The sequence below is a fragment of the Pelecanus crispus genome, chromosome 7 (genome assembly GCF_030463565.1).
Source record: "Pelecanus crispus isolate bPelCri1 chromosome 7, bPelCri1.pri, whole genome shotgun sequence".
NCBI lineage: Eukaryota > Metazoa > Chordata > Aves > Pelecaniformes > Pelecanidae > Pelecanus > Pelecanus crispus.
Window position 1 is genome coordinate 9,885,158 of NC_134649.1, and position 143,048 is coordinate 10,028,205.

General features: G+C 42.9%; 5 protein-coding genes across 6 annotated transcripts; 2 read left to right on the forward strand and 3 right to left on the reverse strand.

Moving 5' to 3' along the window:
- Positions 1 to 517: 517 nt before the first annotated feature.
- Positions 518 to 24,070, reverse strand: MTHFS (methenyltetrahydrofolate synthetase). Its single transcript, XM_075714478.1, has 3 exons — positions 23,930 to 24,070; positions 20,161 to 20,425; positions 518 to 887 (listed from the first exon to the last, which is right to left on the reverse strand). The coding sequence occupies exons 1-3, from the start codon at positions 24,068 to 24,070 to the stop codon at positions 664 to 666; spliced, it is 630 nt and encodes a 209-aa protein (XP_075570593.1). The 3' UTR covers positions 518 to 663.
- Positions 24,071 to 27,451: 3,381 nt separating this feature from the next.
- BCL2A1 (BCL2 related protein A1) lies at positions 27,452 to 29,479 on the reverse strand. The gene is made up of 2 exons (XM_009480301.2): positions 29,060 to 29,479; positions 27,452 to 27,556 (listed from the first exon to the last, which is right to left on the reverse strand). Exons 1-2 carry the CDS (start codon positions 29,477 to 29,479, stop codon positions 27,452 to 27,454), a joined length of 525 nt encoding a protein of 174 aa, XP_009478576.1.
- Positions 29,480 to 57,066: 27,587 nt separating this feature from the next.
- On the forward strand, positions 57,067 to 95,719 carry ZFAND6 (zinc finger AN1-type containing 6). Of its 2 annotated transcripts, none has more exons than XM_075713643.1 (7): positions 57,067 to 57,094; positions 60,018 to 60,110; positions 82,940 to 83,109; positions 84,346 to 84,457; positions 86,645 to 86,745; positions 94,077 to 94,190; positions 94,773 to 95,719. In XM_075713643.1, exons 3-7 carry the CDS (start codon positions 82,959 to 82,961, stop codon positions 94,919 to 94,921), a joined length of 627 nt encoding a protein of 208 aa, XP_075569758.1. In that variant the 5' UTR covers positions 57,067 to 57,094; positions 60,018 to 60,110; positions 82,940 to 82,958; the 3' UTR covers positions 94,922 to 95,719. The 2 variants fall into 2 exon arrangements, with proteins under 2 accessions (XP_075569758.1, XP_075569757.1); XM_075713642.1 differs by lacking the exon at positions 57,067 to 57,094 and adding an exon at positions 58,832 to 58,874.
- Positions 95,720 to 98,972: 3,253 nt separating this feature from the next.
- Positions 98,973 to 115,939, forward strand: FAH (fumarylacetoacetate hydrolase). Its single transcript, XM_075714475.1, has 14 exons — positions 98,973 to 99,053; positions 101,532 to 101,642; positions 102,269 to 102,390; positions 103,520 to 103,569; positions 105,076 to 105,166; positions 105,706 to 105,803; positions 106,066 to 106,118; positions 107,547 to 107,646; positions 108,344 to 108,474; positions 109,244 to 109,319; positions 109,920 to 109,966; positions 110,954 to 111,055; positions 112,021 to 112,138; positions 115,860 to 115,939. Exons 1-14 carry the CDS (start codon positions 98,973 to 98,975, stop codon positions 115,937 to 115,939), a joined length of 1,260 nt encoding a protein of 419 aa, XP_075570590.1.
- A 10,604-nt stretch (positions 115,940 to 126,543) lies between these two features.
- CTXND1 (cortexin domain containing 1) lies at positions 126,544 to 126,723 on the reverse strand. Its single transcript, XM_075714646.1, has one exon. The coding sequence runs from the start codon at positions 126,721 to 126,723 to the stop codon at positions 126,544 to 126,546; it is 180 nt and encodes a 59-aa protein (XP_075570761.1).
- Positions 126,724 to 143,048: the final 16,325 nt, after the last annotated feature.

The following is a 143,048-nucleotide window of genomic DNA, read 5'->3' on the forward strand; positions in this document are numbered from 1 at the left end:
CTCACGGCATCTTGGACTACATTACAATCTTGTATTCAGACAAAGGAAGAACCATATTCCAAAGCTACGGACATGAACCTTTTTTTATTAACAGATGCTCCCTTTATTTGGAGACAACTTCAAGGAGCTACGTAAACAGTCAAAATTATTGTATACACTAAAATCAATTAAGGCTTTTTTCCAATCACCATTTTTTGCCCAGCTTACTGTAGGACTTACTTGGCAGTTTCTTGTTTTGCTCATGGATGCACATAATATTTAAATACTAGTAACTTTCCCCATAACAAGTATCTAATTCCAGAATGGATCAAGAACTCATTAGTAGACAGTACACTTTTAAACTGGAATAATAAAACTGTTAAGTATCAAGTAGCCTGTTCCTCAAAAGTATGAGAAGAAATGTTCCTTATTGTAATAAACAGTCACATATTCTTGTTTCTATTGATTCTACAATAAGAATTCTTACCAGATATTTGCTAATTAGAAGCAAATCAATGCAATCCTCATTACTATTACTACATTTACACTGAGGTTTTTTTTGTTCAAACACAAATAGTGTATTTTATTGCTCCCAAAGTCATATATGACTATTAAAAAGTCATGATTGATGGATCTGATGTCTTTGGTTGGTCACTCTGAAGGTGGGTTGGTATCAAGATTCTTTCAGCAGTCTTCATAAAGGATTTCATCTACTTGGACATCATTTTCTGCCACAGGCACTGATTCACAAATCTGTTCCCTAAAAGCCAAGGCAATCGTGTAAGGCTTTCCACTGGGATGTTTCATACATCTTTCAAGATAGGTATCATAATATCCTTTCCCTCTTCCCAATCTGTTGCCTTTTTTGTCAAACCCAAGGCCTGGCATGAAGATAAGGTCAAGACCTCCTGTAGAAAAATGAAATAAACATTAGTGGATGCACTGTGGATTTCCTGATGGCTTGACTACATTCACATAACTTCAGACATTTGCAAAAACTTTTGTGTTTTGCAAAATTCTTCCCTCTCTTTGATCAGATGAAAAATGCTTTGAATACTAAACCTGTAAATTTACATTTTCATCTTATCAATTGCATACTAGATCAGCTGCAAAATAATTAGACCTTGAAAAGCTAGAACGAAAAAAACCTACATTATAACAAATTTATTTTATCATTTTAACCCCACACTTCCAAATACTAATGATTATGACTCTAAATCCAGGCAGAGACTGAACTCAGGGAAATTAAACACAGGAGGAATCAGAAAATCAAACGAACTTCAACATCAGACACAAAAATAGAAAAGGAAAAAAGAATGAGAAGACTCGTAAGAGAGAGAGGTAGCATCTTCTTGACACAACTGTAAGATGTCACGAACTTTCACTCAACCTTCCAAAACCAAAGAGCCTTGAATACAATATATTCTGAAAGTGGGTATTTGCCCTCTTATATCAAGATCAAGATTTCAATGCTTGTCTCTTTGTGATGTCAGGTTCCTCTTCTCCCAAAGAACTTTCTTCCTGAACCTCCAGCAATTTTCAGTGTTGCTCCAGCAGCACACACAAGCATTCTGCTTGCCTGCCCTGAATATCCCTCCTTCTGGAGGGACGTATGGGCTCCCCAAGACTCTTCTGAGATTGCACTTGATTGGAACTCAAAATCAGTTAAAAAACTGAAAGAAGCTGCATAAGCTGCCAATCATCTGGACAAAACAGACCCGACCAGCTGGTGAAACCCTGACAAAAAACCCAACCAACAAGCTCCTGATAAAACGGCAAGATCAGCTAAGCCCTTTTTTCTTGCTTTGTTCCTACTCTGTGAATGGATGTGGATCGGCATCATGCCAGGTAGCCAGCTACAATTTACACTCGGCTGCCCACTTGTTCCAGGAGTTGATTCCCATCACTGCCAGGTAGGCAAAAGAAACCAGCTGCCATGCTGAGCAACCACCAGGCATGGAGGCAGCCAGTGTGCAGATTCCCATTACTTATGCAAGGCTTGTTCGTTTAGTGTGAGAAGTCTTGCAAGGACATCCTCTAAAGAAATGAGCTTGGCTGGCCTGGAACTGACCACTGAACCCAGGAACATCCCACTTACTAGTTTCACAATGCAAAGAAAGTCTTTCATTACGTGCTGCTGCAGCAGACAGACACTTAAGGAGAGAAGGGCAGGAAAGGTAGCGGAAAGCCAGCGCAGACTAAAACACAGCTGACACAAGTCTGGAAAGAAAGCAAATACTGCGTCTCAGTCCACTGCTTCTTCCTTCTTACAGGAACAGTACTTACCCTTGAGCAGCTTTTCTATAACTAGCTTCTGCTCCTTTACCAGGGCTAGGATGTGTCAGGTTTTTTTTCCACTTTTCCTATGTCTAAACCTACTCTCTCCTGCCATTTTAGATTGAGCTGCTCTCACTACATCTAGCTGAGGAATGATGCCCAATGTTCAAGGAGATGTGTGGGAGCATGTGCTGGAAGAGCCAGAGCTAAGCAGTTTTTCAGCTTCCAGGGAATCCCATCTGAGATCACATATCAACTCTGAACTCAGCCTGGAAAAGCATGTTAAAAGTTCACGTAAGACCAACTCATTTGCACAATCTCCCCACGCTCCTGGAGATTTCCTTCCACTGTTCATCGTTCAGAGAAGAGTCACTGACATGAGCACCCATCCATCATGACCTGATGACTTAATTAGAACATAGATAAAAAATATGCAAGGCAATGCAGTGTGAAATGCTTAGACAAGATCAATCTTGCAAATCCAGCATCATACAGTTAAGAAGCATGGCTTTTTTTAAAGAGGTCAGGGTAGTAAGAGGAGGGAATTAGCCAAAGGGCAGACCACAGAATATTACTGGTTGAAATAAAAAGGAGTCTGAGTGTTTACCACACTGCAGTGAACTTTTGACTCATAGGACAGACAAATGGCAAATGGCAAACAAAGAGGAAAAGAGGCACGAGGGCAGAAGTATGGTCGCACCTGAAAAGAGATGCCATTTTTATGATATCACCATGTACATCATGTTGGACGTACCATGTCACATCTCCTCAGTTTGAAAGTAAAAATACGTATTTGCCAATTGTCAGGCCTATGGACTAGGACCTAGAAACCGGCTGATGGTTCTCCCCGTTAGCATGGTCAGCAACAGATTCTGCAGGTCAAATCCTCCCCGAGTTACTCCTGTGCTCGGTACTTATCCTTTCCATAATTTGCCTCACATCGACTTTGCATAGGTATTCAGGTGGCCCAGAAACCAAACACTAAGGATGCACAGAAACACACTCTGCCTTATGCTTCTTTTTAGCAGTTTTCACTCCACGTGACTCTCATGGCAAAAAGCAGGAAACATTTGCAGTTGCTACTGCTGGCAGGTAAGAATGCACACAAGAGGCAAATCTGCAGAGTAAAAAGGTGCCATTTCTCCTTACATTTGTAATACAGACAGGAAGAAGACAAGTCGGGGAAGCACTAAGGAAAGAGGGAATTGGCAGGAACAGTGCAGGGAAGAAAGAAATTTTCTATGCGGTTTAACTGATAGCACTAGGCACACTCGAGTGAATTTAGATGTATTAAAGCACTGTGTTTTCTTCTGGGTTCTCTGGAGAAACAGAGACTGTTTTAATGAGTCAGCTCCTCTATAATCATGGATTTTTTATGCCGAATAACTCAAACAAGCTTGTGCAAATCTCAGTATGAAAAATTATGCTGTAAATACTCTAACAGTTACCCTTATATTTTTCTTCCACTGGAGCACTGCAATACCAAATGCCTTTGCTCCAACTCACAACACGCTGTCTGATATCCATGCAACTCACACCGCAGAAGATTGAAGTAAAATGCCAAGCAAGACTTTCGGCAGAAGAATGACACAGCTACCCTGTAAGGAGCCCAAAGGCAGTTCAAGCAGCATTAGCCCCGACTCCTACCCTGGGATCTAGAATGAATGGCAGAGAGCTGCATGGAGAAAATGCTTCCCTGCCACATAACTTGGGGAGCAACAAAACCTCTTGAGGTGCCTGCGGCAGCGCGGGGGAAGAGCTGTCACAGGATGAGAGGTGACACACAGATGAGACCAAGATTGCAGACACCGATGAGACCAAGATTGCAGACACATAAGATTACTATCAGCAATGAGAGTACATCAACAGGATGGCAGGTGAGGGTAGGAACATCTTACCCCTCTTGGCACAGGGCCCTCATGCTCCCAGGCCCTTCCAGCCCTGCAGGACCACTGGCTGCCACTCAGGATGCCCTGAAGGCTTGCTCTGTTCTCACATCCTACTCCCCTTGCTCCCACTGACCGCTGCGTGAAATGGCATCCTCGTCCCTCAGAAGACAAAGCAAGTACTTGGGCATCAAATACCACATCAGTTTTCAGTGCCTTGTAAAACGGTCTAAGAGAGGTCTCATGATCTCCACCTACTTCTATCCCTTTCCTTGTAATGTCCAGTGTCCCCCATGTGTCCCTAGTCATTAACTGTTGGCTCTTGGATCCCTGAGGGTCCAGGAGCCCAGGAAAGAAAACCAAGAAAACCACACCCACAGTCGAGAGGGCATTTGCTACAGGTAATCCGTGCTTCTCCCAGAATACTTGCATGCGGTCTGCAAATTGCTAAGAGGCTGAAAACACTCAAGCAACTCCAGCCCAGGGCTTCTACGTAGAGAATATCAATGCTTGTTATAAACTTTAATTAAGCTACTGGGTATCCCAGTAAGGTTGGCAGTTATGATGACAGTCACATAATACTTGCTGTATCTATCACATGAGCTCTTGTGGCCACAGCTCCTTCAACTGTGTGGCACTGTGCGTGAAATAATATACTCTGACTCATATATCAATGTGGGCATACAGCCATGCTGACATGGCCACACAGGTTTCATTTATACTGCTAAATACAGCAGGGCCAGAAAACAAATTGATTTACAGGATCACGGATGGTCAGTACTGTTTAATTGTCAGCACACTGCCTGGCACTGCTGGTCTGAGAGACACCCACGCCTGCTCCAGGGGACAGGATTAGTCTAGTCTACCCTTATTTGGTTTAGCGTGGACTTGGTAATGTTGGGTTAATGGTTGGACTGGATGATCTTGAAGGTCTTTTCCAACCTAAACGATTCTATGACTCCCATGGGCAGTAAAGACAGAAGAGTACAAGTCTGTCTCCTTCCACCCTGGGCAGTCCTCCTCCACCAACAAAACTGGTTTTGCTCCTCCAGACACAGACACAGGCTTTCCTGCCACATGCCAGAATATGCAACACAAATCCTCAGACTGATGCTACAAAAATACTGCTGTGATGGTCTGCCATAAGGCATCATATTATTAAAGATACTGTGAACTGGGGAAAAGACAAAAACCAAGAAAAGTATTACCTTAGGGCCACAGAGGCATCTCATGAGACCAAAAAAGAAAAGGCCAGCCAAATTCTGTGTAGTGTGGACAGGACTAGTCTGTGCCACTTAACCCTGTGTTATTTAACAGCGTAGATACAGTCATAGCTTCAGAACCTGCTATGTGGGTGTACAGGCACACTCTATTTGCACTGACTTGCATACATCTATATAGATATACCTTATGTCACAGAGAAGTGAAATGACTTGCCCGAGGACTCAGGAAACGTGTGGCAAAACTACATGCAAAAGGCAGGTGTGCAAGCTGCGCGTCCCCTGCCTTAACCAGCAGACCAAAACATTAGCATCCCCTCGCTGGGGTTTTAAATAGGAATATACGGTTTCGCTTCCTCTCGGCAGCTGGGGTGAACCTCCTCAGTTCGGTAATGCATTTCTCATTACCCTTCGTGATGATATCAGGTTTGATTTGTTCCCCAGGGAAGGATTTTCTCCTTGCACCTCATTACCTCTTTTCTCCTTAATCTGATGTTCCTATTTGAAATGCCAGCCGGCATTTTCAGAAGTGTTCTTGACAATGGTTAATTATAGAAGAGTCCATCAAACTGCACAGATACAGGTCATGTAAAGACTGCTGGGGACTTGTCCTGCCCTCAGAAGGAGCAGCCAGCATGGCCCCTCTCCTCCCAGGTTTGAAGAGGCTCCATCAGCCCGCTGCCACCCATCATGTGGGGTCATTCATCTCCCCCTGCACAGCTAGATGGTCCTAATGGAAGATGAAACATAAACACTCTGTCATGCCACCTTCTCATCCCTCATCACCACTTGCTTTGTGGACACAGCAAAGCGCCTGGGACTCATCAAAGTGGGAGCCAGGACTCTTTTGATCGTTGCCTCCAAAGCACTTAAAAGAGGATGAGGCAGAGGCCAAGTTGCAGCAAGTCCTGTGTCCCTGTAAAGAATGGCAATGTGCTCATAAAAATCATGCTTACAGCACAGACGCCTTCTGAGCTCAAGCCTACAAGCGGTGGACAGCAATCAGCTCTGTATGCCACCACTGCTGCTCCTCACAGCAGCAGCTGTGCCGTTTGAGCTTCTCCCTAAAGCACAGAAGTTCGTGCATCATTTACAATGTCCCCACAAGGATGGCTTGATCCTCCCAGCCTGGTACCTTGCGCAAGAACGAGCTTTTCAGCAGATGGGTTTTCTCCACACACATCTCGCTCTGCGGTGGTAGCTTAGGGACTCCCCCTGCTTTGCTGAGATGTAAATGATTACAGAAGGTGCAGGACCAGAAGAACCAGGACAAGAACAGCTTTCTGTTTAAAGGAAAGGAGTGTTTATAGTGTTATGCATGCCATAAACAATGTCAGATTCAGTCTACCTACAACCTCTGTGGAGCTGACAAATTTTTGAAAGCTGTTCATTTACGAGGAACGAAAGCTTACTTTGGTCCTTTTCTGATCTAGCAGGGACCACAATGGTGAAAAAAACCAAACCCTTTGGCAGGAAAACCCTACTTCGCAGAATGAAAAGTGTGCAGTAATGATCTGTTGCCTCTGTATCTGCTACCCTGGCACAGAGGAAAAAATTACCTCAATCACTTGATCCTTACACTGAAAGTATCAGTCTTGGTAACATGCGGGGTATGAGCCAATGAGTTGGAATAACTTAGAAAGTTCTAATTAATGACAGTGTCGTTACTGTAACTTTAATTATTGTCAGCATCAGCACAGTTGGGCCTCTTGGGTAAGTGTGAACTTCTCAACAATTACTCTATAGGACACGGATCATCTTCTGTATTTACACAGCACCTAACACTATGGTCTGGGTTAATCACCAGACCTCAGGTAAAACTATGCCACAGAAGTAAATATTTCAATTATGCTGCATCAAAACAAATCCCTTCCCCTTTAAGACTAGTGCTAAGACTTCTCTGTAGAATGCCCCGGGTGGCCCTCGCACCACTCCTGAGGTTGCCAACAGCTTGGTATTTCCTTCCAGATAAAAGTTTTCTGCCCTTTGGAAAAAACCTGCCCTTGGTTTCAAGCGCAGCATCTTTGCTGTTACACACTTGCCTTCGTATAAGGTCAAAAAGGGAAATGCCAGATCTGTTCGCTACAGGCTTAATGCAGACCCTGCTGAGGTGTGTGGTTCCTGGAAGGGCTGGGATTGCTTCCAGAGGAAACCAACTCCTTATCCCGACTAAGCCCTGGAGAAGCCAGATACTGTTGTATCTCCAACCAAATGAGCAAGGAGACAAAAACATTACCCTTTGCTGCAATTGATAAGCATTTGAAAAAAAGTCATTCATCCAAAAACAATGATGCTGACTTCTTCCAGTAACACAGGGAATCGCAGACATAAACAGTTACATTGCTTAACTTTGCCCTAGCCACTCTGCTAAAATGTAAATACAATTCCTTAAACAGAAAGGACACTCTTATCTGATAATTCCTATTTGCTCACATGATACAGCCTTTGAAAATCAGTATCAGAAGCTCAGCATGAATCCTCATCTCCTTGGAAACCTAAGTTATAATGCAAAGGATCAGATCCTCAGTTACTGTAAATCAGCATTGCCCCACTCACTCCGCTCTGCACCGACCTTGGGCACTACATGGAAAATATCCTGAGTTACTGACATGAGTTTGAGAAAAATCAATTCTTTTCTCTTGTAAATATTTGTTGTTGGTTGTTCATAAACAGCTCTCCTCTAGCTTTTCTATAGTGTTCACTCTGTGGTCTCCTCATGATCCCAAACAGTTAGCTAACAGGACTAAAAGTCATGTTTCATATTAGATTGAAAAAACAGCTCATTTTAAACCGCAGCCAGTAGCTTTTCCTCCAGGTGTTTCCCCTGCGTGCACACCTTTAATTGTGCAGTACCACAGCACTTCAGCGGGACTCACTGTTTTCTAGCTATTCATAGACATCCGTTGCTTTAGAAGGAAAGCCAGAGAGATGCTTGCTTTATATCCAGCATGCACTAGCCAGGCACAGGAATCAAAAATCAAAGTATCACACCCAAATCCCATGGGCTCTATCCACAGTCTCCTGTTACAGAGCACACCATGAGGCCCTCAAGGCTAATGCTCACCTCATCCAGGGAGAAATGCTTTTAACACAAAGGGCAATCATTTGCTTTATTGTCATTCCTATTTCTGTATGGGAATTGCAGGCACCAGGAAGGTTTTGTGTCCTTTTGTCTTCTAAAAATCTTTTTACTCACATCCATGCACACCCATAACCCACCAATCTACCTTTTACATACATACAGATGCCAAGCAGACTATCTTCTCCGCAATCCACGTGCCCCAGGTAATTGGTCCACTAGCATGACTGAGACAGCTTCTGTTATTACTTCAATAAAATATTTTGCAGAAAATAGAACCATCAGCAGAATCTACAAACAAGCACTCAGCGTTTATCTGTCTACTCATCCATGTCAGTGCTTTGTGTCAGCATGAAACATTGGTCTCCACAGTTCACACTTGCCCTTCTGAACTACAGCATAATAAAATATTTATACTTCTCCCTGAGAAGCTACATGATAGCCATCAGTCACACAGGTTTAAAACAACGGAGTGGCAGCCACTCTCCCATTATTAAACCTGCAAAACACGCTAATAAAGCCGTTTGATCAGCTCCTGTGCTACTAAGCTGCGATCAAACAAACACCCTCCTATTTTGTATTAATTTAAAACGAAATCATATTAATTTAGTGCCAATGCATTTGAAAGGTGAGGTGCACCGCACAGCATCAGCTCTAGGACATCAGCCCTGTACAAACAAGCCTACCCGGCTCCACAAATAAATATCCTTTCATGTGTCATCAGGGAAGCTACTGTATAAGGCTAAGACTCGTGTTCGAATTCTAGCTGGTTTCACAATATCGAAAGACTGTGCGAGGCTATAACCATCAGACTCATTTCCCCTGAGATTTAACTTACAGTCAGCTGAGGTCTAGTGTCTCATTTTCAGAGTTTGCCAAATGTCTATCTGAAAGAAAATTTGAACAAGTACTTTCCTATTTCACTATTATTCATCAAGTCTGCATAAGCCCCATAAATAAACCATAATCACTCAATGCCACCTACAAAAATGTCTGGTTTTGCAAATTCAGAGTAAAGGAAATAATTGCTTAGAAATGCTTTAGTTATCAGTCTGTGAAAAATGACTTATCTGCTCCTGATATTCAGATACGTGAGCAGAGTTAGAACAGTTTGATTGGGAAAACACGGGCAACGAAAAATGTTTAGTTCAAAGGCTTGCACCTTGGTTCTCCTGTGATTTTAAACCACCAAAATACTCTGAAACATGATGTACCAAGGAGCAATTCCAAAGAGAGGACAAATGGTGTTAGAGCCACTTTACAGCACATCAACACATCTTGTTAAATCAGCAAATGCTGACTGCAAATCTGCTCCTTTAGCGAAACTCACAAGGCATTGGTGCTTGAACTGTTTATGTCAGGATTGTCAAAACATTGCTGCAGCGTAAAATACAAGGATCTTTGTGTATCTTTATGTGTTTCTATGTTTAATTCTTTAAGATCTTATCAGCTACACTTCCCATAGTGTTTTTCTGAGCACTTATTTAAATACTTCCACTTGATACATGTGCATGTGCACTACTTCATTTCTTCACTCTTGGTCCTCTTTTGCATGCTGCTGTCTGGGTATTTTTAAATCAAAATATGACAGAAGTGAATCATTTGGGGATTTTTTCAATACATCATGCATCACTATCAATATTTCCAATGCCCTTTGACTCACTCAGCAGATAGCCTATCGTAAAATACGCAGAATTGCTTGTGAAATATAAACAGTTAAGACATCAACTTCTTCATCAGTGCATAAACCTGACTCCTGTAAGGAAGGAGTTACACCACTTGATGTGAACATTGGGCATGCTTACAGGCAGGGTTTATGGAACATGTAGAGTCAGCTGTTTTGGAGGTGATGGCACCTTCACTGTTAGTGTCAAACATGTCAACATCACAACAGCTAGGAAATCCTGCTTCTTCCATCACAAGAGTTTTTTTTAATCTTTTTAAGCTCTCACTGTACCTGGAATCCTCCACCTCCCTCACTCCAACCCCTGATTTTTTGGAGACATAAGACTGGAGCACTTGTTCTCCTCTGTGTGTGAGTACAACGCCTGGATGAAATTTTAATCATCGGAAAACAGCCTAAATGACACCAACGCTCCATAGTAAATCTATGGAATACTGACACCTGCCGGCAAAGGGCTTCATGTCACTCCTGGACAGGAATTTGCCCTCCATCTACACTCCAAAAGCTGATTCCCATCTCATATGCACAAAAGCCAGCACAAGCAGGAACCGAGTCCAGTTATGATGCCAAACATAAAGACCAAGAGCTATCCTTACACTGTGAAACAGCAGCTGAAAGCCACTGAAAGCCAGTGGTCCAAGGAATTTCCCACTGTACAGGGGAAATGATAGTGTATTTTAAATCTCAGGAAAGACAGTGGGGATTAACTGTGCCAGGAAGACAATTCTTTTGTAGCTGGAAAAGTGCTGACCTGATTTAATAGCCCACTAAGCTGGCAGAAAGCCAATCCTTGGAAAAAAAAAGAAAGAAAAGTAGCAATTTTCTGCCAGATTCATGAGCTGAATCTGCTCAGCAGTGAGTACCAGAGATGGCACCGGGGTTGGGATGACAAGGGGAGCACAAAGCTGGAAGCAAGAAAAAGGCATCAGGACTGCCCCTTCTGGCACCAGCCAGATGCAAGCAGGGCTCAGCTGCCTCACCAAACTGCACCGCCAATCCACATTACCCTACACAGGTGGGCAGCAGGAAAAAGCTTCCTCTCCTGTTCTCCAGATCGTCCAGATTATGTGCACAAAGGCATGAGACAAGTTTGGTGCCGACTCTTCCTTTCCAAAAATGAAAATAAAGGGAGACAAAAATGTCTGTTTGGATAAATTACTGCAGCCAGAGATACTTGCATATTTGCGTTTCCCCTGTATGAGTTTGTCATACAGACTCATGCCACACTCCAGAAATGAACATAACCTCTTACTTGCTTTTGAGAGACTCCTGTCTCTAGGAAACAGTATGAAGAAAATGACAATGCTACTGTTCACACTCACTGTAGCAAAATCGGCCCCCTTTGAAACAAAACACTTGAGAGTCACTTGCAGTGAATTTAAAGCCCTTGCCTATGTTGCTTTCACTTCTCTTTAATTGATTATAGCAGAAGTAATCTTTTTAGTTGTTTTGCTGAGTGCAAGGAGAATGTTTACTGCAAGAGGGCAAACATGGATGTGACACTTAAGATGATTACAAGGAAAAGCACTCTTTTAAAGCCTTAATGAACTTTATGAAAGCAAAAAGCTATAGTGTTCCAGAGCTCTCAGCCCTCCAGGTTCACTGCAGGATACCCTGGCACAGGCAGTATTAAAATTAAACCACACGGTGTTCACGGTTTAGTCTGCACCAAGGACATTCAGGACATAAGGACACCAAAGGGCATTACAAAGTGATGCCACATAAACACATCAACTTTTGCATTTCAGAGCATTTTTTCAAGTGTCGTTCAAGGAAAGAGACTCTTTGTAATCACGCCATACCTGTTTCTGAACAGAAGCACCAGGAGAAGCTCAGCTAAAGGTGTCTGTATTCACCTAGCAAACTGGGTGCTGATAATTATTAAGCTGTTTCAGAGAGCTGTGGAAGCTGCTGCAGACATCAAGGGGAAGGGCAGACAGCAGCTGCAGGGGAGAGCAATTCCAGTGCTGGGGATGGAGTCGCACGTCTTTCAGCTGAAGGCTGGGATGCAGAAAAACCCTGAGGGAAACAGTTGCTATCACAGCTGGGTCCGACACCTGAAATGTTCTATTTCCAAGCAAATATTTTCCTAGCTCTACCTGTTGCGGAACGTGCTACACAGAATAATGTCAAATTATTTTATGGATCTTAAATACTGGAACAGGCATTTTTGTAACGACGTGTCATTGTGGGATACCTGTGTGGAAACCAGTTAAAAATATCTGCCCACTGAGCTGATTTGAAAAGCAGCGTTACGGTATATACAGAAAAAATTAACTTCTACAGTGCCATTACATATATGTCACAGTATTTCTTTACCTGGGTATAAAATGTTCTCTCAGGCATCTTTTCTCTGAAATAACATCAGAGAGATTGCAAAGGTTGAAAGAACAAGGGCTGGAACTCTTACAGATCTAGAAAAGCTTCTATATGAGAATAAGAAAACAGACAAAGTTTGATAGAAAAAAAATTACAGGTGAAATAATACAGGTTTAACTAAACAATGAATAACAAAAATTAAATCAAACATCCTTATTTACTTCTCATCATAGAAGAATGAGGTATCACTTGAACTGAAAGCAGCAAATTTAAAATTAATACAAGGAACATAATATTTCACATAGCGTGGGAACATAATATAGTATTAACATAATAAGGAACATAGTATTTCACATTACGACTAACTAATCAGTATAACTCACAGCTGTCAGAAGGCAGCAGAGCCAAGCGCTTAATACAAATAAAATTAGATGCTTAGAGGAACGCTCCAAATGCCCACAGGTAAAGAAAAACCAGAACCTGTTTGTAAGGGGATAAGCTGGGGACTGCAGATGCAGAGGTAGGAAAACTTTCAGTAATTGCTACATAGCTACAAGTTGTGAGATTTCCTGACTCTTGGAAAACACACGATGCTGGATTGTATGTCCAGTGCTCTGATCCTGCACTGTGTGAGGGGAAGCATCCTCTCTCCACAAGAAAACTAATCATCTTAATGCTTCACTTGCACTGAATTTGTTCTCCTTATGCATATCAAAATACTATGGCTCATTGTCTCCAAGCAGAAGTTTATTCCAAACTTTAAATCATTTCATTAAAAAATAAATTACATTAAGAGCTAAGGCTTGATTTTCAATTTTGTTTCGTGCCATGCTCTCAGGATTTCTTTTTTATGACCAGTGTAAAAAGATTTTAAATTATAATATAACCCTTGACATATATTGTACCGTAAGTTTTAACCAAGTTTCCCAGAGGAAAAGAAAACCTAATAGTACCCTCAATCACTTGACAATCTTGTTTGGGGAATTTCTTTGGTTTTTTCCTAAGCAGTAATATTTAACATCTCTGCTTTTCACATACCCATATTTCATTTATTCCAGATACATTCCAATCTGCATATATCTCACTGAAATATTCACAGTTACCCCTGAGCATTATTTATTATACATCTTTTTTCAGAATGATTAGCATCATTTTGTACGGTCCCATTATGCCTTGATGTACAGCTATACAACATCTAATGGAGCTGAAGTAGCATATTAGACATTCCCTGTGCTTCAAGACATAGCATTTTCTCCTCACGCTGCCTTTTATTTCTGAACTCTGATGTGCCTCATATTTCAAAATCCTCCCATTTCTGGTGCATCTTTTTTTTTTTTTCGGGGGGGGGGGGGGGGGGGGGGGAGGCAGGTCCAACCCATTATCTTTTTTTTATGTCCCATTTTATTTCACAGCTGTAAGTTAAACCTATTCCTCTTAAGACCGCATTGTCACCACTTCAGTCACACTTCTAAAGAACTGTGCTAAAATTTGGAACAACTAAAAATACTGATGGCATCACAAGGCCATCAGTCCTGGCAGCAAATGCAGCCTCTTTGAATGTATGAATAAATAGCAGCAGTTTCAAGACAGGTGAAAAAGAGCTTCTGTGGACTAATGTTTCCGCAGGGCAGGTCCCAATGGCAAAGTTTAAAATAGGGCTAATGGTCACTCAGGAATAATTTCAAACTACTTGAGGTTGCATGGAACTGTAGTCGAGAGGTAGCCAGCATTTTCCTTGCAAGAGGGTCACACTTCGGGGCATAAATAGCCCTCATAAACCAAACACAATCCATGCAGGTAAGCTGTCCCTGTCTGTTTCTACTACCAGCACAGTACCGTAATTCATGCAACAGCAAGTCTCAGACTGTTCTGGAAGTTATTAAGGGCAGAAAGATGTAACTACCCTAACCCCAAAAGCCAACTTCCAAAAGGTTATGTGAAAATGAAGCAGCAAGAAGTTGTGCTAGACATATGTTAGTATTTCCTCACTTTGAAATTCGGATCTTTCCCTATTAGTAGCAATAACTATACTGTCATTTAAAGCTTGGATTATCTAGTTAATATTTCACTCATAATCTTGAAGGTACAACACAAATACTGTGATTGGTAGGCCACCAAAGTTTCCAGTACTGAAAATGCCGGAAGTCTCCAAACTATATTACAAAATACAAGTCCAGTTCTTAATACATTCATTTCTGGGAGCAAAAATACATTATGCTTTAGTAGAGTAGTAGCAGATTATTCACCATTCCCCATTACGTATAAGATACTATATTTTCAAGTGCTGCCATTTTTCAGTCTGGGTATTTATGCCAGACTGAGGGGAGGGTTATGTTTCTTTTATTTCAGGCAAAATGGCTCACTGGTTTCTAAGAACAAAGCTAGCAAAAAACAATGGAGAAAGCTCTGCTGCTGCATGCTTTGAGGCAAGAACTTGAAATCTTGCTCACAGTACCCTCTGTGTCAACGACGTGGCTTTAGCCCCATTCAAATCCATTTGAGCTGGGCTTGTACAATGTTGTAAATGTTTGAAAACCTGCCATTTGCACAGGCTTAGGGAAGACGTGTCAGGGCGAACGCTGGGCCTCTCTGAAGATGCCACCCTCTCTGTACCACTGCTGGAGTCACAGCAGCTTGGGTGGCCCCACGACCCTCTCTAGGAGCCACTGCCAGTTTACAGGGGACGTTCCCTCCATCCTGGCTGCTCATTCCCACCTCACACATCTTGCACCGATACGGCCGCACGGTAAAGCGATCTACTCATCTGGGTTAAAAAAATCCCAGCCAAAACAGGGTGGAGGGAAGGAGAAAAATACCCTTCATCCAGAGCAGCTCACTGATCCAGTTTACTATGGAGGGGCAGGAATACGCTGAAAACACAGGGAAGGAATACTCCTTAAGCCAGTAGTGCTGCAAAGATGGTGCACACAGAGCTGCAAGCTCAGTTCCTACTGCTGGCCCTGCTCCCGACTGTGACGACTCGGAAGGACTTTCATTTTGGTGGCTGCTCCCAGTCCTGCTGACTGGGGCAAGACTGGGAACTGAAACATGGAAGGAAATGAGGACTGAAGTTTCACTAAGATTTTTTTTGGCTTGCCACCCATTTACACAATCCCTCATCACCAGCTTCCTACCAGCCCTTCAGCTGCATCAGTCCAAATCTGTGTGGTGGCCCTGTTTGAGAGAAGAAGAGCCTTTTATTGGTGCTGGGTTACTTCTAACCAAGACTGGTTTCCCACTATAGCAGCAACGTGGCTGCAGGGGCATCTGTGCTGGCACAGGAGCAGGCGTGGGGACAAAGAGGAGGAGAGAGGGCAGTGGCTTGTTTAACCAGGCACTGCCCAAAAGAAACAATTGCAAAACTACACCTTTTGTACTGTTTATTACAAAAATTACTATTTAAGATAAATGGAGCTTTTCTAAGCCAATGAAACAGAGAAAGAAGCCAGCACACTGGGGAAGGATATGAGTAAATTGGAACGGGGAATTTTGTACGTCTGGAAGTGGACAAGTGAAAGAAGACAAAGCACATGATCTTCTTTCTCCCTTTTAGCAGGGGCAAGCTATTTATGTTGGCCCAGCTGCCCCAGAAATGAGAGGTCAGGACTGAGAGCAGGAGGAAGTGGGGAATATGGTCAGAAGGGCCAGAGAAGGACACTTTGAGAGGGAGATTCGGATAGGTTGGGCAAAGAGCAGAGGGATGGAGAGCGGCATTATGCTGGCGGAGAAATTAAAGCTTGGAAAGAGGGTCTAGCCCAAGGATGAGACAAGCCTGGGAAACGATCAATTTGGAGGGAACAGAGAAGATGCCGTCATGTTTGGAAAAGCAAGCAAAAGAGTCTGCGTTCACCAGGGCAGCTCCTCTGCGCAGCCCGGGCTGGAACCAGGATCCCAAGCTTCTGCTGCTCCTCCACCAGCAAACACCAGTTAATATCTTTAAGTCATTGAACACTGTAGTGATGAAGAGCCCACACCGAAACGAAGACCTCTGTCTCCACACCAAGGTTTGAATAATGCCAAGTAAAAAAGGCCTGCAGCTCTAACTTGAACAACAGGGGGAAAAGAAATGACTGAGCGCAAAACTCATTAGCGGCATTCATTAACAGCAAGCAGTGTTCATCTTTAGCATCTTTGAAAGAGCCCAGATCATTGGCATCTGGGTTCATCTTTGAATGAACCCAGATCTGACAGGCAAGGACTACGTAATAATGTACTTAACGACTAGGGCTAAAGAGGCTGAATTAAGTTTGTATACATAATCCGGTTTCTTGCATTTCGTAGGAGAGCACCACACAACCCACTAGAGTAAGCAGATTCAGAGCCACAATTTCTAATAACTCTTCATTTTTCGGCCAAAGAAAAAAATCTAGGCCAAAACCCCTCTCCCCATGATGCAGGTGAATGTTTTAAAAGTTGCCTATAAATTATTATACACCTTCAACTACTAGTCAGTAGTTCAGTTCAGTTACGAACATTTAAGCATAGTATCTGCTCAGGTCCAAGACTTCCAGCTGAGATCCCTCAGTCCAAAGTTGGCCACCTGCCTCCCTTCAAAGAAGCCACCTCCAAGAATTTTACCATATGGAGATACTCAACCCAGTCAATTTTTTTGAGTCCCAGTAAGAATAATCTCTGTTTCAGAGGAATAACTTAGCTTTTCACCCATAGTTCTCAGAGCAGGTTTAAGTAATAATAAATAACATTACAAAGGAGGAAACCCATGTCCAGCCCGCTGAATCACACCGCCTCCCTAAACCACATTGAAATTAGAGCGACTGGGGAAGTGTCCTTTAAATTTCTGTAGGAGTCGTGATAAAAAGCAAACAGGGAGCATGGTTTTATCTGATTTACTCCTTCCAAAGTTGTGCAAGGTACCTACATTCCTGTAAACAACTACTGCAACCCACCTGAACTTTCACCAAAAGTATTACCTTGGGCAAAACTCGATACCAGTGCACCTTTATACTTCTGATGGGCAAGGATACAAATGGGAATTGGTACCTATTAAGAAAAGGTACCACTGGCTTGCTCTAAAAGTTGTCTAAATCTTTCAGCAGGTATAGCTGGAAATGAACCAAATCATGCACCTACATACACCCCTAATCCAAACAAAATATCTGAACATCTTCCACCTTTGTTCTTTCTGTCACTGTGTCCATTTAGCCTAAAGAAATCAACTTTTCATACAACAATTACTGTCACCCATGCATGGTAGAGAAGATGACAGACTTTCTACTACCAAAACTGCAGTGATCTTTGTTTATGCCAATAAGGTGTAATGTGGTGTACTGCCAAGATGAAAATGGGTAAACCGTGATCCAACAGAAAAAAGATCGTCTCCAAAAGGAGGGGCTCATGTCTACTCAACATAGCTTGTGAGTACTACCAAAGACTGGGAAACTCTATGCAAATATTACACCTAGTCTTATATTTGAGCTATTCTTCACAATAACGATGCCTGGAGTTTTAAGGACAGTGTGAATTTAAGTTTTTTGTCATGCAAAATGAATAGAGTCAGAAGTGAGATGACTTATTTATGTACCTGCACAGTATTTCCTGGAAATTACATAGCAACTTATGCCAGCAATGGGAACATTACTAATATAACAACATGTTATCTCCTTATAACAATGTAAATGCCTCAGATCACCACAGTATTTGATAACATCACAGAGATAAATGTTTCATCCATGCATAATTCCAACAATGGAGGATGGATGTAGTAGCAAGGCAATTTGCATTCCTGCAAATGTACCAAAGTTCAAAGAATATTACAACTGACACAAAAAAATATAGCAAAAGGAATTTAAAGACACACTAAGGTGCAGTGTGTGTTTCTGTGAGGACAAACTGGAGAGGGAGGGAGGGGAGGTCTGATTATGCAATAGTGAAAAAAACCTAAACTACTCTCTAATCTACAAAAGCTGTCCAAGGATAAAGGAGCAAGGTCTGACTTCCAATCCAAACCAAATTATTACTGAGTACAAACAAGACTGAAATTGAGCTTTAGGCTGGAGAAGTCTGACATGGACATACACCATCTGTTACAACCGCCAATTGCAGCTCTCCTGGCATCTCTCTGTAGACTGCAGTAGCTCTCTTGGCTTTGCTCTCTGCCCACAATCATACCGTGGAGCAGAGAACCAAACAGCAGCTCCAGAACTAGCGAGGTACCACAGATTGCTCCTGCCTTCCCCCATCTTCACCACCTGGCACCTGGCCCATCCCCAGCTGGTACATCCCAGTGCACTCTACACCAGGTAGTCCTTGCTCCCACCATACCTAAAATTGTTGTGTGCTTACTCTGTGATCTCTGCAGCAGACTTGTTAAATTCAATTAACCACAGCTCATCAGTAGTACAAAAGCTTGTCCCGAAGGCCTGAACTAAGCTCAGCCAGCAGAACCCTGGGAATTTTAAGGGTTAACTTCAAAGGCACCTAAATCCCACCGATATACACAAATTTTTTACAAAAATTAGGAAAATAAGTAACAGTGCTAAATATTAAACGTAAAGAAGATGGTTGTATGAAGCAGCGAAATCCCTCGCTAGCTGAAAGGGGGACACAGAAAAGATTCTGAATTATGAAAGAGGTAAAGGCTGAAAATAAAAGACAAACACACACAGTGAAGTGTTCTGGGAAAGTACATTGGCATCCCAAAGCAACTACAAACGCAAGTTCAACCAAAGAGAATCATATAAATGTTATGTTCCTTTGTGGAGCATTAAAAAAACGGTTAAGTCTGTGAGGTGCGGAAGCTGGCTGCATGGTGAATTTCCACCTAGACAAAATTTTCCCAGGCTGAGGTTTCAAGCATGACTTCAACATGAGTTTTCCATTAATAACATTACACATTTCTGCAGGTGTTTCAGGAAGATATTAATGTGTTTACAAAAACAATGCAAATAATGAATGCAGACACAGAAAAAGTAACTTTGTTTACAAGTTTGTACAAGTTGGGGAATTTTAGGTTAAGAAAGAGAGAGGTTATTTTGGGACCAAAACACACATACCACTAGCTAGATCTAAATGAACTTTTAACTTTTCAACCCTATGAAGAATCCAGGCATTATAAGATCAAAATAAAAATGTGATGGAATAATGATGGAAAAGATTTATATTCATCCAAGCCTACAAGGAAGTCCTTTTATTTTCAGTCTAAGGTCTCAGTTCGGAGAGCTGTTCTGCATGGGCAGGCTGGATATAAGCACTGTGATTCATCCATGCAATACAATTTGCAGGATCAAAGACTTCACATAATTTTCATGTCAGCCTACAGGCATCATCTGAAAAGCTCCCTACCTTTCAGACAGCGGAAACTAAAGTTTTCAGAGTGCATCCTAAAACCCTGAATACCCCGTGACTTTCAATGGTAGCCCAAGCCACTCCTGGCAAGCCCATCTCCTTCATGAGCCTCTATTAGACTTGCCAAGACTGCATTGAGGATGTCTACAAACCGGACCAAGAAGCTGATCTATCTGGAGGGCTGAGTTTCCTTCAGCTGGATCAACCGTGCAGTCTTGCTCCTGTCCTGTTGGCACATCACAGGGGTGGCATAGGGTAGAAAAAAACAGTCAAGAGAAAGGAGCATCTCCTTACATTGACTTAAGCACCTCTACAACATATAAAACCAAACCGTAACATTTCATTTCACTCCTGCTATCAGATTATTTCCTACTACTCAACAACTCCACAATGTAGGAAGAAAATACTCACCACCGGCAAGAGCCTCCTCTCTTACACTGTCATCATCACTAGGCTGAAGAATATTCCAGGATGTCAAAGTAAGTGAAGAAATGTCTTCAGCTGATGATAACTTCAGCATGTCCATGTGATTGCTGTGAGGCTTGTAACGTGGGATGAAACACTCTTTGCCTTGCTTAAAAATGTCATTAATGATTTCTTCTGTCTGGATTTCATCTGGCATGCTCAGAAAGATTGCAATTCTTTTGGATTCTTGGTACTTGGGATGGCCAATCACCTACATGAGAAATTGATGTAGTCAGTTCATGAAAAGTTTACAAAAAGATCAACTTACTTTATTTTAATTAAACACACCACTGGAGCAAAATATCCATCGAAAAGGGTGGAGATACAAACTACCACGCATCATAAAGAGAGTAAACTGACGTCGGTTCCTACTCCAACGTTTCTATCATCAACAAAATCAAAATAGGCAAATTTTTGCACCCAGTGAACAAAACATTGTAACACAGGTTTGGGCCAGCAAAAAAACAATTTTAGAGACAATCTCTTGATCCTTTAAATATTTGTGTCATATATAGGGCAGACATCCTCAAATGCTCAACATCACTGGAGAAAGATACTGCAGAAAGAACTGCCAGCTTATGCAAGACATGAGGTTTTTGCATTCCTTTTCCTCCATTCTTTTTACATGCCACATCTCTCATCTGGGCCTAGGTAGAATGAGAAGCGCATCAATGGTAATAACTCAAAAGAAAATTAGCAGCAGAGCAGATGACTGCAGAGAACAAAGTCCTCCAAGACCAGGCCCCTCTTTCTTTTTTCAACCTGAAACACCTCCCCTACAGCAAGTTTAGATATACGACTTCAAACATCACCTGCTTCTAATAGGTGATCTTATTACTGCACATTTTTCAGAGCTTGAAGGAAAGGTGGCCTTGCCATTTTTTGATTTTCATGAGGTTCTCTGTGCTGGGCTTATAAAAGACTGAATATAGGAAGGAAAATAAAAAAAGGCTTACATGGCGAAAAAGCGTTAGCAGATTCATACCTCGCAATGTCTCTGCCCCACTCCCCCAGACTGAATGCCACATTAAAATTTGAGAGGTTTTTAAAAGCTTGTCTTCTCGTTCTCTAGTACCTTACATATTTTGTTACTTACATCTGACAAAACAAATACAAATGTGTCCCTTCTCATTTAAATGTGATTTATTCTTATTCTACACACTTGCAAAAATCTGTCAAAAATATCAGACAATTGAGAAACTGCGCTTATCTATGGAACAGAGAGCACCAAATCCTCTGCTCCGTCTTTGCGTAACTGCAGGGTAACTCGCTGTTCTGAGCTTTAGCCTTTGCCCAGGCCCTGTTTTGAGAGATAAATGCCCCTATCCGAGTTGAGATATGGTTCTCACTCCTTCTTTTTCTTTCTTTCCAGCACAGCAGTTAAAAGCCCAGGTGAAATATTCAGAAGATGGATATACTTTGGTAAGGACAAGAAAGAAAAAGAAACACTCTGGACCAAATTATGGTAATGTGTTGCTTTGCCATAGAAACGTCTTAACAGTTCAAAACCGTATTTTACTTCCTTTTGTGATTTGCCCAACCTTACACATGTTTTTTCCAACTTAGTTATTAACCTCTTAAACAACAGAATTGCCATGGTAGCTTTTGTTCGAAAGAACAGACTATTTAGCCAAATTGCAGACTCCAGACAATGCCTGTGATTCGTATTGTTGAGGGCCTCCAGAGCCGAATCTTCTCATGGGTTTGGAGAAAAGAGAAACCAAGACAAAAAACTCCTCTCTTTCAAAGTGGTGCTGTGTGCTGTGGGGACCACACAGATCCAATCTGTTTCAACATGTCCAGTAATACATTGATTATGCTGTTTAGAAAAAAATGAGGTTGAAGATGTAAAACCACATGCCAGCAGGAAGACATAATTTCAGATATTTTCAGAACTGTGAAGATGAAGCTGCTGTGACTCCAAGCAGTTTCTGAGAAGAGTGAAAAAGTTTCCGCACTTACCAAATACTATCTGCCCTTTGCTCACCAGCTGATGGCTATTTTCGCAGAATCAGAGCACACAAACAGCATGATTTTAATCATGGACATAAATGTTAAAAAAGAATAATCATCCAGAAGCTAATTAAATACTAGTGGCTAGGTCAGCCTGTGAAGCGATTTCACTTTGAATTTAAAGATCCTTTTGAGATAAGATTTTATGACTAAAAATATTGTTCAGGAGTTATAAAATAACCTACTCACTTTTATTAGGTGCAAGCACTAATACATGTTATAAAGCTACATTTTCGACCTTATATTGTTCCAAATATTTCTCAGCATTTTCAAAAATCTCTTCATGTCTGCTATATTACCCTCCTGTAGCGAAGCTGATTCTACTTTCTGCCACTTGCGCAATACCACTCTGTCTCCAGCAAGCTCAGGAATTCCAGTTTGTGTCAAATTATTAAAACAGCAAGATAACATCAACTTATATGTCATATTTCTCGATGCCTTCTTTTAAGCAAAACAAAAGCTGTATCTTCTCGTGTGCTGTCACTAGCTGAAATGAGTGCTCTGTTGCTGACTTTATCAGCTGCAGTTAGACAAAGGCTGAGGGCTCCTAAAAATTTGGTACTACACAGGCTAGGTGCTTATAGAGTTGGCAGAGGACTCTGCATTTTTGAAGAGGATGCATGCCAGTAGTTTCTAAAAATTGAGAGAATTAAGTATACCATGTCTGATTACTAAAGTGCACTATCATGATAGTAGGGCATTACATATATGTAATTTTTTTAAAAGCATTCCCAACGACAACAAACTTACACGAGTTCCAGTTAAACTTGCTATGACCTAAAGTTTCTGCGCTGCCACATCTCACTCATGAAGTGGCTACACATTAGTATTAACTGAAGTCTGTAAAATGATTTGAGATCCTCTGGCATGAAAATAACAATATAAACGTAGATCATATAGAAGTACCTGCCGGTGCTACAAAAAAGAGGAGGACTGTGCTCTATTACATGCAGTGACTGCAAAATAAAATTTTATTGTGTTTATTAAAATGATAAAATACATCTATATAAAACCTTTGTAATCCAAACAGAAACAGGACGCTTCAAAAGTACACACTGGTATCATGCTGTGCTAGGATACGTTAGGCAAACCCCGCTTGATACCTTTTAAACTATAAAAATTACATTAGAAATCAATTTGTATGGAAGAACTACTACTGAAAGATACAGAAGGTTTCGAAATGGCAGCCAGTTAAGCAAGAGGCCCAACTGAGGCTGCTGCTAGGTTTCTGTACGTACGGCGGCGAGCTGGGCATAAAGCTAGCCCCAGTGAAACATCTGAGATCAACACCCACCACGAACCCAGGCGAAAGCCCGCTGCTCTGGGGTTTACGGCGGGGTTCGCTTCCAGTTTCACAAACACCCCATGCTCCGGCCCGATGATGGCGGCCGCTGCTCACGGCAGCCGCTGCACGCACCGCAGCCAGCAGCCCCGCTTCCCGACTTTAATGAGGAGTGATGAGGGGGGAAGGCAGGGGCCGAGGCGGGGCTCGCAGCCCGCACCCCCGCTCGGCGCACAGGCCCGGGCAGGCCGGGGCAGCGGCCGACGAGCCGGCGGGTCCCTGACTTCCCGCTTCGGGCCCCCCGCGTTACCGCTTCGGGCCCCAGCGGGGCCGGGAAAGTCCCCGGCGGGCTTCCCCCCGCCCCGGGCCCGCTCTTCCTGGAAGCCGCGGTGCGGCAGCAGGGCCGCGGCCCGCACCCACCTTGCGACTCAGCAGGCGGGACTGGCGCTGCTTCTCGGCCGCGCACAGCGCCCGCAGCCGCTGCCGCAGCTCCCCTCGCAGCGCCCGCTTAGCGGCCCGCAGCGCCGCCGCCATCGCGCCGCCCTCCCCCGCCGGCTCCATGCGCCGAGTGAGCCGGGCCGCAGCGCCGGCCTCGCCCTCAAGGCCCCCGGGGCCGGCGGCGGCGCTGCCGGGGAGGGCTCCCGGGGCCGGCCCGCCGCCAGGCCCCGCTCGCCGGCTGCCAGCCGGCCGCCGGCTCGCCGCTCTGAGGGCTGGGTGGCCGCCATCTCCGCTCGGCCCCGGCCCCCGCCGCCTGCGAGGGTGCCGGAGGGCCAGCCGGGGCCCTGCCACCCCCCTGCCGAGGCCCGTCTTTATTTTTTTTGTCTGGCGCAGGTAACCAAGAATTTCCCCTTCCCTAATTTTGTCGTAGAAAGGGAAATGACATTTCGGCGGGATATTTTACCGCCGTCAACCCAACGCTTTCATATCCCTGCAGCATCCGCCGGTGGGCCTGGGCGGCGAGGGAGGTGGCGTGAAGCAGCGCGCACGGGAGGGTGTGCTGGGTGTGCTGGCCTGCGTGGCCGTGTCCAGAGGGAGATGCTGGAGGCTTCCTTTTGGCACATTTAATGACCCAACCTGTCTTGAAGTGCAGAAAAGGACGTTTCTATAGGACAATACTGGTTTTCATAAATCTGTTGTATGTGGTTATCTGGAGACTTCTCAATTTAGCTACTGTGCGCATTGATTAAGTCACCAGCTGTCCCACTCGGCAGCTCTTTGACCTCATCTTTTGCTCTAGAAACAGTTGTGTGTTCTCCTGTGTGTCGCCTGACAGCTGTAAGGATCCCTTAAACCGCAGTGCCCCAAGACCTGGGACACTACTCCACCAGTGTCATGTCATGCATAGACAACTTCACGACGGTTAACAAAGCATATCTACGCTGTTTTATAAGACTTTGCTAATAGCCCTGTTGTTTCCAGACATTTTATTATGTTTAGAATCTGGGTGGTACATCTCATCACTGCTTTTCTTGCTCTTAAATGCAGAGCAAATGGAGGTTTTGTCCTGGTGAAGATAATCTGGAGCCCGCTGGACCATTAATGATTCAGGCTTCTTTTGTTTAAACCCAGGCCTTACCATGAAGGCAAGTTCTAAAATTATTGCATCACCTAGATTTTGAAAAGGCTAGGTTAGCCTCTTATATTTAACTTAAAAATTTACTCCTCACTATAAAATAGGTTACTAGATTAGTGTAGAAGGAAGTGAACGTGGTATTAATAGACTGGTGTTAGCCGCTCCAGTATGTGCTTACAGTAGTGCACGAAAAGGAACTAAGTAAGAATTACTGTTCTTATCATGAAGACATAGACTGCAAATAAATATATGTTAAAATATGTTTTAAAATGTCATTTCTGACAGGAACTTCCATAGGTGGTGTGGGGATGGGCATTTTCCTTTAGCAGCCCCCTGTCCTGAGGAAGCTGCCATCTCGTCTTCAAAAGCAGCAAAGTTTATCTCAAAAGTCCACCTATACATGCTAAAGAATCTTTGTTTTCATTGGGGAGGGAGAGGGAGCAATACAGGCTCTAGCAAATGTTAATGTCTGTCTGTGTTCTGTAGTTAAATCCACCAACTTACAGCATAGAATCATAGAAGAACCCAGGTTGGAAGGGACCTCGAAAGCTCATCTGGTCCAAACTTCGATGGGAAAGGAAGCCTAGATGACACTATCCAGCACTCTGTTCAGTCGCATCTTGGAAACCTCCAGCGATGGGGACTATACCATGTCCCTGGGGATGTTGTTCCAGTAAATGGTTGTTCTTACTGTAAAAAATTTCTTACGTTGAGGTGAAAGATGGAGAAACCATTATCAGAAGGAGGCTGGTTCATTCTCCCAGTATCGTGAAGCCTTGATTGTCTAGAGGATTTGTCTCTGAGAATAATGCTCTTGTGTGCCACAGGCCCACTGCTGCCTCACATTTGGTTTGCCTCCACCCAGCCTTAGTTCCCTAATGTAGGAGAGTCACTACAGCTAAAGAAAACCCTTCTAGAATGAATTCTTGAAGGACTACTATTTAACATTTGAAAGCAAATGGAATTTGAGTCAAAACAATAGTTGTCTCAGACTATAAAAGCCTGGAAATCTGCTAGGTCCTATTTGTGAATTTGCTGAGTTTGCAGTGTATCCCAAAACGCTAATTACTGTCATCAGAGCTGATCCAGTTCATTTATTTTGCCACAAGCTGTCTGTTTCTTATATAAGCTACCAGATAATGGAATCATAGAATCGTTTAGGTTGGAAAAGACCTTTAAGATCATCCAGTCCAACCATTAACCTACACTACCAAGTCCACAGTAAACCAGTCAAGGGTAGACTAGACTAAACCATGTCCCAGAGTTCCACGTCTACCTGTTTTTTGAACACTTCTAGGGATGCTGACTCCACCACCTCTCTGGGCAGCCTGTTCCAATGCTTGACTACCCTTTCCGTGAAGAAATTTTTCCTAATATCCAACCTAAACCTCCCCTGGCGCAGCTTGAGCCCATAAGAAGTACTACAGAAAATGAAAGTCTTGACATCCATGGACTTCAGGTCAAACCCATATACTACTTGGATTCTCCGGTAGCATTATGATAGCTTTTGTAAGAATTACCTTACTCAGGTAGACCTTTTCCCATCCTCCAATTTTTCTGAAAGAAATGAGACCAATCATAAGACTTTAAAATACATTTTTTAATACATTTTTCAAAAATATTAGTGTATTTACACAAATGTCTCATTTTTAAAATATTTTGTACTTGCCTATTTTAAAACATCTAGTTTAAAAAAGTTCAGCCAGATGACTACATTACACAAATTTGAAAGAACATTTACTGAAGGTATAAGCAATTAAAAAAATAGAAAAAAGAAACACATACCATTGCATTAATAGTAAGTGAGTGCACATTTTTAAGTTGATAGCTTCCAGAAATTGTTCTTCCCATAAAAATTTATTAGTCTGTGTCAGTAATTTGTACCCACTTTTACACTGGAATTTGCATTTCCTTTTTCTTCACAGAACCCCCCACCCCCCTTTTGCTTATACAAAGGTTGCAATAAAATGCATTACAGTAGTATTTCATTTACAAACAAATGACGTTAAAACTTGTTTCTTAACCCATTGGATTGTATTTCAGTAAAACAATGTCCTTTCATGGAGGTGCAACAGAGATTCCAAGAGCTGGATGTGGAGGATGACCTCTCTCTCGAAGCAGTCCTGCCTGGAAAGGGTGACTTGAATTGCTGCATGATGCTGTGTCGATTCCTCTTGGGAGGCATCTCATCTTCGGGTGTGGCAATTAGGATAGCACATTAAACATTGTATTTAGTAAAAATAAATACAAATAAATTAAAAAAAATTATGCAAGAAAATTATTTTCTTCTTGATATTGCTTAGAGGAAAGCTTAGCAATGAAGCTTGTGGCAATATCTAGATTATACATGAATGGCAGGTCCATTTATTTCAGTAGTACTCTCTGAGCAAGGAAAAAACAGCTATCAACATGGCTGTAATTCTGGAGAAAGATAGTAGTGATCTTCTTTCAAACTTTGTTAGGAAGCCATTTTCCTGTGGAAAAGAACATGCACAGTTAGGGACAGCTTAAAAATAACTTGTAGGAAAAGTACACCACTGTGCTAGTGTTGGATTAACAAGAGCACTACACTATTGTGCATAGAGGGACGGGTTTTCAGAGCTCTCCCTCCAAAAGATGAATAGGGCTTTAAAAACAGTAGCTGAAAATAGCTGCACCTTGCTGAATGTTTGTTTTATCTCCAAGTCAAAACTCTGCCCTCCCTGTGTAAATAAAAACGAATGCGAACTGTATCATCTGAGTCCACATCTTGAAGGAAGATACAAGTACTGTTTCTGATGTAGTAAGACACTTACAAATATATTCCTTTAAGCCTCCTTATTCTACTATGATGAGCCACGTATTATGACAGAATGTTGCCAGGAGTTGATACTTTTCTTAAATAAAATTGACTCTATTTGAAAGAGATGGAGAGAGAAGCCTTTACAATAAATCTGATGCATCAAGTGTCCATGACTCACTATCACCTTTTTTTACTGTTACCAGACAGAGAAGGATCAAAACAAGCAAAAAGAGAAAAAAGGGAAAGAAAGACACTAGAAACCAAGTGAGGGAAAACAGTAATAGCAAATAGGAAATATAAGAGAAGTGGGACGAGAGAGGGATGGAAAGAGAAAGTAACATTTACGTACAGGTGAAGGAAAAAAGTACGAGGGAAATAACTAGCTCTGATGTCATTGATTCTCAGCTTCCCCTAACGGCAAAAGAAAAAGGTATTGGTGTGATGAAACTCTGCAAAGCAAAAGGGACCTCCCCTCTACGGGCAGAAGGGAATTTCAGCAGCCTGGCAAAATAATCCGCATATTGACAAATGCTTTTCTCAGCATTGACCATTGATGTATGGAAGTTCTAGGATTATCTCAGTTCAAACTCAGACAGAAAAGATTTAACCCCAACTGCACTTACCTGTGAATTTGTTAAAGTAAAACTGATTTGGGGGATTAAACACTGCCTTTGTTGAAGCTGTGGTTTGCTCCTGTACAGTACTGACTTCAGCTGTGAGGATCACACCTGTGTATTTTTCCCTTTACTTTGAACTTCAGTATTTTGGGACCAGCTCCTCTGTGGAAGCAAAATTGCTGCACTAACCTTAGGATGCCACTTAATTTTAGATTTAATGAAGGGAAATTTAATGGCGTGCTTAGTTTAACCTGCTTTGAGCAGGAGGCTGGACCAGATGATTTCCTAAGGTCCCTGCATTTTTGTATGATCCTATGATTCAAGACTAACTCCAGGGTTTTGACTGTTACAGGTACAGAAAGTGCCTTTTAATGAAGAAAGTTGTCTTTTAGCATTGTTCTGTTTAAAGCAGAAGAAAAACTTTCACTGTAAGTCTCAAGGAGGCATTCCAGACATCAGGTATTAAAGCACCAAATAAAACACTGAATAAAATTATTTTGACAGTGTCTGAAAAAATACTTTTCCTTAATTAAAGAAAATTTTCTAATCTAGACTTTGGTGGAAAATGAGAAACTTACCCAGCCACCGTTCGCATCTATCCATTCAGCTTTGTTATTTATTATGTACTCTGTGATGAAATAAGAAATCTGCTCCTTCTCCTCTCCAGTCAGCTGAACACCATGCTCTTGAAGCTTCTTAGTGAGAAGACCTCCAAATGTAAATATGGTCATAATTCGTCCCCAGTTAGTATTTCCATCAGCAAATTTTTCTTCCATGACCCCATTGAAAATTCTCTTCGCAACAGCTACAGAGGTAATATCAATCCTGTCCAAAAATGGTCTGAGAGCCTCCTCAGTTTGATCTTGCAGTGAAGATGCAATGTTTCGCAAGACATGAGCAACCCTGGTTTGGGCTGGTCCGAGATGTGATTCATGAAGCACATATTGCAGATAATCTTGAGCTAAGTAATAAACGTAATAGAACTCAGCAGTTTCCATTTAGAAAGAAACTGCAGAGAGCAGTGCACCGCTCTTAATCAGGGTCAGTAATGAGCAGCCACAGGACATGCACACAGTTTTGTATCGCCTGTTTTTGATGGAATTTTTTTGGTTTTACCACAGAAGTTCCTGTAAAAACCTAGTGACTTAATAAGTGTGTGGGTTGTGGAATATGTCACAGCGGAAATGAAAACGCGACTGCTCAAGGGGAGAAAACATGTCTTCTTGAGTGGTTTATTATTTCTCTAAATAGTATGATTCCACGACTAAAATCTACCAGCTTTTACCACATTCTTTAGCAGCATAAATTGGCATTTCCTAGGGACTTTTGCTATGAAACACTAGCAAAGATTTGGCATTTGGCTTACAAACTGCTGAGAATGGTGTATGCTAGCAAAGGTCCGGCATTTGGCTTGAAAAAACATGCCTGAAGAGGAGCATGCAGCCCCCATCACCACCTCCATCTTCCCCCACCCCAATCTCCTCATTGCCAGGGGTTAAGGCTGCAGTCTGTATTGCAGGTTAATGGGTTATTTCTGGTTCACAAATTTTGAAGAAACTGGTAGACGTTTCCAACAGGATGAAAGAATGGATAAACTTTCTTCAGCACTCAGGAAACTTTACATAACCGCAAAAAGTGGGAACAAAACAGTGGTACAAGTGTGGATGGAGAAAGGGAAAGCCAGAGTTACAGCATTATCCCCTGTTCCAGACTTTCCCACACTCTCTCTGTGAGGGCTCTTCAAGGTCCTGCTTTGAAGATTTGAATGGGTAGCTTCAAAGATTTCTTTCCCCCACAGGGAGTTCTGCTGTAAAAGACATTATTAGTATAAAAGACAATGCTAATGCAGTCAGCATGTCATAACATGGGATGGAGAATATGGGGCCAAGCTAGTGATGTGTGATACCATCTGAATCTTTCATGACAGGTAACAACAACTGCTCTTAGATTCAAATTTTTGGTCAAGCAATTATTTTTTGGGAGAAGGGGCAGGGGTGCCTAGCCCACTCTTTCCTTACAAACCTCTTCTCCTGAGGCAACCTGATCTTGCTAGAGGGTCAGGACGTGTCTGTAGAGAACCTCACCCCACTGCAAAGGCAATTTGAGCAGCAAGCAATTTGATGTTTGGAGACCCCTCTCTTTCTCCATCCCTTTCCTCATCCCTTTGCTTCTGACCCACCTCTCATTCACGTTTCTTCCTTCTCTGAAAGCAAAAGGCATTCGCAGACCCACACACCAACAGCTCTTCTTTGCTCCAGGGATGGCAGTGAGCCTGTTCCAGTCCTGGGCACACTCTGATGCTCAGGCCTATGGAAGATGAGCAAAGCTGCATGCCTGGTGGCCAGCACAGGGCTCGAGTCCCACATGTCAGGATAGCATGGAACCTAATCATGCTGCAGCAAAGCTATCTAGACTGTGATACAGCTCTGGCGTCAGTATATTGCTAACCCTAGCTAGTCCCCCAAAATGTGTATGCTGCTGCTCTGACATCACAGTTTTGCAGAAACCCATTGAGTAGAACAGGGTAGTTTCCAGTTTCTTCTCAGTTTTTTTCTTCTGTATATGGTGAGTCTGGCTCAGAATGACACAGTAATCTCCCATGCACAGCAGGGTTTGAAACCTCAAGCTATCACCAGTATAGCACAGACATCAATCACTTCAGTGATTCAGGAAAATATTTCCCTCACTTTCTCTTGGAAGCAAAAAAAGAGGTAGCTTGGTGCTGTGTTCACCTTTGGGAGAGAATGGGTTTAGGAGGGCAGCGTGAGCTGGAAAAACTCTCATGTTAGATATTGCCCCCAGGGAAGGATGGGGTGCTAGGATTGGGAATGGACTGGGGGTGGGAAGCTAGCTCTCCCCTCCTCCATACACACGCACATTCTTACCAAAGCTCATTTTGAAAGTTCAGAGGTGTCCTCTATCCAATACCTGCAGCTGCTGCTTTGGCAGAGCTGTTAGGCTGGCTTTGCCTTTGTTATGTTCAGTTGATTTCAGCAAACTGCCAACATGTTATAAGGAATGCAGATGAGGGGAAAAAAAAAAAAAAAAAAAAAAAGATGTGACAGTCCTTAACTCTTCCCAACTCAGCTAAATCTGGGCAGAAATTTCTGGGGCAGAGGGAAGGTGTTGCTCCACCGAGACAGCTTCCCTCCTGTCAGATGCTTGCTGCAAACAGGGCTGAGAGAGGTACTTGAGGAAAAATCACAAGAATCCTTTTTCTGTATGGCACTGTCTGTGAAGTTATAGATCACTTGTGACTCTCTTAATAATTGATTAATGAAAAGATTTTTGTATTCTTTGTGAATATAAGTAATGGCTGAATACGAGAACAGTGAACAACACCTAAGGAGACAGGTTTTGGTTTCTTCACCATCAACAGCAGCAGAGCACAGGCAGAAGCAGATATTTCTTCATTAGTGCAGCGTTTAGGATTCTGAGGAGGGTGATGAAATAAGGCTATGAATATGTCACCATTATTGAAAGAAATCAGTGTTAATACCTTGGGAATTTTGGTGCAAATGCTGCCACTTACAGTCTCTTGATCTCTTAAAGGGCTGTGAGGTGAAGCTGAGCGCTCAGCTCCCAGAAGGGGGTGGCAGCTCTGAGCAGACATCTCTAGCAGCAAGCTGTGACACCGGTGACCAGAGCTCAGGATGTAGCTGTTGAAGCTGCCCCAGGTCCATCGATTTCAATGTTAGACACATTTGCTTTTCAATAGCATGTAGTGGAGGGTGCAATTCCAAGTGTTGGACGTTTAGTAGCAATGGCAGTATTATATATCTATATACACAGATAACGAGTCAGACCAGAGCGCACAGCCCAATCTTCCCCAGCTCTAGCAGTCAACTCAGCACTGTAAGAAATCAGCTTTGGGGTCTCTTAGCTGTGTCGTGCCACTCTAGTGTTCTGATTCTCGCTTTCTACGTTAGGCAGTGCCTTCCTTTCTCCTACCAGTCTTTATTCACATTTTATCGTTATAAGTGGATACTTTTAACTTAATGAATCTCTGCTTTTCTTCCTACCTGCTCTATCTCCCCAGTGCTGCACAGACTGCATCCTTATACAGTGCATTGCTGCTTCTTTTCCTCTTTGCTGGATATACTTTGTCTGTTATAAATGATAAGTGTTAATAAAAGGCTTGAAACAGAAACCGGCTTGACATGGAAGCTCAAATGCAAACCCTTCCCTCACTACCTGGCATAGCAAGGGGCTTCAAATACTTTAAACCTGTGCTCTGTGGATTTGACTCCACATCCTACCCTAACCTGAAAAAGCTTATTTCCTGGAACAGATGGGAACTGAGTTGACAGATCCTCATAAAAGTGGCTTGTGAGAGACGATGTTATCATGTTCGAGAAAAAACTAAGCCAAAATGACAAAAGCTTCCTTGAGCTATTTGTGCTGCATCTGCCTTGCCAGTTATTCCAGTTCCAGGTGAATGTGGGAACTGTGAGCTCTTCTAAGGCAGCTGAGCTTTGTCTGGAGGAACAGTCTGAGGCCTTGAGAAAATTCTTAGAGAATTTTTTCTGGTTTTCTTCCCTTTTTGATGTCCAAACCAGGATGATTTTTGCGTGGTATTGGATTTCATTGCAAAAGAACGGCTGCGTTCACTTGTAGCTTTCCAGCTGCCCTGCACAGCCCTGATATAAGACTTGAGGAGGCTTTGGTGACTTTTATTTACCTTCTATTTCGCTATAAATCGGAACCTGCAGGCTGGCTTTTGTGCGAGCTGGAACGGGTAGTTGGTGTTAGAGGCAGAGGCAGGTTTGCCCAGTGGAGTGCTGCCACCTAGTCGCAGCCGGCCTGGCTGCACGCAGAGGCAGGAGCCCGGCACAGGAGAAATGCCTGTTACCTCCCTGGATCTCGAATACACCTTCAAGTCTTCTGTGCTTTGAGATTCTATATGCAGAAAAAAAACCCTAAAATACAATAGCATTGGGACTCATCCCCGGTAATGATCTAAATCAATAAATGATATTGTATTTTTTCCGAAGAATTCTGTCAGCTGGGAAGCACCAAAGTCTTCAGTCCAAAGCTTGGAAAGGTCATCTCCATAAGAAGTTTTGGGAGCAGTTCATTCTAAAACACTTCAGCCCATCTCCTAATGTTTCTAGGATGGAGACAGAAGAGGAAATATCTGTAGCAAGATCCCGGATCTCAAATTCTGTGGCAACTGCAGGAGAGACTTAGAGCCAGCTTACATTCTGTGTATCTCAGGAGATGCACATGTAGCACAGAAGACAAGCTCCAGGAAGGATAGGAGGATGTAGCTGGTTTTTGTATCTTCTCGGCCAACTGAGAGATTCTGGGCCAACTGGAAAGCCAAAGTAGTCCCGCACGTAAACTAAAGCAAGTAGCTGCTCCAGCTTACTGTTGAGCTGTGGTACAGTCCAGAATGTCTGAGGGCTGACCAATATGGCATAAGCTCTCTCCTGCTCCCAAAATAGCACAGAGCAAAGGCTGGGAGGATGGATCATATGAAGATGCACACTGTGGCTCTCCGTTGCTCAAGCATGAGAAGAATTCTCTGAGAGGACATTCTGCTTCCCTTATGACTCCTCTGTAGCACTGCAGTGACATAAAGGGAACTATAGGAAGGGCTAGGTGTGGCTGTGCTACTCAGGGTTCAGCTGCTGCCTCATCACTTCCTCTGGTAACTCAACTCAGAACTTGGCTTCTTCTGGATCCCAGCTTCTTTCATCATCATGAGTCAAGGGGGCAGCCAAACACACTGCTCCACTATGCACGTGCCATGTGCCACCATATGCTTGTGTGTAGACACATGTTCTACATTCTCATAAGCCTTTTCAAATGTTTACCTAGGATTAGGAGAATTTGAACAAATCGTTGTCAGCAGTGAGCCACAGAAACGTAAGGCTCCCTAAGCTTCCCAGACAATGGAGCATGAACAAGTCTTGGTAGAAGCTTAGCAAGATCTTGCAGATGCCAGCAGAAACAGTCTGCTGAAGCCAGCTTGATTCCTGAAAATACTTGCTCCCAGAAGGGCGGAAGGGGGAAAGGTCTGCTTGTGAGTATTCATGAAATAAGAAGTCAAGAGCTCATGGCTCAATATCATAACCAAAACTTTATGTGTCCCTCGCACCCACAAGTCAAATGTGGTCTTGACTTTTGGTTCATTCTGCTGTTGCAGGTGCAACGTGAACATGTGCAAAGTCCATTTGTATATTGAGCTGCAGCTTTGGTTCAGATCTGTGTCTTCTGGAGACATAATGCCATCAGGAGAGGCAGGCGTTCAACATCAGCTGCACCCATGCTTTAAAGCTACTTTAAATAGTGGTGACATTCAAAATGTGGTGAGACAGCATTTCAGTAACATATCTGAGCCTTACTTGGCCTACAGAGTCCCACTGGATGAGATTTTCAAAACACGAACAAGATTTAACTAAAGCGTTTCCACTGAGCATGAATAGGATATAGGTGCCCAGTTCCTTTCAGTGCCTTTGAAAAAAATTGCAGCTATTCAATAAGGCTAGTTACAATTTCAAGTTAGGCATGCTTTTAAATTCTTTGCTATTTGATTTTCCAAGGGAAGCTTATGTAGCTCATGTTTTTTAAAATAAATTTCTTTAAAATTCAAGCTCACTTCACCAGGTATAATTTACCTGGATGCCTCGGAGGTTTGCAGTCCTCTGCATCAGCCCTCCCAGGAGCATGCTTGCTTCTGTGCTTCTCCCTCAATTAAATCAGGCCTGCATCTGCTCCTGTACTTCTCCCTTATTTAAATCAAGCCTGCATCTGCTCCTGTTACTAGTGGAAACCTTTTCACTGGGTCAAGTGTTAGTGATTAAATATCTTTCCTTTAGAAGATAATGTATTCTTTTAATAAATCATTTTACCCCCCATTTATGATATCCCCTCTGTTGAGGACCCTATAAAAGAGGGTTGTAGCAACACTAGTATTTCTATTATAAATCACTCTTCATGGAGGTTCATAACTCGTCTTTAGTTTCTTTTATATGCAGGGTTCCAGTCTGGGGGCACATTTGTTTTTATTCCCCTTTCAATTTGTTTTGAATTATTTTAAGTTATAAAAATGGACAAAAATACAATTGTACAGTGTACAGGTATTTTCCTCTTTTATAATCAATCCAGATCTTTGAATAGAAATTATGATTAAGGAAATTAATGTGCCATGTGATTTCAGTAATTTTCATATGCTGGAAATAAACATTTATATTAAAACACATTTCTGAACCCTAATTCAGTAATTTTTCTCCAATTTTATTACCTTATCAAATATGTATTTGCATGAAAATGTTGTGGTGCTAATGCCTACTGTTTACAGCCTGTTTAAAAAAAAAAAAAAAGCCCTTCATCTAACATACAAGGAAGACACAGACTACATTGCCATTTGGTAGAACTTTTCTGAAGTCTAAAAGCAGTTGGTATGAAACTCGTTCCATCCACCTAGCCTAAGAAACTGCACTGCATATGGTAGGATAAAATCTCCTGCATAAGTCAACTGCAGGGAAGAACTTGTGAACCTAATATGCCAAACAACCCTTCTGGAGGGTTTTTTAATCCTAACTACATTTCTCATTCTTCTGATTTGCACCATTTCAGCAGACACTCTGCTTTTGGCACTGTGCAGTATTTTCAAACCCACAATGATTATGTGTAAATTGCTGCAAATTATAGCAAGAAATTAGCTGTAACTCCCATGGTATATTTTTATCCTTGTGTTTATTATGATTTTCTGATCCTCCAAAAAAGCATGCTGAGATAGCATTTCTGTGCTCCTAGGAGAAGGCTGTGAGCAGAAATAGCTACCTAATCTGTCTCCCCAGGTATTTATACCACATTCATTGCTGTACTGTCTGAGCATGTAATACTATCCCCTCAATCTTTTTAAGTGAAATGACATCCCGTTAAATAAGTGTGGAGGAAACTGATGCTACCATGACTAGTTATCCAAACCTGCTACCATTCTTTAACTAAAGCAGAAAGAAATTTGCTTTTGAGCTCATTTTTTAATTATATAACCTTATAGTGCTCTGTGCTTTGAATTACATTTGCCCATCACTTCATTGCCATGGCTGTGCATAGAGCTCCTGGTTCATCTAGGGAATTAAGCCTGCACAGTGTTAGTAATGATGCTAATACCGGTGCCTGCTCCGGCCCTAAAATGCTGTCTTTCAGAAAGCCAAGTTCTTTTAGACCCTTTCAAATAATCTCAATGCAAAGCATTTACTTATTTGTGCTGACTGTTATAGGCAATAAAGCAACGCCTAGATGCCCCAGTCAGGAGTAGGGGTTGCCTTGTGCTGGGTGTTTCACCCATTAAAGCCAGGAGGAGTTTCGTGCCCCAGCTCCCTGAGCGTGGGGAGAAGCTCTACGCCAACACAAAGCCCATTGGCTTCACAAAGCAGCAGGAGTGGGACTGTGATAGTCTTTCATTAGGCAGCAGCGGGGATGATTGCATTTAATCTGTGAGGCATTTTAATGGTTATCGGTAGCAACAGCAAGCAAACTCCATACCAGCAGTTCAGTGTATGTAATTTTGAGTTTTCACAGTAAAACCCCAGAATACCCATTCATCCTTAGTAGGCTTGCCTTTGTATCAATTTGGGGCTAGATTCTTGGCATGCCAGGGAATTATGCATCATAATGACTTAATCAAGGGCTTTCATAGTGTATTCTAGAGCAGAGAAACCTTTCTAAACCCAAATGCAGATGGAAGCTTGGACCCAGCAGTGAGTGCTTTGCTCATGAAGTCAGAGGAGCTCTGCACAGACTGACCCCCTGTGCCCCAGCAAAGCTCTATTGATTTTGGTAACTTCATCTGTGCAGGGATGTGAATCTATCTACAGGGAGCTAAATGAAGCCTGAAGTTATCGGTTTTCAAGAGAAAAGAACTTTAGTTAAAGATCTCTTATGTTTTCTTAACTATTTCTGATTTTGAAACATGACATCAAAGCAGACTAATGATATTAAAGAGCGACAGTAAATAGAACAGCTGTTTTCATGATTTAATGCAGCAAGACCAGAAAGAATGGGATTGACTGAGTTAGACAAGGTTTTTATTTGCTCTTTGTGCTGGATAACTGTTAATCACTCAATGAGAAACGCATTTCCAATGGCCAGTGCTCAAGCAAGGTAAATAATAGCAACATCCTTGTTTCTCCTTTGCCCTTAATCTCCTTTTGAAGGCTTGACAATAAACAGCCATTCCCAATCTATTTTGCAACTCAGAACCCAGATCCAAAAAACTCCCATCAAATGTAATTAGTTTGCTTTACATCCCTCCTTTATATTCCTGAGCTAATAAGTGGCCACTGCAGTTCCAGAGGGAGTTCATTTTTCTGGCTGCCTACAGGGGACTGAGAGTTGTTGTCTCACCTGAGTACAACTCAATGGTTAGCTGGATGTGTTGGCAGGGACCAGTGCTCTCTACAAAAGGTGGCAAGCCACAAAATCTAGAGTCATTACATTCAGTATAAAACTTGGTGTTCCTATGGCCTGGCAGACCCCTTCAACTCTCTTGAGTTTTGGTTTCCCCATCTGTTGGATGGGCTTCTCCAAAAAAACCATGCTGATTCAGCAAACACAACTTAATTTTCTACTTAGACCACAGCTTTCCTACATGACCTTGAGAAAACTACTGATGTCTCTGTGACTCAGTTCCCCACTTCTAAAGTAGAGGAAGTTAGAGAATTACATTCAGGTGTGTGTCTTTTGCCTATGTTTAGCAGCCTTCCCAAGGAGGCACGTTAAGGGCAGTTTATGTGTGTGCCTCAGCTGGTCTGGGTCATGCTGGGATGGCTTAGCCCAGGCTATTGATGACAACAAGTCTGTGGCCACAAGCCAAATGGAGCTGCAGCAGGTAAGAGCTGACTCAAAGGCACATCACTCCAGTCATTTGCCATCTGTGTGTGAGTCACAGCCCTAATATTTGTTTTCTTCTATCCTTTGTTGGAAGTCAGTGGAGCTGTTTATTTGTACAGCAGCTAGCACACTGGGACCTTGATCTCAGCCAGGCCTAGGTGCTAGTTTTAACACATAGTCTAATGTAGTATGTTATAGAGTGACATGCTGGTTTTGGCATTTATATATATGTGTGTGTATACCTTTTGGATCCCATTTTGCTCCCATGTGACACTGTAGATAGCAGATAGATCTGCCTTAGAGATGCTAAAGATGTAGAACTCATAATTCTTTGGACATATGTTTTGGTTAAGTCACCAAAGACTGAGTGCTTGTGAGGCAATCTGAAAGACAGTTTTATCAAGTTCATCTTTTGAAGTCACCTTTCTTTCACAGTAAGGCTTGCTAGCTGTAAAATTATTCTATTAAACTGTGTTACCACACTCTGAGGCAATTTGTTTTCTTGTGCATTGATCTTTGATCCAAGTTACTTGCTCCTGAAAACATTTTTTCCTTTTTAACCACTTAGAAGCTAATTTTGTATAATCTGGAAATTGGTGTAGAACAACATTTCTTTTGTAGTCTGTCCTTTGTTATTTGCTAATCACTTTTTCTGGATAGTCAATTTGTGAGTGGATTCCTATTCAGTCATGGTCAGATTCTTTAGTGTTTAATGTACAATGTACTAAATTAATTTGTTGCGTAGCTCTCCAAAATAGCTTAAAATGATAGATTTCATAAAAGGGTAAAAATCTCATTTTAAAATAAAGAAATAGTTTTGTCAGTATGTAATGTTTTGCAAATGGAAAATTGGAATTAATTGTAATAACAATAAACTACATATATAGTTAGTTAACTTGTAATCTAATGGAAACTAATCTCCCTTAGAAGGTAAAAGCATAGCACACTTGCATGATGTACTCAGGTTTTCTGTTCGTGGCATCCAGCTGGATGCCCAACAAAGAAAATAACTGGGGATTTATTGTAGTAATTCCTTGCCAAACAACGCTCTCTACGTTAACCATAGCCTCTCATGAAATCGGGAGGTATTTTAGGTGCATTGGGGATCTCTAGCTATTGCGTCTCTTTGAGACATTGCATCCTAAAACATCCATGCAATCCAATCTTCTTTCTTCAGGTTTAAAGCCCTGCCCTGCAGCCTCACATGCACATGTGTAAGTTTTACTTATGGAGCATTCTCCTGCATGGAGGGAGGTAGTATGCAGCTGCAGGATCCAACCCATAAAGCTGCCATGTCAATTCTAAAGAGTTATGAACACTTCTGTCATCTTCTGAGGAAGCAGGACTGGTTAACAAAGTGTGGTCCAGAAGCTCACACTCTGGAATAGGGTTCAGTTTTAGCGAATGTATTCCCTGATTCCTGGCGATATTAACAAAATGGGAGTGCTGAGACAAACATTTACAACCCCAATAATACACTGAAAGTGGTGTTCTGCTGTGAAAAGTGACTCAGTAAAAATGTCATTTCCAAGCTGCAGGATTATTGGCTTTCACTGAGTCCAGACCAAATGTGCGCAGTTTACAAGCAAAAATACAATATTTATTTCTTAGCTGCCAGCCACAAAAATGGGTTATGCTCTAGGTCGGTTGCCCTATAGTCCATGTAGTGATTTCCCCAGGTAGGTGTTGTAGTCATCGCTTGGGAGTGTTTTACCTCTGCTTTATATTTAGACTAGCCAGGTTGCAACTAGATGTGAATAAGGTCAAAATAGGTTGATTCCTTCTGATAAATGTATGGCTATTTGAATCAGATCATCTAGTCTGCCCTTTTTGATAACACAAGCCATAGAATTTCAATTAGTACCTTCTTGTGTGTCACTCATCACTCCAAGCTAAGGCAGGCTCTGCTAGCTAGATGAATCCCCCACAGCTTTATCCTTTCATTCCTTTTAATGGTTTTGCAGAGATCTAATAATCCAGACCGGGTGCTCTGATTCACACATGCTGATGACTTGCCTTGCAACCAACTGTTGTAGTTCCTTCTCCCAGACATCGTTCCCTCCCACCTCTCCCCCCTCCTGCAAAGGCAGCTCGACTATTCATCAAGCAGAATCTGAACTGCTGCAACCTAGAGCTCAATGGATCAAGGTGGACAAACACCAATTTCAAACGTCCTTAATACCCTGGGTCTTGGTTTGGAGTGGTGCGGTTGCTGTGATGTAAGAGCTGAGCCATCCTTATGGCAGAGGCAAATCTCTTTTGCTGCCTTGCTATAAATTGATCCCACCCGTCCATCAGAGCCTTCAGTAGATGATTCTTGTGTGTGACTGGAGCTATCTGAATGGTGGTGCAGTAATGTTGTAAACCATCTTTCCATCCTGAGGTACCTGTTTGATATTCAGTGAAAGTTTGTTCTGTACCACTGGTATGTTTTGCAGCAGGTTCAGTGGCTAAACAACCAAAATGATAGGTAAGAAGTTCACCATTAAAGCTAAATACCTTCATTGGTGGTGTCTTTCTGCCCATGTTCCTATATGTCCCTGTATTTACTTGAGTCAGGATATAGTGACAAGCTATTCTGTACTCTCTAACCCTACACAAACTAATGTTGATGTCTCTAGTCCCCATCTGCCCTTTATTAGAGTTTGGGATTTGGGTACCTTCTGACATCTAAATTAGGAAGAATGCTGAGTCAGCACAGGCTATCTTGTTATCATGGGTAAATGACTGACTCCTAAGGAATTTGTAGAAATTTATTTCCAGAGAGCAGTTGAGTTATCGGCCTGCAAAGGACTGATCAATAGCAACTGGTTTCAGCTATTACAGTGTTTTTAATTTGGCACATTGTCCTTTTGTCATGCGACATCACGGGGTTTCTTCTGGCTTGAGGAACCTGAAGAAAGGGAATATTGACTTCTGAGTGATTAAAATCTGGGAAGCTTTACCTTCAGTTTGTCTATAGCACCTCTCTATAGACAGAACAAACTGTCAAAGTTAAAGAGATTATTAAGGCAATACTGTGCAGGGAAATTTTAGTGCAGAGATTTAGCCATGTATGCCTGGTCATATTAATGGCAATCCTACTGCTAAATCCCTGTGCACTCTGCTAAATAATTTGCCTGATTTTGGTTAAGCATAGAAGACAAGCACCATCTAAAACTGTTTGTTTGACATACTATGCTTGATGCAGGGGAGCCAGAGAGAAAATACAGTACCGCAATGCAAATACCTCAGTTCCCAGTACTGTAAGTGAGGGGAGGAGAATGGTGTTAAGATAAAGACGTCTTGGGACATCAGTGCTCACTGTAATAGATCTAAAGCCTGTACCATGAATCCAGCTTTTATCCTGCTGCTAGGAATGCACCTTTCTTACCCTAGGTCTCAAGAGTCCAGCTGGGCAACTCTTCACTGAGTTGGGCTCCTGGCTTTAAAAATGACACTCAGCTGTAGGGTCTAGGTAATCTTTAACTTGCAAAGAATTTGGCATTGGATCCAATTTGGGCACAAACCACTACTTCCATGGTGAATTTTTCCCCATATCTTCTCTGTAAGTGAGATTTCAGCTTTGGTGTATGCTGTTTTGGTACTTCCCATCTGCCTTTGGCAATAATTTTTAAGGGGAAGGTCTGATCAGTTGTCTTCCCTTGTGGTACAGTTCCATTCATATAATGATAGGTTATGTAGGCAACGTGATGTGGACAGTCTGTCAGGACTATCTGCTATTTCAGATAATAACCAAGTTCTTTCATAACTCCATATAGCAACAACATGAATAAAAGAAAATGACATAGAAGAATTTCTCACCTTCCCCATATTCAACTCTGATCTTCCTATCCTTCAAGTATATGTGGCAGAGCCAGCCCCAAAGGTGAAGTTAGAGCAGACTGCGGGAATGCACTAATGATGCATGTCTAAGTCTAGTAGAGTGCTGCATATCCTCCTACCACATCTAGGAAAGATTCACTGTCTGTCAAATAGTGTGGTATTATCTGCATTACAACTCAGACATCAGCAAAGCTCCTGCACTTCCCTGGCTGAAGACTGCCTGTCATGCACCTTCCCATGCATATCATGTGTTTGGACTGTAGTGAGTAAAGCTCTGTATGCTCAAGTTCTCCTAAACCAAAGGGAGCTGGGCTTCACAAGTCACTGGACTGCTTAGGAAACTTTCTAGAGAAACTCTTGGGCTGATAGAAATGAAACTTTTCACTGCCCAAGTCATAATCTTGCCCCTGAGATCAGTTGGAAATAGCATGCCAAGTGTGATGACAGGGAACCTAACGCTGGTGGAAGTGCCATCACTCACACAAGTGATGAAATGACCCAAAAATACTTTGGGGCATATTTTTACAAGCAGCAGCATATCAGCTCTTATGTCCTCATCAAATTCCAAATCAAGTAATTAGCCTGCAATTTCAAATGGCAATATTATTGTTTGCTTCATTACCTACTGCACTTGCTAACGCTGTTTGTGCAGGTTGGTCGCTATTTCTCCAGCTTGGCCGCGGTTACGTTTTAGGAATGAGCAAAAAGATCCATTATCAGCCTCCACAGCACCTTGGTTCTCTTCAGGATGAATGGTGCAATATAAATGTAGAGGATTATTTAAAAACCCATTGCAAACACTTCTAGCATATTAGCCATAATAATAGTCTGACTGTTTTATTTGGCAATAATCCAATTCCTCTGTCAAGATACAGTACCTGGTGCATGTACTCACAGACCAACCGATTGGCTCATAAAATAGCAGGATGGAAAAATTATCAGGAAAAACAATGATGTGTTTTTATGTTGCTCTAAGTTATGGATGTGTAATAAAACAGGGACATGAAGTTCTTGAGCCAGTAAGCATAAAGGTGAGGGTTTTACAGCAGCTGTAAGTTCTGAAGTGTGCACTTAATACCAGATGATCTTTAGCTGCCCAGCCTGATTTTTGTGTACTGGAATAATGACAATAAACATGAACCAGATAATTTAGGAATTGGGAAGTGTAGCAAGGCATGTTTTCTTTGAGATCACTGAGCAAAGGAAGACTATGCAAAACGTTGCCAATGAGAAGTAAAAAAGTAAGGGCCTCCGTAAGAGCACAAATGAGGCATTGGCCTGAATTCGCTTCGCATGTAGTTTATTTGAAATCTGAGGGGTTATCAAGAGAAGAGTTCACTTAGATTTAAACAACATAGCTACAATAATACAATTATAACAGATGTAGTTTCTGTGATATTTAGTTTCTAATCTAGTGCTTATTAACAGATCTGCAGTCATTCTACAAAGGATGCCTCCAGGAGGGAATGGAGGCATGGCATAGTGCAGGCATTGACAAAAGCAGATATATCATATTAATTGGCACCTCTAAATAATATATATATATTAATGTTGATAATACTCATCAGTATTAACCAAATAATTTCCTGAACAAATGTTATCCAGGGATCTATGCAACTGATGGAATTGTAAAACTTTATTTTTCAATCAAACATTTGGTTAAGCACATAAAAACTTCCTGGAAGGATTTACTGAATACCACTCTTGTGCTGTCAGCGATTGCTACCAAGTTTGGGTGTTGGTATGCTGTCTGCACTCAAGGCAGAACTCCTACAAACAGGGGGTTTACACTGGGCTCCAAACTCAGCTCAGTTCTGGAGCAGAGCATCTTAGACTTAAGTAAAAGGATTTTTAGAAGCACCTCCATAAAGACATTGTGAATTATTCACCGTCTCTGTGCTGGTTCAGGGTTAAGCATGGAAGAGGGGCTAGCTGGTACTCCATTACCTTGACAGCTACTCAACTCGCAAATCTTCCTCAGTTCCTGATCATTTGTTCCCAGAGGAAAGCCTGGAGAGAAGCAGATCAGTAACTGATCCTGATATCTACATACGGCCCAACAAATCAAGAGATGCATTAGGAATAAACCTAATTAGCTAAGCCTTAGAGCACCTCTGTACTGCAGATGCTTCTTATCTTTTTTGTTTCTACAGTGGGGCTGTCATTCACCTTCTGTGAACTATGGAGTCTCTTCCTTCAGAAATAGTGTCACCAGGGAAGAAAGTGTTACTCAATCTGAGTAAATGTGACAGCAGCTGGGTCTATAGTTAAGTCTAATCTACTCTGAAGTGAGAACCGAAGTAGGCCTAACCCTGCTGGATGAGTCAGTGGCAGAATCAGGTCGAGAACAAGAATCCCTTATTACCAGCTCGGCGATATAAACACATGCCTTCCCTCACTGTCTTCCCAACTGTTCATTAACACAGCGGTAGCAGTTAGATTCAGTTTATTTTTTTTCTCAGGATCAACTTTCACCTATTTTTGAGTTAGGCAGGAGTCCTTCCTTCCCTTGCCTTGCTCTTCATCAGCTTTCTCTGCTCCCATAAAACACCAGGAGTGTCAGACTCCTTGTGTTTGCCAACATGAAACAAAAATTGCTGGCAAATACAAAATGCTTCATGTTTGCTTGGTTGCCCCATACCCATCACCTGGGTACAGCTCTTACAGTTGCATTTCATTCTTTGTGGGACACTGCAGCCCCATAGAAACATTTAAAAGCTCTGAGTCATGTCTACAAGAAAAGTCATGCATGACTTAAAATCACAAGGATGATCAAAAACAATAAAATGCATATTTTCAATTTGCCTTTGGGTTTTCTAAGGTTATGAGGCACACCTATTTCAGGTCTTCAAACTCTTCTTTGCAACCATTAAGGCTAGAAATTCAGGGCATTCATTTTTTATGAGCTACACATAATTTCTTGTTTTCAGAAAAACAGGGAATATTGTAAGACCTAATGGCCAGAATTGGAAACACTGGTGCTGACACTGAATATACTTAGTGAAACTGAGTGATTTTTTTTTTTTTCTTTCCCTCTAGAATGAGGATTTCACTTTTCACATCAGTGCAATGTCTTAGTGTTTGGATATGTCAAACTACTTGAGAAAGTATAGATTGCTTTTGCTGAGACTTTTTAAAAACTGTATCAATGGGTTGGTGTTGGATGAAAGTCACGGTAGGATAGACTGTCCCCTGAGACTGCACTTTCAGCCTATGGCTGACTGTGCCACTGATTTGGCTTGGGCATAACATATTCATGTCATCTCTTCACCTTCGTGCAGATTGGTATAGTTAGACTGAATACCATTCTGAATATTCTTCTTCTCTCCTTTTTTGTTTTCGCAATGTAAATTTTGAGCATTACAGCAAGATGCTCAAATGGTTGGACTTGGTGTACCCCATCACCCAGACCTTCAGCCTAAACACCTAGCTGGCAGCCACATCCCTCAGATAAATTGGACTTGCAAAATGACAGCGCAGCTGCCTGGGTAGGGGACAGGCCCCATCCCAGAGTAAGTAATGAATTCCCTCAGGGGCTCATGGCCATCACAAACATCACCACCTTCTGCTTCCTGTGCTAGATGCAATTCCTAGAGCGTGTGTTCGTGGCAGGTACTATTAGTGCTCTCTTTGTATCCAAGACATGCGATCCTTCCCTTGAAAAAAAGGACGAGAAAACAAACTACATATGATAGATGTTAGTCATGTTGTTTATTGCACTGTTGGCACAATCTCCACCTGAGGCTCCTATACTCACATCCAGGATTTGGGGATGAGTCAGACATACTGCATATGTACTTATGGATGATCTGAGCATACACAGAACATAATAGGAATTTCATGGTGTCCCAACTTGCTTTTGCTTCCCTTTGTGCAACAAGATGTCTGTAAATCCTAGACGGAGTCCTTTTTCTCTGAGACAAGGTTGCTGGATGGAAAAACCTAGCATGCCTACAGGGAACTGCATGTATGGGAACATCAGTTAGTTTGCTAGAATTGAATAGACTAATGATGCAACATCAGTTAGTTTGCTAGAATTGAATAGGCTAATGATGCTAAATCTTACAACATTACTGCTGGCCATGTGGCCTTGGTGGTAATTGTCTGAAATCTCTCAATTCTGGAGTTATCACTCAAGAATATCTATTAAACTTTTAGTCTCCATATTTGTAAAATCAAGCTGGTTTCATATGATTCCCCAGCATCAAAAACAACACACCAAACCTGTGTTTTGAAAACCAAAAACCTGTAAGCCAATCATGTGGCTTTGGGGGACCTGCACATTTTTTTTCTGAACAGCTTGTGTCAGCAGCTTTCTAATTTTCCTTCAATAGCTATGTCTGTGCTTGTGCAGTTTGGCTTCCTACACCTTCTGTAATAAAACTATCAGTTATTTTGTATATATTAAAATTTCTTTTACTTTTTCCTTCTAGTTCCTGAGTCACTAACAGGAGAGATAATGTTATATGCAGGGCAATTATTCAGGCATTACAAGATTAAAACATGGAATATATTTCCCTGGGAAATAAAGTTTTCAGACAGTCTATTCCACATATGGAAAAGGGATGAAAGCTTAAACACTGCCTGTTCTGGTTCCCTGCTTCTAGCAAAAGAAATGTTTTTTTTCTTTCTTGAAAGCAGAAAGATTGTTAAAAACAAGGATCCAAAACTGCAAGGACAAAAAAGGCATGGAGCTAACGTAACATGTTGAAGGGAGAATGTTTGTTAGCCCTTAGTGGTAGCATCTCACTTCCATAAGGCTGTTTTACTGCAGGCAAAACACAACAACGTAGCAATGAATAAAATATTAAATGCTGCTGAGACTTTTATAAGGACATTTTTATAGTTCTACCAGGTGCAGTGGCATTCTTTTAATTACCTGGACATGACAAAGAGTGCTGCAAAGCTGAAGTGTTGATTCTCTGGTATACATAAGGCAATAAAGGTAACAGCCAGGGAAGGGAACTCAACTGCAGATGGAAGATTCTTGTCTGTGCACAGAAATGGTCAGTGTTGTTTGTTCTGATCTGTCCATAGTTATTACACAGCTAACAGGTGGAAATCATTTTAAACAGTATAAAACCCACTCATAAAAAATGTCACATGATTTAGCCATCAGATGAATTCAAAGTACGGATGTCTTCCCAAATGCTGGCACTCTCCAGTGTTTCCCATTGTGTCTTATTCAATTTAATATACATAACACTGTAAGGAGTAACATGCCCAGCCATCTGCTAATGCTCACCCTGTCTTCTTCCATCTTTGTCACTATGTACTTGGACTCTTCACCACCAAGGACCCCTACCCTGGTGCAGCCCCTGCACATCTGATAACTACTCTGCTTTGCTGGAGAAGCAAAGCTTGTGCAGGATTGTTCTTTGTCACCCCAGCATTCACAGGCCCCTGACCCATTAGAAATTTTACTCATTTCCCAAGACCTTACCAGGAACTCATTCCTCAGGAGAAGAATCAGTCCTGACTCCACTGAAATATTTTCTGCAAGTCATAGAATCATGGAATCATTTAGGTTGGAAAGGACCTTTAAGATCATCCAGTCCAACCATTAACCTAACATTACCAAAGTGGTGCCAATGAGAAATCAAACAACATTTTTTTGCAATTAATCAGTTTGTCCACAGAGTGTAAATACTTGCCCCTATGCTAAACCTGCTCCATGTAGGGAAACGCTTCCTTATCAAGAGGCTGAGCCTGCGAATGCCTGAGCATTTGCCATGCCCTCAGCTCCCACTGGCTCCAAGGACAACTGAACTCATCCCATTTTCATCTGCCTTTTGCAGGTCCTCTTCCTTCTTCAGGACCTGATATAATCCTATCTAGTAAGTACTTTCTGACACTCAGCAACTCACAACATGAGCTATTATCAGGTAGGGAAATACTATCTAACACCATGGCAGAGAGAAATAATGTGTCTTGCCCAAGATCATGCAGAAAATCTGTTGTAGCACTGGAGAAAAAAATCCTGGAGAAGAAGTAACTTTTTTTGTGTTAGATATAGACTGATACATAGGTCTTTAATGTTTATGATTTCCCCTGTTTTACTTATTGCTTTACTTTCTCTGATTTACTCAAGGCTTAATATTGATTTTGAACTACACTGGAATGTTCTGTTAGTAGATAACCTTCTGTTTTATGGATTGTATTTCTCCCAATTCCTCTCTTCCAAGAGCAAGGGCTCTGGCAGACTGGCTCCAGCACATTTAGCAGTAGTGTTGTAAATGATCAGTGCTTCTCCCAGTATTTTCTGCTGGACGTTATTGAGACTAGCATAAAAGTAGCACAAAAGGTTGTGTGTCTATACCACAGTTCATCATCCAGCATTTTAGCACCAGTGCGTCTCCACCGCTGCTTTAAGCTGTGAGCTGGGCCAGCTGAATTAGAAGCTAGGTTACCATCCCTTTCTCCCATCCCCACCACGAAGGTGGAAACTTCTCATGGAGAAGACAGACACAGATAGAGGGGGATGATGAAACCTTATCCTTCTGTAGCTAAGCCCACCAGTGCTCATTTGCCAGAGCCATGACTCAAGGCTGTGATCGCTGCTGTGTAGGTAGACACACTGGGCAAGGTCTTCATGAGCTGGCTTGATTACCAGTAGTATTCTAGTTGTTAAAACCAGAGTTTGGCACAGGATAGTGACTCTAATATTTACTGAGTTATTCTGATTGGTTTTGCAGTCCACGAGGCTCAGCAATGGCTACACTGGTAGCAGTGCCTGACCTTCGTTTTAAGGTGGTTCAAGTACACCTATATAACAGCCACATCAATGCCTGTCATGTAGACATAACTTAATGTTGACATATTCAACTATATAATTAGGTATGTCAGCAAACTAACAGCAGTATATTAAGCACTATTCTTTGCGAGACCTAGTGAGCTTGGTGTGGGGTGTGTAAATATTATTTTGTATCAGTAAGGACAAGAAATTAGGTAAAATAAATATTCCCAAGCAGATTCTAGAGAATGCTACATAAAAGAGCAAACCACAGTGTAAAGCAGATTTTATAAGGCAGTGTTTATGAAGCACTTGAATTACTTGCACGCCCCAACTTTCTCATGGCTGAAGTGCACAGGAACCCATCATATCTTCATACATGGGACACTATATTCTAGGAGGTGCGACTTTCAGAAATACCAGAGTTTTGCTAAGCAAAAAAAAAAAAAAAAGTCAGCTGCAGTCTGGAGCTCTGTACTGTGGTGTGCTGCTCTCTTTCTGCAGAACTTGTTTATTGTGGCAACTCTGATAATTAGAAATTTCCCAAAAGAGGGAAAATTTTGCAAGCCTGTGAGATGCCGGAATATTGTCAAATGGCCGTTACTGTGAAAATAAAAGACTGTATCATGCATTCATTTTGAAGATTAAAGGCTGAGGGGGCATAAATTTATTATCACAAATTCTAGAGATGTTTAAACAAAAGGATAAAATCGCCCCCTCCAAGAGGGCTGATTGGGAGCAGAGAGATTGGGAGAAGATGCTTCTTTCTAATGTCACAACTTTCCTCTTTCTTTTAGGAGAGAAGTAGAAATGGGGGAAAGATGCAGAGAGAAAAAAGCCGGGAGGGAAGTGTGATTTATTACTCTGATGTCATAATCTCCCATTTTATCAACTATGTCATAATTCCACTACTCAATAGTAAGTACTTTATAGGGCAGCAGAAGAGAGGAATGTGAACAGCAGAGAGGAAGAAAGATGAAGAGGGGAAAGGATCATGGGAGAGGAGGAATCAGAGACCTCTGAAATTCCAAGTCAACTGATGTGCATTAACAAAACATTAGCTAAGCCATTTACAGCAGGATCACAGATGTGCCTGTGAGTGTGATGTTAAGACAAAACCTCTCTTCAGCCATAGACCTGTCAGTGATCTAAATCCTCAACCTTGTTCTGCATGTACTTTTGCTCAGGAAGTCCACCGGGCATTTACTGTGTGTAACTCTGGCTAGTATGTGTTTTTAGTATGTCCTGTACAGTGCACAAGATGTTAAAAGATAGCATAGGGAATCAGGCACCAGACTTCCTTCAGATTAAATTAAATTAAACAGGATGTGAGCTGGGCCAGATCTGGTTTTATAAAATATAGCAGGGATAGGGTGGGAATGAGGATGGACAGGCCTCTGCTGTTCCCTGATTCTCTATGTCATTGTGGTCCTTACATAGGCTACAGCTGCGTAGGAGCTGCTCACATGTGACGGCACCCAAAGGATTTCCATCTGTTACAGGAGAACAGGAACACGATACCTCTCGTTCTCTGGCCCTTCCTTCTCCCTGTGCAGAGCGTGCAGGGAGCGTGGTGTGTAACTCATGTTCACTAGCAACTCCCTGGGGAACTGCCAGCGCGGAGGTGAGATGGATAGACTCTGTCCTTCCTGATGCGATACAACAACGCGTAAAGTACACTTCAGAAAAGCAGTAAGGCTGCGTCATATTTCTGGCTAGGAAGACTTAGGGATTTCTGTGATCGCTTTAGGATCCTTGAATGAAAGGTACTACCCAAAAGCAGACACAGCTATCAATCTTCCAGTAGGCTTCTTTCCTAAGGTAGAATACCAGGACAGCAGTCATTCCATTTCAGCTTGAAGTCCCCTGCCAAAGTTTATGAGACAGCTCAAAGCTGATCATGACAAAAAAGTTGGATATTATGGGGCAAAAATATGTGCTCTAGGTATATTAAAAGTCTCAGCTCCAAATTTCCTAAAGAAAGCATACAAAATCTCACATGCATTTTGAACATCTGTGAAGCTATAGAAATGTCCTGTTTTATTACTTTCTGCAGTAAAACATTTTATTGTTTTTAAATCCACCAAAATCTGATGACATTTTGACAGAGATGATTAATTGTCTCACTTAAGGAAACACTGATCAGATCTGCTTTGCTGTAAAACTTTTTATTGGCTGCAAATTTCAAGTCATTCCAGTATCCAAGACTGCTTTAGAAAAAGACTTCAGGCATTATAATTTTACAAGAAGTGAATAACTGCTTGGAGATTTTTGCAAACAAATGGCTTGCTTCTAAGCAATCAAAGCGACATTTTAGCTTCTCTAATGAGGTATTTTCCTCAAGGAGCTGGAGAATACTGACACCAGATATTCCCTCTGTTGTTGCAGCAGATTTTTCTGGCATTGACAAATGGCCTAGCTGAAATAGCAAGGTCAGATGGACAGTGACAGAACAAACAAGAGTGTCAAACCCGTAGTACGCTGGTGCTCTCGGCATTCCTAAGCAGGCAGGTAGACGGATGAACAGACATTTTTGTCATTTGGAACATTTATATCTAGATCCTTGACAGACGCTTCAAGCATACTGTTTGCTTTCTAGACACCAGGATGTGCCCAGACACCAAGATTATTTACACAGAACAGCCCTCTAAATCCAAGAATCCAGCAACACAGAATGAGCTAAGAGCTGTGGCTACATGCAGTGGAGGCAACAGAAAGTTGCACAGGCAAAAATTGGCCCAGAGCACCCTCAGGGATGCACTAAATTCTGCTGGCTTTTAAAGGCCTCGGAAGGAGTGCTGCCATTAAGGGATCACCCAGCAGTGCTGCCCTGATGACAGGATCTTTGCTCCCCTTAAATTGCAAGGACTAGAGCAGAGTCAGATAGGGCCAGCTTTCTTGTGTGCATGGAGACTTTCCGGTGGCCAAAGGAATACTGCTGTCCTGGTAGAGCACCTCTGGTCCCTTTATACTTTATGCTATTTAGCACTTGGTCGCCAGGGCAGTTGGTAGCCTCTGGGCTTTCTGTACAGTGACCTATTTGTGCAAGGGTTTAGACAAGCATGGTATATGGATACTTTAATGTTACAGAATTTAGGGCTCCAGATTTTAGTTTTAAATATTAATTACTACTAAAACCCTGTTTCTACAGTGGGGTGAAAGGCAAGCATATACAGCGGCCGACATGTTGAGATGCTACTGTTACGGGTAGGATTGAAGAGCACAGAGAGGCTCTCAGTGAGACTGGGGTTCGCTGTGTTGATGACTAGACATGCATAGCATGAGCCACTCCTTCCCTGAAAGACTTCACTATCTACATAGACAAAGCAGATGCAGGAGAAGAAAAAGCACAGAGGTACAAAATAATTTCTTTGCCTAAAGTTACTCATCGGCTGACAATGGCACACTGTTCTGCTGAATACCAGGCCATGCTCAATGAACTATTTAACATGGATATTAAAAGCTTAAGTAGGGAGTCACTAAGCCTTTAAAAGGCTCCAGCCCAGATTTCTAAACAAGGCTATCTAGAAGGAAGCTCCCAGATTTGTAATCATGTGGCAAAACAATCTGCCTAATTTTGAAAGATGCTGAGCAGCCCAGTAGCTCTGACTAGAGCCAGACTGGAGCTCTGCTCTGTGGAGGACCTCCATCCTATGCTGCTCCCTGCTCAAGAAAGACACTGAGCAGCTGGTTTGCTCTCGGGTCCCTTTTGCAGCTCCAAGAGTGTCAATGAGCTGCTGGCTCTGAAGCGGGTGCCATCACTGGGCAGGGCAGCATGGACCTGGCTCCGCTGGCCGCTCGGATGCTTTCAGGCAGCAGTGGGCATTGTCCGACATGCTCTGCTGGCATCCCGCTTACGTGTTTTTACAGTTTTGATCCGTTCATTCTCAACCTTTATCTGTGTTTTTACCTCCCGTTCTTGGTGATCACTCAGCTTTCCCCGGATCTTCTCTTCTCCCATCCCTTGAGAGGCAGAAAACCAGTAATTATTTTTAGGGATGGACTCGTATCTCTGAATGGGAAACCAGTATACAGAAAATAGAAGCAGAGTATTGAACTTTTTATACATTATGAAGCTTTTTTATTCTGACCATTTTCACAACAGACTTGATGAGTAAGACTCCAGAATGCCATACATAAATGCCAAGAAATGGGATTTTCATTTCTCCATTTTTTGATGGGAAATAGTCCCTGGGTTGTTTTGGAAAATGAATGCTGAAAGCTGGAAATCCTAATGGTAATCAGTGTATTTTTCATTTCCATATGTGCATCTTTCTTGCAAACTATGTAGCATCGGCACAGTAAATATCCTTTATGTAATTTAAAAGTAAAATGCATCATGAAGCATGCTGTTAGTTCTTGTTGATCACATCATATAAACAGAAGCATGAGGGAATCTGAAAATATCCTGGGCCAATTTCTGCTCTTGGCTAAAATCCTACAACCCCCTTGAAGTCAGTGCATTCTGGGCTTGCAAATACAAGTGGAATTTGGACTCTAATTCTACAGATCTCTGAATGTGGGCATTGCAATAGAGAGCTGGCATTGCTGCTCTTGAAAGGCCACTGCCAAATGACTGCTGGGCACAATTTCTATTAGGCCTGGGTAACTGAAACTCCAGCTCATCCTGTTAGGATAAGGCATAGAACAGAGGTCAAAGTGGCTGTGGAAAAAAATCCGGTGAGATTCAGAATCCAATCAAATTAAATTTAAGACTCAGTTGTTCAAGAAAGTCTTGTGCTTATTTCTTTTGGATTTTTACAGGCTGTCTCTCAGGAAGTAGGAGCTGATTCTGCTCTCATTAAAGACTATGGTGAAAAATCTCAGAAGTCTCAGGGGCTGCATGCTGGGCCCCAAACAACTAAATTAGAAGAACTGAAATGATGTTAGCACTAAACACCTGATCCAAAGCCCACAGAAGTGAAGAAGAGACTTTCTATTTACCAGCTCTGAAGATAAATCTACGTCAAAATGAATACATTACTAAGATTCCTCAAGTGATTTCTAAAGCTTTAGCAAAAGAAATAACAAGCTACTATAGCAGATGCAAACATAAAAGGAGCCAAAGAAAAAGGTCCTCTGTGTTAGCAGATAGATTAAATGGATTTGGGAGAAGGGAGTAAAAAAAGCAAAAAACTCCTTTCAGAAAATTTGTGCCAACATTTTCTAAAGAGGTGTATGAATAGATGGCCCTTGAAAACATGAAAATAAGTTGTGCTGAGATATCAAGGTGATAGGAGCCTTAAAATATGACAGGCAGATCTAAATAATGCAGGACAAGGAGAATAAATGCTGTTTCAGTTGTGATGTTATAAATGAGGAGTAATGTTCACCGGTTGTTCCATTTTTGCCATACATCATCAAATCACCGGCTTAGCTGGGGAACCTTTCACCTCCCTTTTGGGTGTTTCAGCTTGTACCAGGATCCCCTACTTAATTGTCTGGAGTGTCTTTTGGACTGCTCTGTCAAAGCAAAATCATGCCTGGTAGAATGAAGTTGTTCCATGAAGATGAACACCCCATTGCATATCAGGCTTCTGGCGGTCCTATGTCCTGCTCAACGTTTGTGTACTCTTAAAAATCAAAACTATTCCTATCAACTTAAGGTGGACGAGTAGCCTCTAACTCCTTCTCTGCAGCGGTCTATAGAAAACAGGTTTCTGCTTTCATCTTCTGGCTCAGGGTGACTTTTGACTTTCCACCTTCTTTAGCTGATTTCTGACCCTTTCTCGGAGTCAAGGATGCCCTTCCCTGGGTGGTAACAGCTTAGTCATTTCTCTGATTATACACTTCCCTCTTTCCTTATCCTACATGAGTTCAGCAAGGTTTTTTAGCCTTGAGGTCCTCAAATGAGAAAATCGAACACTATTTCTTCAATATTTTGTCTTCCATTCACAGTGGATCAGGATGTACATTTAATTTTTAACTGCATCCTTTATTCTACCCCAAGAATAAGCCTGGCCATCTTGTTTATGAATTTTCTCCCTCAGAGACAGTTTGATGACTGGCTCTTTTTCTGCAGATGACATAAAATTTTGTGTTCCCTATTTCCCAGTTGTTTGCCTCTTTTGAGTTGTGGCAGCTTCTGACCTTAACAAACATACTGGTTCTGAATGCTTCAAGAAATCTACTTACTCCAGCCTTATTGTAACCGAATTTTCTTATTTTGGCACATGAGAAAACTGACGAGCTTCATACTCAACTTGAGCAAGATCACATCCAAACATTCTGCTGCCACCCCTTGACATTTGATGCCATAACTTAACATTTGTTCCACCATGTGTTGCTGGTCAATAACTCCTGGCAGGAGGTGTCCGTCTCATTCACTGTTTGCATTTCCCTTTTTATTCCCGCTGCTGTACTGCCAGCTGTTGTGTGTTCCACCCTACTATTCCGCATCTATATTTCTAATGATGAGATGCAACCTGGCACAAAGAAAGCAGTCTGAGATGAACCAAAGGGATTTTAAGGTTTAAAAAAATCAAATAAAAAATAGATGATCATGGAGAGGCTTGGAGGAATGTGATCATCACTCCCCACAGCTCCTTATGATTACTGCCGAGACCATGAAAGCGCTCCAAATAATGTTGTGGGGAATGCTGTGATACCCACATGCAATGCAGGTCATCTTCTGTTCATGCAACCTGGCATTTGGAAGACTTATTGCATCAGTGAAGACAGCCAAGCGTGAATAATCCTACCAAAATAGCTGTAAAGCTACGTTAGCACTTCCACGCTGGTTGCACCAGCATTTTCTGGTGGTGTTCATCCAAGCTCAGATATTCAAAACAAAAAAATTAGGGGCCTTCTTCCCATTAAGTGCTTTTGCCAGGTTTATGGTTCTACCTACTTGACTCACAACATTGGCAATAGTGAGCTCTTATCAACGGCAGATTTCTGCTTGGACTTTATCTCTGCTGAAATCTTTATGTGTCCTCTTGCAATGCCTTGCTTAGGATAGTCTCAAGTGCCTCTGCTCAAAAAAGACCAAAAATTTTAAAATCTGTTCACTGGTCCCCTAGGAAATGGAAATATGTTTTACCCATCCTCAGCTTCTCTGGCTTCCCTTGAGCTTCACAACTGCTAATTTTTCTTTCCTCCTCCAACACTCTCTGCAAACTCAGCTCACCTCCTGGCAGCTCCTCCAGTCTTGGCCTGCTCCTCTCCACTATCCACAGATAAAATTCCTCTTTTATTTGGCTTGTTTCATCTCTCTGGAATCCTGTCCTCTCTTCCTATCTGCTTTCAGCCACCAAGTCACTCATCATCCTTAAATCTCATCTTTAAAACCTGCCTTCATGGTATAGTTTACAGCCGCCTGTGACATTAGGCGAGGCTGTGTATAGCGGGTGCGACGTCAAAACGTTCTGTAAAAAAATAAGCTGTGGTGTATTGTCTCAGAGCCCTACAATGGGGAGGAAGAAAAAAAAAAACAAAAACCAACCCCCAACAGAAACAAGTCGTGTGGCATATCGTAGCTAACAAGAGATGCAAGAGCCGCAGCTGACTTTTTTACAGGGGATGTACAGGAGGTGAGCGGCGAGGGGGCCGCGGGCGGTGAACGCACCTCCAGAGCCGCTGAGCCCCCCCAAGCGAAACCCGCTCTGACAGGAAACCTTTCTCTTCACGAACTGAAAACAGCCCCGTGGGCAGAGGGGGTGGCAGTAGCAGCTACACAGCGTTTTTGCAACAAAATGAATTTTTTTTTGGGGGGGGGGGGCGCGGGGAGGAGAGCGGGAGACGACGTGCCGAGAGACCGCGCGCTGTGAGGGGGCGATCTCCTCAGGGGCTGCCCCCAACGGCCCCGCAGGCCCCGTCCCCCGGCCTGAGGGGAGCAGCCCCCAGCGCCGGCCGGGCCTCCCGCTCGCCCACTCAACCCGCCCGTTGTCGGCGGCCGCTGCCCCACTCCCGCCCCTACGTTCGCCTCAGGTCACTCGCGAGGGGGGGAAACACGGGACGGGCCGCTGTCCCTTTAAATAGCATTCTGTGGTTCACGTCGCCGCCGTCTCCTTGTAATGATTAGTCGCGGGCCATAGCGCCGCCTCCTCCTCCGCGCGGCCTCCCTTCCTCGGCTCCGCCAATCAGCGCCCGCCCGCGTCACTCTGAGGGCAAGGAAACACGGAGAAAGGGAAAAAAAAGTTTGGTGAGGAGCGAGCGGGGCCAGGCGGGGCCGGGCGGGCGGCGGCGGGACGCGGCGGGCCCGAGGCAGGTGAGCGGAGCGCGGCTGGGCCGGCGGCGGGCGGGCTGCGGGCGGCGGCCCCTCTCCGCGGCGGGGCAGGTGGGGCGGCGGCGGCCGCCCGCTCCCCCCCACACCCCCCCCCGGGGAGCGGCGGGGGCGCCGAGGGGAGGGTTCCCCTCCCCGACCCCCCCTCGACCCCCGCACCGGCGGGCCCGGGGCGGCGGCGGGGCCGGGCCCAGGGCCCCGGGGCTCTTTTTCTCCCTTTTTTGGTCGTTCCTTCCTTCCTCCCTCCTCCCCCCGCCCCCCCCCCCCCCCCCCCGGCGGGCAGCTCCTCGCTGCGTGCGCAGGAGCCATCCCGGGGCAGAGGTGTTTGTACTCGTGTCCTTGGGTGGAAGGCGAGAGGCAGCCAGCCGGCCCGCGGCGCGCCGCCAGCCCCCGCCGCCGCTCCCCTCCTTCCCCGGCCCCGCGGTTATTTTCGTTTGGCTGCCGGAGGCCGGGGGCAGAGCCGGCGGGGTCGGCCTCCCTGGCCGGCGGGTCTCCCGGCTGCTGTGGGGGATTGGGCTGGAGCCAGCGGCGGTGCCCTGCGCCTGGGGGGGCTTCCCCGTGGCCCCGGTGGCGGGCCTTCCCCCGGCCGGGGCTGCCGGTGGCCGCTGCGCTGTGCGTCTGCTCCTCGGCTAAGTTCAGTGCAGCGGTTTTGGGGACGGGAGCATTCAGGAAGCAACATGCAGTTTGCGTTGTGGCACCCTTCCAATTAAACCAAGGGTTTAAGCCTACACGGTCTGTCATCCTTCTGCGTTTTATTGTACGAACAGTTCTTTTTGTTGTTGTGTTCACCGAGGAACCCTACGAAATTTAACCAAACTCACCTCCTTCTAGGCTCTGCAAAAAGCCTGGAGCAATAGATAAGGGGTGCAAACGTCCAGTCTTGTTTCCACAGGATGTTAGGATGGGGGAATCTTAAAAAATAAAAAGCACTAAGTATCTTACTGCCACCAACAACAGCAACAATGAAATACAGAAGCTTCCACCAAATGTGCTGATGTAATGTGGAGGCATTTGGCAAACCCGACAGTAGTTACTTCTCCCCCTGCACGGACTGACTTAAAGTGCACCGTTGTGTTCTGAAGTCCATTCCCTGGATGTTTGTCCAGACTTGTCCTATAATAGATGTCATTGCATAAGAGTTACGGGGAGTAAAGAGTGTGCCGAGTTTCTTTCATTCTTCTAAAGATCTATGCCTGCACCTTAACTGTGTCAAACTGTCTGTGTACGCTGAAGAGAGAAGGGTGCAGCTTGATAAGCTGCCCTATGAACTTTAGGGGAAAAAAAAAAAATAAAGAAGAAACTATTCTCTTCCTCCTCCTGCTTCCAAGCAAATGATTTTGTTTGTCTGATGTTATCTTAAATAACTTCTTTCACAGAGTGCTAATCCTCTTCTGAACTGTGGATGATGGTAACTCAACAATTGAGGAAGCAAATATGTCAATTCCTTCCTTAGTCTCTTTCCTGTCTCTCCTCCAACTTTTACAGCTTTGCTCTTTGAATTCTGCCTGGTTTGTTTATCTAGTGCTGAGGTACCTACACCTGTTCTTTATATTAATTATCACCTAACCTAGAACAAGGGGACTGGCTCTTTTCTGATCTGTCATATATTTGTTCAGGCCAAAATAACAGTGTGTTTTGGGAGGATTTTGGTTTCTTATGACACTGAAGATCAAAGTCTGTGACACATCAGTGGCATAATTCCTTGGGTTTACTACTTTCCAGATAGAGGAGAAGAAATTCTTCACTACCGAAGAAACTATCTCCTGTATGTATTCCATAGGATACCTCTTAAAATTTCTTTTGTCTTATGAAACTATGAGTCATATTAAAATAACAACAGATTAAAATAAATTTACTTCTCGACTAATCATGAATTTATGGCAAAAATTAACAACATTGTATGTTACATAATATACTTTTAAGACTGTGATCTAGGAATGTAAGTTTACATTTCAACTTCTTGTTACTTTATGGTCTCAGATGGCACATTCAAAACCTTATACAAACAGCTTGAAAGAGATAGTGGCAAGTTATCCGGAGGAGAGTAGCATTAACACAAACTACTGAAAAGTTGCCATGGTTACAGATAAAGGTAATCCCTGTTTCTGTGAAAGTGTGTCCTTTTGTAACAGCTATATTAATCAGTCTGATTTCTGAGAGAATTCTAAGTATACAAACTTCTGGCTCCATTTTCTTGGCAACTAATAACTATGCAGCTATATATATATATTTTTTTTTTTTTTTTTTTTTTTTTTAATACTGAATGGGCTATGACTTGCATTCCAGATACTTGATTTAAGGTACAAAGAGTATTATAGATTACATGTAAATGTACTTGGAGTATGCCGAATTAAATGGAAACTGTAGTATACTTTTTTTCTCACCCAAGAGATACCTGATGTCAAGGAAAAGTCTTTTAAAATGTCTAGATCCTTTCTCAAGGACTCTGACTGAAGCGAGTGGTGTGGCCATCTATCACTGGAGGCCTCGGTGGTGCAGCTGTACAAGATATAATTCCTTGTCCTGATTTAAAACAAAACAACGCAACCTCCCCAAAACCACCCCCCAGCCCCCAAACCAAACCAACATGGTAACTGCTGAGAGTGATTGAGACCAGTTATGGATGTACAGCGTTATAGGCCAGGAGATAATTGGGGGGAGGGGGAAGGGGGAGCAATTCTCTTAGTGGCTTATTCCCCGCATAGAAAGAAGCAGTTGGAATTTAACATGTAGATGAACTTCAATAAGTTCTCAGGGCAGCTAAGCTTTGGGTGGTTTGAGAGAGCTGCTAAAACTTCCAGAGGAATGTGTTTCTGTCTGGTGCGTCTGTGCTGCTGTCCAGACAACTAACCAGTCCTCTCTGATGAAGACCCAGTATTTACCACATGCACCTTTTTGTTGTTTCCAGATTTGATTATTGCAGTGCAGCAGTACATCTTGGATTGAAAGCAGCAAGAGAAATCCTCAAGTTCTTCAAGATTACTGAAATCTCATCAGTCTGGTATGTTGCTCTCTCTAGACTACTGGAATAGCAAGTTGAATTTTTTGTATGCGAGGGCCTCCTTAGTTACTCCTAAAGATACTGAAGTTTCTAGGACCCTGGCTTTTCATTAGCAATTTCATTCTCAGGAAGTGATATGCTACTAGGAACTATGCAACTATGTATTCCTGGGGTTGTGTAGAAGATTGGGTTTGGTAGTGGTGTTTGTAGCAGGACAATGAACCTTCAGTCAACATACACTCTGAACTTGTTTTCATCTTGCCTATCCTGCCTGGAAATTCCAGGTACTTTTGTAGGCTTTTAAAACTAAAGTCAGGTTGGAAAGGAACTATTGCTAATTTACTTTCTAGAGACTGCACACGGGTATATTGGAGAATGTATAAGAATATGAAAAGGAGTGTTTCTTTCCTCACACAGGGAATTTTTTTTTCCCCTCTGTCCTTACATAGACATGGCTCTGATGAAGTTTATGTTGTTTAGGTTTGATTTAAAAATGATTACTGATGTCTCCAAATCATTTCTCAAATGCCAAAGTTCTGAAATTCCTGTACTAATGTACTTTTAAAATTGGTATATTTGCAAAAATATCTTATACAGCAAGGTTATGAGAACTGTTGTTTACAAACAGGATTGCAGCATCTGAGGGTGAGAAAGGAATGCGAAGCTAAATATTACTTTTAAAGCTGTCTCTAATAATAAAAAAGCTAAAAGACAGAGCTATAATTGTTTAAAAATAATAAATAAATTCAGCACATGCTGTAATGCTGACATAATTGACAACCAGAGGGTTAAGTACTTTTCTACAATGCAAGTTGAGTATGCATACGCAGCAGTTCAGTTGCTTTGCTACTTATCAGTGTGTACAGAATCAGGAGGTAAAATGTATTCAAGACTGTGAAAAACAGGTGCAAAATTGTGAAGAAAGCTCTTGTGATTCACACTGATCTGTTGGGAACTGGGCAGTGAGTAACCATCTCTTCATCTAATCCCTGAACAGCCATCACATGTAGCTTTTGATCGCTACTATTCTGGTCTCTGTTTGAACTGGTGACTTAAAGATGAAAGGCTCTGTTCTTGATCTCTTGAGCTGTCAAGTCCTCCAAACTTGCTGTCTTCTGCATGTGTAAGATTACAGAACAAATGGCCTTTTAGCTGTTCCATGATTACAATAGTCAAATGAGAGTCAGGTGCTTTCTCTTGGTACTGTCCTCAGTGCAAAGTTCAGTGGCAGCAAACTGAATCTTTTTTACACTGCTGTCAAAGCTTCCCTGTTTAATATACTTGCAGCTGCAATCTGCTATTTTGTTTTTTTTCTGCCTTGCTACAGATATTGTAAGAGTAGCAAAGGCATAACTTGAGCCTGGACCTTAAAATGGTGCCTCTCCATTTTCTCCAAAATGTGTGTGTGTGTTTACAGGGAAAATAGTTAACTTATGTGCAGAAACTGAGCTTATAAATTAGGCTTTTGAATGTCTAGTTTCACTAGGTCTCCTTCAGCATGGGATGATAACTTGAATAGCAATTTTTTTAATGTCCAGATTCCCAACATCTAGGTACAGATGTGTTAACCCATGATTTCTCATGCGGTGAGCTAGGGCCAGCTGTGAATCTAGTTTCGATACCCCACTTCAGACTTTTTGGGGCTCTTTTACTTCTGTGAGGACAGCAAATTATTCTTGGGGCATTCTCAGTATAATAGTTTTTTTGTTGTGTGGGGTTTTTTTTTGTTTGTTTGTTTTAAAGGAGATAAGGTGAGAAAATCTAGGAGGTCCCAGTGCTGAATGGAGGAGAATCTGCTTTGCCATTCCCCTTATGCTCTGGGTAAGCCATGCTCTTGCTTATCAGAAGGTGGCCAAGCTTCTGCCAGGTCAGTGACTCAGAGGCAGATGGAAGGGCCTGATGAGCACCAGAGCTGGGCTGAGGGAGTGGGCCAGACTGCGTGACTGGGAGGGGAAAGGTGGGGAGAAAATGGGATGAAACTTCTCCCTTGTAGTGATAAGGAGCTGCTAGTTGTCTGCATAACAGAAGCATAAGCTGAAGTGTGGGATGTTTGATGATAAAAATTATTTATCACCGTTGCAGTTGTGAGGTGGCTAGACTTCTGTGGTAGCATGTAGAGCTGGAGAGTTTTGGGGTAATGTGTTTGATTTTTGTGTGGGTTTTTTTTTTTCTCTCCTTTTGAAAGTGCCCAGACAATAACACTGACTTGGGGGTTGTCATGTCCTCTTCTAGCACTAGGCAGTTTGATAAGACTTGTGACTTCTGCTGTTGTTTTTATGCGCCTAAAGTTAATGCGATCTAAATTGAAGCTTTTCAAGATTGGTTACTGAGATACTTAGAGGACACTTTACTGGTATGTTTTATTTGCATGAACTATGTTTTTGGCTTTGATTGCTTAGATAACATTTGGTCAAAAAAGTGTCATGTAAGTATGGCCTCCGAGTTATCCTCAGGGGACCCGATTAACTTCTAGCAGTACTGACTCTTGCAGGGCACTGAATTCAGGTGCAAGGGTTAAGGTCTGGTTCTTTCAGCTTATATGTTAGGTTCTGTAGGGGAAGTTATGTAAATCTTGTTAATTCTGAACTTGTAGTGTTTCATACTTACTAACTTACAACTGTACAAATTGCTGCTTTTCAGTCCTATTTGGATTTGTGGTGTGATAGATTGCTCTAAAATAGAAGGTAACACAAAATGTACTATCTGACTGTTGTAGAGGAATTAAATGTCCTTCCTGAAGGTGTTTTTTTAATGCTGTTTTTGGTGTATGTATCACAGCTCAAGGGAGTACTTAGCTGTAAATATTTTCCTGACATTGGGGGGTATTTGCAGTAAAGCAGTATGCTAAACTGTCTTGGACTTGATTAATCTGCATTAGGAAAGTTAAGAGAGATACCTGTTTTGTGGTACAGGTGGTAGGTGAAGGAGGGGGAGGCAGGCTGCTCCAGTGCTGGCTAGAGGAAAGGTGGTAAGAACCAGAAACAAGGAGGAGTTTTTCCTCTTCCCTCCCCGCCCCCCCCTCCCCGCACAGTACAAAAACAACCCAAATGTGTTTACGCTGACAAGTGCTATATCTTCCACTAGCCTAGTATTTTTAGTTATTTTACACGAAACACACGAAAATGTTTTATATAAGGCAACCTCGCTAACCAGATTAAGTCTTGTGTAACTATGATGATACTTTGTGGGTGCAGGAGGGAACACTGACTGTGTTCTGGCTCTTCCCCGTGTTGCTGTTTGGAACGGGGCAAGGTTTTTCTCAAATGAGGTGTCGTATCTGCAGTTGTGAAATATTTATTAAGCCTTGTTTTGTTTTTACTCTTCTTGCATGTTGCAGGCTTTTCACTTGATAGATGGGCAGGGAACTGCATCAGTGTTTACACTGAGGAAAAAGAAACACTTTTAATCTAAACGACAGGTTTTTGTCTCGTGTTAAGAGGAAGCTGTCCTCTGAGAAACGCTGTTGATTGTCAGAACGTGAACGGTATCTTGCAAATTTGTTCAGTCGAGCGAAGCCTGAGCGTGCACGAAAAGTTTCTGGCAGAAGCCATGGTACCTTGTGAGATGGAGACAGTCACTTCCTGCGGAGCTCCTCTTCTGCTGACTCATGCTTTAAACTGGTGGAAGAGTCTTCGGAACCGGCAGCCCAGCGTAGTTTTAGCCGGGGTTACCAATTTATAGAGTGTGCCCGGCTTCCCAGGGCAACTCCAGGCACTCTTAGAGAGTGGGCGGGCTCAAAACCCGCACCTAATTTTATCCCAGGAGGAGAGCAAGCGGCAGCTGCGTGATTGCAGCGGGAGAAGCGTTTCCAGCCCGCCCGGGTGCTCTCCGCTCCTCCAGCCTCAACCCACCCGGCCTGAGAGCCCCGTGCTGGCTGGGGGCAGGTGCCCCGCAGGGACCGGTGCTGCCGAGGCTCGGCGGGAGGCGCCGGGGGGCTGCCCGCCCGCTGCCCCTCGCAGGGGCGCTCGCTGGTGCTCGCCCGGGGCGACGCGTCGCCAAAGGTGGTTAGTTTTGTCACAGCCGGGAGCGGGGTCCTGTCCCTTTAAGAACCAGCTTGCCCAGGGTGTTCTAACCTGCCCAGCCTAACCTGCTGGCAAGGAAAAAGTTCTTTAAATAATGGATACGCCGCTCCGCCAATCGGGGAGCGGAGCCTGGCTGGCGGGGCGGGAATCCCTCACGTCGACCAATAGGGACGGGGGAGGCGGGGCTCCGCGTCCAGGCTAGGTTGCGCCGAAGTACAGCTTCAAGTGAAGTTAATCTGGGGTGAAGCAAACAGAAAATTGTGGAGATTTTGTTGGTAGGAATTTTCTGGTTCTAATCGCGTCGTGTGGCGTTATTTCGCCCTCTGGGGCAGTGAAGTTCATGTGCGTGGGGCTTTCTTTCATTGTTTCGCTTTCTAATGATGGCAGAACATTAACATTTATGCAGGGAAGCAGAACAAAAGGGCTCTTTAGACAGGAAATAAGGTGTTGAGAGGCTCAAACTTGACCGAGTTTCTTTTGTCATCTGTTGGCTTGCACCCGGTTTTTTTTGCGTGGAAGGATCGAGTCGTTCTACCTTATCTTGCAGAGAAATGTTAATTCTAAAATAGCGAGGGTAATGCTGCTGTTTTGGAGTTACACAATGTTACAGGAAGAGAGCTCGATTTTAACTCTAACTTCTCTGATTCTGATGAGATTTCAGCTAACTAATTATGACAGCTGCTATGGGATTATTCAGTGATAGCATTTGCTCTAAGTCATTTGTCTTAAATTGTCTTTTGTTGTATCACTGAAGACTGCTGTGCTGTTGTCTGTATATTTGTTCTTGATGAGATGAATGTCTCGCAGGTCTTCAGCATTTAGAACAAAGATATGTAAAAATTATGTAAAACATTGCAATTTTTCTCCTCTTTTTAGTCAGTTTTGCAGAGTATCTGGGTCTGTCAGAGCTCTGATTACAGACACAGGCAGGAAAATTAAGTGTTATTGCCCTGTGTTGCAGCTACTACCCTTCCAGAAAAAAAAAGAGGGAGGGGAAGATTCCCCCCCCCCCCCCCCCCCCCCCTTTGGAATTGGTCAGAATCTCTCTTGAATCCTGTATTGCCCAATGATAGCAGGTGTTTTCTTTGAGGGAAGATTATTTTCAGTTTCTATACCAGGTTTATCAGATAGGTATTTTTACTGATGCTTTCTGCATCTGAAAGGTCTTCAGGAACAGGAAAAGTACAATTTTCCATGGGTGGCATGGGATAGGGTGAGAGAGAGGAGACAAGGAAGTGGAGAGTCAGGAAGCAGGGAGTTTCTAATGAGAATGAAGACTTTAATTGTCATCCTTTCTGTATCTTTAAGAAGTATGTTAGATGAGGCCACATACAGAACAGTGCTTTCAGAATGGTGAATATATTTTTCTTACTTCCCTAAATAGTTCCTGTTTTTATAAAAACACTTGTGTCTATATACAGCTGCTCCTGGGAATTGGAAAGAAATACTCATGGCCCTAATACTTGTTGAGTCTAAGGAGTTTGATGGGTGGGTTTTGTATAATTAGTCAAGATGATAGAAGAATGGATGTGAAAATTGAGCAATAATCTTCCAAATGACAGTGGAAAGCAATTGCTTAGACCTTTACTGAATGTAAGCAAGTGTGATTATTAAAGTATACCTCATTCTTTCAGTTTTACATTGAGCCATTTTGTTTTCTTCCAAAATGCTGGGAATGGATTACTTTTATATATGTCAGAGTGTCTTGACACGCTGGCATCTTGCCATGCTCCTAGTGGCTTATAGGTCTGAATTACTAATTCACTCTTGCTATCTGTTTTTATCTGTTTATAGCATTTTTAAATCTTCTAGATTGTATTTAAACCCTGGAAATACTACTTCAGAATGAGCAGTGACTATATGTATGGGCTTTTAGCTACGAGGTGGGCCAGATCTCATGTATCAGGGGAGATATTTAAAACCAGGATATGTAAATCAAAATCCAAAGTACCTGGATTTTGATTCATTTCTTAACTTACAAGTGATGCTAGGCCTAGACTGAGTGACTAGATCAGATGTCTGAGGTGAGGGCAAGAAGAATAGTATAGTTTGCTGTAATTTCTATGAACTTATAAGTATGTGTATTAGACTTGCTTAAACAAAAGGAAGCAAACGTAAGTATTTGTGTGCTATCAAATACTACGTTTAGCCAGAAGCTGAATACATGAGGCAACTTGATTCATATTGCTTGATGACTGAGTAGCCATTCTTCTTGGGTCCCCTCTGCCCCCCAACTTAGTTAGGAAAGATGTATTATCTGGGACCAGTTTTCCTGATTTATTCAACGCAGAAGTGAAATGCTCAACTCTCTCACCACATGTATACAATTCTAATGCAGGCTGTTTGTAGAAAGCAAATCTGCCCTAAAGGATAAACATACCACTTTGCTGGCACAGCTGTACAACTTCTGTATTCAGGCTACAGCAAATGTTTCTTGCCTGCATTCAAAGCCGTTGCTGGCAGGACCCGTGTTGTCCCCGCATGACGATTGGTTGTTCCAGCACTTCTTGTTCATAAACCTTCTCCTGCACATGCTCCATCTGCAGATCTTAAACACTGTGAATGTGTTGTGTGCTGTGGGATTTGTGTGTCTGCTTCTTGTGCCAGGATGGAATATACATCTCTGATCTGATGTGAATAAGAGATTCTTAAAAGTGATTGTAAACCTGTGTACAAAATGCAGGACCAAACTTTCTCTCCCCTGTTTATGAGGCAAAGGGGGTCTGTGCTCTGTGGTTCACTGACTGCTGGTGGCACTTTCCAGTCTCGTGAAAGTGGATGGCCCACCATGTGCTGGGATGGTAACCCCGCACTCTGGTTCTGTTTAATACTACTTAGAGAAGGCTGCACGCCTCCCATGGGATGATCTCTGTAAAACGTGCCCGGAGCCTTAGGGAGGGCAGACGTCTGTCCTGCAGTGACGTGGGCTTCAGATCCCTGCTTGTGAGTGCCCTCTGCCACATGGCAGGGGCCTCCTGCTACTCTTCAGCAGAGTGGGTCGTGTGAGTACTGGAGGCAGTCAACTAGGCTAGCTTAAATTGCTTTAAATTAGTGGCTTGAGCCAACCCAACTGGCTCTTTCCCCCTCCTCTTCTTCCCCCTATTTCCCAAGTGGTTTAGTGATAATTTCTGCTAATTGCTGTGTGCCCAAGGCAGAAGGGAGAGGGGGAGAGGAATAATGTCACCTGAGAGAGTTTCAGCTATATCCAAAAAGGGACATCTGCCCATAGTTTTAGACGTGGGGTTAGGCCTGTTAACTAGTTTGCTTGCAGTTTCTAGGAAAGATGTGGCGAAGGGGTGAGCTCAGGAGCTGTTGATCATTACGGCTGTGCTGTTGCAGGGAGGCTTGGTACTGGTGGGACAGCCATCTCGCGCGGATACAAGGACTCCTCACTGAGATAGTTGGCCTCCTGTGGTGTGGAGCTCAGTCTGGGTGGGGTGGATGATCTGGCCAGTGGTGTTTACACTGTAATAAGGTTTTGTGAAAATAAGCAGTTAATTACCCATGACCTACAAAGAAATAAAAATACTTGGATCTTGCTTTAAAATCCATTTAACAGAAGCATGAAACGTTTGGGTTTTTTAAACCTGCTTATTTTATTTTACCTTTAGAAATATCAGGAACATTAAGTCCTTCTTCCCTGTTCTTGGATGTCTCAGATGTGTCATAAGCTTCTCAGCCCTTAATTGAAGGGGTGGGGTGATATATTTTTAACAGATCCCTTCTTCCAACTGTGTTTATAGGGCTTTTGAGCTAAATAGAGATTAGCAAAAACAAAGCTTTGACAGTGCAAAAATCGTTTCTCTTCGATCACATTGTGTTTTCTTGCTCGTTCTCCAGTTGTTGACAGAAACTGAGATTTTTTTCATTTGAAAAGTATCTCTTAATGCATAATGTAATAGCCAAAAAAGTTAAACTGAGTTAAATCCTACCTTGATCCATCTTCTGCTCCATTTAGATCAACTTAAGACAATCTTTTGGGTATTACTTAGACAAATGAACACTTGCGTTTGAGTATTTCCTAAAAATAGCTCCTTTTTAAGCAGCAGTTTTATTAAATGCACAGCTCTTCCTTTAACTTAATGGTTCAGCAATCTTGCAGAAGCCAAAACTGTCTCCGTGCTGAAGACCACCCCTGCTCAGCCATCCTGCCCTGTCAGGATGTATTTGTATCACAGGACTCTAACCTTCAGGATACGGTATTCGTCAGTCTGAAACATAATAATCCTGCATCTGGAGCACTAAACTATAAACAGTGTGGCTGACTTGGCAGGCACCGGCAACCACCTGAACAGTTTAACTAGCCCAGGGTTTAAGGCAACACTGCGCTGGTGTGTCTTGTGATTCATGATAGTAATGCTTTTTTTTATCTATGTGAAGGATTAGGGAAACAAATCTGAACTTAATTATCAAATTGGAGTGGGAACTTAATAACAGTATTTTTGAGGACAGAAGTGAGGTGCTTTCAGCTTGTTTAAATATTTTGCATTGGATGTGGGGTTTTTTTTTAAAACAAGGACTGAAGTTTTCACCATTAGCTTGAACAAGGTAGGAGGCTAGACAGTTTTCGTGTGTGTGCCATTGAATATAATTGGGCTGATGAAAGCAGAATATTGTATGGGGGAGGCAGATATTGTCCACTTAAGGTTTTAAATTATGTTTGGAGGTGAGAGGCAAGAGGGACAACCACCGACTCTGCAGGCTTTTTGCCTGTAGAATACCTGTACCTAAATTGGACGTATTCATGCCTTTTGCATACAAAAAGCTATCTTTGAATTAGATTGTTGGAAAAAACATTTAACGAGTTGTTGATCATGCTGTTTTTAAGGATGGGGTGGCAGGGGAGGTATGAGACTGCAAAGAAGGATGAAATTGTTTCTCTACTACCCCCTGTATAAACTTAAGATGTTTTTCTAAGATCATATATAGAATGAAGGCCTTAATGCAATGTAATGTTATCATGTAGCGGAATGTTTTCTGTGCAACAGAATGACCTTGCATTGGAATCTGCACCATTATCAAGGTAGGGGCAAAAGAGGTGGCTGTGTGTTGAGTGTTAAACTGAAATGTTTGGAAGTTGTTCTTCCTGCCCAGCTCCTTCAGAATCAGGTAAGAAGCCTACAAGGTAGCTTTTGTTGCTGATGCAGGAGGGTTTTCTAAGTGAACTTCACCAGACTTCTTACGTTGGCATTATGCTGTCAGAATATCATGCTAGTGTGACGTACTGTTGGATATTGGTGTTAAGTCCTTGAATAAAGTGATTTTGTAGGTACTAATTAGAATTAGTTATCAAACATGTTATTGTCCTGGTGAAAAGTAACTAGAAAAGTAATTAGTGTTTTATGATATCAAAAACATTTGACTACTAACTTGTAAAAAAGAAAAAAAAAATGTGGCAATACGGAAGGACTCACTGGGAACATTTTTTAGGGAAGAGACTTTAGAATTGCTCAGTAGGACTGTTTTGAATATCAGTGTATTTTCACAGGATTTGTTTAAAGTGTCCTGGGAGAGGGGGAAGGCAGCATTAGTTACAATAGGTCAAGGTAAGTGTATTATTAGTTACATAAGAAACATTGTCAGCTGAGTGTGACAAACCATGCAGGGGCTGAGACTAGTGCTGAGATCAAGGAGTATTTGATTTGTTGTGGACTGGCCTGGCAGCCATGCCTGATGATTTTTTTTTTTTTTTTTTTTTTTTTCCCTGCCGCCTTCCTAATAAATCTAGTCAAACTTGACTTAGTGCTTTGATTGCAATTTAAAACTCCTATGCATATCAGGGTAGTAATTGACTGGCTTTAAAAAATTCTTTGGAAAACAACAACAAAAAAATCTAATTTCACACTCTGGTCACTTAGTTGATTGTTTTGCCTTCCTGCATTTGCTTTTCTCTAACTTGATGTCTATGAAACTTTTTACTGTTACCTATGGTGTCTCTTACTGCAAGAATTAGCTTGTTATTCCGCCAAGTCATTATGTGACTGTGACCCATGGTCTTAAGTCTATACCTAGTCATTCTGTATATAAATAAATCCCTGATTAGTTGCTACCTCCTTATCCTTCTGTATTCTACCTCAGATCCCCCACTGCATAATCGGAATGCTTGAAATATCAGTCTGCTCTGAGGAATACCTCTGTCCTTGCTGCAGCTCTGACACCTTAATTTTTTCTCGTCTTGAGACCTCTGTCAAGGCGTGAGGTGAAGAATTTATTGAAATTTCTTTGTATGGCCCGATAGCTCTATCCGGTGGACTTACACATGGTGGCATATAGAGTGTAAAATGCCTGTTAAACAGTGTTGCTGGGTTTACTGAAGTAGCATCAAGTTAGTTGTTAAAATGGGAAAATCTTCTCTTGAAACCCAGGGTTATGTGTTAAAATTAGTGGTTTTTAATGTAAATGATACAAATGTTCTTCAACACTAGTATGGGGGTTTTTGTCTTCACAAAAGGAGTGTGACCCAGAAGAGGTTTCTGGGAGACAGTGTTAGGGCATTGGGCTTTTGTTTTTCAAGCCAGAGCAAGGACATGGTATTTGTGGAATTAGCCTACCATAGTGCCTGTGAAATGCATCTTTAGGCCAAGCTGAAGGGCATTGGTCTTGTTGATCTCCCTCTTGTTTCCGACTTTATACCATAAAAAAAGGGAATATATTGTGCTTTTTTCCATTCTTTCCTGATAGAAGCCCCATTGGCCAGTGTTTGGGGGTGGAAGGGAATGAGCATCATGACAGAAAACCACACCTTGCTGACAGTTGAGGTTCCATATCTTGTGAGCAGATTTTGTTCCCTCTTCATCCATTCTAAAGTGTGATACGGCCTTTAATATGCCAAGCAAAATAAGTGAAGAGAGATCTGGCTTACATTTTCTATGTTTGTCTACTTCTCCTTTATATCATGAAAATTCTCATTTCTCTAGAAAGTGCTGTTACTCTGTCATGTGTTGATCTGTTTTCTGGCAGAATACGATCACTATGGCAAGAGGATTAAAAAGAGAAGTCAGATGTACTTAAAGAGTTATTGTTCAAAATGCTTCTGAAAATGCACATTTCTGTTTATGTGGCTTGAGGAAACAGGGGGAATCCCATGGCACTACTTAACGGCCTGGCCCTTTTGGATACCAGTCCCTCCCTTAAAGCCATTTATGGCTGTATTTTCCTATGTAAAACTGTAGAAAGAACTCTGTACAAAGGTACCATCGTAATAAATGGGGAGACAGTGGCATCCAGCCATGCTATTTTTAGGCTATTGTGCTCTTAACTTGCTGATCTAAGTGTTCTGGACAGTAAGTGGGGGAGACATTGTACTAGAAATGCATGCTCACATAGCTGAATCTTGTCTGAAAACAGATTGAATAGCAAACTTGGTTATCAGGCAGTTTACAGAGTTGTACCTGGAGTATTAGTAGGTAAAAAGGATGCCCTGGTGATTAAAGCATAATGTTTGCAATGCAGACTTTACTCGAAAGCTGTCAGCTCTGGCTTTCTCGTCAGTTGAGAAACTCAAAATACGTGCAGTCTGTTCTGTATGGGCTTAGGAAAGAAGTATAAAAAAAACCCCTATTTTCTGTTCCATGATGGCAATGGGAAAAATGCCAGTTGTCCTCAATCAAGTTTCTTCCAATAGTTTTTAAGCTTTTTCTCAACAGTGTAATGACCTCTCCATCTGAGCAAGTGGTGCGGTTTTGGAAACCTTCAGAAAGGAGAGTGTCTCACACTGCAAATTTCTGATCATTTCTTAGCCCATTATCTATTAATCTGACACTGTCTTGGATAGTTAAGGCTGACACAAGGCAACTGTTACTTAATTTTCAGTCTGACCTTTTGGTGATGCATGCATTTTTCCTTGGCTTATACTACGAATGAGGCCATGCCTTAGAGTTCAGTTCTGATATGAACTAGGTAGTTTCACCTTCCTCCTGCAGTGTACTGTTAACCTTGACTCTTCTGGCACAGAGCTGAAGAGCAGCACTATAAACCAGATACAAGAACCAATCCCAAGCTTTTGAAGAATGAAGTCTTCAAGGTAGAACAGTTCCTGGCCCAGCAACACTGGGAGAGAAGTATCTAAAGCTCCAAATTACCTGTATTGTGAAGCCATTGCATTGGGTGCATATAAATGTATATTGGATGCGTGTATACTGGTTGCACTTGGACCTTTACACACTGCAGTGTTTCAGGCAGTGTAAAGTGACAGTTGAGAGGAAACTAAGGAAAGATGCAAAACTTCATAGTGTGACCAGTTGGCATATTCATATCTTCAGTGAAACGTGACACTTTTAATAAAGTGATGGATAAATATCAGTTGCCCAGCATGGTGGCTGCTGATCAACTGTATAATATTTTCCTATGCTTTGTGCAGGGTGATAGGTTTTAGTATTTAGACATCCAGTAACTTGTCTGGGATCATGTAACCTGGGTTCCCTAGTGATTGAAATAGTTAAGGGGGAAAAAAAAACCCAACAACAAAAACCCCTGGAATAGCATTAGGGTTGAAACAAAGTAGGGCCTTTGAGTGCCTTGGCTAAATTTAAGTGCATTGCAAAAGATGAGGAATGCAGCTTTGCCACAGGGAACATCATACTTATACCTCTTCTGCTGAAAACTTGTCCTTAAAATACCCTCTTTGTTCGGTCAGGCTTTAGCTTTAGGTTGAGTTCCCCATCAAACCACAGTAAGAGTATTGTATAATTTTGAACACTTAAATTAGACATAGCGCATAATTCTAAATAGAGCAACACATTGTGCATGATAATCACAATGTTCTTGGAAGTTAAGTTGAATTCAGGATGCCCTAGGAGAAATTATGATGATGATCATTTTATTTATTAACAGCTAGGAACCCTGATATTAGAGCAGGACCTCCCTTAGCATTAGGCCCACATAGAACTGTAGCATTATAAGCTAATTAAAATTCTACATAGTGCTGTTTACAAAAACAAATTATAATGTGTTTTGTGCTTACTGTCAGTTCTCAGCAACAGGTGTTTTGTTAACAAGAAGCTGTCTATTTTGGGAACTCGTGTTAAAGCAGCTTTTATCTCTTCTGGGTTTGATATGCTTAAAATAAGTGAAACTTATGCTGTATTGAGAGAAGATTACTTATTCACTGAAGCTCAAAAGAAGCGATTACTGAATCTATATCTATTCTTTCAGTAATTATACGGGTAATCTTGTAAGTGTTTTGAATCCTTCTTACAGATTATTTTCATCAGTTTGTAAAGCCAAACCTGTTTTAAGATACAGCATCCAAGATAGTTTATGGAGTTGCCCTCCTTCTGCATCCCTTAAACTTTGGTCTGGTATCTTAAGGGAATGTAAAGGATTTTAGAATCTCCTGATTCTAATTTTACACAACCTCTGATTTCTGAAATGGCTGACTTCAATATACGATGCCAAAGAAAGCAGAATGTAGCCTTGTCTTGTCTGTTTCTGAGTAGCTTTCTTATTCTATAGAGCATTTTAAAAGAAGGCATTTCTGTAATCTGACAGATTTCAAGTAAACTCTAAATTTATAGGGCTGTGTAGAAACAATGGAGAGCAACTTGAGGATTCCTGCAGTCTGTGGCTTAGACACCTTAATGCCAAATGAAAGCTATGAGATAGCACAAACTCTAGAGTAAAGAAAAGGGATCCTAAAGCAGAACCTGCAGCTAGTGCAGCTCGACGCTGGTTCAGCCATGCATGATGGAAACTGTGGTTTGTGCGAGTTGACGTAGCAGACTGCTGACAAGCAATTACTGAGGTGGTTTGATTTTTCTCATGGGTGTAACTCCTGAATTTTCATTCCTCTTGAGCAGAGACGCCAGAGCAAGCACGACCTGAAAGGATGCTCTTTTATTAGTAGTTGCATGTTCTATCACAAATGTAACTTCATGTAAGGTTTCTGTGGCAGTCTTGTCGCAGAGACAGCTGTCTTCCAAAATGGACCTGCTGAGCCTGTCTGCCTGTAGCCTTAAATCTTGGGTAATCTGGGTAAGCTAAACTGAGTAAGTACAACCTCACATTTTGGGAGAAAAGCGCTTTGGTCTCTCCTCTGGCTTGTGTATGGATGTACAGTGCTTTGGATAGGACAGCATGACTAGTGGGGCGGCTGGCCAGTGTCCTCTCTGTATTCCTCAGATATGCCTTGTGGACTTCTCTCACCATGACTCTCCCAGAGATACCAGTACAAAAACAGCTTCCCGAAACACATGATATGCTCTTTTCTCATGTTCACTTTTCTTGGTCTGTAATTCACTCAGAAATTGGCTTTACTTTGTACAGAACAACTATAGTTACTGTGTTACTCTCAGTGCTTTTAATGTTTAACTAGTTATCTTTGCTGAAGGTCCCTGTTGTGTCTTGCTGTAAACAAGTGTGCCCAGCTCCAAGGGTTATTTGCTGTTTTTTCTCTGGAACCCAAGAAGTGACTTTTGTGGTGTGTGGGGGGTGGGGTTTTGTTTGTTTGTTTGTTTGTTTTTTAACTTGCATTCAGGTTGACATCCAAAAAGGCAGCTCTGTCAGCTTAGATTTTCTGATAGTCATCACTGAAGAGACAGAAACATGCTAGTGGTGCTTTTTCTGAAAGCATCTCCATACTTCTCTGGGCTCAAGTTTCCCGGTTAACTGGGGTTGCCTACAAACATACTGTGCTGCTGAGGAATTAAGAAATAAAGAAGAGGCTACTAAGTTTTCTAAGTCAGAGAAAAAATGATATTTCTTTGAATTTCAAAGTTTGGATACTGCCATATGCAGGAGCCTAATTCTAGTGGTGCTGCAGTGTTAATCTTGAACAACTAAGAAGTCCACAGGTATGTGCTTGAATGTACTAACAATGATAATCCTTGGCATCTTGAGTTGTATTGTACTGCTTTAGGCTCAAATTGAAATACTTGATAAATAGGAGGAGAATTCTTGAAGCCTTTATACAGAGTGATGCATTTGGTCTTTTAGGTGCTGCAGCAGTTACCAGATGCTCCAGTGTAAAGTAGTGGTCATTCCCGCACCCCCCACCCCCCCCCCCCATCACATAGTGAAAGCCAGTAGCTCTGTGTGGCAGTGTGGCAGCTTTCTGGAATTCCAACACTTTCATGAAACTCCTTTTGTCTGTACTCTGCCTCTTTGAAATCCCATGTAAACAAAATGTGGTTCCTCCTACTAGTCAGTGAAATGTACCTGTTGCATCACACATTATTTTTTTAGGATTAATCTTCAGCAGTGAACTTCATGGAATTGCCCCTTTATTTGGTATGGTGACTATACTAAAAGGTTTGGAAATTAAATAAGAAAACCTTGCTTATACTTCTGTCTTTTGTTTGTAGACTTCAAGTGGTCACTGCAAGTAATTTGATGCATTTGCATGAGGGGCATGAGAGTTTCTGAGGTATCCTGTTTTACAGCAGTTAATGTTTGGTTCTAGTAATCCATACTTTGCAAAGGTTGAGTGTGGCCACAAGTAATAATTACAGTTTCAAAGTAACATCTATTAATAGTGTGTGCAGACAAGCATAGAAAGCTGAACCCGTATTATCAGTGATCTTCTTGATACCAGTATAGAATCTGTGCATCTTTGTTCTTGCCTAGTAAAGAGTGAAGAGGTTGTAGTGAAATGTTCTTTTGTTCCTCGTGTAACCTTGAGTACAAGAGCAGACAGCTGTAGCTAGCAATATACGTGCTTCAACACTAGAGGCTTTGTCTATACCAAGTGTTCCTGGGTTGTATAATGATGTAACATGGGTAGTATGATATTCTGGCTCAGATGAGTTATGAAAGTTGCTAATGTTCCTTCCCTTCTTAAGACCTGAACTCTCTCTTTTCTGCCCATCTGCCTTTTTCTCTTGTGTGTGGCTCTTTTTTCCACCGGTGTGATTCTTTCATAGTCTTTCTGCCATCTTAAATCCGGGATTTACACTGTACAGGGAACGTAGCTTGCTTGAGGGTTCAAATTTTGTTTGTATTTTAATTCTTGTACTGAAGGATTTAAACTTGCTGACTACTTAGAATTAGAAGAAATGACTTCTGTAACTCTTTCCATCTTTTTGTAAAGTTTCTACTAAGAGTGTCTAATAAGTGCTTTATTTTAGCCTAAAATAAGCCTGTGCATGAAACAAAAAATAAAAAGCTGTTCAACGGGAATAGACAGGAACATAAGTAGTTATTGGATGACTTGTCAAGTGAATTGAGAGAACATCTTATGTAAGTCTTTGGTCACTAGTTTGAATATTTTGTTTTCAATATTAAGTCATTATATAAATTCTACTTCAGTAGTTCAAATTGCAACTTAAAACTGTATTTAGTTGTGAGCAGGAAGAAAACTGGAGGCCTACTGGAATGAATTGAAAGATCTAAAATGCGTGGATTCTCTTGGTGCTGAGGAAGTTGGATAACTCCTGTGTTTTCAAAAATGCAGCAGCTGTGTGTTCTGCTGCTACAGGAACAAAGAGGTCACTGCCCTTACAGATCTGCTTGCATAGTTGGTCCTTAACCATATTCACTTTAACTCAAAGCATTCTGATGAAACTGGGTCAGAGTGTAACTACACATGTAGCTATGCTGGCAAATCTGAACCAGCTGTAGCGTTTTAGCAGGGTGAGCTGTAGATGAAATGACATGTCTGACTGCAACCAGCAAGCTGGGCTGAACTGTAATGACTGAGGCCCCTATTCAAATCTGCCAGTTCTTGGCTCCCTAGCAAGTTGCTGGGACATGGTAATGCCTTAAAGCAGCTACAAATGACTGCTCAGTGAATGTAAATTGGGGCCTTTTGGGAGAGAGCAACAGAGTAAAAAGAAAACAGGACTGTTCTGTAACTTGCTATTAATTTGTGAGTCTACTGCTTTATACCCTGAGTAGTGTCCTGCTGCTAGGACACCTGAGCAGCTGTGTCTCTGCAAATGCTGCTCTGAAGTGGTATCCTTGAACACAGCCAGTGCTTTGGTAACTTCTGCAGCAAGATTCAACAGAGCTCTGCTCTTAGGTCTTTATTTGCCATTTATTTTGATAAACCTGTAGAGGAATGTGTTTGCTATTTATTGTTTTTTTTGTACCAACATGCCTTTTCATATGGTGATACAGGTGGTATCAGGTATCTGTACTGGTACATGCTCTAAAATGAAACATGTTTTTGTCTACACAACTTGATATCTTGCTCTTATTTGTGCCTGGGGTAGAGCTTTATATGTTTAAGCAGCACAAATTACCATTTTTGCAGTTTCTTCCTTGCTTCATTAGCACGAAGGGAAAATGACCATTAGTACGTGTACTACTTAAATCAGTGCTGAACTGCTTCGTTATAAAGGTGATTATGATAGAGGAGGGAATATTTATTTTAATCACTTGTTGAAAATTGGATTCATCCTTCGAGGTGAGCGTCAGCTGAAATCTGTCAGTGCATTGATCTTTGGTGGTGAAGAGAGTAGCTTTAAATGCTCTGCTTTCTCCTTGAGAAGCATTTTCAAAGCAGGCATCAGTACAGTTCAAACCGTGTCTGGTTTGGTATTGCAGCTGAAGCAGAATGCTGTTTGGGTGGTCTGTCCTGCTTCAGTGTTAGCATTTGGGAGGGATCCTTCCCATACCAGTCAGGAATTCTAGGAGTGTTTGCAGAACACAAGACTGTACTTCAGCTGGGGTAGTGGTTGCGAGGATCTGCTTGCTTTACCTACCACAACTTGAAGTATGAGGACAACTAGAATTCAAGAGACCTTTTTCTTTGGGGAAGACAGATGAAGAGAAGGCTGGCTTCTGTGCAGAATTTTTTTTTTCTTGGGGGGGGGGCAGGAAAAGAGATTATTCCTAAACCTTGTGTGTTTAATCCTGCTAAATGCTGCGCTCTCTGATCTTACTGATTAACATTTGAAGCCTATAAAGCTAGGATATCAGTTATTTGAAACTAGTAGCATATAAACATTTTAATTAAAAGGAAAAGAAGAAGGTGTGTTTGTGGGAAGGCCAGTATCACAGCGCACGCTCTGTGCGGAAGGGATATACCCAAGTATTTTGTTACTTGCTTTGCAGAGTATTGGAAGAGACAGCTCTTTTCCCAGAGAACCTGATGTCCAAAAGACTTACCCTGCTTTAGTGTTTCTACAGCTTCAGCTCTATACCTTTTATAATCAGGAATGTCCTTTATATGATTTATTGTGGTTTTTACTTGGTACAGAGAATAATTTACTCTCCGAGGATGTGCACTGGTGAGGGGGGAATGGTAGGACCTGCAGCAGCAGCAGTAAGCAGGCCTTATGAAGGTATGAAGTTGTCTCTGTGTGAACAGGAGTAACAAGAATGTGTAGACTGGAAGCACCAAATCTGTAGGAAAAGGAGGACTTAGCCTGCAGAGCTGTGTGCTACCAAGCTTCTAGTGGCAATGAATATTTTTGAGAAGAAAATTATCAGAGGTTAGCTTTGGCTTAAGCTTAGCGATTTTTAGCTAATACAAAAAGAAGCCATCTATTCCACAGTCTTCAATGAAGTGGATGTTCTGGGGTTGTGTTGAGGGGGGGTTGTTTAAGGCTCTTGCCCTTCCCTCTGGTATGCTTCCTTCTCATTAGTGCTCGTACAACTGGTTATACAACTATACTGTAAAGCAAAGCAGGGAACATACTTAAAATATCGTAAAGAGTTTGGTTGGTTTTTGTTCTTTAAGATGAATCAATTCTGCATTCAGCGTAACAGGATGACCCCAGGAACATTGTGCAAGCACAGCTTGGGGGAACAGGCAGAGCCCACAGGTATTTCCAGCAGCTTTACAAGCTCCACGTTTGTTTTGTGACACCTCAAACTGAGTGGGGCATACATGTAGCCGTGGTGATCCCAAGACCTTGCTGTCACTTCAGCTATGAAGTTGCTTCCAGTTTTGTACTGAAGTCAAGCTAGGAGATCAGTTTTGAAACTACGAATAGGGTATGCGCTTGGGATATTTTACAGTAGGCTTGAAGCTCAGCAAGGGCTAGCTACCCCTAAAAAGGGTCATCCTATTTTTAGCCTTGTCACTTCCTTTGTATTGTATATCAGTTCTCTAGGGTTGATCATCTGTCAGATCAGCAAGACCTCTAGTCCACCAGAATAAATACTCCTGTTTTTTTCCATCAGATGGATGAACTGATCTGACTTGAGGAAGGGGCGGGGGTGCACAGCAGGGGCCAGGGCTGCAGGAGCAGGCTCACCCCTTTCACAGCGCTTCGAAGGCTGCAATTTCAGTGACAGCCCACCATTACTGGCTTATGTGATGGTTGGGCTCAATGATACTATGGATCTTCCTGCATGAGGAATTATGGACAGTTTTGAAACAAATCACCTGAAGCTGAGCCAAAAACTGGGGTGAGGGGAGGTCTTCCCTCCCCCCAAAACATCTGTTCAATGATCTCTTGCTATTCACATTTGCTGAGATGGGGACAGAGTCCGGCTGCTCTGCTTGCGGCTGTTTGACTCCAGCCTGAGCGGTGAGGAAGAAAAGTCCCTGAGGCACAGTGCTGTGTCATCTTGGCCTTTGCCCTCGCGCAGTAGTGGATGTGGACAGGAAAGGCATTTCTGAAGTGCAGTGGCAGGAACCACCAGCACTTGGATCTCCATTCCCTTGTATTTTCAATGCCTGTTTTTGGCTAGTGGTTCTACTGATACTTAAAGCCTGCTCTGCTACTGCTGAAACAAGTGGTTCCACATGTGTCTTCAGCTAGACCCTCTCTCATGTCCCAAGAGCACACATGACAAACATGAGCTCGGAAACCAGTCTATGTTAAAACTAATTGGCAAAAGATGGAGTGGTTGGTTTTCTGTTTGATCACTTCCTTGATTCATTTTGGTGTGTGTGAGCACTGAGAGGGAGGGAACAGCATGGGAGAGGGAGTGAGAAGCTGGGGAGCAAGAGGTTATTATAGTGCTTTGGCATTCTGTGGCTTTACGGTTCAGATAGATCAGTTCAACCATCTCAGCACCTTACAGGCTGCTAAAATGTGTGTTGTCCCTCCTGGTCACATGTCATCTCTCACATCAGTTCCAGAGTTTCCCTCTGTGTTGTGCTTTTTCCTTTTTGTTTTGGTGGGTTTTTTGTGTGTGAACTGATTGAGCTCACTGAACTGTCAGAAAACTTTCTATGGTGGCGATGGCACTTTTTTCCTGGTGGGTTTTTTTGGTGGCTCAGGGAACTAATTGGGTCAGTGAAGGTCCAGCTGAGCACTGGAGCCAGTGTGGGGGATTGTATGTGATTGTCCCCTTCTGAATGCAACAAGCTATTGTATTGGTTCAACTTCTTTCTCATTTGACTTCGTAACATTGCATCAGTTTGATCCTATCTCTTCTCCATTTTATTCCCCAAATATTAGCAACCAACGAAGGATCTTCCACTTCCTGTGGCTTTTATTAAAACTCTTCAGAAGAATCCCTGGCACTTCCCCTTGGAGATCTAAGTGTTCTGGAGCCTCGTGCCAGTGGCTTGTGCTTTGGCTGGTGGCAGGATCCACTGGTTAATGAACTCAGGAACTGGCTTAGCTAGAACTCAGTCCAGCTTTTCTTGTTTTTCTTCTGGGCATCTCGGTGCACCTTTCACAATTTGTTTATTGAATTGGAGCAGGGTTTTTTTTTTTTATGTCCGTGTTAGAAATTGTTGTGCTGTGATTGCATTAGCACCTGGTCCCTTCAGTAATGGTTGTGTTGGGGAATAAGAAAATTAGCAGTAACTGGTGCTGTTATTGAGTTCCTGTGTGCTGCTTGAAGCTAACTATTGAACAGAAAGGCAGTCATGGTAAATTTTCAAAGTTAGTGTGGTAGGGTTCTTTTAATGTGCTGCTGTCTAAAATTAAAAGGAATAATACTTGTATTGTGACATTAAATCTCTGTTAGCCCTCGAAATACTCTGTCCAAAGTTTGGTTTTTTTAAGTAGTCTTTCAATCTTAAACATCCTGTGCTGAGTGACTTGTGTAAGGTTTCATCTTTAAATTGGTTTGAGGTACCCAAGCACAGAAAACTCATGTTCATTTACGCTCCGCTGAAATGGCTTTGCTGAATGTCGGACCCAGCGTAAGAATTGAATTCCCACATGCGCTACTTGCAGTTTGATTCTAAAGGGCTGTCTGGAGAAAGGCAGCAATGAAAGTGCTCTTTCAGCTACAAGTACAGTACTTCAGCAAAATCAAATTTAGCTGTCGTTTGAGGTCAATGGGGGCTTTGTATGTCAAAAGCAAATACTTCTATATTGGGGTGGGGGAGTGCAGTCAAACAGCTGAAATAAGCTTAATTGCAGGTTGAAGCTGAATAAGATACTATCAGAGATTTTGGGTTTTGTCTTCCTGCCTGTACATCTTCGTTGTCTCGTATCTTGAATACTTTTTTATCCTTAGACTAGAGTACCATATTGCTGTGAACAGAAGACTTGACTGTCGCTTCTGTGTTGCTGTTAGCTTTGCAACCCAGAGGTTTGCTTTTGAGGATCAGTTTCATATGCTTTGGGGAATTAAAAACAAAATGCAATGGATGTGGGTGTGGGAGGAGATGAGGATATTTGTCTAAAAACAAAATAATGGGGAACTAGTTTGTATTTGGCTTCAAATACATCTTATGTAAAAGGAAATCTTTCTACCCTGGTGTACTACTTAATGTGGTTTAATCTAGTTTTATAACTTGGCAATTGGTGAAGTATTCAAATAACTTGAAACCTGTTCCCCTCTGGATTTTCTTTTCTTTACTTTTGAAATACATACTGATGTTACTTGAAAGGTTGATTTTTGTTTGGGTTTTTTTTCAGTAATATTGCTTACCTTTGGTTTGACTTGCACAAATTAAAATTAACCATGCTTCAGCCTAATTTTTTATGAGGAAGTATAGAATGGTAGATCTTGACTTGATCTTGAATTAAATAATTGATACCTTCAGATACACTAGTTTCTTAATGAGAATTTTTTTTTTCTTTCAAAACTGATACAAAAAAGGGCAAGAATATATTGGGGGGGCAAAAAAAGGAAAATTAATTTTATCTCACTGATGTCAATAACTGATTTACAAGTTAGACCATTTGAGAATAGTTAGGAGGCTCAGAACACTTGAAAATGGTCATTTGTTGTAATTTTCTTGTATTAAGAATGTTTACAGATCTTTACAAGCAAGGGACAAAAAATACTAATTGTACAGTGTTTATGAAAACTAAATCTAAGGATGTTATATGAGTTGCCTTGATATTTACCTCTTATTTCTCATCTTTAGTATATTTTCACACAAAATTGGTATATAGGAGGTATGTGTACCTAGTCTAGTATTTTTGACTGAAAGAGTGATTTTCTTTTTGCATGTGAAAAATCATAATACGGGTTTTGTGGTAAGTAGTTGTGTTGTCCTTCACTAATGATGTGGTGACTACACAGTAACTTGTGAATTCATGTGACTATTGTTAATTATAATTCTTATGCCATAAGTAAGCATGTGTTACCATGCTTGTCTTTCATTTTATAGTTCTCATTCACAGTATCAGGTGCTCAAGTTTCAAGAAGAGCTCAGCATGTGTGTCCCCCTCCCCTACCTCCCCTTAACTTACTGCTGGAAGCAGTAATACTTCCAATATTTTCTAAAATGACTTTTCTTTGTGGGCTATGTATTGACCATAAAATGGTGGGGCTGGAAGGGTCTGTATGTATGGGTCATGCAAAGAGCATATATGTGACTGTATTTGTATTACTGGGCAGACTTTATAGACTTTTTAGGAAAGGGCATTGAGTTACCCGCAAGGCATCTTTTGTAGAAGATCTTTTTGCTGAGCTATAGGAAACTCCAGGTTTTCAAATGTCAACTGTAAAAGAAGGTTTTTCTCAGGCCTCTAAATACTGGGTTGTATGTATCAATTTCAGGTTTACAGAAGAAGGGAAAATGGCTCAAGAAACTAACCGTAGCCAAGTGCCTATGCTTTGTTCCACTGGTTGCGGATTTTATGGGAATCCTCGTACAAATGGCATGTGTTCAGTGTGCTACAAAGAACATCTTCAAAGGCAGAACAGTAATGGTAGAATTAGCCCTCCTGGTAAGTAATGCTAACGTATGTCTGTTTGAACAACTCAGAATGACACAGGAGACAGCAACTTGCTTCCTGATCATGTCCAGACACTAAAAGTATAGGAGCATTAGTGCAAACTGTTTTATTCAAGTATCTTACCTTATGGAATGAGCTTGGATGAAATGCTCGTAATGTAATTGTGCTGTGATTAATCTGCTCAGAAGTAGACTCTTGCTAATACCTTTTGTATTAATCTGAGTGCTTCCAATTTGAAGATACAAAACCGCAGAAAAACATGCTATACCAAGATATTTTTCCTGAAATCACTGACAGTAGCGATAACATTAAGCTTTTGGGGAATGTTTGTGAAAGCATTTAAAATATAGGTATTTAATTTCTGCGAGCCTGATGCTGAAGGATCAACCTGTAGACACTTTTTAAGAATAGTTTCTCCTAACTTCAGATAGAGATACTTTTTGTTCTTTTTGGCCTAGTGCCCCATGTACTGTGGTCTTTCCTACAAAGCAATTTTCCCACTGAATTAAGTGCTGTCTTCCTACATTCACACTCTAGAAAAAGCTAGAGGGCTCTTCCCCCTTTAAATGAATGGTAGTGCCCTCAGAAAGAGGAACCCTTTCTCTGCTCTGTTCACCCTGATGTTTTCAACTTCAGCACATTCTGCTGGGGGAAGGAGGGTTAGGGAGTGCTTCCCTGGAGCTTCTAAAATGTCTCTTCTGGCTTGGCTGGATACTAAGAGCAAGGATTCTCATGGCACACGCTTGAAGACTTTCATCCTTGACTTTAATATTAACTTGACTTTTAAAATTGAAGCGATAGCTTCCATTGAAATCTGGGGATCTAGGTTCTACAACTTCAAAATGCATCCTAAGTTGGCAATAGGATGCTACACTACTGTTTCTCACGGATCTATCTTAAAAACAAAGCTTATGGTGTCAGAATACTGCAGTTTATGCTGAGAAGGCTGTTTGTAGATGCTTTAATTAGCAGAAAATAGTAACTATTTTAAAACTCCAGCTTAAAAAATTTTGTGCCATGTAACTTCTAGGGGCATGGAGCTGGAACGTGATCAAAATATGGCCAAACATAATTACTTCTTGTAAAATTATGTTTCATTATGATGTAGGCTGAGATTCAATTACTTTGCTGGCTGGTGTCATGGGGGTCAAAGAATAATTGTATTGTATAACTTTTGTAATCCCAGGAAGTAGTGTAACACATTTTACATTAGTGTCTTCCTTCCAGCAACTTCTGTCAGTAGTATAACTGAGTCCTTACCAGTTCAATGCACAGAAGGCAGCACCCAGGAAACTCAGTCAACTTTAGATTCTACATCGACTCCATCTATGCAGCCAAGGTAAGCTGTTTCTGTCTGTTCTGTGTTTTTATGTAAAAATCTGTATCAAGATGATTTAAATGAAGTGTACTGATACTGCATAATTAAATGGTAGGACCTGGATTAGGAAAATGTGTAAGATTTAACTGCTAACTTTAAAGCATGGGATCTCACAGTAAATAATAGCTGATCTGTTAGCTACATCTTGCATTCAAATGCAAATTCCTCTTTAGAATTTAGCCTCAAATAGGAGCTTTGCCAGCTTCATGCTGTTCTACAGAGATTTGTCTGGCTAGTCTTCTGACTCCACAACGTGCAGTTGGTTGTACATTTACAAAAGGAGAGCTCTTTTCATCTTAGAAATTTGAGGATTTTGTAAAATGGCAGAAAGCTGTTTACTAGAGCTCTCAAATAAATGCATGATAATGTGTTAACAAACTAGTTGCTTTGTGAAAAGTGGCGCGTACTAGAACAGGGGAAAGATATCTGAATCTTAGTAGGAGTTGTGCTACTGAACTGATTTCTTATTAAACGAGTAATTTCCAACTGGATTATTCAAGGAGACATAATGTCCTCTTGTAAATCACTCAGACTTACTAAGTACTCTCCATTTGTAAAAGCTAAATATTTGTTTATATTTAGTGGCTGCATTTCAGTTTAGAATGACACAACCAACAGTGACTTAAATGCTTTGGAAATTTTTTGAGTGAGAAATGTTAGTGTGTTATACTATAGAAGCTAACTTGCAGTAATATTCATTCCAACTTTCCTTTAAAATTCAGAATGTAGTAAAACACAGGCCGAAGGTGATTTCATCAGTTATTGTTGGCTGATTCTGTTCAGACTGTGTTTTCTTCTCCTTAGCTTTTTATAGGAGGTGTTATCTCATGCTTGGATCCTGTGTATGAACTGAGAGCTGGGTGCCATGCTTGATGCTATATTTGGTCTCTCCATTCTGGGATTTCTAATTGGGGTAGAAAATAGATATCTTACCCTTACACAACTCTTCTAGTATATGTGTTTTTTAAAAAAAAAAAAAAAAACCAAACCATCCAGGTCTATGCACAGAGGTGAACCAATTACAGTGCCTTGGGTTTGTTTTCTCACACAACCTTTGTAATACCATGAAAGAGGGGGAAAAAAAAAAAGTATCTCTTTGATCAGTAGCTTGATTACTGGTTACAGGAGAAATGAGTGGATGGTTGCTTTTTGAGTTGCACATCAAAAAATCAGTGTCACTTGCTCTGTTTTCCAAAATAAAAGCAGGGATTCAAATTCAGTCTCTGGTAATACCTGGGTTATGATACTCTGAGGAAATGTCTACTAAATTGACAATGCCCTTTTGCCGGTGACCAAACCTGTAGCTCAAGACCTACATGCAATTCTTGGCAACTAAAATTGCAACTCAAATGCCCTGGTTGTGTCATGGACTACTGGTAGGGCTTTGCTGTTTCATGGGCTGCTGGATAATCCAATTTCTTGGATTCAGAGTGAATCCCTAAGTGGAAAGGGAGAAACAAATTGGGCAAATGGGGTAGTGCTCTCTCTCGCTTGGGACTTCAGCTCTGTCTTGTTCCATAGTAGAGCTGCTGGATGAACAGTTTGGCTGCAAGTGGCTGCTAGTATAGAATCTCTCTCCTCTAACTGTCTAGGGTATTCATCTGTGAGTTTCCAGCCATTATGTGATTTTAGCAATGTGGCTGACAGGGTTGGGAAGTTTGGCCAGCACCACTTTACACTGTGAAAATCTAAGGGGTTCTGTGTACAGCTGCAGATGCTTTATTACTGGAAACATTGACATGCTGCAATTTTCTTGTTTGTATCACTAGAACACCAGAAGTAGCTCCTCTACAATTATCTTGCTGACTTATGTTAGAAAAATCCTTGCATATTGAATGTTGCATTGTTGCTTCTGTGTGGAAGGATGGTATGCCAAAGTACCCCAGAATAGTCTTTTCCCCTTTTTATAGTTGAACTGGTTTATTGCATTCAATATGAATGCAAAAATGTTTAACTTTTTCATCAATTCAGATAGTCCAGTATTCTTAGACACTGTGGCGTTTTTAAATGGTTACAGAAACAACCTCAGAGTGAAAAGTTTTGGCATGCTCTTTCATCAAGACATGCTCCAATGTATTGCTTTCAGAAATGCTCTATAGAACATGGACATGTATCATAAAAATCATAACTTTTTTTTTTGCCCCCCAGCCCTGTGTCAAGTCAGTCACTTTTAACAGAATCTGTAGCATCATCCCAACCGGATAGTACGGCTGTGGACAAAACAGTACCCGAGACAGAAGATTTGCAAGGTTGGTGCCTATTTTTCAGAGACAGAACTTATAAATAATGCTTTTAAAATTTTGATTGTTCTTAATATACTCCTATTCAAGAGATGGCTTATTCTTAAACCCAAATATTGTGTGAAATCAGAAGGCAAAATAAGGATAAACTTCCTTTTCTTAAAAGGCAAGCCATAAACTGAAAACTTTTATATTAGCTCAGTTGGTTAGAGCATGGTGCTAATAACGCCAAGTTCACAGGTTCAATCCCTGCTTACTGCAGGGGGGGGTTGGGCTCGATGATCTCTCAAGGTCCCTTACAACCCAAAGCATTCTATGATTCTAAGTGGAATGAAAAGCAACACTACTCGGATATTTAATGGGCTATTTCGGTATGTGCCACAACAAGTGTGTTAACTGGGGCTGGAAATGCAAATTGTAAATTAATCTACTGTTCTGTCTTTATGCCACAGCTATTACATGTAAGTGCAGTTTTGAGTATCTGTTACTTCTCAAGAGTAGTCACTTGAAGCAAATATCACAGAAGTTTATGAGCATATTTGTGATAGAGGGTGTTACGACATAGCTATTGTAAGACCAGTGTTAGTATCTTGTATAAACATGAAACACCTAGAAAGGAACCTTTCAGCTGTGAACTGTAGTGGTGTAATATTTTGACCAACTGAAATTCACTTTATCAAATATAAAATTACCAAGCCACAAGCTTGGGTTGCTTGAAGGAAAATGGCTAAGTGGGTGATTTTAACTATATTGGCCTAAAGTCCTTATTGCTGGTATAATGCAAAGGGTTTTCTTCTCTTTGATTTTTTTTTTCCTCTTTATGTGCAGGCTTGCAGAGTGTAAAACTAAAGAGTTTTTAATAGTATTTCTTAGGAAAATGCAAAAATGCCAGATAGTATAGAAAATTTGCTCAGACTTGTAATCCGTAGACATTATAAAAAGTATTTAAAGGTAAGTCAGTAAATATTCTGCCTTTACTTCTGCTGACACAGCTGAGGCTTTAGTGGGTAGAGTTATGTTTCTGTAGACTAGTCTAAACATAGGATTTTGGGTTTTCCACAGATACGACCTGTAATTCCACTTAAAGATGCTAAATATATGTTCTTTCATTGTACCTCTGATATCAAAGTTCTGCTTTTCAGGTACTTTTCTGAACCTGAGCTCTCCGTTTTTGTAGGGTGGAATAGAAGAGTCATTATGCAGCTACAGTGCCGAGTAAGGCTACCTCCTCAGTCATACAAACAGTAGCTGTAAAACTTGGAGAAAAGGTTTTAATGTTAATGCCATTTTTTACTAGCCTTTGAGATGTCAATTATTAGAAACATGTTTACTCTTAAAAAGATAAATTCTAGACATATGTTCTAATACCCAGCCTTTAGTTTGTTTTGTGGAGCTGAGAGCGCCTGTTGCCTCAGTTTTGACAATGCATTTAAGGTGTGCTCTTAATACCGATCAATGATGTCAGGCCTTACCCAGCTTGAGAGAAGAGCAAGTGCTGAAAAGGCTCATGCTTCTTAAGTTCTATATATTTGCACAGCAGAGGTAGGTTTGCAAGCTAGATTTTTAGTTGATACACCTCTGAGTAATACACAAATGGCTCTACTTTCATCCCTGTTCTGCAGTATTGGGAACCTGGGATGTGCTGCCTGCCAGCTGTAACCCAGCTCCCATGCAGGTACATCCCTTTCTGGGAACCTCAGAAGTAGAACGCCTCAGTCAGGAATATGAATATTGCACTGCAGGTTTATGCTGATAGGGATGTGGTATATATGAGAGAATATGAAGGCAACTCCTATAAGCTGATCTTCCTACTACAGTCTTCCCCCCCCCATCCCCCCCTTCTTCCTGTTAGTCTCATGATTCTTCATCTTCCATCCAGTGCCTGAACTGGTCTCTCTGTTTACATATGTATCTTACTTGCTTGGTTTTACTTACTTACTTACGTACTTACTTACTTACTTTCAACCTAAGTTGAAACTCTAGGTTTGCAGCATCTACTGTCTCTTCACTGGGAGGTGGGGGGAGTGCATTATTTAAAATAATCTTTAATGCCTGTAGTGTGAAGTGACTTGGGCCTGTGAAAAGACTTTTCCCAGCAAGTTTTCAGAGGAATGTCTCTCTTCTTACCCATTTGGATAAACTTATGCTCCTTCTAATTCTCCACCTCTAAAGCTAATTCTCCCTATGAGAAGATAAGATTAGGCTTCTCAACTAGAAGCTTTGATTTCAGGGGCGTATTCGCATTTTACAGTATATGTTTCAAGGATCAACCTATATCAGGTGTTTAGAGTAATCAGCAGTGTCCTGTGTCCTTTTCTTTGTACCATAGTGATTTCTAAACTAAGAACACCACCGCCATGTAATTGCAGTTCTAAATTACAATCCCTATTTATAACTCACTGTGGCAGGGTCAGCCTCATTTTCTGAAGAGTTGCTTCTGTGCTACCCCTTAACTGAAAATCAGAGGAAATGTAGTGTTTCCAGTTTTAAAGTATTTTGCTTTGAAAGTGCAAGTTTGTAAAGAAAGCAGCTTATAATGGATGCTAAGTGGATTTCATTGAATTGTCACAGTTGTGCATCCTAAAGTTTTTTGTTTCTTTTTTTTTTCCCCCACATCATTCGTAATTTGACTTTTAGGCTGATGACAAGAATGTATTAGAAATGTGTGAATCAAAGTTACTTAGTGTTGTCTGGCTTTTGTAGCATTTAAAAAAAGAAAAAAGTCACAGAACTGTGGGAGTTGGTCCCAGACTGAGGAGCTTATAATACTACTTCTGTTGATGTAGGGGAGGAAAAAAAGAAATTATGTCTGCTTTGATCATTTGTTCAGTATTTATTCTGAAAAAATCTTGCTTCGTGGGAATGTCTGTTCTGGAGCAAATTGTTTTATGCTACTTGTATAGTAAGTTAGTCTTTTGTAGTTATATGTAGTTGAGGTCCCCTTAACTTGCTGTTTAACAAAATTTAGTAGGCTACAATAGCCATGAATAAAAGATTGGGTGAATAGTTAGGCTTTCTTAGATTACTACTATTATTTTTTAAAGCAGACAAATAAATGGGACGTGAGCTGTGTACACGTAGGCCTTGCTGTTTGCAGACAAGTTAAAACTACAAAGGGATAAAAATCCCAATTAGCAGTTCAGATTTATTTGTCTTCATTGGATTTATGCATTGCAAAAGAAATAGAGGAAAACTATAGAATATGTTATGAAATCTAGATTTTTACATTGAGTGACTGTGTCATAATGCTTGTAGGTACTGAACACTGCAAAAAGCCCAGACACTAGGTAGTGTCTAATGGATTTTTTTTTAATATTCTTAAATATCATGAACATATCTTTAACAATGACCTAAAATGAAACGCATTAAGGTACAACCCAGCTTTTGTAGCAGCTTTCTTCTATTTTGAGCATCTCTCCAACTCATTTTAGATTGCCTCATGGACTGTTGTACCGTCTGGTCAACGTTATGGCCCTGTTAAGATTAGCCAGTCCGAATTCCTTATTTGCTAGCCAGGGGCTAATGGGCCTACCTCCTGGCAAGCCTGCAAGCAGGTAAAGAGGCGCTTCACTTCTCTAGGATTAATGACTTTAAAACCATCTAGGTTAGGATTCATGCTTTGTAGTTCAGGGAGGCTTTTAAAGGTAAATGAAACTTGTCATGGAAGGCAGGAGGACTCCACCACATATGTTATGGAGCTCATACAACTCAAGAACGTAGGGCTAAAGGTACAAATTATATTAATGGGTGAGCTGTTAGCCTCTTTGAGGCTGAAAACTTTGGAGAACCAAAACAGCCACTTTGATTTTCAAACTCATTGTTAAATTGGAGAGGTCCATATATTAGCATTGCAAAATGCAATCGATTGTGTAACACAGTTGGTTAGTATTTTGAAAAATCAGAATACTAAGATTTAGCTAACTAGCTAAAAGGTGCATGGCTGTTCTTGTCAATGAAGTCACCTGGTTTTGCACTCATCTAGGATTTTTATGAGGTAAAAGAGTTTAAAAATTCACTCATTGCTGACTAAGTTAAAAAGAATTGGTGTTAAAACAATTTAAGTGGCTACAGAATTTTACATGGAGATAACCTGGACCTAAGGTGATGCTGTTGAACTAATGGCATCAACTTCAGTGGACCTTATCAGGGCTAGCTCAGTAGACAGAACTGGAAAGGAATTGATGGATACTTCAGATTTTTGTGATGGTACCAGGGGCTCAGATGTAGAGTAGGATTATGATACAAGTGTGGAAAATAATGTAGGATATCCTGATTTACTGGATGAATGCTCCAGGGAGAGAGAAGACATTCACAAGAAAGATTTAAAACTAAATTCTGTAGGTGTGCTTTAATTTAATTTACTTAAGTTGCCTCTTCTTAACACTGAAACAGTGTATTTTTAGGCTGATTACTTCAGTTTAGGGTTAAAATGGTAGGAAGTAGGGATCCTCTGTTTAGGATTAACTTCACATTTTATTCCTCTGGAGGAGTGGGTATTCTTCCTAGGTCTGGTCAGATGCCCTTAAGAGGTAAAGGTGGCTGTTAATGTTCTCTCTGTGGGAATGAGGAACTTTTTTCTTTGAGAAGCTCTGCCTGGTAATACAGGGGCGATAAATGTAAAACATCCAGAGTAGGGGGAGAGGAGGTGTTAGGAGTCTTGCAGCAAATGCACAGAGTTCTGTGTTGTGCCTGTGGTGATGCAAAGGCTGGAGTGTGCTTTATCTCATGGGTGCTGTTTTCACAGTTGGAGTACACTGAAGTTCAAGCAGGGTTGGCACAAGCAAAGCAGTAGCAAAAGCTTCTGCCTTTAGGAGGAAATCCAGACTCTGCTTGTTTTTATCAGCTAAAAACATGCTCTGTAAAACAGGGAACTTCTAGAGGCCAGCCCAAATTGTCAGCTCCAGAAAAAATGAGTGTATGTTCATGCTTTGTTCCTTTTTGGTTAGTTGGCAGCTTGTACTGGTGCTGCCAGTGCTTCTGTTCTCCAGCTAAAGGTGGAGCTGGGGCTGGGGGAAGGGAGGGAATCCGTTCAAGCAAAGCAGGCAGCAGCATCCTGGAATCCAGACAAAGTACAGCAGCTGGGAGTGGCTGCAACATGTTTCCTGTGAGCTCCAAGCTGTGAGCTGTGTGGTGTTGCATGTTACCTGGCTTTCTCCTATTACCTTCATGACAACTGGCTTACAGACAGAGCATTAAGCACTGGCACTTTGTCGTCTAGAGGTGGCTTAGTGGTTGGGGTATTGGTCATCATCATAGAGGATTTTGAGTCAAATCTCTGGCTTCTATGCAAAAGTGAATCGAGACTTAAAGTTTATGGTTACTACAGTAGGTACAAAGTGACTTGTGGCAGCAGAAGAATCTTCCCACTCAGTTCTACAGTGAGCAGCAGCCCTTAAATATTTTTAAACCTTTTTAATGTGAGAGCCATACACACAAAGAAAATGTAAGTATGTGTGTATTAGAGAGCCTTGTTATGCAGGGAACAGTGCCAGTTGTTCCTAAATTTGGCTAATAGATACAGAGGCTTTTAGTAAAACTTATACTGAGGTAACTGGATTTTGCTACGACAGGAAATGCAAACTTGAGAATGTTAGCTGCTAAACGCTAATTCATGGCATGAAGCTTTCTTAATGAATTAATAAATACCACAATGTCTGTTCTGTATAACACTGTAAGAGTTTATTTGAGTAAGTCTTACCATTTTTGATACTTATCTTGCATCTTTTAATCCTTACTGCTTTTGACTCTTATCTTGCAAACCTTTGGATATTATATGTCCACTCAGAAATGTGCCCTTTAACAGCCATTTAAAGCCATTGAACCTTTTTTTGCAAACTATCAATTCTTACAAATTTCAGGACAAAGAAAAGCTCTGCTTGTAACATAGATGGTGGTTTTTAAAGGATTTAATAAACCATGTATAACAGTCTATCTTTGCTAGATTAGCCTTTGGAATATACTGTCCACTCAGGCTGGTGGTCAGGTATTTTGCTACCCATTGCTGTTGCTTGGTACAGACTCCAATGTTTTGATACAATGCAAAAGTGGAAAGTGCCCTTTCCTTTAAAAAAAAAAAAAAAAAAGTCAGAATAGCAACACAGGAAAAAAACCACACCAGAATTGTCATGCAGAGTAGCAGTCAGCTGGCATAGAACTAGCACAGAACTGCATCTGACAGTCTTCACCTAACAAAAGTCCAGCTGCACAGAGATGCCTGCAGCTTTTTTCCCTGACAAATGTCTGGGCTTGCTGTTGTATTCCCTTCTTTACAGCATTGGTTCTAGCTCTGCTTCCATTGACACTCCTCCCAGACGGAGCTTGCTTTCATTCTTTGCCTTTTTGCTGCAAATACTCTGAGCTTCTGTGTACCTCACTCACTGGGGACTCGTCCTGCTGTGATCTAGCAATGGCTGGTAGGCAGAGGTTGGCTCTTAGCCCTTCTTGAAGTTGGGTTTTTTGGTTTCTATTTCTGTTCCGTAATGTAAGGAATGTGCAAATACTTGAGGAAAACCAGCCAATTTCTATTTTTACGTGGGTCGGGCAAATACTACCGTTACTTGTTTATATTCTCCCACACAACCTGTAACCTGTCTCTTTCAGATGTGAGAGAATATTAAAGTAGGTTGTGAGAGAATATTAAAGTAGGTTGAAAGTTGTCTTAGCAAAAGCAACTCTAACATGAGGTGTTTACCTGCTTCCTTCTGGGTTTCAGGATAGTGTACTTCCTCCCTGTAAGTCTGTGTATCTTGAGCTAACGGTGTCTCGCCCCAGGTTGTGACTATCCCCTCTGGAAGCTTTCTCCAGGTGTGCAAGAGCAGCAGCTTCACAGTGGTAGAGATTGTTCTGAAACATTGCATTTTGTGTGGCCTCAGTACTGCAGCCTTCAGCAAAAATAATGTTGATTCAGTATTTGAAAAGGAGTGTTTTGTTCAACTGATCCTAATAAATACCGTGCTTCTTACAAGCAGCCTTTAGTAACCGGACTAGTAACACTGGTGGGGAAACACTTGGTGTTGGATTCTCTTCCCAAATCTGACAGTGCTGAATCTTACTCTTAAACCTAATTTTTAATTACTCTGTTTCTTTATGGTATTTTTGTACTGTAAACTTTTTATGAGCATTCAGTGAATTCTCAAATTAGATTGAAGGTCTAGAAGGAGGGAGTTCCAGTACTACTACTGAGTGTCCATTACACTTCAGACATGGAAGCTGCAGCAAAATGGCTAACCCCAGAACCTGAATTTACAACATGGGCTTTAGATTATCCTATGACTTAAACAGAGAAAGGGGAGAGAGGCAGACTTTTTTTCCATTGTTCTTATTAACTTTTTTAATATTAGCTTCAGTGTCAGAGAATGCAGAGCCTACACCTGAAGAACAAGACAAGTCGCTTGACAAACCAAAACAGAAAAAGAATCGTTGTTTCATGTGCAGGAAGAAGGTTGGACTTACTGGTAAGAAATTCCGATTCCAGTCATCTTAGACTTGTTTAGGCTTTGGACCTTTGAAAAGTTCTTCTCTTAAGGGGAAAATGGGGCATGGTCATCTCGGTGTTCTTGATTTGAAATAAAACTCGGCCAAAGGTGCTTTCAGCTTGGCTCTTAAAAGACTTAGTCACTCATGTATTATTTTGTTTTTCAGCTTCCTGTCTTTAAGTGAAATACATAATTCCAAATACTTCCCTTTGGAAGTCTGCTTAGCTGAGGACAGCTTTGCAGTGGTTCAGTGAAAGGGCCTAAGAAAACTTGAGTTCTGTGGGGTGAAGATTCATGAACAAAGAAAAAGAGCCAGGAGGTCTCTAGGAATGTGTTTTGTGCTAGCATATCATGGTAGGAAGGAATGGTCAAGTCAAATCTTACTGTAATTGCTTAAAAATATATTATTTGTGATTCTTATGCTTTCTGCAGCAGAGGCTCTTTGGCTGATTGACACTGGTGACTGAGATTTATTGCTAGTGAGTGAACATATTTAGGATTTAAAACAAACCAGTATAATTAAGAATGTTGAAATGTCTAAGCTAATATTTCTGTCCACAGGGTTTGAGTGTCGGTGTGGAAACGTTTACTGTGGTATGCACCGTTATTCAGATGTACACAGTTGCTCTTACAATTACAAAGCTGACGCTGCTGAGAAAATCAGAAAAGAGAATCCTGTAGTTGTTGGGGAAAAGATCCAGAAGATCTGAACTGCTGCTTCTGCTGGAATACAAAATCCTCTGACCATCTGCAGATTAAATTGACTTGAGCTTTTTTCCTTAGTCATCAGGAATGTAGAGCAGTGTATCTTGCCTAGACCTTTTAATCATGCATGTCATCAGATGAATAGATTTTTTTTGTTTTTGTTTTTTGTTTTGAAAATGACTCTGAACATTTATTTTCATTGCAGTTTTCTGTGGCTGAAGACTTAAGTAAACTTTACAAGTATTATCCTTTAAGATCATTTTAATTTTAGTTGAGTGCAGAGGGCTTTTATAACAAACGTGGAGAAAATATTGGAGGGCTGTGCTTTTCCAGGATAAAACATGCATGCGTTAACTTTGCAGTTTATTTTCTTGTTGTATATAGCTTTTCTCTGCAGCACAATTTCCTTTTTTTGATAATGCCATGTATGGCACTACTAGTTATCAGTACCTGAATGTATTTTAATCATTATGGCTGCTTCTGGGTTTGTTTTTTTTTCCCATTAACGAGAGGTTATACATGTTCGCATATTAGCTTGTTTGCACCCTCTACCTATTTATGTATGAATCATTTGTAATGAGAGTGTGTGCTGAGATTGTCTGCGTGGGTTTTTTTTTTTTTAAATTGGTTTTTGTTTTTGTGTGTGTGGGGGGAAGGCTGTATGCACTTCATTGACTGCAGGTTTCATTGGGATTACATCCAACAGTCTGTACACAAATATGAAGAATGATCTGAAGTATCTGTGCTGTATTTATGTTTATCCATGTCTTAACTTTGATTAAATAAAATTTAAAAAAATTGGAGCCCCTGTGGCTGTCACTGGCATCTGTAATTTGGATTTCTCTTGCTTTATTTTCATGGGGACACTCCATTGGCGGTTCCTTTTACTTACAGTGTATTTATCCACAGAGACTGGCCATATCCCAGTGCCAGCTATGTTCTGATTTTTTTTAACCTTTTCACCTGTAACTATCAGGAAGACTACAATTTCCAGAAGCTTTCTACCTTGTGTGTTCGTACATTCTGCACAGGGAGTTCTTCATGCTTCCTGTGCAGCTCATGTGCAGGAGTTGGGGTCATTTGTGACAGTGTACTTAAGCTGGGTGCAGACCTACAGGTACAACAGAGTGGCCAGTGACTAGGCTGTGGACCCATGCGTGTGATTCTGGTTCTAGGAGATACTGGATCACAAACTCCACAACTGTATCTGACAGCACTGCACAGACTTCCTTGAAGTGAGGTAGAAATGGTTCTTGAGACAGTTACTCCAGTGAGATGTCCTTACTTCTGAGGTTTGAAATCCATAGGCTTCAGCGCTGAATACTGCTACCACCCTCTACGTTGCTCCTTAGCAGATCTACAGGCTTGTAAGTGATCCCCATTTGGGGGTAGGGGGAATTGTTCTTTTATTGTCTTGTGAGGGTGCTCAGTAACTTTCTTTTAATTAAGACTGTCTGTCTTGTCAGACCAGAGTCTGTGCCTCAACCATTCAACTACCCTGATCATCCATATAACTTAAAGGGTGAGTGCTTTATGTAGTACCATGGTAACTTCAGCCAGTGCTGCTTATCACCAAACTTAACAGTACACTAAAGAAGAACTAACTCTTCTCCAGATGGTACTGATCTGCGGTTGGAATTTCAGTAGGTGACTTGCTGCTGCTTTTAAGCATTTGTGAAATAAATGAGATTGCATGGCTTTATTTAAAACATTAAATTTTTAATCAAAGCTGGCTACATCCTTTAAAATTCTGAATGCTCTGTAAAAGCTATGGCTGGCAATTAGTAGATAAAGCACTACATTTAGCATATAAACACTATGTAGCAGAAGGAGCTCTCTCTATTGGATAGCTATGGAAAGTAATCTGCAAGACCCAGTAATAAATGAAGTCTCTTGTGCTTGCAAAAATGGCTTAACCACAATCTATGAAGCACATGGTCTTTATAGTAAATGAGGGAATAAATAACTCTGGCAAGTTTCGGTAATGGTCTGCCTTTTTATGGGTCAAAGATCCTGTATTTCCTCAGAGCACTTGCTGAACTTCCTCTTACACAGCACAGAGCATGGAAGAGCAGGAGCATCTTCTCTTTCGTGGGTGTTCCTCAGTTTGCTTTCCTCTTTGCTGCTACTTCCCTATTCTCTAATCCTTCTCTTCTCAGTTTGACTTTCCCTCTTCCCTATTTCTGGTCTCTCTCCTCCTTTTCCTAAGTGTCTTTTTTCCCCTACGTGCCTTCCCTTCCAATCTGCCTTTCATCTGACAGCAGTACTTCTGGGCCGAGCAGAGAGGAGGCACTGTAGATTTCACAATGGGGGGGCAAAACCAATCCTGTTTGTATATTCTGGTATCTGAGAGACTGAAAGAAGAATAGGTACAAGAAAAGCCATTCCCTTTGGAATTCACATACTCCCTTTACCACCGCCTGTTCAGAAGCAAGAACTCTTCTGGCCCTCGATTATATGGTAGGAAACGTGACTACGCTGCGAGGAAACCTGCCTTGCAATGCTGTGGTGGTACCGACAGTGGGGCATATCAGCATCAGGCAATTCTGCTTCCACACCTATCGTTCTTAAAGCGATCTAATAAACCTCCTTTGGCCTGGCTTGTGCGTATTTCTCATTTAAGAATATTGAAAGAGCGTATGGTCCTGATAAACTTGTATTTAGACTGGAAAACTACCTTTCCCTGACACTTAAGAATTGCATGTCATCTTTGTTGCTTTGGCATTGGCTCTGTGTTATCATGGTGGTTGATCTGCTTCTCAAAGCTGGTTAACTAGTGAAGCTTTATATTTTGTGTCATCAGCTTGAGATCAGCAGATGAACATTTTAATTAATACCAGCACATTCACAGCACTACATAACACTTGGGTAAATCTGTCTTCTCGAGATGCACAGTGCGTATTGGAAACATGCTTTCAAGATGTTTGTGTTTTGTTTTTGGAATAAGCAGGTTATACACCCGCGTCCTCTAACTTTGGCATGAAACCTCTTTGCTGCGTTAAAACCATTTCCAACAGTCAGTGGAATGGAGTTGTGCCTTAGGAACAGGAATTTTACAAGAAATTTTACAGAAGTTTGTGCTAGGCATTGTATTACTTAAGAACCCCTTTCAAACAGCACCATGTGAGCTTGCGTCTTCACTAGTGAAGAGCTGTCACAGATGGGCTGTCATCAGTGGTGGTGTGTCATCTTACACTGAGTATCTGGCTGTACAGCTTGCTGCATTTCTTCTAATGAGTCTTCTCTGCCAAAAAAAAAGAAAACGTCAAGCAGGAAACCAGTTCTTTGGCTTGGCAGTCACAGGCATCTAACCATTTTTATTGAAAAGGGCTGGTCTTTGCTATCCACTTCTAATTTTGAGGATATTCCCTCACTGGTTTCTACTTTTCTTGAATGTGGGTGAATTTTCTCCTGCAGGGGGGAGAAAGCTGGGGCTGGGAGCAGAAAGACCAGTCTCCCTGCTCTTTGTGGTTGGTTGCACATGTATCTCTGTTTTTAAGCTGCTGGAACTATCTGGAGAAAATGGAACGACTCCGTCGGGTGCAGAATTACAAAACGAAAAAGCACACAAAGTGTAGTTGCAGGCGTGAGTTGTGCAACTTCCCAAGGGTTGCTGAGCTCCTGGTAGAAGAACTGCTCAGTGTGGGCATAACATCGCACCATCGCTCTGGCACGTCAGTGACCCCTCGGAAGGTAAAGGAGCGGAGTTACCGCTGGTCTTCCAGCTGTCTGCTCGGATCCCCACCGGCGGCGATGTACCTGCTGGAAGAAGGTCTCTGTTTCGCGGGAGGGTTTATCCAACAGGAAGAGCCTGCTTCTCCACTGCTCCCTACCTCGCCAGAACAGTTAACAGCTGCTGACTCGCGCAAACCTCTGGCACTAATTAACTGCTGCCAGAGGGAGCAGGCAGAGGGGTGGGATGGAGACGGATCAGCGATTGGTTTGGGGCTGAGGACGGAGGGTGGGATTTGGTGCTTCTGTGCTCTGGGTTGCAACATCTGGAGAGGATCTTCCTCCTAGGAAGGCGCGTAGCAGCCCAGGAGCTCGGTGTTTAGCATGTCTTTCATCCAGGTAGACAAGGACTCAGATTTTCCTCTCCAAAATCTCCCCTATGGGGTTTTCTCCACTAAGGAGGAGGTGAGTAACAGCAAACTTTGTCCTTGGGGTGTTGTAATTGTTCCGAGGCTATGAATAAGAACAGAAATTCCTGGCAACCTGGGATAGAGGAAAACTTCCCAGCCTGAGACACTTGCACAGGCTTCCTGACTTGACAGTAAAACTGTAGTTGCTGCATTGCCTTTTTTCTTAATGTGGTCATTTTGATGACAGTGTCTTTAAAATTGCACAAAAGAAATAAAAAGTGTTAATACTTATGAGAAGTATTTTGGCTAATACATACAGGAGGTTTGTGTGGTTTTGACTGTTTTTGTGAAATCATTAAATCTGCATTTGATCCTTTCTCTAAGTAGAGGCATGGCACAGTTTGCACCGATTTTTTTTTTTTTTTACTCAATCCCTCATTTTCCTTGTGACTGAGTGTAATCACACTGTCACTGTTAAGCAGCCATGTTAAATATTTCTTTTAATCTATTGTTAATTCTGTAGAAGCCACTCCCTCTTGCACAATGTGAGCTGACATAAGGGAAGTCTGAATTGAAAACACCGTATTTGCAAGCGAGTGTTGTCTTCTGGTCTGTTAAGAGCGTGCTCTTGGTGAGTTAGTTTGGTGGTTGCAAAAGCACTAAACTAGGGCACAAAATGTGTGTTTCATTTCCGGTTTTGCAGCTGACCTGTTGTGTTTTATTGGGCATACATTTATGCAATGAAGCATTAAACGTGTAAAAAAGTGTGTTACGTTTAAAGCACTGCCCAAAGGCTATGGATTGAGCCAGCTTTGGACCTTATATTTTATGATCATGTAAGAAAACACACTTCAACATTACTTCCAAGAAGGTAGCTCCCAATTCCCATTTTTGTGAGAACTGAGCCCTGTTAGGTGGAACCTCACACCTCCGAGTGCCTGATGGGATGGAGCCCTGGAGATGTGTTCTCCTGGAGAAAAGGAGACGAGCCAAGAGTCGCATCTTGGAAGGAAAAAGTGGAGGATTTGTTTATCATTGCTCACAGAAACTTCATGATAATCTCCTGGTTTCTGCTGTCTCGGCTTATCCATGCAGGTTTAAAAGAAAAAAAAAAAAAAAGAATTTAAACTGGAAGATTATGTTTTCTGATGTGGTATTTTCCAAAGATAAAACTGAGATGGTTCGTTTAATCTCTCCCTAGATGTGTGTGTTGTTATCTAGCAAGTCTGGATTATTTTTCTGCCTTCTTCAGTATCTGTTCTCTGAAGAAAACATCTTCACTCAAACCCTGTGAAAAGACAGGCAAAGACTTACGGAAATTATTTAGGAAAATAATGTTCTAAAAGTAGCCCAATGTTTTAATGATTTCAAGCTAAAGCAGTTGATGTAATTCCTGACTATCCCAGTTACAAATTAACCTGACATGACCTTTAGTTTTTTCTGCAGGAATGTTTGCTGAATAAATACTTATTATGACATTTGGAATCTTGTTTAGAAATTAAAGGTTAAAAAATAGGTTTAATAGCATGGATTTTCATAGATGGTTATTCCCTTTCGGTAAGCTAGTTTTCATAACGACTGTAACTAGTTTGTCTTTATTTGCCTAGAGACACAAATAATTGAAATTTGTCTTTGAACGCTGCAGCATTCTTTTAACCCCCCATACAGCTGCGGCAGAGCTGCAGCGGGATCGTCCGTGCTGCTCCCCCGCCGTCGCCGCTGGCTCCACACGCACTTGGCGCCGGCCCTGCGAGAGCTGCAGTGGATGAACAGGGTCTTTGTGTCTTAGGTTGCATCTGTGCGGCGAATGCAGCCGCAATCTACTGTACACGTGGGAGGCTGTCCCTGAGGCGAGGATCTGGAGTAGGGTTTGCGTGCAGGTGGTGGGCTCCTTGCATGGCGTGAGGGTGGGTTACGTAGGGCAGCCTCATTCGACGTGGTACGGACATAACGTGTCTGAGCAAGATGCGCTGTGTTCCCGGTATTGTCAGTGGAGTCCAGAGCACCCTTCGTCTTCTGGGGAGGAGCTGTGGTGCAGAAATGCCTATTTCCCTCTCCTGTTACATGGTTACAGGGATGAGATCAATCCTGCCCATAGCATGTCTGTGTCTGTGTTCAGTTCCCCACCTGTAGAAGGAGGAATAGCATTTTCCTACTTCACAGCGTATTTCAGATGTATGGGCTTATTCTGCAATGCTTGTCATTAATGAGGGGTAGGCAAACGCTTCTGGGGGAAAGGGAGCAGGGAAAGAAGCCTCTGCTTGTCCTAGCCTTCCTCCAAAAGATGGGGATGAGGAGAAGGCTCTCTCCTACCCCTCAAGGGCTGCAGGGAGTCTGCAATGATGCTCTGCCTCTAGGTCTTAACATTTTTCAGCAGCAATCGCATCTACCAGCTTTTAATGGGCAATTACTGTGATCCCTGATGGATTAAACTCTCTGTGGGCACTGTCTTCCCCCATGCCCACTTTGGAGGATTTGTGAGTACAAGCATAAACTCTTCTTCTCCTCCCCTCCTCCTCTCACTGCTTTGCAGCCTAGGCACAGGCTCGGGGTTGCGATTGGAGACCAGATTTTGGATCTCAGCGTCATTAAACATCTGTTCAATGGACCAGCTCTTGCCAAACATCAGCATGTCTTTGACCAGGTATTTATCAGAGCCTGTTGTTCTAATTCCCACGCACATTTTAGAAATATTCCATAAGGGATTTTAGCAACTTGGGGGGAGATAACGAACATGAACTGCAAATGTGTCGTCAGGCGGGAAAACTCATCACACCTGCGATAGCAAGGAGAGCAGAGACATCGGGGGTCCAAAGGACATTTTCACTGAAAGTTTCATCAGACTTTGGCAATGCAGGGGTCTGACACAAAGCCTAAATGTTACTTCAATCCTGCTTGTGCCTTCAACATTTCATGGCAAGGAATTGGATGGGATTTTCATGACGGGAAGATTGCGTTAAGGGTAAAGGTAAATACAGATGACCTCTGGTTGCAGCTAGTTGAGATACCAAAGCTGCTAAGGTCTGGAATAGTGTGTTAGGACAAGCATCATACAAACATGCATCCTGCTTCGGAGGACTTGTGGGAGGGCGGGAGTGCAGGCAGTTATGAGCAGGGAGGATGGGAGATCTGGGCAGCCGCCGCCCTGTAACCCCGGCCCGCAGGCATTCAGCCCCGGGGCTGAAAGTGCAGGACATCTTCCGTGCATGCGAAGGTTAAGCAAAACACGGTCTTTTATCTGCCACCCCACCTCTCTGTGTCGCCTGTCAGCCTACCCTGAACGCCTTCATGGGGCTGGGCCGGGCGGCGTGGACGGAGGCGAGGGCTTTCCTCCAGAAGCTGCTGTCGGCCGGCGAGCCGGCCCTGAGGGACAACGCGGAGCTGCGGAGGAGGTGAGGGTGCGGAGAGTCGCTGCGGGGTGCGGTCACCTTTCAGCGGTGCCCTGTATCACCCAGATCCCTCAGTGATCCAAGGCACCAAAGCTGAAGGTCTGAACGTGGCTACCTGCCGCCTACATGGGAATTAACTGGGGTTTGAGCATACTGAGAGCTTCCCTCTCTTAATTATGTCTCTGATTAATCCTTTAACTGCCCACAGAACCAGGGTGTCACCCTCTGGCTGGGGACACTGCCGCCCCTCCGGAGGGCTGAGCTGGGCTGCCCGCGCCGCGCGGGGCCAGCCTGGCGCGCTGAGCACACCCCCTCCTCCACGGCCTTCGACGAAGACAGGGCTGCAAGGGGCCCGCTCCACCCCTCCCACCTCCCCCAGCACTGCCCTGCCTCTTCTGCCTGGCGTGGCTTCTGGGAGACCCCTCCAATTGCTCCTCGGAAACCGCCCGACTGCGCTAAAGCCGAATCTCTTGTCGCAAATTGGCTTCAGCCACAGGGCAGCGCGCTGGGTTAGGAGTGGGAGGGGAGGACGGTGCTCTGCTCCACGCTGCGCTGACGGAAAACGTGTGTGTCCATTAATCACATGTCGTCTTGCTTGTCTGGAGCGATGCTTTAAACGCCGCGAGCGCCTGCCCCAGCGGCAAGCAGGAGCCGTTCCTCCCTGGCTCGCTGGGGTGATTTAGGCACACGCGTGCAGCGGAGGGGTTGAACCGCTGCTTGACACGGGCGCCTTCCCCGAGCAGGCCCAGCAGTTCAAATCGGGCACCCCGAGAGCCACATCCTATAAAATCATCCTTTCCATGCAGCAGAGGCAGCGGTGACCGGCTCCGCTGTGTTGCATGGCCGTGGGGTGTTTCTCTGTGCCCCTCGGGACGCCAGCTGGCCCGCCCCACGCGGGCCTCCCTTCCCACCCGCACCCTGAGGGGTGCTCGGTTCGGTCGTAGCCATCCCAGTAACAGCAGCTTGTGCAGTTGTCTTAGTTCTTCTGCAAGGTTTTTTTTGCTGCAAGGCTTTGCGAAATAAATTAAGGAAGGAACTAGGAGAAAGAGACAGCCTTTTACATGCTTATAAATCACTTCTGGGTGAGGGCTGCAAGCTTTCTGAGAGCTGAAGTCATTGTTTTTCATTTCAGAGCGTTTGTACCTCAAGCTTCTGCGACGATGCACCTGCCAGCCCACATCGGTGAGTGCCCCGCAGCTGCGGGCTGCTCAGCGCTGCCCGTTGCTCCCGCCCAGAGACGCTGCTTTCGTTCCAGCTTGCTTAGACAGATCATAGCTGTGACAGGGAATGGGTTTTGCAGGAGCCAGAAGTAGATTATTGTACATAATGAAAGGTAGGTGCTGTCTGTGGCACAAGAATAAAAGCCTGGGGAAGCTCAATAGCAGCCAGAAAATTCCTGGATGCTTTTTTCACTAACTGAGGGTTGTCTGGTGCCGTATAACTCTTGTCATCAGACTGGCATCACCAGAGGCCTTTGTGCATAGAGCCAGGGAAGAAACACTTGCCCAGTTTCCAGCATTTTCCCCTTTTGCCATCAGAAAATAATTCAGATCTTCCAAAGTTTTGCAAGGCAGATACTCCGGCATAGCCTCATAAACAAGCATGAGTCTCCACTCCCAGAAAATTATTCTGCATCCCAAATCTTACCTCTGCTCCCACGAGGCCATGGACTGCTTTGGAGTAAGTGTATCCATATAGATCTATAAACATTTTCTTGTTTTTAACAAATTTATATTTAGACCCAAAACAATTTGATCAAAATCGCTTGAGGGATGCGACCTTCACGGGAGCAGGGATGTGAACTTGCCCGTTTCCCGGCCAAATCCTGTTCCCGCTGGGCTTTTGGCTCCCGTGGGGCGCGCAGCCCTGGTTTGGGACAAAGTCTAGCCTGGCCCAGAGGAACCGTGATGAGTTTCCATAGATGCAATACCTTCCTGCAAATAGTTTCAGGTTGAATATGTCTTGTCAAAAACTTGCTGGCTCCTACCACTCGTGAGTGCCGTGAGTGAGAGCGCTGCCCGGGCAGCATGACGTTGGCTGTATCGCGCAGCTGCAACGTATTTAGGTTTCCACTACAGTTGCCTTCAGCTCTGTCCTGTGCTTGATTCGTGCTTGTCCTGAGAGCAAGCACTGGCTGCATCCTCTGCTGGGGCCGCAAGATAACTTGCTGAAGTTGCAAAACAACTTAACGTAATGTAAATGCCCCCTCCCAAGTTGAGTTTTTCCCCCAGCCCCGCCGGTTTCCCATTAATCTGAAGGGTGGGGAGCTGTTTGCCAGGGATGGCAGCAGAGGGCAGCAGATGTCCTGCGTATGAGCCGATTCCTCCACCTGGGTACCACCGGCGAGGCAGAAAGAGCAGCGGGACTTGGCTCGCCTCTGGAAAGCTGCCGGCTGCTTTGTGTCCTTGCGCTTTCCCCCACCTCGCTTCTCTACTGGAGGCTCAAAAAAAAAAAAGGCCAGTTTTGTATGCATAATTTATGGATGAACTGTTAATCACCACCTTTATGCTATTAATTACATCCCCGTGCTAATAATATTAAATGTTGCTACATGCCTCCGCTTGGCACTCTCCCTGTCTCTCCTTTTCTGCTCCTTTCATTGCCAGCAGTGTACGATGTGCTTTAGCCCCAGCATATGAGGGACTTTCCTACCATTGATCCCTGTTTTATGGGTTTCTTTTCATGCAGGAGATTACACTGACTTCTATTCTTCACGCCAACATGCCACAAACGTTGGGATCATGTTCAGGGGGAAGGAGAACGCTTTGATGCCTAACTGGTGGGTAGTTCAGGCTTTTCTCGGGTGCAGCATTATTTTGCATGCCTATCTGTACATATATATAATTTTTTAAAGATCTGAGTAGTCTTTCAGGAAAGTACTGATTTCAGTTCATAGCCAGTGAGAATCTGTACTGTCAAAAGTTCAATACCAGAACTGAAAACCCCATTTCTCTAGCCTTAGCTAAGGCTGCACTGCATTTTGTTGCAGCAGCTGCACCAACTATGATGCAGCCCGCTGGTTCAAAGACAGATTTACCTAAGAAATTGTTTTTTGCTGAGTGGCAAGAAAGCAGGGTTTGAGCTCCAAGGAATTAAGTGGAGCAGTGGCACAGAAGTGCATTAAGACTGCTACATGGCTTTGGATTATAGCTTGCTCACTTCTTTATATCGGAGCAAGTAAGGTGCAAATGTCCGTGCCCATCTATGCAGAGCTCTCTCCTCCTACCTCGCACCCCCGTGGGGCTTCCACCCCAGAAAGCTGCTCTGGCTGGCGATGGTTACACAGCTAACCCGCGCTCTGTGATGCTCTCTCGCAAGGCTGCACTTACCTGTCGGTTACCACGGCCGGGCATCGTCCGTCATGGTGTCTGGGACACCCATCCGCAGACCTGTGGGGCAAATGAGACCTGACAATGGTGAGTCCATGGTAGGCTTTTAATGTGGCTTCTTATTTTTTTTATTTTTTTATTTTTCCTCCACGTCATAGAGTAGTGGAGAGGAAGAGTCTGGGATGCCTTGTCTAAAGCACAGCCCAGGGTCAGGGCAAGAGAAAGCCTTGAGTTAAGTCCATCGTGTGTTTGCAAGCCGGGCAGCATCAGCTGCTCTTTTTCTTCTGGCTGTTACTTTTATTTCCCTACATGCCTCCCTCTCGTAAAATACTCTTTCTTCTACCCACAGATAAACCTCCAGTGTTCGGTGCTTGTAAGCGTCTGGATATCGAGTTAGAAATGGTAAGATGGGCTTTTTTCCCCCTACCACTTGAAAAACATTAAAATAGAAACAGGGAAGAAAAGGTAGGTTTAGCTGCTTCTAAAACGAATGTCTCATAAGGTCCATTCCTGTGTTTCCCTCTGAGCAGTCTGTGCAGCAGGCAATAAAGATTTCTACGGAGGAAACCTTCCCTTCTGACGAGCTGCAGGGTGCATTAGCTCATTGAGTGGTTTGCTAACACAGCTTTCAGGCTGGAAACAGCTCATCTGGCCAAATCTGAGCACTAGTGCAGCAGTCTGGAAGCAGGCAGGTATAATTCTTTTTATGAGACACCACAGCCTGTTATCTGGTTAGCAGTTACCTCTGCACTGCAGCCAGGATCTTTTAATGGACACTGGGGATTTTGGAAGTACAGGCTGTCTGCACCTTGAGTCTAGAGCGGAGGAAGCCGTGCGTTCTTGGGAGTGCAATTCAAACGCCTCATCCTTCTGGCTGGAAAGATGAAAAGTGTGCTGTGGGTGTTGTAACAAAACATCCTTGGAAGGTGTGTCTTCTTGTGGCTTAATGTGGTCCAGAAGGGAGAGTTTTATAGGCTTGTTCATTATGATTTATAAGATTTATATAATTTTTATATGATTTATTCCCCATCTCTCCCCTTAAAAAAAAAAAAAAAAAGTGGAAGAAGTCTAATATTAAGGGAAATGGTACTAAAAATGAACTGAAAGCCTTTAATGCTGTATGCTTTGCAGATCAATGCTATAAAATGGGAGGCAGTCCCGTAAAGTTGGGTACACAAAGTGCTGCCATACCTCTGCTTTGTGGCCTGAGTTTCACCGCAGGCTGCTGTGAGAGCAGATTTAGATCAATGAAGGCTTTGGAAGAAAAAACTTCCAAATTGTTGGCAGAAAGAGACAACTGAGATTCCCTGTGGAATTCTCTGGCACATGCTCATGCTGTACATTTTCTAAGGGACCAAGCGCAGGCACCCAGCTCATGACCTGTTTTACTTAGTGGGCGCATTTCTCCCCATGCCTCCTCTTCCCCACTGTCATGACAGGCTGCAGCCACGTTCAGCATCCCCTCGGATGACTTTAAAGTCTTTCCTGTTCACTGTCTGCAGCAAACAGAATCACTTCAGTGGGCAAACCTGTCCTGCATCCGGACTGTAATTAGGAAGGACCATTTTTGCTCCTGCATTTTGACAACGTCATGCCTTTGTTTAGTGACTGTCTCTTAGCAACACAGTGCTCTTAAGTATTGCAAGCCTGCCAGCTTCATGGAGGGGAAGAAGGATGGACTAGGCCATGAGTTTTGTCTAATTGTGTACGGGAAATGATGGAAAATCCCATCCTGTCAGGTCCCTGTTGCTTGTGAGTGTAACCCTCTGTGCAGTAAAGATTTTTAGCTTCAAAAACTTCCTTAATCAACATTTTGCTTTTCAATTGCAGGCATTCTTTGTGGGTCCTGGAAACAAGTATGGGGAGCCAATTCCTATCAGCAGAGCCCAGGAGCACATCTTTGGGATGGTCCTTATGAATGACTGGAGCGGTAATCGGTGCTGCAGGAGTCTGCCTGGAGAGGGGGTTACAGCGTCACGGGAAACCTTAGATAGAGATAAATTATATATTTTAATAGTAGACTAGTGATAATTGAAACCACTGGGTACAGTTGAAAGGGATGAAAATGAAATGCTGTCTGTATTTCTCAGGCTCTGTCTCAATCCATCTTCGATCAATCGGTAGAACAAGAAATTGCTGCCTAATGAAGATTTATTTACTTATGAAAGAGCTAATATCAGTCTAGTTTCTTCTGGGCAGGGATGGAGTAGCCCTAAGGATGGTGATTCCAACAGAGGATTGATTTCAGTGTCAGGAGCAGAGAAACAATTTGGCAATCACAAATCCCTCAGTCTTTGCATAGATTTAAGTGGTTGCAATTGGCCTTATGACTGGCATGGGCCATTAGCTGTGTGAAAAAGCATTAACTAAACTGGGGATAAAAATACTCGTTATATGGGGATGGCCTGACTTGGTTTAATTATTGCTGACTTTTCTTCCTAATCTAGCTGGTCTAAGAAAATTGGTTTGAGGGTCTGAAAGGGATGGATTTAAATCAGGATTTGGGCACAATGGCTAGAAAAGGGTGCTGATAACATTTGCAATCGCTGTTACTCTTTCACAGGTGTGATGGCTGCACAACTCCTAGGATATGTTTAACAGCATTGCTTTCAATTTTCTCTTCCTAGCCCGTGACATCCAGAAATGGGAATACGTTCCTCTGGGACCGTTCCTGAGCAAGAGCTTTGGCACAACCATCTCTCCCTGGGTTGTTACCATGGAAGCTCTCATGCCATTTGTGTTGCCAAACCCTGTCCAGGTTAGCAAGAGAAAGGGTTGATATAAAGGAAAAGCAGTGCTAGAAAAATGTCAGCAGAACGGGTAGGTCCCATCAGTAGGAATCACTGAGCTGTATCAATGCCAAGCACTTTCTTCATAGACTTTACAGGTGTGATCCTGCTTCCAAGCATATGAAGGCATCCTGGGCCCTCTGAGTTCAAATGCTCGTTATGGCGCTGGCGCTGGCACATGGTACCCTGGGCTGTCATCCTGCCTGCTTGAGCAGGGCAGAAAAATCATCTCCTTTAAAACACCTGGAAACTAAACTGATCAGAGCGCTGCTTGTTAGCATTTGGTAGCATTTAGCATCCAGCAAGCAGAGGAGGGGGAGTGGACTCAAGCCAAAACACTTTGTTCAAGCGTTTCTGCATTGTGTAGACGTTTAGTTAAAATTGAAATAGATAATAAAGAGTCTTGCACAGAACTCACCACCTTCTCTGTGCAGGCACAGAGCAAAGGTGTGCTAGCACTGTATTTATTTTGGATTAACATCCACGCCGTAAGGATGGAGAGGGCTTTTGGAGCCCATGTGCAGAAAAAGGAATCGGATTATACGGATATCACATCTGTTCAGAAAGATCTTTAAAAGTGTGTGCATGAGAGCAAGCAAAGCAGTAATCTGAGCAGTAACAATGGTGAAGTAAATGGGGAGTGCAGCACATGCTGGTTAAACAGAAGGTCACTGGGATGGCTCGTGGAATTTTTCCTTTTTGTTTGTTTAGACTGTGATGCCTTTTATACGTTTTTAGGATCCCAAGCCGCTGCCCTACCTTCAGGACAAAGAGCCCTACACTTTCGACATCAAGCTCTTTGTTGCTATTAAAGGTACAGCAATGCTGAGTGGGTTATAAAGCTGAAATTGCCAATTAAGGGATGCAGAACCACCACCTATTTCAGACAATTTGCTCTTGGCTCTGCAGTCCTCCTCTTCCATCTGTGCTCAGATTGCCTCTGTCAGAGAAAGAGGCAAAGCTCTTCGTGCTCCCCGTTGGCTGTGCAGCAATGTGTCAAGGAGGGAATACCTCCCAGATGATCAGCTTACCGTGAGGAGGGTCCCTGTGGGGTCTGCCTGCATCGGCAGGGGTAGGCAGGGCATGGGAAGAGCAGAGGTATGTGGAATTCAGATGTTAACCCAGCTCAGACCCCCAGCTCACGGCCATGCTGACCGGTAGGTCCAGGTGTTGCTCCTGTAGTACAGCAGAGAGCAGGAAATGAGCAGCTTGATGCTACCCCAGTGCCATCCACATGCTTGTTTTCTATGAAATTCTGGCCTTCATATCAATAGAAAATGTTATTACTTGTTTCTTGCTAGGGATTACAATGATAAAAGAAGTCTCCATCCATCTGTAAAATCAAAAGACTCCAACATCATTCATCCAACACAAACAAATTGCTTCCCTGTTTCTTATTTTTTATTTTCTGCAGGAGAAGGAATGAGCATGCCAACTACTATATGCAGAACCAATTTCAAGGTAAGACTCCAGTATCTTTTATTTGCTTGAAATCTTGCTGATGCCATGAGCTTCAGCCTTAGGCAGTTTCAAACACTGATTTTTGCATTAGCTGAAGAGCAGATCTGGTGGGTGTGGGTGTAGGGGACAGAGGGAAAAGTGTGGAGGGTGGTGATAGTTCACTCCTACTGAGATGGAAACACCCGAATGCTCAAGCACTGAAGAAGGGGGCAGCTCTTTCCACTGCTCAGTTTAGGGTGCTCATAGCATCATAAGTTGGGTGTTCCTTTGGCAGGGAGCAGTGAGAGCGGAGGACTCGCAGGCAAAGGGAATTGCTTCTTGCCATGCCGAGGTGCAATACAGCTTTGCAGTCGCAGCTGGTAATTTAGATGCAGACTTGCTGCTGCAACACCGCTCCGAGCCTGGGTCTGCCCCAGCTCTTCTGCGGGCAGCATGGTGGCTCTGCCTCTACAGGCTGATTGAAGCCAGGAGGTACATGTACCAGCTGCAGGATTTCTCAATGAATTTTATATTCACATTTGGTTCTTTGCATAGTAATTACCTTAATCAGTAAATCAGTAGTCAGCAAATCAGTAATAAGGAGATTTTTCTATAAAGCCGTTAAAATACCAGACTCAATCATGGATCCTGGGTCAGCAGTGCTGGCCTTAAAGAGGAAGAAGAGGAGAAATGACATCCAGCGGAAAGAAGAGGAATTTTAAGGGACTAAATTGCATGTTAAAGTATGTTTTATATGCACATAGCAGCTCCTTGTCATCATTTAGAAAGCAATCAGCCAGGCCACAGTAACTACGGAGAATACCACACTAAGTAACTGTGAAGGTTGCTTTCAGGCTGCTGAAGGTTCCTGATTAAATAAGGAAACTTTTCTTTAGGGACAGTCTTACCAGCATCATCCCGAGAAAGCAATACGTTCTGCATAGCCTAATGGCACGCCAGAGAGGTTTGTCCTTCATTGCTTTAGCCTCCTCTTCCTCCTTCCTCCAGCACATGTATTGGACCATGAAACAGCAGCTGGCTCATCATTCGATCAACGGGTGCAACCTCAGACCTGGAGATCTCCTGGCCTCCGGCACAATCAGTGGACCCGTAAGTGTTTAAATAACGCCAGTCACTGAGAACTGGTCAGCAGTCCAAAACCAGCTGAGCAGGGCTTTGAGTCTAAGCCCTGTTTGATTTGAGCAGCCATGAAAGCATCTGCAGTTCTTGCCTAGGCACTTTGGGCTGATGCTTTGGCAACCCCAAAATCACACTAAGAAGTGGTGGGTTTCTTGTTGTTACTGGTTTTTGGTTTTTAATATCTTCTGTACTCCTTCCCCTAAGAACTGTTTTACCACAGATGCAAATTCATTTCTATGCGCAAGCATCCATGTGGCCCGTTTATACTTTATGAGATGCAGCTTTTTTAGTTCTGAGAAGAATGTAAAAGGTGCATGGGTATAACTTTTAGTTTCTCTAATACTACCTATTTGGAGCTAACTTCACAAGCTATTGTTCCCCTTGAACTGTCATATGGACTGTTGCTGCAATATATGGATAACTTGCACTTTCTGAAACATCAAATAGAAATCCTATTCGTGCTGTCTGAAAGACAGCCTCAGGTAAGTTGTTTCCAAGTTGAGATACCAAAGTTTGCTTTCTTCAAACTATTGTACTACAGATTGACATTAAAGACTTACAAACATTTGCCAGCTTTGCTCTTCTGAAGAACAAAATGTAAATAAAAATCCAAAACGTGACTACATAAAAGCACTGGATTTGTAGAAGTGCCCTTGATTTGTTTCCGTTCTTGCTGTAGCAGACCCAAACTACTTTTACAGGGTTTAGCACTGTTAAACACACCAGATAATGGCTGTAAGCATGACAGCTTATAGTGAGCAAGCAATTAAAATGCAAAGGCAGGAAAACAAGCCAATATATCAATGAATTAAATCAACAGCAAAACTCTGTTCTATAGTGCTAACGTACTTGTGTGCCTACTTCCAGCAGCAAGTAACTTAACAGCAGGACAGATACTAAAAAGTTGTTTATTTGTTTATGAACTCTTGCTGCAGGAGCCAGAGAGCTTTGGCTCCATGCTGGAGCTGTCCTGGAACGGAACAAAAGAAATCCCTCTTGGCAGTGGACAGTCTCGTAAATTCCTGCAGGATGGAGATGAAATAATTTTGACAGGTAATGGCCAAACAACTGCTCTTACACTGCACCAAGGATGTTTCCAGACTGATCCCAGTAGTGGAAGTGCCTGGCAGGGAGATGGGCTAGTCTGTACATGCCTGCCAGGCAAACACAGTTGTTTCCATCCTACCTGTCAGGAGACAAAAGCAGGTGGATAGAAATTTCCCTGAAATAAATGCTTTCTGGACTCCATTATTTGCTTTGCTAGGTACTTAATGATCTTGCTATGCCTGTGTGTGAGTGCTAAGGGGACAGTGGAGGTAGGTTTGCCTTTATGGGCAAAAATATCCTGGGACTAGAAGCAGGTGATGTATTGTTGCCACCACAGTCCAAGTTTGCACATGGAGCAGAGCTTGGAAAATGCTAAAAAAAGTTATTTTGCAAATAATATTTCATTTGTAACATAGGCATATTCAATGAAGTGTGTTGCAAATCAAGTATGTGGGAAGCAGCATGAAGCCTGCTAGAACAGCTGACCAGCTCCCCTCTGAAAAGGGCTGTGCTTGAGAGCTGTTTCATGCTGGGCCATGGTTTTAATTTCCATCTTGATAAACTAAGGATTTTATGAATTAAAATATACCATGGTGTTTTTGTGATCTAAATCCCACTCCTACTTCATTTTAATCAAAAGACTAGTGTAAAACAAATCTATTTTTTCCTCTCCTCTCATCTTGTCAACCCCTTATGGCTTTGGGGTGGCAAATATTTGGCAAGAACAGCCATGAGAAACTTTTGATTCAAGCCTGCGTATGTCTTTGCTGTGTTGCCTGCTGAGTTTTTAATATCTCGTGGCACATTGTGCATCATCAGAGGAGACCCAGCCAGTGCCACACCTGGCTCTGAGCAACTCCATCATGCTGATGTGATCAGAGATAGTCTGCACAGAGAACAAAATGGCTCAAGTGATGAGAAAACACAAATGTGACTTAGGGCAGAGAAAATGTGAGTGACTAATGCCTGTGTAGAAACCTGAAGGACATGACGGTGTGATGCTAGTATGTGTTCACATACCTGTGCCTGCTTGATCCAACCAGGACTTTTAGGATTTTTGCCAAAACAATCTAAAATGTCTTATTTTTTCAGAAAGCTTTTTAACAAAACCCAAGAACTTTTCTGTGATGGAAAAAAAAAAATATATATATATGGATGTATTCCAGTCTCCCAGTGATGGCTCTATAAGCAGCTTTGGTAGTGCCTCCTGTCTGGCAGCCTACACAGTACCTTTGAAAATCATGTTTCTGTGAGGCGCTGCCAGTTTTGCAGAGGAAGATGCTGAGACAACTGGAGATTGAGATGTACTGGAGAGAGCCGTAGATGATGAAACTGAGGAGTCCCCAATACCTCTGACATCCTTCAGCCTCCCAACAACCCAGCAACTACTCATGCTGCAATGTGTCGGCATCTGATGCTTCTCTCCATGGGCTCCCTATACATTCAGTGCAGCGAGACACTCCTCCAGCAATCCAGAGTACCACACTGCCCTCCAGAGTTGCAGGTCTCCCTCCAGTAACTATGCCAGGAGCCCTAAATTAGGGTGCAGTTGGGTATTACAAACATCTGACATGCATGTCAGCATTACATGCTGACATCCTTATAGGCAACGAGCACCTTGCAGTTTGGGACCTGTTGGCACAAGGTGGCTAGCTGAGGGACAAATGGGACTAGACCATGACCCACGTTGTTCTTCATGCCCAGAACAAGCTATGTTACTTAAATAAGTACTTTAAATCCTGAATGTCTTTAATCTTTAAAGATGGCACGGTGGCGTTGTTGTTAACCTGGATGAAGGCGCCGTTGCCCCAGTGGGACAGTCTCATGTTAGTCGGTCTGCTGTGCTATTTTACACTAGCAACAGTTTGTGATTGTAGTGAGCAGGGCATTGCGCCGTTTGTGAGAGCCGGGTGCTGCTGGGGCTGTCTGCTGGGACAGTTTGGGATCTGCTCCTATTTAGTGATGTATGGCAGGTCCAGTGCCTTAAGGCACCCTTGAGGCAGGGCTAGTGCTATTGCATCCTCTCCCGAGGCAGTGCCATTAGCTCTTGCCAAGTGCCCAACCCATAATTTCTAGTCTCCTATTTCAACTTTGTGTTCTCGCTCCCCTTGTGGGAGCTATTTCAGAGCTCTAACACATAAAATGAGAGAAATATATTTTTCCCAAGAAGTGCGTCTCGGGGAGAGAGCATTGCAAGGGAAGGTTTGCTGATGGTGTGCTGCAGCCGGCTGCAAAAATCTCTCTGTAGCTCCTTGGCACTCTGCTCAGGCCGATGCTGCTGGCAGCACAGACCTTGCTTTGTTAAATGCGCTGCTCCTTGGTACTGCTCTAAATAGTAGTTGACAGCGGGGATAACCAAACTGGACTGAAATAATAAGCTGGCGCTCAAAGGAAAGCTGGCAGTGAAGCCTAATGAGACAAATGGAAACTGAGCTGAGCCTTAAAGCAAGTGTCTTACTCAAGTATTGCTTACAAATGAGGATAGACATACTGGGGTGGTGTCTGTGGGCAGGCTGTTATGCAAGCACTTATAGACACTGCTGTCCGTGGAAAAACTTCATTTCAGCCTGGCCGTGAGAGTTGCACTGCGGGTTAGAGCTGGCAGGGTCTGTCCTCATGCTGCAAAACCTTTGGCTGCCCTGCAGCCTGAGCCCACCCATCCTCCTCTTCCTTGGCGGAGGCTTCCACTGATCGGTGCTAAGGGTGGGGATTAGGATTAAGGTCTGCTCTGTTCAGCTCCCTCTTGGCTTCTCAGAGGTAGCTGGTTTTCATCACATGCAGGGAAGATGATGTATTCCATTATTGTAGGAAAATCCATCTCTAACTATAAAATCACTCCTTAAAATACAGCATATGCCACTTGTGTCCTTTCTTTGATCAGCTGTTGTAGTGGAGAGCTACAGTAGGTCTCCTCAGCCGTTTCTTCCCAGAACAGTCTTCCCAGATGAGCCAGAAGCCCCTGGCTGTGGCCTCTCCCCTCCTTCATCTGCAGCTTTGCTAATGGATGCTGTTTCTGGAGCAGCTCAGCTGGCCTGTGGCAGCAAGAGGCGCTGCGGCATCCCCGTCCTAATGTCATCTCGCCCATCACGCAGGAGTAGGGAGATATTGAATCGTCCTGTAGTTAGAGATGTTGTCACAGGCCGGTAACTTCAGCAGCAGTCAGCAAACCTTCAATGCCTGTTTATATAACAGAGGATAAATGAATATTTTGAGTCAGATGCTGAGTTTCTCATGGAACTAAACTAATTGACTTTAGCCAGCAAAACATTCTGCAAGGGTAGGCCCTGCTGTTTGAGGGGGTTTAATGATCATCTTGCTGGCTGTAAGCATCCTGATGTCCCAAGAGCAGTCCTCATGCTGCAGAAAGAGAATCCAGATTTACTTTATTAATTGCAAGGCTGGGCCAGGCAGTGAATCAGCTTACCAGTTAGCTTGATGATGCTGCAGGTTAGGTTAAAAATCAGAAATATTGCACATCTTGCTTGCTTTTTGATCATATGTGCTGAACTTGCATATTGCTGTGTTTAACATTTTCTGTTTCTTTTTTCTTTTTTTATATTCCTGAGCTACTTGAACTCTTCCAGGTGTTCTTTTTTTTACCCCTCATTTCATTTCTGAAATATTTCCACTCGTTTTTGGTCTCTTTATTATGCCTTTATTCACTTTTAGTCCTGGTAAAATCCTGCTGTCCTGACACAACAAACTGTCTGTTGTTTTCTGGCCCTAGGTTACTGCCAGGGCAATGGCTTCCGCGTGGGATTCGGCCAGTGCTCAGGAAAAATCCTTCCAGCCCTGTTGGATCCATGATGACTGGAGTAAGGGGACATCCAAGGAGGAGGATCTCTCTCCCTGCCTCTAACAGTCATGTTGCTTTATTCAGATTTATTATTTTTATATGAGTGATTGGAATCTTATTATTTTTAATTATCAATAAATATCCTAAAGATGAATGTGGCTCTGTGGTGCGATAAGAAAAGGATTTCAACGCTAGCTTAAAATTCTTGGAATAAGAATTAAGATGATTGAAATGGAAAGTGAGATTCTTAACTCTTCTACTGTATTAATAGTTTTTTCATAATTATAAAAGGAGGGTTTCAAGTAAACTTATCTAAAAATACTTTCAAGAAAACCTGTGTAGGCTTTGGAGTTCAACCCTTACGCTGCAGCACTGATGAGGTCCTGGAAATAAACCCCAGCAGGTTGCAACCTACAGCTGCCGCCCTCCCCTTGCCCCGGAGCAGGCAGGTTGTCCCTACTCCTCCTGCCCTTCCCCAAGCAGAGGCAACTCTCCGTGCCCCAGAACAAAGATCAACGCCAGCCCTGAGCTGGGAGTCTGCATTGGGGCACCCCTCAAAAGAGAGCATGGAGATACCTCGTGCATCTTGCCCTGGTTTCAGAGAAGGGAATACCTCATTTCTCTCATCCCCGCTTCCCTGGGGTTAGGGAGGGAGGGTGAGCTTCATGGCCGGAATGATCCCCAGGTGCTCGCTGGTGGAAGTCACACGTTGTCACCTAGCAGGGGCTGCGGTAAGAGGACACCGAGGAGGCAGACCCCCTTCCTGCACTCCTGAAAGGCATCTCTTGCTGTGCCATCCCCTTGCAGCAGGCAGTAAACAAAGCCACATGCCACTTTTCTCAAGTGTAAAGGGCATCTGCCGTCTCCCGCTGGTCTACAAATCAATTTAACTCTATGGCCAAGTGCCAAATCACATCAATTAGAGGATATCACTGACTGAAGGAGCTCAGGAGACCGGATAATGAACTCTGGTACAGTGCAAGGGGAACTTGTTAAATATTTGCTTGGTCCTCAAAGTGAAGAGCCTGATGAGGCTGCCGGCCTCGTGCAGTGACAGCAGGATGAGCGTAGGCTGCTGCTTTCCTGTCGCTGCCCCGTTGCTCCTCCTGAGGTCTGCTGGGTAATTTTGCTGGTGTGGGCCATGTAGGTATTTGATGTCATCCTGGGAAGCACCTGGTGCAGATTGGTAATGTGAACCTCTTGGCCACGCAGGAGAGACAAATGAATTTGAAATGAAGATTAATGAAAAAATGTGGCAGTACAGATAAATCACTGCTAACGGGGCATGTTCACTGAAACGGGCTCTCTTCCAGTGTGCAATAATAATAGTCCCTTTAAAGAATGATACTTGGAGGATCATCCAATTGATCCAAATCAATTTAAATTTTTAGCCTAAGACATTCCACTATCACCAGGAGGGATGACCTGGCCAGGAAAACTGTAGCTCATTGTTTATCAAGGAAAAGCTATTTCCCCTTCAGGCTCTCGTGGAAACTTGGAGCTGAACTAATAGGCAGATATTTATTTAATGTCAATTTATAGGATGCTTTGTACTCTCTTTTGACCTCAAAGGACAACCACAAGCTGACACCTTCCCTCTTGGATTTAGACATAACTCATGTGGTTCCTCTGAACACAGCCTGGCTTTACTCCTGGCAGCAGCAGGAGGACACAGAAAGCATTTATCCAGTGGAGAAATTTCTCTGCAGAAGCAACATCCATGCCCCACCTTGCCATATCTTATGTGTTGGAAACGCAACGTCTGAGGAGAGGGGTGCACCCACAGAGAGGACATCCACCCCCATGCTGGCCATCAGCAATCCCATTCTCCTTTCTCTGCCTCTCGCGCAGGCCTCCTTGATGCTAAGCTGTGGTAGCGGCACACTGCGGCTTTCCCATGGTGCCACAGCCCCATGGAAGGGTTTTGGTGTGCCAAAAGGAAGGATGCTCTTCTGAAAAGCCTGGAAAAAATCTCTATTGACAAGAGCTGGTGGAGGCATCGGGGCAGTATATTACTAGTTTTGACCTTGATGCAAGACATTTTGCAGTCAGGAAGGACCACAGCATCAAGGCTTTCTGGGTGCAGGAATACTTATTAGAAACTGTTAAATCCATAGTGCTTTTTGCTAGCTTTGTGCAGGGCAAAGGCTAGTCCTGTACATGGGCAATGAGTTCCTCTCCCAGAGAGCCAACCTGACTCTGCAATTGCTGCCAACAAGTGGAAATTGGGCTCCTTTCTTGGACAGGCAGGAAGGTCAGTGGTACCGACAGCCCTGCTGCAAATGTCCCCAAGCTGGCTCCTGACCCAGAGCCAGGCTGTCACCCACAGCCCCAGCCCCGAGGGAGGAGGGCAGCATTGTGTCTGCTGTGGCCATGCTTTCCGTCCTGGGGCCACAACCCCCAGCGTCTGGCCAAGCATCCCTGCACCGTAATGGGATGGGTGTGAGGTGGTAAGGTTCCCCCTGTGACTCTGCAGGTGACAGAGCTGAGCTTCTCTAGCCTGGGGACATCTGGAGAAGTCCCAGGTTCCCAGAAGGTGGGGGTTTTCTGGAAAGGAGGTCAGATACAGCTCTGAGACCAGGTTTCAGAGGTGAGCTGGAGAAAGTCCAAAACCTTGCTCAGAACAGAGCTCAGAGCCATCTGCCGCCTGCTGCATGGATGGGGGCCAAAAAGCCAGGAGATGCTAAAAAAGGAGAGAAACTTTTTTTTTTATGCCCAAGGCCACTTTCTTTTCACCTCCAGGAGAAGGTAGTGGGCTTCGTTCAAGTGGGCGCTGGGGAGAAAGGGGGCCCACAGCCAGGCTGCCCTTGCCCAACACAGTGAGCCCGGAGCCACCAGCACTCCTGATCCTCACCCTGCCAGGGCACCCTGTGTCGAGGGGCAAATGAAGGGTATATCTATACTGCAATGTGCAGTGCTGTCCTAAAATAGCATTGCTTTTGCCTAGGACTAGCAGCACTACAGCCACAGCAGCACCTGCTAGCTGGGGAGGCAGCAGCCTCCAACACAAGTTTTGGGAAACACCCAGGTACCCTGGGCACTTCCCGCTTGCTCCACCTCCAGCGGGGCAGCTGTGACCACTTTGCACCCCTGGCCTTTAAATTGAAGGTCATGGAGCCTTTTCTTGGTTTTGGAGGAAGGTGTCTACAGGGTAGGGGTGGAGCTGAACAGGGGTGAAAAGATGAGGCTCTTGGAGCAGGAGGGTGCTCCAGCTTGGGTGCTCTCAGTTGAGCATGCGGGCCTGGTGCTTAGGAAAGTTTATTTTTGAAGTGCCATTTCAATTGCTTTGATGCTCTCTACACAGAGCTTCCCCTCCACTTCTGGAAGCTTTTGCTGCAATTAGGCTTGAGCATGGCTCTCTCTGTTTCTCGAGGTTATTAATTTTAATTTGATTTAAATCTGTTTTCCTTGGCTTCCAGCAAAATGAAAGGGAAAAAAAAAAATATCAAACCCAGAGCTCCTTTTCCTCTGCCTTGTTGCAGCAGCAGGTTTGTGACCTGGGCGTAGGAGAAGAAATTTCTCCTTGGATCTTCAGAAGCCTGGAGGAAAAATAAAACCTTTCTGCTGTGTCAGCCCCCCGGGAGGCCTTGTTCAGAGTCACACAACATTGTGTGGGAAGAGAGATCTTGCTTTCCTGACCAGAGGAAGGGGAAGTGTGCATCTAAATGGAAACCACGGCTTTTATGCTTGCCTGGAGCATCCTTCTTGCTGGCTGGGTGCTTAACACTCAACGGAGGTCAGTAGTTCCTAGTGGTGACCCGTGCTGGAGCACAGCAATCCTGAGCGTGAGTAATGCTGAGATGTTGGATGAAAGGTCTTGGAGGGATGCAGGAGGTGCTTCTGTGTTGTACTGCCTTAATCACGGGGTGGTTGTAGATGCAATGAATTGTACTGCCCAATAATATTTCATGTGGTTTTGTTATTTTGCTGGTAAGAAAACTAAGTGCAGCTTCTGTTTGATACTGTTTGAGATGCATTTTCTTATAGATCAAAGTGTTGTCTGGTTGGTGTGTAATGAAAAAGCTGGGTATAATTTATAATAGTGCTGTTGGTATAACTAAGTGTCATAAGAAAAGCACGGAATAAAACCCTAAAGCATATTTCAGAATTTAAAGGAAACAATGGATTTTCTGTGTGAAACGCAGACATTCTTCACCAAAAATAGTTTTCTGCAGAGATTCTAATTAGAAATGGATGCAGTATCATGGAAAAAAAAATCAGTTTTGATGAAAATGTTCAGGTCAGCAATATTCATAATTCCTTCACTAACCAGGCAATAATAACTCAAAGTAAAATGCTCTTTCAGTAGCTATTCAGGGTCAAGGTAGTGACTTTGTTAAGAGGGACAGAGCTGGTAGGTGATATTCACATTGGTTTTGGCTTTAAGCAGGAAGGCAGGAGGCCATTTCTCAGGCTTGATTGCTGCTTCTGTTCAGGATGCCCACACAGTTGCTGCTTAGGGAGAAAGAAAGAGATCATTTCTGGAATTTTAAAATTGATTGAAGGCTTTGAAAGTACGTGAGGGACATGCTGAAGTACTGGCACTGTGCTGCCCCATACAAATCTGCTGTGAGCTGTTCCTCCTCCTCCTCTATCTTCACCTCAACGCTTTCTCTGTTGCATGTGTGTTTGGTTTTCCATGAAGTTTTAATTACAGACCTGTGCTTTCTAATTTTTACTCCATTTGGTTCATATTATCTAATTGGCAGCTGTAACAGAGCTGGGGTAGACGCAATTAATGTACAAGGGAAATGCTGCAGGAGCAGAAATCCCTGGTGGCAGCTGAGCACCCGTTGGGTTGGCTTGCGGGATCAACACCTTTGTCAATGAATATTAAGGGAGTGGTTGGGAGCTGCAAGCATGGGGATGGTTTCTTGTCTCCATCCTTGCTGTGCACTGGATCCCGGGCAGACATGTTTCAGGGCTCAGGACCTGCAGCTGGCAGCTCCACCGCCCTGCAGAGTGATGGATGCCCTGGAGCTGCCGTGTCCCAGGACCCTGCTCCAGGGGTGGCTCTGCACTTTGCCTCGGGGGCTGGTGGGGTGCCCAGCTCTGCTGCCTGCTTGCCCCTATCAGGCACTTCATTTGTTCTGCAGAGGCAATACAGCTGCTGCTTAAGAAATCCAATTAGTCTTAAATATAAAATATGTTTCGAAAAACTTGGCTTTCCTTACGGCTTCAGCACACTTAATGCAATTTTAATACATTTTTGATTGATTTCTGATTTCCCTTTGGGAGCTGCCTGGCCAAGTCCCAGTACAAAACATGGAGCTTTGTAACTAAGAAGTGTATCATTCAACATTTCCTAATGTCATTGTGGATTGAATTGAACCCTGAGAATAAATGCAACCAGGAATCTTAAACTGCATATTGCTTTAAAAATTTATGTGTGAGCAGTGTTTTCCTCCTGGTTAGCAAGGAGTAGTGGTCAAAGGGTATCAACCATTTTTAATGAAAACAGTTTCTAAAAAAATAAAAAAGTGCAAATGCAAAAGAATGTTGACTGAAATAAAGAATTCCCATTGCAACACTAAGGCACGGTTAAAATCGGGGATTTAATATCCTTTATTTAAATCAAATCACCTGAGATGTAAGATCATGAGACAGCTAAGAGAAGTGGTTTGAAGCCTGGCAAATCTGGGTTGACAAGGTCAGGGACAGAGAGTGTGAGAAAGGGGAGAAGGTGAATTTAAATTTTCCAGCCTGCGTTTAGCAGGATTTTCACACCATGGGCAGCCCAGCCAAAGGCATTGCAAGGGTGCTGCTGTGCCGACGGCTGGCGCAGATCCAGCACCACCGTGGACCGGGACTGAGCTGGGTGCGAAGTAGGGGAGCTGGTGCACGGGTGTCGCTCCATGCATTGCCGTGTTGACCTCAAAGATGCAAAACTGCAGGGGTGGCTGCTCCTTTGGCTGGCTCCTTGCCCCAGCAGTAATGCCCAGTCCACATGCAGGTCATGGTGCCACTGCTGTCCTTGGGTCTCTCCAGGTGGAGACGCTCAGCTATCACTGAGCAGTAATGGGAGACTGTGTGAAAACTGCAGGTAGCACAGGGGACCAGCATCAGTCTGGCTCCATGGAAATTTAATTCGGGGCTATCTTGAAAAGTCACTGCCTTCATCTCTCATACACTCAGTCTGTTTTCTGGAGCACCAGCGCCAGCTTCTAAGTGAACCAGTTAAACACCTGAGGTATGCTGTCCTCACCACCCTCCCTGTGTGCTGTGGGGACTGCTGGAGTCTGAGTGCAGGGTTTTTCCCATCCAAGTCCTGTGTTGACTTGACTTCTGAGCTCCAGTAACATGGGTTTAAGTTACCCACTGAGACCTGTAATGACCTAGCAAGCTGGGGACACCTTTGGCAGCACAGGCTGCAGCAGCAATGCTTCTGCGCTTCCCTGGCTAGCATCAGTCCCTGTTTCTTTCAGAAAAACCTTTATGCTCACAGTTCTCCAGGGTGTCTGCCCAAATTCAGCCACTGCTGGCTTCAGTTCAGGTCTGCTCTTATATTAGCCATAGTAGCTGCTCTGAAAACAGCAAAAAGACTCCAGCCTCTGCTTCTGACTAGGTCGTGGTTAATAATCTATCAGTGGGGTTTTGTCTTTGTGGCGAACAGGGTTGCAGGCACAAAGGTCCTTCTGCCAGAGGACTCGCTGCAGGGACAAGCAGATATAAAGTGCCCAGCTTTCAGGCACCAGAGTCCTCTTACAAGATGAAAGAATTAGCAATTTGTCTCCTCATCTTTCAAGAGGAGGAGTTCCCTGGGCGCTTTTTACTCAGCATATCCCATACACTGTGGCTTCTTCAAAGACACCCCGCAGATGTTCCGTGCTCTTCATTTTCAGTTGCTAGCAGGAGAGACTCCAGTCTCAGTGGCCTTATTTCTTTCGGTATGCAATTTGTTACTGATAACAAATTGCCGAAATACATCCCCCACTGAACTGAAGCTCTGCTCTCCTCAGCTCAGTGCTCGTCCTGACCAGGCGAACAACCCAAGATAGTCACTTTGGAGGGGCTGACCTCCCAGCAGAGCCACAGGAACACTTGGAGCTCCATCGGCTCTGTCCCGAGCTCCTGAGAGTCTGCAGTGGTGTTGCTACACAGAGAGCAGTCTTCTACTCTCAACCTCCAAGGGGTGGTCAGGAATGTATACCTTTCTTGAAAATCGTGGTGTTGTGTTGTGGGTGGTTTTTAAGAGATCCTGGCAACTTGAAGCAAACCACAACAGAGACAACAAGAAGACTTTCCATGTTGAAGCTGTTTATTGTGTTAGATAAATACATTTGCAACAAGTTTGTATTATTTCCTCTGAGTGCAATTGCTGGTAGTATGGCATAATGATTAAAAAAGAAACAAAACTAGCAGAGGCACTTGTTGCATGCAGCTGAAATTACTACCAAGCCCAGCGATGCAGCCCCTGCTACAACAGACCTTCCACTGGCCATGAGCGCAGCCTTGCTGACAGGGCTCGCGGGGTTGGCATCGGGCAGGAGCTGCAATGACACGCCTTGGGTGGGCAAGTCCCAGCTCTGAATGCAAGGAGGATAAAATTTCTGCTTTTGGCATGATGTTTAGTATTGCTTTTGGTTAGAGTGGTGAGGTTGTGTGATTGTAAGCAGTGGGGGAAGGTAGAAATTAGAATGCATTTACATTATCTATATAAAAACAATTGCATTGTCTTTTACACAGTCATGTGAAGAGTTTGGACACGAATGTGTGGATGCTTATGGAGACCTTTTTTGTTAACAGAGGATGGACTTGACAGGCTATGCCAGGAAGATAAGTACCTTTTTATTAGAAAATAGAGCTACCCATAGGGATCTTTCCTCTAGGATCTTCAGGAAAATCCATAAAATGGTTTGTACAGCTGGACAAACAGAGGAAAAAAAAAAGAAGTGGCAAACATTCTTGCAAAGCCAACTTGTTAATTTGCTTCCGTAGCATTCGTATCCCTTTGTTGTCACACAGGTTTTGCTCCTGCAAGGGCTGTGCGTTGCCGTCCCTGCACTGCCAAGGACACAGCACATGACTGACTCTGGGCTCCGCGTAGTCAGGCAACCTGCTCAGAGGCTTAAACTTAAGCATATGTGTAAGTCCTTAGCTGAACAGGGGCTTATCAGTGACGCATGACAAAGCCAAAGAGTTCTGCGTGCAGATAAAGATTGAGTGGAGTATTGGCATTGGGAGGAGTGGTGGCAAGCTCTGGTCTTGCTCTGCATCAGCTGTGAACGCAGCCAGGTGACTGGCAAACTGAAAGTGTCTCTAGCATGGAAATAGATTTATTTGGGGTTTTTTGTTTATTCTGTAAGTAGCCCCACTAGTATCAAGGTGGGATATGAGATCTGCTGACAAAAAATGGGTTCTAAACTTTAACCCAGGGAACAGAAGCAATCTCCTTCGAGCTAGAGTATCCATTCCTATAGTACAGATAGACACACTCGTGAATAAGGGAGACCAATGCATTTGGTCAAAGTGTGATGAACATTAACATTAATGCTTGAAAAAGTCCTGTTACTGGTGATTAACTGGCTAGCAGAAACTGAGGCTAACAGCCTGATGAGCAATCTGCGGTGGGTAATTGAAGCAGTGGAGGTCTCTTGGTAGAGAATAGCAGAATTAAACCCAATCCTCAAAACTTCTGCCTCCTGAATAGGATCTCCTACAACAGAGATTAGCAAAAATTGTGCAGTGCAAAAGATCCATGCAAAAATCTCCATGTGCCTCATAGTTTGCTATTTTGGGAACACTGTAATCACAGTGCTGAGCACCTTACATCCAGACTGCCCTCAGAAATCAGTGGAATATGTAACAAAGCCAGGTGCCATTTGGCATGACTCAAAATACTATAGTCTTAGTGTGAGGGTAAATGGAGGTCTGGACAAGTCCTCTGCCTGGGGAGAACTTCCCTCACTGTACATTGAGATTCAGGTCTTCCCCATCAGCTTCACAAGGAAGAATTGTAAATCAATACCTTATTTCTGTATCCCTATCTAAGGCTCTCCAAGTGCTTTCTGGTATTATGAGACAGACAAAACAATGTGAGACAAGTTAATATTTTTGTACCCATTTCACTGATGAGTAGACTGAGGCACGTAAAGAAGTGACTTGTGTGATCATCAAACAAATCTGTCAGAGCTGAGGATAGTAACCTACAAAGTCTACACCCTGATTCCTTGTCCAGCCTTTGGCTCCACCTTTCTCACCCACTGTGCATCACCTTATGGCAAGAACCTAGACATCATGTAGGATAGTAAGGAAGAGGAGAAATAGTGAAACACCCTTCTTGCAGATTTGTGCTTTCAAGTCTTGCCTGCTCATGATGCTTGTTGTGGTTCCAGTATCTACTCTGTATAGCTTCAGCAACTCCTTACAATCCCTTAACCCAAATGTCACTAAAAAAAGGCAGCTGTGAGCAAAGCTTAGAATTTGTGGGACAGAGGACATCAGAATCCTTCAATCCCCATTCTTCAAAAGGTAAATAATAAATTTCTAAAGCTTCCCTGTTCACTTACACCTTCTTGCATAATGGCTGTCTTAATGAATTGAGAGAAGGAAATGTACAGCTATTCACCTTACAAATTTGTGGAAAAATTCTTCTTTTGAAGGTGCTGAATTTCTCCGAGGTAGAATGCATATTATTGTATGTTACTGTAACTGTTATGCTGAGGAGTCTGTCTGAGTAACAAAGCTAGGAGCAATGCCTCCTTGCTTGTTGCCTTTGTCACTCTGTTTGTGTGTCATCCCACTGAAGTGCACCTGAAACAAAAGGTGAATGAAGTTGCATGTGGAATCACTTTTTGAAAATCACAGCAAGTTCTACATAGTTGAAACCAGCAGTGTCCAAGCTCTGCTCTGTGGACTTCTGGTGGCTACCAAGCTCATCGTAAGTGGTCTAACACATCTGGCTAATACATAGACATGTGGCAGATGATAAAATACCTAGTGTTTGCATGAGTAGGATAGAGTGAGGTGGTGCTACAGGGTCAACAGTAGTCCAAGACCCCCTTGGGAACTGTAGTCTGTGCTTCTGTATCCTGATCACTGGGGATATGACTGCAGTGTGGTAGGGAGTGTATGTGCAGAACCAAGTGAGTCGAAAATAAATCTGCTCATATAACCCTACTTAACCAGGGGTGCTGTAGCACTTCTACTTAGTGATGCTCTGGGATACAAAATTATAAAATCTGAGCCTTGTTTGAAACACAAATATAATGACTGAGGAAGATATTGGAAGCAATCTGTTCCCAGGAAAGACAAAATGTTCTTGGTGCTTTTCCAAATTCTGGTGGGTACCCTGGATTTGTGGGAGATATTGAGGGGAGGGCAAACTGTGCTAGACCAAGAGTTATATTAGGAAAAGTCTGGAGAGTCTTGTGCTACTCGAGTTACCATGATAACTGTTTTCAGTAAAATAAGGATTGCTGCATAGTATTAAACTGTGCTGCCAGAATGGCTTGGTAATATCCTGATCAGTTGAGCAAGAATCATTTACACTATGTGCTCTTAGAGATATTGCTGTTGCCCTGCATATCTGAAAATAGCTGTTTGTGTGTTAGCCTTCCTGGTGGGAAAAGGCCCTGGATCGCAGCATTTTATGGCTCTGTCTAGTGAAGTCCTTTCAGTCATCTAGATGCTGCTCCTCCCATGTAGACGTAGGGATGGCACTGTAAGGGTCCATGATGACTTTTGCACAGCGAATAATCATCACAATCAAGAAGAGGCAGAGGAAGACGAAACATGCTAATGTCAGCCCCTTGTCCACATCAACGTACACAGGCTCTGGGGTTGGTCCCTCCATTGCTTATGCCGCTCTTCATCTGGGTTTATATTTACTCCTAACATCATCAACCACCTGCAAAACAAACACAGTGTCAGACACAAGTGATTGCTGCTCCTGAGTATGGTGAAACTTGGGTGTAGAACTGGAAACAGAAAATCTCTGTGATATATTCTTGTAGGGAAATAAACCTGCTGGAAATGTCATAGCTCGGGTAACTGTGAGAGCTATCAACAAGAGAAATCTCATCTCCAACTTTATTTAGCCCATGAATACTTCCTGCTAAAATATTAGACAATAGATATTAACAAAGAAAAGAGAAGCAGTGGTGAACAAACACTATCCACTTGAAATATCATCCCTTAAAAGACACACAGACACTGTTCTTTTCTCAGCATTTCCCAATCACAAAAATATTTCCTCTCCTCTGCTAGTGTGAAAGAGCAGACAAATGGCAGAGCAGACTGTTTCTATCCCAATTTTCTTCTCTGTCCAAACATTCCCTGTCTTCCACTGGCACAAAGCAAAGTGAAAATTATGCGTACTTATTTTCCATAATATTTAATCTCTGGTACTCATAGGTTCTACAGGCAGTAGAAGATTTTTAGGAACAATGTAATTTTTAAATGGGTTTTTTATCACCCAGAGAGGTACAGGGAATTATGTGATTAGTACAAGGATTATTTTATTTGATGCAGATGTCTGCATAGCTGAAGGTCTTTTCTGACCTCATAATCTGAACACATAACCAAAATGGCTTCAGCAGAGATTGACTCCCTTCTGCCTCTGCCAGTTTGCCTCTGGATAGTTCATTAGCTGCTGACACAAATTGCTTTGTATGATGATGCTGAGGGAGAGGAACTGACCTGACTCATGGAACAGAGTCACTGCCCAGGGATGGGGGAAGCTTGACCTTTAGTCAAGGAGGTAGAAGTGTTGAGGGCTGCTAATGTAAAAGAATATGGAATGCCTCTTTAAAACAAGCAACAAGAAAAAAATGGTTGTTCACATCAAATGCAATAACCAATCTAAGAACCGATCCCTGCTTCATTTGGAGAAGAGAGATGGGAAAGAAGATATTGAACCATAGGAAGAATTGGGTGAACCTTGGGTATCAAATGGTCCAGTTGCTCTCTATAACTACATTAATGCAGTGAGGAAATCCCAGGCACAGGTTTTATCTACGCAGCCAAGTTTGCCCGGTTACATTTCCAGTGAGCTGATGCTGCTGGCAGGGCTATTTCAGTAGCGGTTCACATCTGGCTGGAGCATCGTGTTCTTGTAGCATTGTGCTGTGCCAGCTGCGAGTGGGTGTCCCAGTGACTCCAGAACTCCTATGCCCTGAGAATTTTTCTCAGGGTGAACTCAGGATCTTTTATTTTAAAAGTTCACAGTTCCTTCTCTGTCTCATAATTTGCTCCTTTTCAAGTTGTTTTCCAATTTCACCACCTCCTAGACCCTAACAAGGCAAGTATAAATCAGCTGGGCCCTCTTGTCTATTTTAAGCACAAGGACAGATATTTTTTTAATTTCCTGAAAGCATAGAAATTACTGCAACAGCTGGTCCTGCAGCAGGGAGATGAAAGAGAGGTTGATGACACAAAGTGAATGAAACCAAGCAGATGTTGCATGTATTTACCAGTCAGATCCTTAGGATGGACCAGCAAGTTTGGGCTCATGAATAAATCACTGAGGAGTGGAGTCAGACTTGTAATGCTCACCCAGCCTGATCAGAGGTCTGTTATTCCCAGAAGAGACTGTTACCACTCTATTTCACCAGCCAAGAGATCTTACATTACAGTTTATAACTTCATTTGGTGAAAGAGAGGCAAGTCAAGGCAGAGTATTAAGTGTGGATACTTAATTTTTTTTGTGGAGCAGAAGAAAAAAAGGTGTTATCAAAGCTACTAATGTAGCCCAGTCCTTCCTGAAGTACTCTTGTGAAGGTCCAGCAAGGATGGATTTGATTTTTCCCTCCTGACATTCTGGCTACTGTACCATGTGGTGTTATTCCACACTAAGTTACCTCCTGCAGAATATCAGAACTACCTGGTAATTTCCATCAGTACTGATCTTTGAAAAACTGCATTTTCAATCAAATGTAATTTCTTCTAAAAGATGAATCATTTACTTAGAAAATGATCTGAGGTCTCAAGTAGAGATCCATCCCTTGGAGATTTTTCTCTTCAAAACAGCATCACGCAATCTCATGGGAGTTGTGTTTCAAGTGCTGCGTCCTTCTGCTTGCCTCTGCCCACAGGACTGTGGATGGACGATGTTTCCTGTGAAACACCTGAGCTGTCATGCAGTCCCCTCTCCTACTGGAAGAGAAAAGCATGTTATGGGAAGGATATGGCAGGCAGAGAGCTTTACCCAGAGAGCAGGGTGAAAGCATATGGCATCTGAGCTGTAGATCACACAGGAAATTAGTGACAGCTTGAATCTAATGGTTTCAGGTTTAGGTTGATCCATTTTGCCAAAAAGTCAACATTTTCAGTGGGAATATAAATATTTTTTCCAAAAAGCTGTATTCTTGAGGTTGTGTAAATCGCATATCTTCCCTCCTTCTGCTCTCCCCATAAACTTGATAACATTTCTATGCTGTGACTACTATCCTGCATTAAGTCCTTAGTGATGGAGAATGTATTTCTTGGGTCTGGCCAGAAGGGCCTGGCTTTCCAAGTTGCTCCCCTGGCTCCCAGCTTGACTGCTCACCTGAATCTGTCTGCGCACCAGCATTGTCAGAGGGGGAAACCTCTGCAGACCCAGCTTGTCAGAGCCACACCAACGTAATGCTCGTGCTCATATGAGTTGTGTGGTGGATTAGGTGTCAGAAGGCATTTGGTGGTGTTCTGCGCTGCTAGTTATTGCAATTGCATTTCAGCAAGCTTGGCCGCACAGAGACAGTTATTGGCACTGAACAGATCTACGTGCTGGAATGGGGTTGTGTCCGAGGCAGTTGTCTCCAGATTAATTATTATTGCTGGAACATATCGCTGTTCTAGATCAGGGATGTGGTCCCCAGATGTGAAAGGAGTTCTTTGGACATGTTCACCAGGGCTGATTCCTCCTGAGAAACTCTAGCTTCCTGGTTTTACTATGGATATGCTGTTTGATTATTATTTCCTAAAAACCCTTTAGCACCGTTGCAGGTAGGGAACTACCTGTGGATACACCAGTGCACAGGGAGGGAACAAGCTTGTTGCCATGTGAATATCCAACATCCTTCTATGACCTGGTGACCCGCCTGGTAGATGATGGAAAGGCTGTGGATGTCATCTACCTGGACTTTAGCAAAGCTTTTGACACCGTCTCACGTAATATCCTCCTTGGGAAGCTGGCAGCTCACGGCTTGGACAGGCATACTCTTCACTGGGTAAAGAACTGGTTGGGTGGCCGAGCCCAGAGAGTTGTGGTAAATGGTGTTAAGTCCAGTTGGCAGCCGGTCATGAGCGGTGTTCCCCAGGGCTCTGTTTTAGGGCCAGTCTTGTTCAATATCTTTATCAATGATCTGGATGAGGGGATCGAGTGTGCCCTCAGTAAGTTTGCAGACGACACCAAATTGGGTGGGAGTGTTGATCTGCTGGAGGGTAGGATGGCCCTGCAGAGGGACCTGGACAGGCTGGATCGATGGGCCGTGGCCAACTGTATGAGTTTCAACAAGGCCAAGTGCCAGGTCCTGCACTTCAGTCACAACAACCCCATGCAACGCTACAGGCTTGGGGAAGAGTGGCTGGAAAGCTGCCTGGCTGAAAAGGATCTGGGGGTGTTGGTAGATAGCCGGCTGAATATGAGCCAGCAGTGTGCCCAGGTGGCCAAGAAGGCCAACACCATCCTGGCTTGTATCAGGAATGCTGTGGCCACCAGGAGCAGGGAGGTGATTATTCCCCTGTACTCGGCACTGGTGAGGCTGCACCTGGAATACTGTGTCCAGTTTTGGGCCCCTCACTACAAGAAAGACATTGAGGTGCTGGAGCGTGTTCAGAGACGGGCAACAAGGCTGGTGAAGGGTCTGGAGAACAAGTCTTATGAGGAGCGGCTGAGGGAACTGGGGTTGTTCAGCCTGGAGAAGAGGAGGCTGAAGGGAGACCTTATCGCTCCCTACAACTACCTGAAAGGAGGCTGTAGTGAGGTGGGTGTTGGTCTCTTCTCCCATGTAGCTAGCGATAGGACGAGAGGAAATGGGCTCAAGCTGCGCCAGGGGAGGTTTAGGCTGGAAATTAGGAAAAATTTCTTTACGGAAAGGGTGGTCAAGCATTGGAACAGGCTTCCCAGAGAGGTGGTGGAGTCACCATCCCTGGAAGTGTTCAAGAAACGGGTAGATGTGGCACTTCGGGATATGGTTTAGTCTAGTCTACCCTTGATTGGTTTAGGTGGGCTTGGTAGTGTAGGTTAATGGTTGGACTGGATGATCTTAAAGGTCTTTTCCAACCTAGACGATTCTATGATTCTATGCCGTGCGTCTCCCAGCATGGAAAGCTGTGGCTGCTGCACGGCAATGGGGGCTTACATACATGAGTGAGGGTACAGCAGCTACTTGCCACTCCCCACTGTCTGGCAGCTACTTGTGGTCTTCCATCTCTGTTATAGCTGAGCAACTTGTTCTGCTTATTTTTCAATTCCATGGCCAATGCCTCAACCTCCCCTCTCATTCCCTTGGTGCCCAGTGGTACAGCCAGGCTTGGAGGGGGTATGGAAGCATCTTAAAGGTTGAAGTGGAGTTGGTCCATGCTGGAGAAGGCCCTGCCTGCACATCCTACCATCTATCTCAGCCTTGAGGGGATCTGCTATGTATGGTAGCAGAATGGTTTCACAGGTCCCAGTCTGGCTCGTGAAATCTGTCAGCGCTATTGAAACCAACTCCTGCTCTGGCTACAGACTGGTTGGCTGGGTGCTTTTCTCTTATTTACCAGCACAGTCGATGTTGACAGCGTGGCAGGGGGAGAGGGGAAGGAAAGATTAGCAGAAACAATTATAAAAGTTCACACTTGAATGATCAAGTTTTCTCTGAATAGCTGAATTGTAGAAAATTACTTTTTTTCCAGCCTGTCAGCATCCAGCTGTAGAATGATATTTTTTAATTTCTTCAAATTTTTTGAAAGCATAATTTGGTTTAAACAAAGCCAACAGATTAAGAAGGCAATCCCTGGTTCAGATTATGAAGCAGTTTAGCAGTCTTATGAGTGTATGCTCTTCTGTAAATCCCCAGGTGCCTCAATACGATCTTTCCCCCTCTAATGTCTCTGAGAATAGATGGGCACCACAAGCAGCCTCTTGGAGAGGGCTGTGGGACTGTCTGCTTCCCTGCATCTAGACAGGACCATCTAGAATTGCCCAGAAACACTGGTGGCCTGAAATCAGCCCAAAGCTTTTGCAGAAGCTCAGTGCAGTATTTCATTCTGTGGGTGCTATTTGGGAGCCTGGTGATTGGACAGTGGCAAGCAGTAATAGCAATGGCATTTAAGAAATTGCTATATTTGCAGCTGCAACATCCCAGGGATCGAGCTGTGCTGGCTCGTGGTGGGCAGTGTAATTCAGTACCAAAAGTGACACTCTGCACTTGGCTCCCTGTGGATTGCAAAGGCCCAGGCAGCAGTTGTATCTCTTCAGGGGGTCGGGATCTTCTAGTTTTGATGCCCTGGTTGCCCCCCGGCTTGTTCTCACCTGAACACTTCTGCAGTCAGGAAACCCTGCAGCCTGGCAGTCATGTGCAACAACGCTCAGGGACTGTGGCCTGGGGATAAAGAACTTGGGTACCTCAATGAAGAATCTGCCCTGAGCTCTGCTGTTTGTTTTGTGTTTCCCAGTGCCCTCTTCATGAGGGATTGCCACAGAAGAGAGGATATATTAATTTTTTATGACCTTATGTACACAAGCAGACAAAGACATGTTGGCATCCTCTTTAGTATACCAGCTCTGTTACAGCCTATATAACGCTTGTGCTCATCGGTGTAGCTGAATTTTGCAATCATTCTTACCTATGCAAGATACTTCAAGATATATGCGGGTTTTTTTTCTAAACCTGACAATTCTGGCACTGTCACTTTAAATATAAAGCAATACTGTACCACTTATATTGCAGAGAGTTGGTCTAAACCATACCAGTTCCTATGTTGGTTAATCATGTTTCCACTCATCTCAACCCATAGGATAGATGTCAAAATATTTTTTTTCTTCTTCTGTACTCCTTTCCCAAAACAATAGATGTGCAGGGAGGGGAGGGATGGGAAACTGTGCGATTTCATATATGCAAGCAGATCCCTACCTTCCAGACCTGGGTAGGAAGCGTGTCACATCCTGGCATAGCAGCATTGTGGAGTTAAAATCCTGACTGCATTCATATTTTAAAGTTTTGTTAGTCAGTGTGGCTTTAATGGCGTTCAGGCTCCACTCAAGTTAATGTCCACCCAGACCTGGAAGCAGTTCTCACCGGTGTGTTCTGGAAAAAGAAGTAATAATTCACCATTGCTCATCATGTAGGATGTGGGCGTTACAGATTTGTTAAGCCGTTGGGAATTGTTCCAGTGACAGCCTGAGGCAATCAGATACAGTCATATGCAAGATGGATTTATTTGTCAGACATTCCCTAGAAGAATATTTATGATATGAAGATCAATGTTTGAGCCCAAAGTCGTCATATCCTTATTTTGTCTTAAACAAGCAAAACCCTCATTTTTAATTTATAGTGAAAAATCAACCAGCTCTGAATTGATACTGCTCAGGAGTCTGCATCTTCAGTTAGCTTTTGGATTTTTATCTTTTTTTACAAAAATGGCCAGAATTAAGGTGAAACATTTCTGTTTAGCAACAAACAGTTGCTTAAACAAAACTGTTTGATTGATCTGAACTGATATACCACGACCTAAAATATTAATTATTTCAATTTTTTCAGTCTGATTTGGGATGATATTCTTTTTTTATATGCACACAAAATAGTTTCAACCAGAAAAAAAAAAACCTTAAACCTTGTTGGATGACAAACCCATTTCCCCACTGAATTTTGCTAACTCTCTGAAGTTTCTTATGGTGCAGAGTCCAGAACACATTTGCACAGAGCTCCTCAAGCCCGGCCCACCACCACAGTCAGCCAAAGGGTAAGAAAACTTGTTTCTCTTCTTGGGGAACTCAGTGTCTGGTGACCTTTCACGTTTACAGCCCTAATTAGGCCAGAGAGTGAGGGGCTGGACCTGGCATTCAAACGTGTGATACTGGTAGCCATAGTGGACAGCCCTGACTCCTGCTCAGCAGCACCACTCACCAACTCGCAGAAACGTTGCTTAAAACCTTACTTTTATTCACTGCTATATGGGCATCAGGACTTTCCCATGGACCATAGCTACCATGCTAAGGTCTCAGTGAGCATGGACCAAAATGACAGCAACTGTTCAGGGAACAGTCTAAGTGTGAAGAAAAGACAATATTTGGCTTGAGGATCACATAGTGAGACAGGAAATGGCTGGCGACCCAACGCCAATGACCCAACACCTTGAGTACCAGCAGGACAGTGAGGTTTACTTTGCAGATAGCCTCTGCAGGGCTCCTCTCCCATCTTTGAAGGGGATTTGGGTGCTGACCAAGTGGCAGATGCTGGAACAAGGGCCAAAGGGAAGCATGGATTGGCCTTTTGGTAATAGAGATAGATGGTGGGAAGAGCTGGGGAGAGGCTGTTGTGGCTCTTGAAGGCAGGGGCTGTGGCTCACGTGTCTGGGGGAAGCTCTGAAGGAAGGAGCAGGAGCTGATGTCTGCAGATTTGGAGCAGTGGTAGGGTGAGACATTTGTCAAAGCTAGAGGAGAGGAGGTTGTACTAGTTAAAGCTCTGAGGTGGTAAGAGCCTGCATGATTGTTTTCAGGATGCCTGTAGGGATGTTTACTGAGATGCTGGTATGGAAAAGATTTTTAAGATGTAGAATGTGAAGGCTGGAGAAAAGAACAAGCCAAAGATGACCCCAAATCTCAGGTGAAGGGAACTCAGCAGGACAGGGTATTGCTTGGGCGAGGGACTAGAGGTGAATGGCCAGGAAAGAAGGTGAAGCGCTGCTTCAGGAATGTATTTTGTGTGTGTGTGTGAGATGAACTCACCTTCAATTTGAAGTTCAAATCTATAAAAGAGGAGTCCAGACACTTAATCATACTCTAATATTCTTAACAAGCCAGTTTTGATTAAAAACTCACTGCCTCTGAGCACAGAGTCAAATGCTGTAGCTAGATATAGACAGATGAGCTTCTTTCTATATCCAGAGAGCAGTAATATGACCGCTACCTTCATTTAAAAATTAATTGTCCTTTTATACTTACAATTCTTTCAGCAGAAAATCAATACTTTTTCAGTCACTCTGACTTCCTATGACCATGATTTCTCCTATGTACCTGTAGCACACAGGCAGGTTTAATCTTTGTTTTTAACCCACTGTTTGGCTTTTTGATTTGGTTTCATTTTGCTTGCTTTACATATTGACTTCAAATCTTTATGCTCAGCTTAGTTTATGGAAACTCATTTACTCAATCTAGCCCACTCAGTTATGGTCAAGAGACAAATAATCTTCCCTCAACACACTTGCTTTTAGCCAGTCATAAATTACTAGATATCAATATTACCTCTGAAGACTAAAGACATCATTTGGGTGCCCAAAAAAGTTGAAAACAAATAAACACATAAATCAATCTGGGGAAAGTGTTAAAAATTGCTGTTGCACAAATGTTTCCTTCTTATATAACCCCGTGGCAAGAATAGCATTAATCTTTATTGAGAAACAGATGCAACATACACTTAAAATAACTGTGGGCTGCTTATAACTTGAGAGTGTCCTAAATCAAATAATCATTTCTCACTCACTTGAGGAGCATGTGGTATTACTTGTCAACAAAAGGAGAAGAAAAGGAAAAAAAAAAAAAAGAGGTTGTGCTTGGGAGAGAGTCACTGCTTACAGCTATTGAGCTAACTGATGGACAATTGGATTCTGGAGAGGAAGGTGCCTCCAGTCTCCCAAAGTTCAACTTGCACGGATAATCCTTGATTAAACTTTGCTGAAGTGAGAGCCTGAGAACATCTAGGAACCTTTTTCAGAGACTGGAAGTGGTAGTTCAGGGGTGAGAAAGTGGGGTAGAGTCAGTGATGGACCTTATGAGTTGCTGGCTACTGGGTACAATCGTGGGAAGTGCTAGGACTTAAGCAACATATACTAGCTAAACAGGGGCAGGTAAGCCAGGACTGAGGTTGTAATGTTGTCTTTGTATTGGCTGCTTTACAGTCCAGAGGGGAGCAAGAGAAGAAGGGACATCCAGTGCTCCCTCAGACCCCGGGTTGGGTGGTTTTGCTCCATCTCCCTAGTGCTGTCCTCAGCTGGCCAGGCTCTGAGCCGTGTGCGAGCCGATAGCCCAGCTCAGCCCTGGGAAAAGGAGATCTGTCTACTGTGTGCACTGCAGGGACGTTTCTTTTGTTCCCTGCTTGTGTTTCTGCTGTGGGTGAGAGAGCCGCAGTGGTTTTGTAACGTGGTTCAACCAGTCCTCCTTGCGGTACCCACTTCCACCCGGGGGGCTGTTGGGAACATTGATTCATCAGGTACTGAAATCCCTTAATAGATGATGCCAGGAAAATGCAAAGCAATACTTATGATATGCAAGGTTTAGATGGGCTTGAAAAGGAATGTCTGTCTGCAGCAGGACCATCCTTCATTCAATACGTATTTTGATAAGGAGTCTGAAGCTGCTTTTTTTATCACTCAGTGCTACGATGCAGTGTGAATCCCCTTTCATCATGGTGAGTGGCAAACGTAAAGGGGTCTTAGAGAAACAAATGGATTTGGCTTTTAAGCCAAGGCTTGTGAGGTCTGCATAGATATGATATGAACTCATTTTAATGGAGTATCTGCTGTTTAAACTCTCTGCTGTTTAAACCCTATGGAAGGAGACAAACATGCCTGTTGGTCCTGTCAGTTGTCTTATAAATTAAACCGTGGCTGTTAGCCAGGAGAACTATAAGCAAAGCTATGTGGAAATTTTTCACTGCAGCAAAGCTGACAGGGAGGAAAAAAGAAAAACATAATTTTTTCCACTCCTGCTCTGAAGATTTTTTCTTATTTTACAAAAACAAAAGATGCACTTCGAGGTAGAACAGCAACTGCTTTTTACATGAATACCGATCTTGTGGTGGTGATGTCCAGTATTCTCTAACTTGCAGGATACTTCTCAGACACATCTTTTGCCCTTTCATCCTGAAAAGTTACATATGCCTGGATCAGACTGAGGCTGTATCAACATTTTGACGTTTGAGGAAAAGTATTGTGGATGAATGCTTACCAAAATAGCTGGGTTACACTTGTAGAACTGCCACAAATGTTGGCATGAAGGAATCACGTGGCCCTGCTTCATTTCTGAATTGCTTTTTTAAAATTAAAAGTTAAATTCTCACTAATGAAGGAAACTCCTGGTCAAGAAGGTATTAATTTAATAAATCAGAGGCAAAACAGAAAAAAAGTTACAGGTAACTATACAGTATATAGTGATAGTAAAAGATGTAGGTCTTGTGTATGCAAGTACTCATCAATCCATATTGATAACTAATTCATAAGCTTTTTTAATACAGACTTTTCTCAGATACTTCAGAAACTTGTGGGGAGAGGGATTTGATCAAATAAATGTAAGCAAAAATAAAGCTCAAAGTCCAGAGTGTGTTTTGGTTCAAAACAAAATGACACAAGTTTTACACTGGGCTCCCATCAAAGACACTGCTTGTGTCTGTTCCTTTTCGAAACTGGTTTAGTCCATGGGGGACAGTAAGGATGGAAGTTTGCAGCTTGTGTTCATGCAATTTACTGTGCTATTTCTCTGTTTCTTTGTGGTGATCTAACCAGAGGCATGATGTCAGCTGAACTACATCGTATCTTAAACTGAAAAAATTTTGCAAAGGAGTCTTAAAGACTGAATGACTAAGCCATGGGATGTAGAGGTGCTCCTGTGTAGGAATATGGATTTGACTGCAAAGCAGGACATGACGTTATATACTGTTCAGCATCTGTTGCCAGGCCACTGGGCAAGAATAGACGTAAAGAAGGAACCGCCCCAAAGCCCAGAAATGTTGTTGGGTAAGGATGAAAAACCCTTAGAAAACATCGGCAAGCCCAACCCTACTTAAACAGATTTATCCTCTTCACTGGTATGAGGAATTGGAGAAAAAAAAATAGTTGAAGATCTGCAATGAAAAGTTAGGGGCCCCAGGTGATCTGAAATGAATTTGGATTAGGGTTGTTTCAGGGAGCAGGGCTTTGTGCTACATGAGACATCCAGAGTTGCTCACTGCTCCTCACCCTCTCCAGCTGGAAAGCCAGAATTGTTGCAGCATCTTAGCTAATTTTGGTTCTAATTTGCCAACATGAGAAGTAGAAATAATGTTACTACTTTTTCCCCGGTTTCTTTTCTCAAGAGAACAGTTTTTCTCTTACTACTATAAGAACTGGGAGACTGAAAACTGGCCCGTTTTCAGAGACACTGAGTGCCTGGAGCACTGTCTGGAATCAGTGCAACCAGCCAAACAATTCAACATCACAGAAAATTTTCCCATTTTCAGACCCCCCTACCCCATTTCTGTACAGTTCTGCACATGAATACTGCACAAAAGCTTCTTTCTGATGAGGGTCCAGTTGGCATCCAGATAAACTATATTTTCAACTGTCTCCTGGTGGGGATGGATTGCATTTTCCTTCAGAGAGAGGCCAGATGATTTTTATTACAAATGAACCAAAACCTTGAGGCAGGACATGCATTATATTTCCATGACAGCACTGGCAGGAGTGAAGGATCCTGATAAGAATTTAAGGATAATTGAACTCTAGTCTCCAGCTCTGCAGGAAGATAACAAATATAGCAGCCTCCAAATTCTGCGTATCACCGAGTGAGGCTGGGTGAAAGGATAAATGACCCATTGCCCAGAAGAGCGAGGACCAGTCAGGATCCTGAGTCTAAGTCCCAGCAGTTCATGGTCTCTGTCTCTTGTCCTTCACAGGACATGTGGGCTGTATCTGTACTAGTAAATCAAATGTGTCCAAGACTATTTTTTGGCATTGAGCCTGGCTGGCAAAGAGCAGCCCATACAAATACTGTTAAACTTGCTTGACCTCTGTGACTGGTCATTATGCTACAATGTGGTTATATAGAGGGATGACAAAATAAACTTATAAACTTTGAGTATCTTTTAGCTGCAGAATATATTTATGAGAAGAGCCAGATGGATGGTTGTAAAATAGAGTTTGTGTTTAATCAAAGACAGAGAACAGTCAAAAATGATCTCTGAGAATGGTAAAGCAATTGGTCTCTTTCTGAATGGGCTTTGGTGGCATGAGGTGGGCAGAATACAGATTTAGTGACCGCCAGCACAGCCTGACATTGAAGACTGTCCAAGTGATGAAAAGCCACCCAATGGCTCTTACCCTGGTTGTCATTCCCATTTCTGGCATGTGCTCCCTGGATCACCTCCCAGTCTGCAGTACTCCGGCACCCAAGCGCCGAGGGGCTGCTGCAAGCTAGGCTGTAATGCAGCATCCCTGAAGCAGCTCTGATCTGTGCTAGTGATGGCTTTGGCCATAGCTTTGTTTGTGCTTGGGGCTTTGGGGCTGATTAATGCCTTTTCATTCCCTCCTTCCCTCTCATCCCAATCTGTATTGATGGTATAACCAAGTACAGTCCATGGCCTGAGTTTTACCTGTGTTTCTACACTTTTTTTTTTCCTTCTGATCATGCTCTAAGTACATGTGCAGCCATTTCATCACATCAGGGAAGGTCCTTTCCTCAGCCGAAAGCTCATTGACTAGTCTATAAAACTTGTAGTCAGAGCCACTCTTTAATTAAGACTGTACTGAAAGGAGCTTTGATTCCAGCCATGTATTACAGCCTGATGTTGTTTTCTTTGTCACTGCAGCAGATTATTGGAAGTGTAGTCCTTGATTAAATGGATTGTGTGCAATTACATTGCGTCTCCACATCTTCAGCTATATCAGTAGCTTGGCAGTGGGTCATTGGGAATCAGACTGCCAGAACCTTTGTACATGTTCAATTTATAGAAGACTGTGTTTCTGGCACAGCACCCGACAGTCCTATACAGCCAATACCTTATTAATGTATCATTAGCTACAAGGAACATTTTAAAGTGAACCTAATGTACAGGGAGCGGCGAGGGCTTGCCTGAACTTACTCAGCAGTTTGGAAGATCTTTTCTGCTTTGCAGCGATCACACTAACTTCTGAACGTGCTTGAATGCCCCAAGCCTAACGGCTGTTTTTCCCGTTCTAGCCACCTTTATTATTTTGGTTTCTGGTGGACTAGGATCACTGTAAATTGAAAGCAGGTCAGTGTGCTGAGGAATAGATACCTTCTATTAGGGAGTTCTCTTTAGAACAACTATAATGGTCAAAGGGGTGACTAGTTACTTTATCAGCACCTGAAGAAGATGGGACTCTTCAGTATGGGGAAAAAGGTGGCTAAGGAATAATATGTTTGAGCTATACAAAATCACAGATCAGGTGGGTGGGGAAAATGGTTTCCTCACAATCAAAAAAATTCACCAGTTTCCAAAACAGGGAATGTTTTGAGGGCATTCCATGGAACTAGTAGGAAATCAGCTTGAAACAGAAAAAAGTACTTCTTTATTCAGCAGGTGGTAACTTTCTGAAACTTGCTGCCACTGGAGACAGTACCGGCAGGCTCAAAAGGGGTTGGATGAGTTATGGTTATATATATATGTCCATATATATATATGTCCATAAATAGACACTGAAAGCACTAAGCAGAGGTCTTCCCTATCAACTTCCCAAATACAACAGTTGTGGACGTTGCAGGACGGACTGCCAAATGAGGCCAGGCTTACGTGATAGCCCTAATGAGCATCTCCCCTTGACACAATCGGAGACAGAGTACTGGGCTGGATGGACCCCTGGTCTGACACGGCAACAGGTTTCTTAAAGGTCTTTTCCAACCTAAACGATACTATGATTCTAATGTTCTTATTTCTTTGATTGCTAATGCTTTCAGGCTGGGTCCTGGAAACTCCCCATTAAAAAAAGAGAAAATATTGAAGGTCTGATCCAATTTCAGCTTCAATCTCTGTTTTTATCTTTAAGTAATATAGCTCTAATACTTTTAAAACCAGGCACCGACCTTTGCTTCTAGTTTAATTCTGTCTCTTTATATTTACATATTCAGTACAATAATGAGATTCCTCAAAAGCTTTTCATGCATGAAAGGAAGCCAAGCTCAAACAGCTCAGTCCTATGAATAATAAGGTGAGATGTGTCCCAGTGGGTCGCTGCCTGCCCCCTGACTGGTATTTGTTTGTTTATTGTCACAGGCTCATTTTATGTCTGTGCCCTTGGGGGTTTAGTTAATTGCAAATGCAGGCAATGGAAGATAGTTGTCTTGCAGAACACTTGACTTTGGGCCAGAAGCAAGTACTCATCTAACAGATAGAAATTACATCCCCAAATCCGTGTGTCCTGAAAAAGATAGAATTACCTTTGAAAACCATCTCTCCAGACATGTAACTCGGTACAGAGCATCCAGCCAATGATCTTTAAAACTATGCAGGGAACAAGACACGATGATACCATTAGGATTAACTAAATTTTCCTGCCTTGTTTGGTGTAATTCTATGTTAAGATTTATGTTACGATAGGAACTAATGGGACTGCAGTCATACTTCTTTACAGAACTAGTCTTTTCTGAGGCAAATTTTTATACATGTGCAAATGCAGATCTGAAACTGGTTTTTTTGGACTGGTGTTCTTTCCTTCCCCTTGGATCGTCTTCCCTGCAAGGTCTTCTAGATGGTCCTAGTGCTGTGTGTTATGGTAAGGAATGACTCCAGGTTTCCCACAGGTTCAATGTGCCACAGCTGAGTCTGGGAGCATCTGGAAGGACAGGACATTCAGCTCAAAAACAGCACTTGCTTTTCTGTTGCTCAGCTGCAGTTCTGCCTGGTGCTATTCCATCACTGCTGGGTTCAGAAGCTACTCCTGCTCTTGTGCCAGCAACAGTCAGGTTTCTCAAAACAGGGTTTTGATTGAGGAGGGAGAGAGTGAAGTGGCAGAAAGAGCCTTTATAACTCCATTGTGGTTCAGTGTAGGTTTTTTCTTAGAAGATGAACAAGGGCAACTAGTTTTCATCAGTTTTGCAATGTTTCTGACACTAGCTGATTCACAGAACTAACAAAGCCCGTGATCTTCTCCCCTCATTGCACATTAACATGAAGAATTTCCTGGTTGCAGTGGCTGAGGGAAAATGGTTTCCTCTTTACTAAAAAACTCTTGTCATTTTCTTTTGGGTTTTTTTGTTCTGTGTTGATGCAAAAATGAGACCTTTGCATGTGTACAGCCTGGGATGCAAAGGTGTGTGAGATGCTCGGGTTTCATGTGGCGGGAGCTAACGCAGGCCACAGGGATTCTCTGTGGCAGGACAAGGCAAGGAGCCTTGTTTTGCTTCAAGCTGACTATTTAGAGAAGGACTGTTCAAGTCACCTGGAATGGGGATGCGCAGGTCTCAATTTTAGCAGAGTTTAAGAGTTAACATTTCTAAAGGAAGGCAAATAAAATCATATGACCTCTTCTATTTTTCTGAATAAGTTGAAAGTAATTAACTAAGAGTAATATATTAAGCAAAGATACAAGGAAGGTCTTTTAATAACAGCCCTCCAACACGGCCCCACAGTCTGTAAGTCAGATTGGTGCCTGACAGTGCTGTGCTTTCTATTTAAGCCTGCTCTGCAAACTGAACTTTGCAAATTGAGATTTACTCAAGCATCTTTATCAGTTTACAAGACTACCTAAACTGCACCCGCAGTTGAGGGGGAGGCAGCAATGAAAAGTAACCCGAGACTGCTGTAAAATTTAGTTCTTATAAATACACCAAGCCTCAAAGCAGGAAAGACATATATTAGCTGGCTGCTGAAGAAGACAGAGTGCGAGGCGGAGGTTGAAGAGGCTGCTCGCAAACAGCCTGATGCATGTAATGTTACCACGGTCAGCAACCCTGCAGTGATATCCTGAGTAAATAATGGGGCTCATACAGCAAAGCTGCCTAGGGCATCTTTCCTGGGTTGAATGAACATTGCAACTGCAAACCATTCAAAAGGAGAGAGATCTACAGCACTAAGCTAGAAAATAGCATGGCATGTTAAAATATGGTCTGCACATTGCTAGGTGCCTTTCTTTGAATGACTTTTCCTTAGCAGAGAATAATGTTTGGCTTGCATTTACTTGACCGCGAGCACCCCTGAACTAAATTAGTTTTGTAAACGTTGGACTGGCAGTGGGTAGCTTGATTTCTAGAGAAATTCTTTTAATAATAAAATGCCTCATAAAAAC

Excerpts from the sequence above, each read along its gene's own strand:
- FAH (XM_075714475.1), top strand. The coding sequence starts at position 98,973 with ATGTCTTTCATCCAGGTAGACAAGGACTCAGATTTTCCTCTCCAAAAT. Across the intron at positions 99,054-101,531 it reads TTTTCTCCACTAAGGAGGAG|CCTAGGCACAGGCTCGGGGT; the intron begins GTGAGTAACAGC and ends ACTGCTTTGCAG. Across the intron at positions 107,647-108,343 it reads CCTTATGAATGACTGGAGCG|CCCGTGACATCCAGAAATGG; the intron begins GTAATCGGTGCT and ends TTCTCTTCCTAG.
- MTHFS (XM_075714478.1), bottom strand. The coding sequence starts at position 24,070 with ATGGAGCCGGCGGGGGAGGGCGGCGCGATGGCGGCGGCGCTGCGGGCC. Across the intron at positions 20,426-23,929 it reads CCCGCCTGCTGAGTCGCAAG|GTGATTGGCCATCCCAAGTA; the intron begins GTGGGTGCGGGC and ends TTTCTCATGTAG. Across the intron at positions 888-20,160 it reads AGAGGAGGCTCTTGCCGGTG|GAGGTCTTGACCTTATCTTC; the intron begins GTGAGTATTTTC and ends ATTTTTCTACAG.
- BCL2A1 (XM_009480301.2), bottom strand. The coding sequence starts at position 29,479 with ATGGAAACTGCTGAGTTCTATTACGTTTATTACTTAGCTCAAGATTAT. Across the intron at positions 27,557-29,059 it reads TAGATGCGAACGGTGGCTGG|GAAAATGGCTTCCTAACAAA; the intron begins GTAAGTTTCTCA and ends TCTTTTCCACAG.
- CTXND1 (XM_075714646.1), bottom strand. The coding sequence starts at position 126,723 with ATGGAGGGACCAACCCCAGAGCCTGTGTACGTTGATGTGGACAAGGGG.
- ZFAND6 (XM_075713643.1), top strand. The coding sequence starts at position 82,959 with ATGGCTCAAGAAACTAACCGTAGCCAAGTGCCTATGCTTTGTTCCACT. Across the intron at positions 84,458-86,644 it reads ACTCCATCTATGCAGCCAAG|CCCTGTGTCAAGTCAGTCAC; the intron begins GTAAGCTGTTTC and ends TTTGCCCCCCAG. Across the intron at positions 86,746-94,076 it reads CGAGACAGAAGATTTGCAAG|CTTCAGTGTCAGAGAATGCA; the intron begins GTTGGTGCCTAT and ends TTTTAATATTAG.